Source organism: Heloderma suspectum, chromosome 6, assembly GCF_057233095.1.
Source record: "Heloderma suspectum isolate Gila_16-S chromosome 6, 16-S_ref, whole genome shotgun sequence".
Taxonomy (NCBI): domain Eukaryota; kingdom Metazoa; phylum Chordata; class Lepidosauria; order Squamata; family Helodermatidae; genus Heloderma; species Heloderma suspectum.
The window spans coordinates 97,984,216-98,111,887 of record NC_139463.1 but is presented as its reverse complement, the minus strand read 5'-3'; the positions used below and the strand labels follow the sequence as shown (position 1 = coordinate 98,111,887).

The 127,672-nt window shown below is 47.7% G+C and overlaps 2 protein-coding genes across 14 annotated transcripts; one reads left to right on the top strand and one right to left on the bottom strand.

Moving 5' to 3' along the window:
• Positions 1-20,059: 20,059 nt before the first annotated feature.
• On the bottom strand, positions 20,060-36,677 carry PIH1D1 (PIH1 domain containing 1). 13 transcript variants are annotated; one of them, XM_084805477.1, is made up of 13 exons: positions 36,162-36,484; positions 35,628-35,688; positions 34,169-34,225; positions 31,859-31,980; positions 30,980-31,046; positions 29,707-29,892; positions 28,638-28,699; positions 26,769-26,853; positions 26,578-26,674; positions 25,685-25,735; positions 23,898-23,988; positions 23,634-23,777; positions 20,060-20,353 (listed from the first exon to the last, which is right to left on the bottom strand). In XM_084805477.1, exons 4-13 carry the CDS (start codon positions 31,949-31,951, stop codon positions 20,306-20,308), a joined length of 924 nt encoding a protein of 307 aa, XP_084661603.1. In that variant the 5' UTR covers positions 31,952-31,980; positions 34,169-34,225; positions 35,628-35,688; positions 36,162-36,484; the 3' UTR covers positions 20,060-20,305. The 13 variants fall into 13 exon arrangements, with proteins under 13 accessions (XP_084661603.1, XP_084661596.1, XP_084661600.1 ...); XM_084805470.1 differs by having other exon boundaries at positions 34,174-34,225; XM_084805474.1 differs by having other exon boundaries at positions 34,174-34,225; positions 35,645-35,688.
• ALDH16A1 (aldehyde dehydrogenase 16 family member A1) lies at positions 36,662-98,783 on the top strand. The gene is made up of 19 exons (XM_084805467.1): positions 36,662-37,587; positions 40,784-41,169; positions 44,954-45,056; positions 47,204-47,330; positions 48,791-48,969; positions 49,951-50,028; positions 51,287-51,471; positions 52,592-52,744; positions 57,007-57,204; positions 60,057-60,155; positions 62,283-62,419; positions 65,283-65,388; positions 65,504-65,673; positions 66,596-66,763; positions 76,505-76,709; positions 77,752-77,937; positions 92,285-92,410; positions 95,613-98,350; positions 98,512-98,783. The coding sequence occupies exons 1-18, from the start codon at positions 36,753-36,755 to the stop codon at positions 95,787-95,789; spliced, it is 3,618 nt and encodes a 1,205-aa protein (XP_084661593.1). The 5' UTR covers positions 36,662-36,752; the 3' UTR covers positions 95,790-98,350; positions 98,512-98,783.
• The last annotated feature ends 28,889 nt before the right edge of the window (positions 98,784-127,672 follow it).

The window sequence follows — 127,672 nt, the reverse complement described above, 5'->3', positions numbered from 1 at the left end:
TCCCTTTTCTCCCCCCTCCTCTCCTCTCCTCTCCTCTCCTCTCCTTCCTCTCTCTCCTTCCTCTTCCTCCTGCTCCTCTCGCTTTCCTCTATTCTCCTCTCGCCGCTCGCTCGCTCGCTCGCTCACGCTTCCCAAAGGCCCCGGGAGCTCTCCTCTGGAGCAAGAGGCGACCCTCGCCACTGGCTCCGCCTGCCTGGCGCCGTGCCCGATCCGCCGCCAACACGGGCTGAAGCGGCATGGATGGGGGCAGCTTCAGGCGCTCCTGCCCGCGCCCCTCGCGGGACGCCGCGGAGGCAGCAGCCGATCTCCTCGGCCCGGCCCGGCCCGGCCCGGCCTCCGCCCGCCCGCCCGCCGCGGGGTTCAGCCCTCGGGCCGGCGGACGAGGGCGAGGAAGGATCCGGCCCGGGTCCGAGGGCCGCGTCAGAGAACTTTGAGCGTCCCGGAGAGCGGGGCGCCGCCCGAGACTGCGATTCAGCACCACGGAGAGTGACCCGGAGCCAGCGCCGCCGCAGCCAGCCCGGCGTGGGATTAAGGGAAGGAGCTGCGGGTGTGCGAGAGGGGGAGAGAGAGAGGGAGGGGGGGAGGGAGATGTGCGTGTGGGGGATAGAAGAGAGATTAGGGAGGTGTGGGGGATGGATGGATGGATGGATGGATGGGAGGAATAAAAGAGTGCGTGGAGAGAGAGGTTTATCGGTAGAAAGCCGGGCGGTTAGAAATGGGCGTGGGGAGAGATTTTGGAAAATGGAGAGAGAGAGAGAGAGAGAGAGAGAGAGAGGGAAGGGCAAGAAAGAAAGGAAAGAAAGAAAGAAAGAAAGAAAATAGAGAGACCAGAGGGGAGAGCAAAAGAAGGAGGGAAGGAAGGAAAGAAAGACCAGAGTGAAGGGTGAGAAAGAAAGAAAGAGCAGACAGAGGGGGAGGGAAGGGGAGATAAAAACAAATAGAAAAAGTGAGATGGAGGGAGGGAGGGAAATATATTGAACAGAAACTGTCAATGTTTATTTAGAACTTGAAAAAGAAAGGAACTGTTTGAGGATGAATGGATAGATATCCGCTGAAAAATAAAATAAAGCTCTGCTTTTCTCTGAAGAAAGAGAAGCGAGAAAGTGTGTGTGTGGAGGGGGGAGGGTGCTAGAGACCGTGAGACTTAAGTCAGTTCTCGACAAGTCCCGGCTGTGTCCCAAGAGGAGGGCAGGCAAACAGCTCCGTCATTAATCTTTCAGAAGTACTTAACTAAGCAGAGACAGGAGGAAGCAGGAAAGGGCTTCGGGAGCGAAGCAGCTGCATACCCAGCAGGTCAGAGACAAACACACGGGGGGAGAGAGAGAGAGATTCTCTGTTGCTGGCCGAGGGAAAAGTTCACCAGTCCTCAGGCTTTCGTGCTGGAAGAGTTCAGTGAGGGGGATCTCTCTCTCTCTCTCTCTCTCCCGCTCCCCGCCGAGATGCTACTCCTATACACCGGCAGCAGCCCTGTCGGAGACCAGGGAATGAGATCCGCTTCCCATGCATCCCCAGGAACGTGATTATTCAGGCAGCCCGGCGTTATTTCCTAACTTGATGGGATGGGAATGCTCACCCACCTGAGTGGGTGGGTTGGTTTTCTTGTACGTACAGTGTGAGTGTTGGGGTGGGTGGGAAGACTTCTTCCAAGTAACATTATAGTTGGTACTCATGGGGCAGGAGCGAATACATAAGACTTTTCCAGAGATGGGATCATGAAAACGGAATCCAGGATCCTGTTCACCCGTCCTTGGGGAGGGGGAAATTGCACAGCTAAGCCATTCCGACATAATTTTCGGGCTTGGTATGAACTCACAGGATCGGTTCTGAGAGAGAGAGAGAGAGAGAGAGAGAGAGAGAATCCACTGCAGAACCTGCCTTGGTTTGGGGGTCCACATTTAGGCATTTTGTGGTCACCCTCTAGAAAGCACAATATGGGGTCCTTGAATTCCACAAGCCTCTCAAGTTTTCCCACCCTGCTCAAGAGAGGGGTGTGTTTCTGGGGGCTCCTTTTATCTTCACTGACCTCAGCAGGAGTTGGGGTGATATTTTTTGTCTGTCAACAACCAGTCAAGACAGGCATATTTTGAAATGAATGAATGAATTGAATTTATTTGTCTGCTGCCCAAAGGCCATTACAAAATACAATACTACACAAAATACAATGCAAAATACAAAACGCCAGTGAAAGCAAACCAAACAGTAACACACATTTACAAAAGGTCTGTAACGGATCTCCTTTACAATCCTCTGCAGACAGCTTTTGAAAAATTGCTACAGATTTTCTGTGTTGCTACTGCAAAGGTAGTGATCTTATTTGTGATGAAATTACTATATGGCATATTGTATTAATTGATTGATCACATGTTTACCAAGCACTTGAACGTGGCATTTGTTGGAATTACCCCTTTAATCTTAACAACAACCCATGAGAGAGAGGTTTGGCTGAGAGAGTGACTGGTCTGGCATGAGGCAAGCTTCTGTGGCTGAGCAAGGATTTGAACTTTGATTTCAATAAATAAATAAATAAAATCACAAGCTATTAAAACAGTAAAAAACCCAGCAACATTAAGTAACATTAAAATAGCAGCAGGTAAAAACAGTTATTAAAACAGTGCAATTAAATCACCTGAAAGCAGAAACGGAGCTGGGGGAGTTCTTAAGGCTCTTCTAAAGGCCAGCAAAAGGGGTGGGTGGGTATCTCCCTAGGGAGGGTGTAGAGGAGGTGGCCACCATAAAGAAGGCACTGTCCCTAGTACTCACCAACACAATAGCTCGTATGGTGAACCACAGCAGATATGTATGGGTGTGGCTAGATTGTGGAGCCACACTGTGGCTAGATGGCATTTTTCCTTGCAATTTCTGGGTCCTTCTTCAGAACATCCACCTCATACTTTAAGAACCACTTTATTGTTGTTGTTGTGGCATCCTTAGGGATGTATGAGAAATTCATTTCAGTCTGTTTTTGATCAGGATTTCCCCAGTTTGCATCTTCCAGATCAATCATGGACTCAGATGCCATCTGCATGAAGTCTGTACATTTCTGAGCTTGCGGTATGATTTACAGACCAAAATAAATTCATTCACCAGCATGCATACATTTGAAAAATGTGGTTGAAGAAATGCTTACTTTTGAAAAATGCACACAAATATGCTTTAATAAATGGGAGAAGAATGCATACATTTCAAAGACATGCACAATGGATGCGCACATTTGCAAATATAGACATGAAAATACACATGGATTTTCATGCAAAAAGAAAAACACAAAGCTCACAATAGACTTGAGTCAGGATAATTTATTTATTTTTATTTATTACATTTATATCCCGCCTTTTTTCCTCCAAGGAACTCAAGGTGGCGTACATAATTCTCCTCCTCCTCCATTTTATCCTCACAACAACAACCCTGTGAGGTAGGTTGGGCTGAGAGTCTGTGACTGGCCCAAAGTCACCCAGTGAGCTTCCAAGGCCAAGTGGGGACTAGAACCCGGATCTCCCGGCTCCCAGTCCAGCACTCTAGCCACTACACCATGCTGGCTCATGCAAGCTTCATGAGGGAATTGCCAGAGTTTTAGCTGATTCACTGATTACTTCAATAAAAGTTCTGCAAGGATCCACACATTTCTACTGCTTCTGTCTAGTGCTGGGGGTGGGGGGAACCTTGTAGCTGTCCAGATGTTGTTGGACTCCAACTCCCATCAGCCCCAGCCAGCATGGACAATGGCCAGGGGTGGTAGGAGCTGTAGTCCAATGACATCAGGTTCCATTCTAGAGCTTCTAAAATGTCTTCCCTTGAACACAACCTCACAGAATGTATGCATGTGTGTATGTGTGTATTTATTTATTTAAAGCATTTTTATCCCATTCCTCAGCTAAAAAGGCTTTCAAAGTGACTTAGATAGATTCATTCAGTCAAACAAGACAGTCACTGCCCTCAGGCGCACAGTCTAAAAAGAGGGACAACACACAATGAACAGGGGATGGGAAGGGAAGAGGGAAAAGCCAGCTCACCCCTGAGTGCCCAGGTTTGCTAGACACAACTGGAAGGGGTGCTGTGAGACTGCCTGCCCTTAGCACCTGTTCTACCCAGCCAGACAACCAGTTGGGAACTAGAGGCTCAGAGCAAAAGGGTCTGAAAGCCAGGAGTCCTTCTGAATTTGTGAGGCAGGGAGGCAGAAGGCTGACGAGGTCTTTTGAGTTCTTCAGGGCCTGGCAGGATTGCGGGGTGGGAGCTGGTCAGCTAGAGTCTACTCATCCCCTGGACCAGAACCTCCTCTCCACACACACCCCTGCCAGACACAGAGCAGCTAAAAAGTGTGTGCTGTCAAGGACTTCGTAATGAGATTTGTCCATGGTGGAGCGTGGGTTTAGTCCACATCCAGGAAGTGGCAGGGGGAGGAAAGGAGCGCTTGAAGCAGTAAAGTATCAGGGAACTGCCATTCCACTCCAGCTCATCCTCCAACCCATTGGCAAGCCTCTCCCAGAAAACACAAGAGGGCCTGGTTTCCAGACGACCTGCTCTTCACCAGGTACACACCTGCAGGAGATGCAACCTGCCAAAGACCATCATCGTTGGGCACCCTCCGAGGCCCATGCCACGCAGGCAGCCCACAGCTGACTTGGACCCCCCACTTGCAGAGCCCTGGCCTCCCCTTTGCTGTTGCTGCCTGTTTACCCGGACTCCAGCGGGGCTGAACTCAGTGGTGACACAGCAAGGGCAATGAGAAGGAGGAGCAGCCACACTGCCTCTGCCTACCTTGCCCTTGCCTTCTGCAGGCTGGGCACAGAGGGAGAGGGCAAAGCGAGGGGTGGTGGCCCCTCACAGAGACTTTGTGGGTGCTCAGTCTCAGCATCAGTGACTTTCAGCTGCTCTGCATAGCATCAGTAGCTCCCACCTTGCCCCAGCCACCAGTAGTTAGGCAGATCTTAGACCAGGGGTGGGGAACTTCTTTCAGCCCGAGGGCCGAATTCCATTTTGGAGAAGCTCTTGGGGGCCACATTCCAGTGGTGGGTGGAGCCAAAGGCAAAAGGTGAGTGGCCAGTAATACCAGCATAGTTTAGCTTAAAAACTCTTATTTCACTTCAGTCTTCTAAAATGGGAAGTAAACCGCACAAAAGCCGGGAAACCACGCAATGAATGGTGGTTAGGGAAAGAGGGGCGGGAAGGGGGCATGGCCTTCTGGGAAACTCTGGAGGGATGGATTGGGACCCCAGGTGGGCCAGATTTGGCCCCTGGGCCTGGTTCCCCACCCTTGCCATAGTGAGTGTGAATAGGATTTCTCACTTACCTGGGAGTAACCCTATTGAATACAATAGGACTTACACACATAGGATGACACTCCTTGACATGGAGCAGGGCTCTGATGTTGGTGGCCCCTGCATAGTGGGGCTCCCTCCTATTCAGAACTTGCTAATAGTTTGCCTTTCACCGTGGCTGTTCTTCTACTAGTTCAGACAGGGATGGGCAACTTGTAGCCCTCCAGATGTTTTCACCTACAACTCCCATCATCCCTGCCATTGGCTACAGCTGATGGGAGCTGTAGGCCAAAACATCTGGAAGGCCACCAGTTGCCCACCCGGAGTTAAGAAATAGTCAGTAGAGGCTGGCGGCTCCGATTTTGGTGGGGCAATGAATCCACTCTGGGTTTCAGTCAAAACCAACCAGGACTCAAAAGGAGCTATCCAAGGTACTGAACCTCATTCTTCCCCAAATAGGTTCAGCATGTTGGATAGCTCCTTTAGAGTTCTGGCTGATTCTGACTGAACCCCAGAGTGGATTCACAGCCCCACCGAAATCAGAGCCACCAGCTTCCACTGGAAATAGTGCTTCATTAAGGTCACTGTTGATTCAGGCTTTTCAAACCAGAACTTCCAGAATAACGATGGGCCTTGAATTGGTGACCTTTACAAAGCCCTTTCAGCTCTGATGGGCTTCTCATAGCAAATGAGATTCCATATTCCCAAACGTGATAAAAAATTAAAGAGATAACCTTCTGTTAACCAGAAGTCGATCCATACATTGGTTTTCTTGCACTGCTGAGGAAATGCTCTCCTGTTGCTTCTTAAAAGCAGGATTCTTTATTGATTCTTTATTGATTATATTTTAACCTAGCCAATAACGACAACTATCTCAGCAGATTCCAACAGCTACACGCTCTGTCTACATGAGCATCGGTGCCATGCCATGCCGCCTCCCTGGTGCGTAATTTCTGTCCACGCGGCAATGCTGAAGAAGGCAATGCAGAACCTGCGATTCTGACCCACGCACAACCCTTCCCCCCCCCCCCAAGGCTGACACATATGTCCCTGCACACCTTCATGGGTTGATTACCCATGCAGCGCCATTCATTATTTCTTAAAAATATAAGTTGCCTTTCAGCCCTTTCATCAGTTGACAATTCTGCGGCTACCAATCTGGCCCCAGCCATGTTCAGGCAAACCAGAAAGGAGGAAATGACACCGTTTCATTTCATTAATTATACTTCTACACGGTCCCATAGCTGAAGCTCTCTGGAGCGGTATATAGCCCCACAGCCGAAGCACCGGTGGCGAGTAATAACAGAAATCTTTGATGCAGCTCTGTATAAAAGGGGCGGGCAACTTGTGACCCTCCAGATGTTGTTGGACTGCAACCCCCATCATCCCTCACCATTGGCTATGCTGGCCAGGGGGGTGATGGTTGTTTCAGTCCAGCAACACTCGGAGGGCCACAACTTGCCCACCTCTGCTCTGTGCGTTTCCGGGTAAAGACTCCTTCTCCAGGAGCTTGCAAAGAAAATGCAGACATTCCCAAAGCAGGACGCTTACTAGCTCTCTCAAAATAGATAAAAACCTTTAAAAACCAAACTCAGAAAGCCAAAGGAGCAACGCTTCCTTTCTCTCTGCACTTGTAAAGACTCGCTGCTCCTTTGGTTTTCTTCAGTTGATTTTTAAAGGATATCTATCTATCTATCTATCTATCTAAAATGTACTTGGAGAGCAAGACAGCTTCCTCCTTTCTGCGTTTTCTTTGCATGCTCCTGAAGAAGGAGACTTGACTGCAAAACCTGTCGGCTAAAGACTGAGCCCGTTAGCGCTCAGCACGGGAGTCCTTTCCTCCTCCCCGGCTGGCCCAGGGGAAGTGCTGCCCCCCCGCCCCCCCCATTCCGCGTGCGCGTTCACACGGGCGCAAGTCCCGCTCCGCGCAGCGGGGCTCCCTCTTGCGCGCGCGCCTGCAGCGCGGCCGCGCCTCTGCCTCGGCCGGCCGGGCTCCGGCGCCGCGAGGGGTCCCGGCTCCGGCTCGGAGGGGGGCGCCAAGGGGCGGGCCGGGAGCGGAGGCCGGAGCAGCGCGCCGGAGCTGGTCCCAGGCTGGCGCAGCGCTCCGCCTCTGCCGGGCTCTGGGGACAGGCCAGCTGGCAGCTGAGTCACAGACGGCCGGGGAGTTGGCTGCGCTGTGCGAGGAGTGCGGCTTCGGAAGGGAAGGGAAGGGAAGGGAAGGGAAGGGAAGGGAAGGGAAGGGAAGGGAAGGGAAGGGAAGCGGGGGACCCAGCGGGACCCAGATGGCGCTGCGCGGGGAGGAGAGCGGGCGAGGGGGGGCGGATGCGAGGGAGGAGGCGAGAGCAGCGCCGAGGGCAAAGCGGGGACGAGCCGAGCAGAGGGGACGGCCCGAGGCCAGGGCCGTGGAGGCTGGTGGCTCCGACTTCGGTGGGGCTGTGATCTCGGTTTCAGTCAGAACCAGCCAGAACTCTAAAGCAGCTTAGAGTCCTGGATGGTTCTGACTGAAGCCGAGAATGGAATCGTGACCCCACCAAAATCAGAGCCACCAGCCCCCACTTGACCAGGTTGGACCGTTTGCCCATTATCGCCTGCTCTGACTGGCAGCGCCCTGTCCGCTGGTTCACATCGTAGAGTGTGTGCCTGTGTGCGTGTGACTGTGTGTGTGTGTCGCTGGGGACAAATAAAGCAATGCCAGGGATCTATCCACATCGACAACCATTTGCAGTCTGGCCAGATTCATTCTTACAGTTCCTGCAGTGGGTGGCGATGATCAGTCCGGGAGGAAAGACGGTAGGAATCCGCTTTATAACAGGTTCGACGGCTTGTCCATCTGCACCAGCACTGTCTGCTCCAACCAGCTCTCAGAAAGGGGCTTTTCCCAGCACCAGATAGAGCTGCAGAGATTCTGCAGGTGTTCAGGGAATGGCGCTGGGATTCCAGCACCGCAGCCACAGCCCACGATGGCACAGCCATGGCCAGCAGCGGGGTTCTGGGGTACCAGCGCATCGCCTTGACCCTCTGAAGTTGTGAACCGCTGTGCCACCTGATCCCTTAAAAAAAGACTGATAGGCTAGAGAGGAGGTAGGCAACGTGCTGCCCTCCAGATGGTTTGGGCTACAACTCCCATGATCCCTGGGCACTGGCCATGTCAGCTGGGGACTGTGGGAGTTGTAGTCCAATACATCCGCACTAGGGTTGAACCCGTTTGGGGGATAGGGTTCAGCACCTGGGATAGCTCCTTCAGAATTCTGGCTGGGTCGGTCTGAAACCCAGAATGGATTCACAGCCCCACCAAAATTGGGGCCACTGGCCTCCGGTGCCAGCCTGCAAAGCGCACGTTCTACCGCTGAGCCATGGTCCCTCCCCTAGAAGGGAACTGGATAGGAGTCTTAGGATGCTGGGATTCTCCGTGAGAATACTGATAGCCTACATGGCTACATTGTGCTCTCTGGCACTGGAAACTGAACACAAGTTACCTCCTTAATCCACTCAATCTCACTCCTCTTGAAAAGCGCTAAAGCATCCAGGATACAAGACATGGCTGGTGCAAGCATCTGGCATGGTTGGGCAGCTTCCCGGGGCCCATGGATGTCTGAAGCCCCATGCACAGCACAATCCTTATTCCACCCTCCCTGTTGCTCTCCTAGTGCTGCAGGAATCAGCAGGAAGGGTAGATTAAGGATCATGGAAGTGGTGTTAGCAGTGTGATCTCCCTGGGAGAGGAAATGCCAGATATCCACCACTGGCTGTATAAAGTACAGACAGTGATGTACTTGAGAAAATTGACAATGCCCTGCTGTCATTTGAGGGAGGGGGGATGCAAGGGTGTCTATGAGTTGAGAATATTTAAGCAGCCTATTTTTGCAGCATTCAAATTCCTCCAATAATAACTCATCTTCTCAGATATGCTTTATCTGTGATGAAGCAACACACTGCACTTGATGTTTAAAATATGTGTGTTTATGTGTGTGTGTGTGTTCTTATATATACAGTCAGGGCCAGAAATATTGGAACAAGGATAACTGTTTTGGAAGTTGGCCTCTGTACACCACCACATTGAAGTTGAAAGGAAACACAACCAGATGGGAGCAAAGTCAGGACTTTCAGCTGTAATTCAAGGGGTTTGACAAAAGTGGGGCACTAACCATTCAGGAAGTACAGCCAGTGGCAAACACACACCCCCATCGTTGGTGGCTCATAAGTAATGGAACAAACCAACATCATTTCAAACTTAAGGATCTCCTTTTAATACCTGGATGAAAATCCTTTGCAGTCAATGACTGCCTGAAGTCTGGAACCCATGGACATGACCAGATGCTGAGTTTCCTCCCTTGAGATGCTTTGCCAGGCCTTTACTGCAGCTGCCTTCAGCTGCTGCTTGTTTGTGGGTCTTTCTGCCTTCAGTCTTGTCTTCAGTAAGTGAAAAGCATGCTCTGTTGGGTGGAGATCAGGTGACTGACTTGGCCATTGAAGAACATCCCACTTCTTTGCCTTGAAAAACTCTTGGGCAGCTTTTGCTGTACGTTTTGGGTCATTATCCATCTGCAATATGAAGCACTGTCCTATCAGTTTGGCAGCATTTGGCTGAATCTGAGCAGAAAGTATAGCCCTATATGCTTCAGAATTCATCCTGCTGCTTTTATCAGCAGTCAGGTCATCAATAAACACCAGCGACCCAGTTCCATTGGCAGCCATACATGCCCATGCCATAACACTGCCTCCACCATGTTTGACAGATGATGTGGTATGCTATGGATCGTGAGCTGTTCCTTTCCTTCTCCATAGTTTTCTCTTCCCATCATTCTGGTACAAGTTAATCTTGGTTTCATCAGTCCAAAGAATCTTATTCCAGAACTGGGCAGGCTTTTTTAGGTGTTTGCTGGCAAAGGCTAATCTGGCCTTTCAGTTCTTGAGCATTACCAGTGGTTTGCACCTTGTTGTGAAGCCTCGGTATTTACATTCATAAAGCCATCTCTTGACTGTAGATGCTGACAATGACATGCCTACCTCCACAAGAGCGTTCTTGGCCTGGCTAGATGTTGTGAAAGGGTTCTTCTTCACCATGAGCAGAATTCTGCGGTCATCCACTTTAGTTGTCTTCCGTGGTCTTCCAGGCCTTTTGCTGTTGCTGAGCTTGCCAGTTAATACCTTATTTTTCAGGACGTTCCAAACTGTTGTGTTGGCCACTCCCAATGTTTTTGCTATCTCTCTGATGGGTTTATTTTGTTTCCTCGGCCTAATTATGGCCTCCTTCACTCGCATGGACACCTCTTTGGACCTCATGTTGGGAGTTCCAGGGAACAGCTACCAAATGCATATGTAACACTCAGAACCACCTCCAGGCCTGTTATCTGCTTGATTGGTCATGGGGCACCCAGGAAACAGGCCACACCTGGCCATGCAGCTGCTTGTCAGCCATTTGTTCCATTACTTATGAGCCACCAACGATGGGGGGGGGGGTATGCCACTGGCTGTCCTTCTTGAATGGTTAGTGCCCCACTTTTGTCAAGCCCCTTGAATTACAGCTGAAAGTCCTGACTTCGCTCCCATCTGGGTGTGTTTCCTTTCAACTTCAATGTCGTGGTGTACAAAGGCCAACTGCCAAAACAGTTATCCTTGTTCCAAATTCTGGCCCTGACTGTATTTCAGCTTACCCCTGAAATATATCTCACAGGGTTATTTTGCAAACATTTGCAGCATTACTACTTTTTTATGCCTCAGCTTTGGGGAAATTTTTCAGCACTCATCATGAAAGTGCACAATTGTTTAAGCAAACCGCCCTTACTTGCACTCACTCTCAGCTGACCTCATTTGCCCACGGGGACATCATCACATAGCCAAGTCTGGTTGGTTGCATTGATCGATATTGTATTTATGGCAACCTGTCCCACATACTGTTGCTACATTACATCTGATTGGGTGGGACCACTCATGTGACTTATTCAAGAAGGAGGCAGCCATCAAGTCGAACAATGGTGCCAAATAGTATTTTAAAAAGTGAACATTTGGCATAATTGAAGTGTGTTTTGTGCTCCTCCTCTCCCCCAATTTCGCATATAACTGGGAAGCAATATGCTTGCAACTGACAAGCAACACAAGGGATGAAGCCAGGCCGAATGCTTAGGGGTCCAGGCCCACGCACTTAATTGCCAGGTGAGGGAGGATTTGGGGGGCCATAATATGCAGGGAGGGGAGGGTTAACCCTTCCTCCCCCCAACTGTGACCTGCCCCAATTATGCATAGAAAAAACCTTGTATTTGCATCAATGGAAGTACTTCTAGCCTAATTGCCCTGCATGGGGGTGGGGTGAGGTTTCAGTAAGTGGGGATGGGAGAGTTCACCTTTCCCAGCTGCAATTCCCCTTGAAGAACACCTCCTACATGGCAATTACGCGGGGGGGGGGGTTCCAATGGCACAAATGGACACTCAGGGCTCTGGGGAATAGATCAGGGCCTTGGAAAATAGATTTGGGTCTTGGGCCCCATGAGCCCAGGCCTAGGAACACCCCTGCATACAGCCTCCAATATAGAATGGAACTGACTGGAAGTGGGCAGAGAGCTATGGCTGGCACTTGGCCTCCTCTCACACACTGGTGAGGATGGGGGCTGGGGGGATCTTGCACCCCCTCCTTTTTCCACCTTATACTTAAGAGAACCAACACACCAGATGCTCTTTCTCTCCCCCACTAAATCCCTTTACAGAGAGAGAGAAAAGCGGCATCAACGGACCAATCCAGTTTCCTGAATTAGAGAACATCGCATTCCAGGCCAGGTTGCTCTTTCCAAAGATCTCAGGAATTCAAGCGGCAATTAACAGATACCTCAGCAGGGTAAAGAAAATCCCCCACAGTGTGAGATGTTGTGCATGTGTGCGTGCGTGTTAATAAGATGCAAATATATTCACAGTGGAAGCAGTGTCAGCAGAGGACAGCATGGAGTGGGGTGGGGCAAGTTTTCTGATACTTTTCCAATGCTAAATCATCACACACACACAGCGTTTGCTGTTTTGCAAGGATCACTGTGTCAGGGGTGGGGGAAATAATATTGCAATGCCACCAATCCATCCACGTCAACTATTTGTGGTTTGGCCTGGCTCTTCTTGCAGTCCCTTGCAGCCCTTCAGAAGCTCCCTTAGACTAGGTCAAATTATTTCTCCATCCAGCCCACAATTGTCTATTCTAGGTCACACTTGTCCATGTAGTGCCATATTGTCTCCTCCAGCCTTCCCCAGTCCTGCAGATGTGTCAGACTACGAATCCCATAAGCCCCAGCCAGCTGGGCTATTGGTCACATGGTTTTAAATTTTGTATATTTAAATTTTGTTGCAAGTCACCTTGAGTCTTCCCCCCCCCTTTTTTTCTTTTTTTGAGAAAGGCATCTAAGGGCACAATCCTATGCATATTTAGACAGAAAAATGTCCTACAACTCCCAGCATTCCCCAGCCAGCATGGCTGTAGTTGTAGGACTTTTTCTGTCTTAAATATGCTGGCTGAGGAATGCTAGGAGATGTAGGACTTCTTTCTGTTTACACATGCCCTAAATGGCTTTGGGCAGCCTTCCCCAGTATGCCTTCTAGATATTTTGGACATCAACTCCCATCAGCCTCTTTGGCTTGGGCAAGCAGATGGGGGCTCTGGCGTCAAGGTCCTGCAGGGGGTGAGTTGCTTGGGGGTGGGTGGCTGAGCAACAGGTGAGCAAGGGGTTGGGTGGGTGAGGGGCTCTGCTTCAGCAGCGGGGGCAGGCACGCCTTGGAGGCAGGTGAGTGGCTGGGAGGAGGGCAATCTTGGCAGCAGGAGGCTAGGGGTCCCATTGGCAACACTATGCCAACAGCCCATGGGCGTCTGCTGCTGGCCCTGTACGCTACCTTGGTGGCTTTTATTTTTTAATAATAAATGAATGAAGGGAGCAATCGTATGGTCTCTGGGAGAGCATCCCAGGGAACAGCGATATTTCGGTATTTCCCCACCATGGCCATAGACACTGCTATAACCTCGGGAGGGAAATCCCAATGGGGATTGTTTCCCCGCACCTTGCAGCCTCAGGTCAGGATGCAAATGAGGGGACAGGGAGGGGAGGGGAGGATCCGCAGCTTCCTGAAGCCTCCCAGCTCTGGTCCCCGCAACTCCACTCTGCTCAAGCATGTCTGGTTTAAAACAAAGAAACAGAGAGGATGGAGAGGCCAAGATCACCTCTGTCATTCCTTCTGCTCAGCTGGGTATCTGCCAGCATTCAATTTTCAACCGATATTTGCTGGCTGGGATTGAGTTGGTATTCACTGGGGTTGAGTTGATATTTGCTGGCTGACTGTTGCAGTCTGACACATCTGGAAGGTACCAGGTTGGGAAAGGCAGGTATGAGATAGAAAAGGGAGCAGGTGATGGAAAGGGCCCTGCCTGCTGAGACCGGGGAAAGCCGCTGCCAGTCAGAGCAGGGGATTGTAGGCTAGATGGGCAAGTCATGTGACCTGGCGTAAGGGCAGCTTCTCGTGTGCAATGCCATGTCTAACGGGGTGGGCATCATGATCAGTAAGTAAAAATGGTGGGTTCATGCAACTAACCCAACATGGCTGCATGATGTCATCACTGGGGGGAGGTGGAATGAGGGCAATTGAGAGTGGGGGCACTTTAAATGCATGGCAAAGCCATAACAATAACAAAACAATAACAATAACTTCAATAATATTGTTTTTAGGTATATGTTGTCCATGTGTGAGCTGTCTGTTTATATGTTTTAATGTAAATGGTTTTACACTTTGTTTAATGTATTTTTAATGGTTTTTCATCTTTGTTAACCACCCAGACAGCTTCAGCTATGAGGCAGTATAGAAATGTAATCAATCAATCAATCAATCAGCATTTACAGTCAGTGACCCTCAAGGTATTTTACAGTCTACAAAATGCACAAATAAGATGCTCCCAAAAATTGCGCCCCAACATCAAACATACATCTCTGCTATGCAATTCATCTAAGAAGAGCCCTGCTAGATCAGATGGAAGGTCCATTTGGGCAAGCCTCCTGTTTCCCACTGTGGCCCAACCAGGAGCCTCTGGGGAGACCACAAGTTGAGCATGAAGTTAATAACCCGGAGTTTGCAGCATGATGCGGAGCCTTTGATCTTATCGATGTGGATTAGGTTGGCCTTTGTATTCCTGCTCTCCCCTCCTGCTCTCAGCACAGCCCTTTTCTCTACCCCTGTCTGACTGGAACAAAGTCTTCTGCACAGTGCTGCCATTCCGCACTGCCCTGGGTACTCTGATGCATCGGCCAACACCACCGCCCTAAATACACCCGCTGCTCTGTGGTGGAATCAGCATGGAAGGCTCCCGTCGTGCACTCTGGTCCACCAGAGTGTGAGGGCCGTTTCTCCTGGCGATGTGTGGATTCCCTACAATCCCTTCTGTCTGCGTTTCATGGATTGTCAGGTCCCTATTGTTCTGTCGTCTGCTCATTGGCGGAATCAGATTTTTTTCCCAATTCCCCAAATTTGCACAAATTTGCATTTGTGAAAATGCACAAATACACCCCAAATGCTCACCCCCCCCACATACACACACAATGTGCAAATCCAGCCCAAAATGCACATTTTCATGCTTTAGCCTATGGGGGCAATGCACTTTAAAAAAATGGACTTACTTTTCTACAACTAAATTTGTGTAAAATTCCGATAAACAAAAAAAACAATAGTCCACAAGTCTGCAGGATCCAGGAGACTCGGGTAAAGCCAGACCACTGCAGAAACCGCAGATCGGATTCACAGAAGTCCAAACTCATTTGCGGATTTCTCCGATATCCCCAATTCCCCCTAACCCCAGAGCAGCCTTCCCCAACCTGGAGACCTCCGGATGTTTTGGACTATAACTCCCAGCATTCCTGACCCTTGGCCATGCTGGCTGGGGATTATGGGACCTGAAGTCCCAAAATACCTGGAGAGGGTTGGGTTGGGGAAGGCTGCTCTAGAGACGAGCTCTGCCGCATGCTGTGTCCCACTCTGACCTGCAGCCAGAGTCCTTGAGGGTCCTGCAGTAAAACAGGCATACGCTCCAGGGCCCTTTCATTCTCCCTCTCCTCCAGCAAGAGGGGGTGCAAGAGGCAGAGAACAGGCTGGATGAAGAGGAACGGGAGAAACAGAAGGAGCGAGGGGGGAGCTGGCGGGGGTGGCGGTGATGGACATGTGCTTGTGGAACAGGCTGTACGGAGAGAGGGGAGTGTGCGGGTAAAGACGGGAACAGAGGAGGGAGAGTTGGCATGTCTATACGTGTGTGTGCGCGCGTGCGCGCATGTGTGAAAGTGAGAAAGAAGCAGAAGCCTGCTGACTTAAAAGGAATGAAGGGATGGCTGGCCTGGCGTCCCATAGCTCAGTGGTAGAGCACCTTCTTTACATGCAGAAGGTCACCTCAGTTCCCCATATGTCCAGTTAAAATGAACTTATGCAGCAGGTCTGGGAAAGATCAAGACTAAGAAAGCCACCACCAACCAGAGGAACTCTGGAAGCTGCCTGATATGGAGTCAGGCAGTCGCTTCGGCTAACCCGGCATGGTCTGCACCAACGATCTCCAACCTGGTGGCCTCCAGCTGTGTGGGACTGCAACTCCCATCATTCTCAGCTTGACTGAGAATAATGGGAGTTGCAGTCCAACACAGGTGGAGAGCTCCAAAAGTATCCCTCCAAACTGGGAGAATGGGCATCCAAATGGCAAATGTGGTTCAATGTAAGCAAGTGTAAAATGATGCCCACTGGGGCAAAAAAATCTCAACTTCAGGTACAACCTAATGGGATCTGAGCTAGCGGTGACCGACCAGGAAAGAGATCTCAGGGTTGTGGTGAACAGCTCAATGAAAATGTCAGCCCAGTGTGTAGCCACTGTAAAGAAGGCAAACTCCATGTTAGGCATAATTAGAAAAGGAATTGAGAATAAAACTGCCAATATCATACTGCCCCTATACAAATCTATGGTACAGCCACACTTGGAATATTGTGTACCGGTCTGGTCACGACACCTAAAAGGGGACATTGTAGAGCTGGAAAAAGTGCTGAAGAAGGCAAGTAAAATTATCAGCAGGCTGGAGCATCTCCCCTATGAGAGAAGGCTGCAACAGCTGGGATAGTTTAGCTTGGGAAAAAAGAGGGTAAGGGGAGACACGATAGAGGTCTACAGAATTAAGCATGGTGTGGAGAATGTGGATAGGGAGACATTTTTCTCCCTCTCTCAAAATACTAGAACCCAGGGTCATCCCATGAAGCTGGTTGTTGGGAGATTCAGGGCAGATAAAAGCAAGTACTTCTTCACACAGCACATAGCCAAACTATGGAATTCGCTACCACAAGATGTAGTGATGGCCACCAATTTGGATAGTTTTAAAAGGCGGTTAGACAAATTCCTGGAGGCAAAAGCTATCAGTGGCTACTAGTCCTAATGGTTATATGCTACCTCCAGTATCAGAGGCAGTATGCCTATGTACATCAGTTGCTGGGGAACATAGGTGGGAGGGCGCTGTTGCACTTGTCTCCTGCTTGTGGGTTTCCCAGTGACAGCTGGTTGGCCACTGTGTGAACAGAATGCTGGCTAGATTGACCCTTGGTCTGATCCAGCAAGGATCTTATGTTAAAATGGAGGCCCCGGGCTGACTGAAACCTCCTGAGGCCCTGCTCAACTTGCAGCAGAATGAAATGGAGAAGGTGGTTGGATCCTGAGGCAATAGAGTGGGGCTGTACCACTTCAGGCTGCAGGTGGGGGACAACACCCTTTAAATGTTTCCCCACTTAAAGAGCTTCCTGCAGGTAGAAAACTAGCACAGGAGAAAGTGGCATTCAAAAGTGTGATCCCTGCTTGTGTCTAATGTGGTACAGTCCTAATCTACCATCTCAGGCAGGTCTCTGTCACCTCATTCTGAATCTGAAGGTCTCTCTGGTTTGACGGTACTTTCAGAGTCAGTTATATTTTTCTCATGATTCATGATGCAGCTGTTGCTGTTTTTTAGTATATTTTTATTTATTTTAACATAAGAAACAATAAAAATAACATTTAAAAATAATGAGCTAGGTTATAAGTACAGATGGGCGAACGTTCAATATTCAAGTTTGTTGAGGTTCTTTGAATTCTTCCTTGAAGCTCATTTTCCCTCAATCACATTCCCAAAAACATGCATCTTCTCCCCCGCCCCCCGCCAGATCTGGGAAATATGTGCATTTTTGGTTAGGGCACATTGGCATTTCCCCCATTGCCTATGCCTGACAATGAGGATTTGGCGGGGGGAGATGCTCACTTGCAAGTGTGCAAATGCAGAAGTGGGCATTTTCGGAAGTGGGCATTTTCGAACATCAATGCAAGTTTGGGAAGTTTGTGAAAATTTCCCAAGAATTATGTTCCTGCTCATATTTGGGGTTACAATTAGGATATCGTCACATGATTTGCAAACAGGAACAAAATTCTCATTCACCCCTTGGATGTAATGTTAAAACTATTTATAACAACTGGGAACATTGGTTCTTCCTCCTTTTATCCTGAGCTGTGGGGACTTTATAAAGGAAACCATTACAGAGGAGTAAGATAGGCCTTCTTCACATAGAGGCACACTCAGTTACGCTTAATTTGCGGCTTAGTCTAATCAAGGCACTACTCTATAACGTCCTTAGCCACCCAGGTAATCCAGCCCCAACACTGCACTCACAGTTCTGTGCATTCCCTCCCTTGGCTCCTGTGGTCTTGCCACTGCCACCTTCCTTCTCCCACAACCCTTTCGTACTCTGCTGCTGATGGATGGGCCCCTGCAGGTACCATGCTCAGGAAAAATGTCCTACCTCTCCTACGGAATGAGTTGTTCACATATTTAGTATTTTTCAGAGTAGTTTTGGTATGTTGTGTCCAAACCTCTTTGTAACGCCTCTTCTATCTTCTCAGTAATTTCCAAGGGAGTCATGAAAACCTCATTATTAGAGGTCTCCTGTTCAAGCCTGTTCAGTCTTGTTCTGGAAAACTTTTAAGATGCTAGTCCTCATCATTCTAACAAGAAGTCTGAAATACCTACATGGCTCCAGTGTGCCAGCATGGGCTTCTAATGTAAAAGGAGCCGTGGGAAAGAGCTTCACTTCAGTAAGGAGATGATGGGGCATTTATGTTGTTTTTTATATATCTGTCCATCCCTTTTTAAATCATAAATGTGTCATAACCTGCCATGATCAACTGATATAAAATGTACTTTCACCTGCCCACACTTCCCCATACTCTTCGTATGCACACCCAGGTTTTGAGGCGAGTCTTAGCCAGTGTACACAGATTTCTTTCACCATCCTGCTGACTGTCGCTCTCGTCTTTTGAGGGGGGAGGAGGAGGAAGAGATGAGGCTGTGTTCCAATCTTGCTGGGAACTGGGGAGGATGGTGTTTCTCCTTCGTTATTTGTCTTCTCCTCTCAGGGGGTGGAAGGGCGGTGGGAGCAGGGCTCAGCTGATTGCACACCAAGTCACTTTTTTAAAAAATGCTTCTAGTAGAAAGAAATCAGAAACACCCTGATGACTGCAGGGTACCAGGGTAGGTTTCTAAACCAAAGGGAACTTTGGGACAGAACTTGTCAAACGGCCCTGGGATGTTTGGATTCCATTTCTGACAATGGAAGAACCCACCCAGTTCTTTCATTGTTCCGACGTTCAAACTGAGCTGAGCTGCGAGTCTGAGCCTTGGTGCATCTCCACTGATGACCACTGAATTACCTCCAACTCTTCTATCAAATCTCTTTCTTTGGTTCTGAATCTGGCCTTACTTGAGTCCTCCCAGCTGTCCTGATAGACGGCCACCCGCTTCTAGGTTTACTCTTATAAGCCTAGAAAGCTGCCTTAGACCAAATCTGAACATTGGTCCATCTCAACAAGAACTGCCCTCATAGATTAGGAAGGGCCATGGCCAGTGGAGGCTGGTGGCTCTGATGGCAGTGAATCCACTCTGGGTTCCAGTCAGAACTCTAAAGGAGCTATCCAGGGTGCACCTTGGATAGTTCCTTTAGAGTTTTGACAGGTTCCGAATGAAACTGGGAGAGGATGCCCCACTGACATCAGAGCCACCAGTCTCCATTGGCTGCAGCTCAGGGGTGGAGCGCCTGCATGGCATGCAGAAGGCCCCAGGGTCAATTGCCAGCATCTCCAGGTAGGGCTGAGAAAAACCCTGCTTGAAGCCCTGGAGAGCTGTTACCAGTTGGGGTTGACCAACCTGATGCAACCTGATGCCCTCCACAAGAATTTTAGAAGAGCCCTGCTGGATCAGTTCGCCTTTTTTACAGCGGCCGCATACTGGGTTGACATCTTCACTGAGCTGTCCACCACAACCCTGAGATCCCTTTCCCGTTCAGTCACTGCTAGCTCAGATCCCATCAGGCCATACTTGGAAGTTGGGATTTTTTGCCCCAACGTGCATCACTTTACACTTGCTTACACTGAACTGCATTTGCCATTTGGATGCCCATTCTCCCAGTTTGGAGAGATCCTTTTGGAGCTCTTCAAAATCCCTTTTTGTTTTAACCACCCTAAATATTTTGGTGGCAAACTTGGCCACTTCGCTGCTCCTGCCTAATTCCAGATCACTTATTTCCATGGATGAGATGGTGAAGTGGGAGCCCAGATCCCCATGAAAGGGGAGGGAAGGCCCCACCCCAGAGGAACAGGGGTTAAACTGATCACTGGAGCGGATGGAGAGGAACAGATCATATATATGGATGGAGAATTAGAAAGAGAGAGGCAAAGAATAACAGCTGCCGTGGGTGGACGGGAAATTGAAAATACAAATCGTGGGAGGAGACATAGAAGCAAGCTCTGGATCTCGTCCAACATGCGCTTTATTGTGTGTGTTTGGGTACAGAGCCTGTGTGCTAGAGAGGCTGCCATCCTCAACTGAGTCCCCAAAAGTCCAGCACTCTTCCGTTGACAGGACATCCAGCCCCCTCCCTTCCCCCAATCTCCATTCCCCATCCTGATGTCTGCTGCATTGGGCTGCTCTCTGGCTGCACGCTCGCAACAGGGGCCCGGCCCGTTGGACAACGGTTCTTCCGGATTTTCTCCTTGTAGCTCAGGGCAACAGCAGCGGGCGCTGGATGGGCATCAGTATGGTGAGGATCTGGACAGGGGAAGAAGAAGGGGGAAAAGTGGGGGAGGTTTGAGGCTGGCCTCCTCTGCTGCTGCGATCCATGGGGCAGGGCCTTTATTGTTAATATTGCAGAAGCCAACCAGCTATGCAACAATGAGCAGGGAAAAAAACTGACTCACTCTGTTTGCACACACTGTAATACATAATCATGTAATTATGGCCAGATTGCCAAATTTGGAATGCACAAATGCAGAATTTAAAAAAAAAAAATTTTAAGGTTCACAGCAGAATGCATCCTTTCCTGATGACAACCAGGGAAATCTGGGAGAAACACAGCGGTGTGGTTGTTAGCGCAGCCTCCCCTAATCTAGTGCCATCCAGATATGATGGACTACCATTCTCATCATCCCCAGTCAGCATGGCCAATGGCACCAGGGCATACAATACTGGGCAAGATGGACAAATAAGGTGATGTGGCATAAAACAGCTTCTTGTGTTCCCAACAATGTGACAAGTAATGGGATGGGCATCACTAACTCCCAGTAAATAAAGATTGAGAGTTGGCCATGCTGGTTGGGGATGATGGGAGTTGTAGCCTAACGTACCTGGAGAGCACCAGGGGGTTGGGGAAGGTGGGTTAGAGTGCTCAGACTAGGACCGGGGAGACCCAGGTTCAAATTCACATTCAGGCATGAAGCTCATGAGTGGCCCAGCTGCCACCTCTCACCTAACCTACCATGTCAAACTCCTCGGAGAAAGTGATAACAACCTGGAAAATCCCCAAAGAGCAATAAGAGAACGAAAGTGCAGAAAATGTGATGGAAATTTTCACATTTGTTTCAAATCACCCAATTGATTTCAGAATTTCAAAGATAATAACTGCAGAATTTGGAGACATTTTGTGGCTTTTAGGCTTTTGTACGAAGGTTGGCATTTTCAAGAATCTGAGCCGTGTCACTCAGACCACCACAACCCCTTGGCACATTCTGCAGTCCACCCCTCTAGCTGTACTGGCTGCAACTATACAGAACCCCAAAGTATCATCAGGATGAGCCACAAGCATTATGACAAGAGCACTGGGCAGGGGGTGGGTTGCAGAAATGCAGCATCGGAAGGTTTCAGAATCAAAGCTGGCTCCAAGCTAGGAACTCCAGGCAGCACGCCCGCTCCTGCCTGCCCAGACTATAGCAAGGCAGAAAGAGCGAGCTCACAAGGTGCATAATTTTTAGATCCAACTCTATGACCTGCTGAACTTTGCAGCTAAACATCTAGCGCCTGAATTTTCTTTTTTCCTCCTCCCTCCCAATCTCTTTTCCTTTTGCGTCATGTCTTGAGATTGTAAGCATCCGGGAAGGGTCTGTCTTATGTCTTATTTTGGTAGCCCACTCTGGCAGCCATTTTGGCTGAAGGGTGGGATAAAAATGCAACAAATGCTGAAGGGCCTGTAGAGATTATGGTGCCAGAGGACTCAAGAAAGGGAGTTAGATCACATGTAAAGAGGAAGGATTAAAAAAAAAGTCATGAGATTGTCTCTTCTTTCCCTCAAGGCAGACTCACAATCTTGCTCCCAAAAATATCATCACCAGTTAGAAAAGCTTCCCCAACCTTGTGCCCACCAGATGTTTTAGACTATGACTCCCATCATCACTGGCCATTCTGGCTGGGGCTGATGGGAGTTATAGTCCAAAATATCTGGAGGGCTCCAGTTTGGGGGAAGGCTAAGTCAGACCCATCAGTATGGGAAAAATCTTTAAAAGGTTCACTTTTTTTTTTTTTAAGGACATTTTATGGGTGTGCAAGTTCATCCACCTTGATCTTCTCCCAGGCCCGTAACCCCTAGGGACTCCAGTCCCCATTGCGCACACAGAAGCACTTCTCTGTTAGGAAGCCCCGGAAAAAGAAGAGCCAAGAGTGGTTGTGCCTTTATGTCGAAACAGTTCCCACAGCAGAGAGAAAGGAATAGCTCCACCATTGGATGTTTTAGCCAATGCTGCAATGTGCCATTCCACTGATGCTGATGCCCTGGAGGCTGCTGGGCAACGTGTTAGGGAGATGGCATCAGTGCTCGAGGAGGTACCCAAACCAAGGCCCCCTTCAACTAGTGCAACCACTTCGCTACATTCACACTTGCTCCACTTCAGAGGCGAGAGGATGGTGCCTGCCCTCAAAGGGGTATAAATGGAAGCTGTGTAAAGTCAGTGAGAAGGGCACAGAACTGAGAGAAGGGAAGTGTGAAACAATGGTTGTTGCTGGGGTCAAGGGCGGCAGAGAGAGGGGAGAAATGGTGCGAGAAGAAGAAGAGGAGGAGGCAGCAAGAGAGGGGAGGAGCACAGCGGGAGAAGTACGTTCAGGAGAGGCGGCAGCATAAACCGCTTAGGGTGAAATCCAACCCCATGCTGGCTGGGGAATGCTGGGAGTTGTAGGACCTTTCTCTGTCTAAACATGCATAGGACTGTGCCCTTAGGGATGTTATTATATTAATGGCGCAATCCTATCTAGATTGGTGGCCGCCTCCAAACTTGGAGGTGACTGCCTATCCAAATCAGGGCAGGAGAAGCACAGAGGGGATCGTTCCCTCTACACTTCTCCTGCCCGGCTTTTTTGGCTAGACAGCCGATTGAGGCTGTCTAGCCACGGAAACACGGAGCAGGGGGCGCTCTCCCTGCCCTGGAACACCCCCCAGCCACGCCCCTTTCCGGCCGCTCCATGCTCCTCTTGCAAGCGCGGAGGATGGGGTTGTTCCACGCTGCCTCGGAGGCAGCACGGAAGTGGGGGGAGGTCAGTTCTCCGGGAACCAGCCTCAGAGCGCAGGCTCTGAGGTCCGTTCCCAGAAAACAACATATCCTACGGCCATCTGGCCACTGCCTAGCGGCCATAGGATTGCCCCCTAAGTGGTATATAAATATTACAAATAAATAAGCAGCAAGAGAAGAGGCAGATGGACTGAAGGAACTGGGAAAGCAACTATTGCCGGTTTAACAACACTAAAACTGAGTTTTGTAGTGAACTGTGGTCCGAAGTTAAGAGCTGTGGACATTTGGTTTATATTATTCTATTAAGTTCTATTTGTCATTTCATTCATATTGTTATTTAATTACAATACTAAAGTTAAGTAAATACTGTTACATATTTAGTGATTTGTCTGGAATGGTTGCCCCTCCTTGACCTTTTTGAAGAAGAAACCCGAGACGTTACATTAACGGTAATCTTACACTCCCATCATCTTCAGCCAACATGGGGATGATAGGAGTTGGACTTGGACACACCCAGGGGGGGGACCAGGTTGAGGAAAACTGTCTCAATCACTCACTTTAGTTGCTCGGTGGAACTGGGCCCTACTTTCCTCAGGGACGATGTTGAAGGGGATGAAGATGTCCAGATGGTAGAGGCTGGGGTGTCCCCGTAACACAATTCGATCCTCTCCCAGGTCCAGCTCAAGGGATCTCACTGAGACCTAAGAGGAGAGGGGGGGGAACCTACTGAGAACTTGTTACAACTTGCTACAGCCCCTCGCTCCTGGGGCTGGAGTTTTACCCAGGACATCTTCCCGGAAACTGCACACTTGCCACGTTACCATTTTAGGGAGGCAAATTTTCGCTACTAGGTGGTCAGGGTGACCGACAGACGGCTCAGCAACTATGGTGAATTCAGGAATGACGGTTGAGCTGTGGAATAAGCAAGCGAGACTTAGGTAAGAGCAGAAGAAGAGCCCTGCTGGATCAGACCAAAGGCCTATCTAGGCCGGCATCCTGCGCCCACAGCAGCCAGTCAGAAGCCTCTGGGAAGCGCACAAGCAGGACATGAGCAGAAGAGCACCCTGCCATGCTCATGTCCCCCAGCAATTGGTATACAGAGGTATACTGCCCCTGATACTGGAGGGAGCATACAAGCCTCATGATTAATAACCCTTGACAGCCTCATCCTCCATGAATTTGTCTAATCCCTTTTTAAAGAAGTCTAAGTCAGTGTCCATCTCCAGATCTATAAGCAGGGGAGGAGGGATCCCCCATGCTACCTGAAGGATCGTCTCCTCCCATATGTCCCTGCCCAGACTCAAAGATCAGCTTCAGCAGTCCTTTTCCAGGAGTCCCTGCCAAAGGAAGAGGGCCTTTTCTGCTGCGGCATCTTAGTATTTCAGTTTGTTTTTATCTGGTATTGTATTTTAAATTTTTGCACTGCTGCTAGCTTCTGTTTGGTTATTTTTATATTGTAGATTTAAATTTTTAGACTTTCATATTGTATTTTATCATCTGTATTCTATTGTCCAATATTTTATGGTGTCAATTGTTGTGAACCGCCCGGAGAGCTTTGGCTCTCGGGAAGTATAAAAATGTGATAAGTAAACAAACAATAGTAGCTGGGGAAACCAGGGTTTGAAGCCAGGGTTCCTCAACTGGAATCTGCTTAGCCAACTCATAAAAACAGGAATGGACACCTTGTTGCAGATGAAGGGTCAGAACAGAATACAGGGGTGGGCTTCTGAGTCAAGACAGCCTGCCTATTCTAGCTGAAGTTTATTTATTTACACTGCTATCCTATGCACATTTAGACAGGAAAAAAGTCCTACAACTCCCAGCATTCCCCAGCCAGCATGGCTAGCTGGGAGTTGTAGGACCTTTTTCCTCCACTTGCTTCACCTTGGGATGGTGGGGACACCCAGCAAAGGATCTCCAAGGATTATCTTACGCAGAGGCAAGTGAATAGAGAAACTAATGTTCAGGAACCCAGGTCTCAAGCCAAACAGGACTTTAAAAGGTAAGCACCAGCACTTTGAATTCAGCATGGAAATGGACTGATAGCCAGCAGAGTTCTTTAAGCACAAGTAAAGTACGTACTTAGTAATCTAGCGGCTGTAGCATTCCCTCTATTTCCAATGTTCAGGCTACAAGTGCTGTTTATTTAATTCAAAGATTTATACCCTGTGGCTTATGAAGCCAAAACAGCACCATCGCACACAATGGGGAGGTATCAGCAGGCTTGGGGGAATTTCAAGGTTAGTAGAAGTTCAAAACATCTTTAGGAAAAAAACAAAGTGGGGAGAGTAACCTAAAAAGCAGTCCAATGAGGACTGAATGTTAATGGTGGCTAGGGACAACAATGAAAACAGGGGGAGGTGGAATGCAATGGAGTAGCTAGAATCCTGAACAGAAGCATCCATGCTGCAACATTTTGTTGCAGGTCCCACTGGCTTTAACTACAGTTTTTCTAGGCAGTCTTCGAATCTAGCCACACCGCACCAGTCCAACCTATTTTAGACCACATACCCATCTTCCTGGTCCATAAACAACCTAGCCCTCTTTCCCCCTGCCCTGACCCCAATCCAAAACTTAAATGCTTCTCCCATCCCAGCCCTCATCATACCTCTGAGACACAGATGGCTGCAGAAGATTCCCAGTTTTCGCCTTCATTTGGCTACCGAAAAAAAAGACACACAGTTTCTTGTTAAACTGACTTGGTTCAACAACAACAAAAGGATCGATCCATCAAGCAACTATCCATTACAGCTATACAAAGTCCACATTGAATTTGAACCCATCGCTCTCTGCTATTTCATCTGGGGGCCCAGCCAACACCCCCTCTGACAGAGGTCAAGAATGACCACTAAGTCTGAATTGGTTTTATGTGTTTTTATTGTTGTAAAGTGTCTTGGGAAGGCTTCTGCCCTGAAAGGCAGCCAAGAAATATTTTAAATAAATACATGGGAAGCTTTTCTATGCCGCAAAAGGCTAACTATTGAAATGACAGAAACCTTCAACCATATGTTATAGTATTTATTATTACTCTTGCAAGGAACCCAAGGCACCTCACATAGTTCTCTCCATTTTATCACAACAACCCTGTGAGGTAGGTTAGGCTGAGAATCAGTAACTGGCCTAAAGTCACCCAGTGAGCTTCATAGCAAAGTGGGGACTAGAACCTGGATCTCCTGAGTCCCAGTCCAACACTCTAACCTCTACCCCATACTGGCTCTCCATCACTTTGTTCTCCCTTCCTGCCACCCTTCTTCTCTTTGAAAGGTGTCCCAAACCACTCTGATGCCAGAATTTCCATTTAGCAGCCAGTGAACCCCCGTTCCTTCAAAAGAAGAAGAAGTCTTATCGCTGGACCTGTTTCAGACCCCTTGATACACGGGATACACGGAACAGAGGCACAACTCTCAAACAAGGGTTTAATCATTCAGGCACTGACTAATCTAACAACACAAGAAGGGAATTCGGATTCAAGGAGATGCCCCCGCCCGCCCAAAAGCACACCTGCTCTCCATCTCCTGGATGATGGGTTTGGATTTGGTGCGGATGGTCTGCTCTGCTATGGAGCCCATAAACTTCCTGTTCTTCAGAATTCGCCATTCTGGAAGGGGACATGAGCAGCGGCATTAGTTTGGCTGCAGAAACCCAAAGCAGCAACCAGGCCCAATGGGTTGGAAACACTAGATTTCCCCTACCTTGGTTGCTGATATCCATCTTGTATTTTTCTGACAATCCTTCCAAGGCGATTGTGATGAAGAACTCTTTGAGGAATTGGTTAGTCTGGACAGCGGGGGGGAAATTGAGAGAGGTCAAGTCCCCTTCTCTCATACATGCACACAGACACAAGCCTGGGAGGTGCTTCCCTGTGGTGCAATCCCATGTGCCTGGGGAGTGCGCACTCATGCGCAGGTGGTGTCTATAACAGAGGAGGGGGAGAGAGTGTGTGCGTGCACGTGTGAGAGAGAGAGACAGACAGACAGACAGAGAATGTGTGTGGGGAGGGATGGATGTATAAAGCAACCCACATGGTGGAGTAGTGGTGGGAAAACTCAGGCCCAGGGGCTAAATCCTGCCCTCCTGAGATCTCCCAGACAAGCCCCTTCCTGTGACCCCACCCCCCTTTCTCCCCAGACAACCAATCGTTTGACAGCCTCCCGGCTTTCGTGCATTTTTTCTCACCTTCTAAAAGACAGAAATGCCTCTCCTAAAGCTTATTTACTGGCAGGAATTGCTTTAAGCTAAAATATGCTGGGAATTATGGGAGTTGTTGCAGTCTCAAGACATCTGGAGAGTGCCAGGTTGCGTGATGCTGCTCTGCGGTGAAGTGGCCCCCATGCGTTCACCTGTGCATGCATAGGAAGTCTTAGGCTCCTCTTGATTTGGAGAGATGGGGCTGGGGGCGGAGGAGCAGGAGGAAGAGAATAATCCAGTGTGAAGTAAGCAGTGGAGGGCATACTATGGGGCTCTCTTCCTGACCTGTGTGACTTGCACTGTTGTTGGAAGGAACCCCTCTGTTTCCAGTACCCTCACCCCGCTCCTAAGCAGCAAAGTGCATCCAGCTGGTCCTGGGAAGCACAGGTCCCTCCTACGGATGTCAGAGAATTCCGCCACAGATCTTGGTGAGACCGAATGCCAGTGCATTCGGCCCCCCAAAATCTGTGGCGGAATGGCCTGCCACCCCCCTCAGATCCCGCCCGGGACAAGACTTACCTGGGGTGGATGTTTCGGGCGGCGGCAGCTCCAGCAGCAGCTTCAGCAGCGGCTGGTCTTCCGACCAGCTGCCGCCGCCGCCACTTGCAGTCTTGTTGGTTTTGTTTTTTCCCCATAGACGTGATAGGCTACGCAAGTCTTTATGTAGCCTATCACAGCTGGGTTAAAAAAAAAACGCGTATGCAAATGGCAGCGGCTATGGCCGCCGCCATTTGCATTCCTTATCTTAGTCTACGTAAATATTTACGTAGACTATTAGGGCAAAAATAAAGGGGAACACAAATAGCGTAGTGGGCGCTATTTGCGTCCCTTTTTGATTCGCCGTTTTAGCCTACGTAAATATTTACGTAGGCTAAAACGGCGAATCAAAAAGGGACGCAAATAGCACCCACTACACTATTTGCATTCCTTTATTTTCGCCATAATGGTCTACGTAAATATTTACGTAGACTAAGACGGCCAAAAAGAAGGAACACAAATGGCGGCGGCTGTAGCCGCCGCCATTTTCATACGCAGTTGTTGTTGTTATTGTTGTTTACCCAGAGCTCTCCACGGCCGGAAATCCGGCTGCAGACGGCTCTGGCCTGGGCCTGGCCGGCTGCTCCATGGAGCCGCCGCGGAGCACAGCCGGCCGTCGAGGATTCTGGGGGGGAGGAACGGATCGCCTTCCCCCATGTCAAGGATTCCGGGGGGAGGGATGGAACGCCCCCCCCCCCCATGAACAGAATCCACGAAAAGGTAAGTGACTTTGGTACATCCCTAGTCCCTCCCTGCAGTACCACGGTAGAAATGCTGCCCCCTAGTGGTGCAGCCAGCTCTAAGAATCAAGGGCTGCCATTCAAGAAGGCACTCACCTCCATCTTGCTGAAAAAGCTGGTGCTGATGGTGACATCGTAGGCTGTGCAACCATTTCCACCTGGGAGGGATAAGGAGGGGCTTTAGCCTGATCGTGAGCAAGAGAGGGCTGTTCCTAAAGCCTACAAGGCATATGAATTGGCCTTGATATTACAGTGGTTCTTGAACCAGCACGCTCCCTTGGTTCCTGCACCCCAGGGAGGCACTCGTACGAAGACAACCCCGTGTGAAAAATGCTACGTGGCATTATACCACTTATCTATGCAACCCCAGGGTAACTCTATCAAACACTTACTGCTCATGATGCCTATATTGATTTAGGGCGCAATCCTATCCGGATGCCTGTCAGCCTCCAAACTGATGGAGTGGGAGGAACACGAAGGCGATCCTTGCCTCCGCACTCCTGCTCTGCATTTCAGCTAGCTGGGTGTTTTCATCCATCTTGCTGAGGCATCAGCAAGGGGGAGGGATGGAGGATGGAGGATTCCCCATAGGCCATCCCCTGCCCTCTCCGCCCACTGAAGCTCCCCCTTTGTGACCTCAGACAGGAAGACAGCACAGTTCTCCTGACTGCAAGGGGGAGGGGGCAGGGAGCTCAAACTCCTGGGATTCAGGAATCTGAACTATCCTATGGCCCCCCAGATGCTGTCTAGGAGTCATAGGATTGCTCTCCCTGGGATATATCTATTTACAGCAGAGATGTTGAACCTCAAGCCTGCAGCTAAATCTGGCCCCCTAGAACTGCCCAGATAGCCAGACCCCCTTCCCCTGTGCCCACCCCCTTTCTCCCAACCACCAATCGTTTGGTGGTTTCCCAGCTTCTGTGCAGTCCCCCGCCCTCCCCCCAACAGCTGAAATGCCTCTCCTAAGGCTTAGTTACTGGCAATAACAGCTGTAAGCTAAAATGCTGGGTTTGGGCCCCACCTCCTTTGCCTTTGGCCCTTTGCCCACTACTGGAATACAGCTCACGAGAGCTTCTCTGAAAAGGAGTTCAGCCCTCGGGGTGAAAGAGGTTCTGCACTGCGGGCCTCAGCAACTCATCACCCCACCAGCGAGTTGGATGCTCACCTTTGTCCACTTCTGCATGGGGCTCTCCGAGGCTCATGGGGATCCGGAAGGTGGAGGCGCTCTCCGACTCAATGAGGCAGGCCAGCTCTTCGTTGGTCAGGTCAGGAGGTGGGGGGACGTGGGGGGACCTGCAGACATTGACGAAGACCTTCTCGCCAGAACCCGTGTGGGTTTTAAGGCAGAATCCTGGAAAGGGAAAACAAAAAGTTGAAGATTTCCCATACATAATCTCAGGTGAGGAAATTATATGTTACTTTGCTGTCGCAGCTGGAAGCTGTCCCAGTGAAACTGGCAGGCCAGATTTGCTGGAGTCGGGATTCAAACCTGCAGCGGTAAGCGAGTGGGAGGGCAGTCGGGACAATCAGCTCCGGTCCAAGAAAGGAACTGCAAGGAGACCAAGCAAGGAAGCCTCCTTGCTCCCATAGGCCGGAGCAGCCAGGCCCGGTAATACTTCTTGACCTCTACAAAAGCCTCTGGGTCGGGTTTGCCTAAGCCGGGGTGGGCAACTTGTAGCTTTCCAAATGTTTTGGCCTAGAACTCCCACCAGCCCTAGCCAGCAGAGCCAATGGTGAGGGAAGATGGGCGTTGCGCCCCTCCTGAGGTTTTGGCCGACAAGTTGCCCACCCCTGAACTAAGCAACTACGAATCTGCTCTTGCTGGCCAAGGACCATTTTTATGATGCTCCTCCCTGCTGATGTTGCCTCACCCTAAGCTACACAGGAGCCGGATCTAACATCCGCCCACCCCCCACCCCACCCCCAGCTCCCCTGAAAACCTCTGCTCTTTTGCCACCTTTGCAGCTCTCCTTTTTGTCATGAACTGTTTTTATCAGTTTTTCCTTTTGCACAATGCAGCACATAAACATCGTTGCCTCACCCCACTTTCTTCTGCCCCACCTTCAACTCATAATCTCCTGTTGTATCACACATCACTACTCCTCCAGCCTCAACACACACAAATCAAGGAGGAAGAGAGAGAAAGAAGCACAGGGTGGGCAGGGATGGGCAACCCCAAGTGATGCTGCAAGGTACAGGAAAGGTGAATGGCTGCCCATTCCTAAGGAGTTCTAAGACAGCTTTCCCCAACCTGATGCCCTGTAGAGGTGTTGGACTCCAACTTCCATCATCCCCAGCCACTGCTGGTCTGGTTGAGGGAAGTTGGAGTCCCAACACAGCTGATCTAAGAGGATGTCCCAGATACCTTGAAACTTTCCAGCGTTCCCTTGTGTTATAATTTTGTATCAGTCACCTTTTCCATTTTTGAAGCTCTTTACCTGGGAGCGGGCGGATGGGCTTTGACTGTGCCGGAGGGGGCATTGAGCTCTGGATTTTCTGGGATGCCTGGGGGTGGGGGAGAGATTGGATACAGTTATGACTCCATCTTATCCAAGTCATTGTATGCCAGCCCTATTTCTTTCCATGGGGCTTAATTCCCTGTCTAAGGATTGTGGTGTTATCATAGCCAGAGTAAGACATTCTAGGACCCCTATATAGCCTTTCTCTGCCCTCCACTGCCAGCCACATCTAGGAATTCTCAAACAGGAGAACTTACTGTGAGTTTCCTAGCCCCATTTTGTCACTTGTGAGTGCAAGGGGGGAAAAAATCCCAATGCGACAATGCCATATCAGACACTGGGTAACCCTAGATGTTAGCAGAAAAGAATGAGGCAACTATCTAAAAACAATTTAACAAAATATGTTGAAATGGTAATCACTGATAGCATTAGAAGTTCTGATCCAAATTTTGACAAAGTTTGAACTGCATTTATGAAAACCAAGCCCCTCTCATACCAGATCACCCAAGTTTATAGGATCATTAAGGTTTTCTTTTATTAATGTATTGTTGTTGGGTTTTATATGTGAATTTTGTTTTTAACAAATAGCTGTATCATATTGCAAAGCTGATAATCTGTTTGAAAATAGTCTTTCAACAGCTGATGGTATAGGAACAAGAACAGAATATGCTCATCTTCTGTAAAGACAATGTCCCAGTCCCCTGTTGGCTGGGGAGGGGAGATGCAGCTCAATACCCCTGAACTGCACCAGCTTGGGAAAGGCTGCTTCTAACCTGACCCAACACTCCATGCCAAGGTACGTGCTTCAGCCTCCAACACAAGTCTCCCTTGCCAGAAGACAGTCTGTTCTCAACACACCTGCAGCAGGAGATGGCGGAATTCCTCCTCTTCATCTTCCTCTCCCTCCTGCAGCTCAGTGGATAACAGGGACTTGTCGATTATAGAGGCCATGCTGGTGGTGGTGGTGGACCCTACAGAGGCTACAAGATGAAACTGAGGGTTAAACTAAGCCCTAAAACAAGGGTGCTGAACCTCTTTCAGCCTGAGGGCTGCATTCCATTTTGAAGAAGTTCTCAGGGCCCGCATTCCAGTAGTGGACATGGCCAAAGGCAAAAGGGGTGGGGCCACGATACCAAAAATACCAGCATATTTTAGCGGAAAGCTCTTCCTGCCAGTAAGTGTGCTGAAGGAGGGGCATTCCAACCTTTTAGAATGGGGAAAAAATACCATGCATAAGCCAGGAAACCATCAAATGACTGGAGGTCAGGGGGAAAGCGTTGGGACCAGGCGGAGTCATGACCACCTGGAGACCCCCAGAGGGTCAGATTAGAACCCCAGGTAGGTCGGGGTTGATTCAACATCCCTGCCCTAAAATGTAAAGATGACTGTCAACCCTCATGCTACAGGGCATCAAGGCCAGAAAGAAAATATTTTCCAGAGCAGGGTGGTTACAAAAAAAAAAAAGTGGCTTACAGATTATAATCCCTCAAAGCACAAACCTATGCATGTTTGTTCTTCTTCTTGAGACTTTTTTTAGAATATCCAGAGGGGTAGCTGTGGTAGTCTGCTGTGAAACTCTCTGCCAAGGATGGCCAGTCCAGTCCTGCCTTTATCACCCTTCCACCGGCAGACAAAAACATTTTTATTCAGGTAGGCTTTTGGTTACTGAGCAGTCCCATTTACTGAATGTTTTGAACTGGTGGGTGCTGTTTATTTCTTCTTTCTTTTTCATTGATGTGTTGGAACTAATGTGGCTGTTTTAATTACATAACATTTTATCTGTATTTTATTATTGTTCACTGCCTCCTGCGCTAATTTTAGTAGAAAGGCAGGATCTAATTAAAATAAGGGCACCATCCTATCCATATTTAGACAGAAAAAAAGTTCTACCAATGTTCTACCAATGCTAGGAGTTGTAGGACTTTCTTCTGCCTAAATGTGCACAGGATCACGCCCTTAGTTACTCAGAAGGAAGTCCCAGTGTGTGCATAGGATCTAACTTCTATCAGTCAAGGATCCCAGACAACGACCAGCCCCTTTCTTTCCCTCCAGTCATGTACAGATTTGGCAAAGGCAAACAAAGACCACACAACATTGTACAGTACCTGAAAGACTGACTGATGTATCAAATGTTACAATGAACCTGCCTGTTTTTCTTAGGCCATAAGACTCTTTACTGTTTTGGGTGCTATAAGACTGATCCAGTGGATATTATAACAAAGAAGAACTCCAGTGAAACCCACAAAAGGAAAAACCCACAAAATCTACTCTCATCAGACATATATACGGCTTCATGGGTGACCTCCCCCGCTGCAAATGATTAATATTAGACAGGTCCCACCCACTCATTTCTCACTGCTCATACACCGGCCTCCCTCACCTCTCCTAACGCAGTTATTTATTACATTCCTATCCCCCCGCTCCTCCAAGGAGATCAGGACTATATTTAATTTATTTCGCTATTTGATTTCTTTCCCACCCTTCCTCATAAACAGGCCAAGGTAGCTGCATGGTCTCCCTCCCACACTCCCAACTTTATTCTCACAGCAGCCCTGTGCAGTAGATGAGGCCGAAAGAAAGCAACTAGCTTGAGATCACCCCAGTGAGCTTCACGGGGCGGGGGGGGGGGGGGATTTGAATCCAGGCCCATGATAACCCAGGAGTTTGAACCTAACAGTTGCTGTTTCTTGTAACAGCAGACTTTTAAAGATATCCCTTTTTGTTGCTGCTTCTACTTCCTGTTCCTATTGCTTTGAATCAAGATCCCATACCTCCTTCTTGTGCGTTCACCAGGCACTGCTTCCTTTCTAAGAGGATCAAACATCCGTTGTTGCTATAGCAGCAAACCCCATCAAATAACGGCATTTTTACAGTGCAATCCTATGCATGTCTACTCAGAAACAAATTCAATTAGACTTTTCCCCAGGATTGCGGCCAAAATGTACTACAGAAATTTTATTCAATAAATTAATTTAAATGTTTTGCCCCTGAGAGGTCATGATGCTTTTGAGTTATTTTGTTGTTTTTATTTGATGCCTATACATCGAGTCAGACATATATGAAATAAATAAATCTTGATCCTCGCTGCACTAATTACAGGGATAACAATCGGGGTGGAGAAAATAGATCCTAACGACTACAGCAAAAGAAGAAAAGAAAAACACGTGCCTTACCTCTTCTTCCTTGCCGCTTTAACGCCACACTTCACCAGTGATTGAACGTGATCTACAACGAAGCATCACACTGGTCGGGGTCGTTTTTGTTGCATTTCTACTATTTCCACTATAATGCGTTTACCTCCGTGTTGCACTCGCCATACACCGCCTCCCTAATCCATTCTACGGCGGCACAATTTCCCCCTACCGATTTATAGGGGCATGAGACCGGAAATTGAGGAATCTCGGCCTCTCTATCACGGACTTCCTATCTCTATGCTCTCTATTTAGGATGGGTAGAGATACTCCAGCCCATAGAGTTCGGGACTATAGACACCGACAAAGTGGTTACACACACGCCCGGATTGCTTTGGGCTCTCCATTTGGGAGTTTAAGGCGCGTCTAGCGTTCAGTTGGGCGTAGGTTTTGCGGGGCTTGGAGCAAAGCGACGGAGGTCATTTATTTTTGCTGCTACCCGAAGTGTGAGTGCGTGTGTGTGTGTGTGTCGGCGGCGGCGGATCTCTGCCTGGAAACTCAAAACGGCCTCAACTAAAACCTGATTCAGATATGTGCACGTGCTTGTGCAACTTACAGTGCAGCGTTCTAAAGCCCTATTTACTTAGCAACCCTGATTGTTGTACAAATAGTTGCCTCTGTGGTTGGCATGGGATACCGACTTTGGGGGAAATGACCGAAAACGGAGCTGGAGGATGGGGTTGGAATGGGGTATCCCGGAAACGAGCATGGCTGGCATTCCGCACTACAACATTTTGTTGCAGTTCAGTCACACTTGCTTATGCAGCCAAAACGGTGGGGAAATGGCGTCAAAAATAACCAACTTTTAATGATATGCAAATAAAATAAAGTAACCAGGAGGCCCGTCTACAATCTAGAAGGATTTTTTGAAGCGCACAGTTTTAACGCCTACGGTGACTCTATTTTTCTATCTCTATGGCAAGGATGTGGGCTTTTATCCCCTCCCATCTCTACGACGCCAAATTGTCCCTTCTCCGCAGTTGTCTAGTCTCTAAGGCAGGTGGGAGGCCGGAAGTGCTCCTCTAAAGGGGAAGGTGGTTGAGCAATCCTGAGCGACTTGCTTTCTAACTGGCAAGGAAGGGGAGCAGTCTTATGGCTGGCTCAGCAGCACCAGCAGGCAGTCGTGGGGCCCCTCCAGTGTACGATATCTACAACTCCATGGAGTATGGGCCTGTCCCAGAGGGCACTGGGGTAGCCCAGGTAAGGGAAACTGACTGAAGGGGATGCCCGGACGCCTGGGTCCTCCAGGGCGAGAGCATGGGATCCAGTGGCTTTCAGAATACCGGGAGACCAGGGATCAAAATTGGGGCTGCAAGGAGACGTAGGGAGCAGAAGTGGATTGCAAGCAGGGGATTTGGGGGGCTCCTCTCCCCCGCCGGGCAGAAAATCCCCCCCTCGCCCCGCGTAGTTCTTTTCCCCCTCCCCACTTTGGCTACCTGGCTCAGCCCCTGACCTTCGCTCCTCCGCTGAACCAGCACTCTTGGCTTCACGATCTATCTGTCACGTGTGTGAGAGAGGGGGAGAATCACGGACCGTCCAGGTTCAAAGGTCTCGCCCTCCTGTTCGTGAGCAACGGGCTCCAGTGCTTTAAGCAAACAAGCCAGCCTGTATATTTAGGAACGGGCGGACTGAAGGAGCGCGCGCGAAAACTGAGGCGGGTTCTGCCTTTACTGATCAGTAGCAGTCCGGTTCTCTACACAGCCCAGGAGCCCTACTGGCTCCAACCCGCCCTGGTTGCTTTGATTCCCCTGTGCCCCTTAGCAGAGGAATCTGGAGTCAGGGCTGCCCAGAGGGCTTGCGGGGCCTGGGGCAGACGCGATGCTGGGATGCGGGGCGCTGCTCCCCACAAGGGCGCACGGCCAGGAGTCGCCGCAGAGCGGGCCCTGTGCTGCAGGAGCCCGGGCACATTGCTCCGGCCGGCCTCCCGCGCTCCCCCCCGGCGCCACACCCGCGCTGCAGTCCCGGCTCACTCGTCCGCCGAGCCTCGGCGCCGGCTGCTCGCTGCACCCGAGCTTCCGCGGAGTTGGCGCCTCTGCCCGCCTTCCGAGAGCTCCCGCTGGGGCTTCACCCGAACCGCCCAGCGGCTGCCCGCCCCTCCCTGGCCGAGCGCCTCTTGCCGAGAGGCGCGGCGAGATGCAGGCGCGCGGCGCAGAGCCCCGGCTCCGGCGCCGTGCAGGGCCGGAGCGGGGGGCCGGGGCGCGGGGCCGGGAGGGCCGGGCGCGCCCGGGCTGCCCGGGAGGCGAGGGCTCTGCCTCGGCGGGGGCGCGAAGCCGGGTTTCCGCGCTACCGCGCCGGAGCGGGCGGAGCCGAGCGTCCCGCGCTCCATCGGGGTCATATGCATACCGCGGGCGCGCTGGCCAATGGTTGCGCAGTAAGTCCCACCTCGGGTTACGTGCTACCGCGGAGGTACCCGCCCCTCTTACTCCGCCTCGCTCGGTCTCCTGGGCTCGGGAGGGGGGGCGTCCCGGCGTGCACCGGGGTTAGCTTCCTAATTAAGCCGCGGCGGGGGCCCCGCCCCACCGCTCCCGGCCCTCGCCCGCCCGCCCGCCGCCCGGCCCGGCATGTCCGCGCCTTCCCCTTCCTCCTTCCTGGGCCCGAAGGCGGCGGATCGCCCGAAAGTGCCCCGGACGCGGGCGGCCACTTGGAGCCACCGGGAGACGCTGGACTTCCTCTCCCTGTGGGGCGAGGAAGGCATCCAGGCGCAGCTCAACCGCTGCCACCGGAATGCCGACGTCTACCAGTGGATCTCGGAGCGCATGGCGGAGAAGGGCTACTTCCGCGACGAGGACCAGTGCCGCACCAAGGGCAAGGACCTGAAGAAGAGTTACAAGCAAGCCAAGCTGCAGGACGGCATCGCCCGCCAGCGCTGCCGCTTCTTCCACGAGCTCGACGCCATCCTGGGCGGCGGCGGCGGCGGCGGCGGCGGCGGCGCTCCGTGGTGCCAGGTGGTGATCAAAGAGGAGAGCGACCCGGAGCTCGAGCCGGATCCGGAGCTGCAGGAGGACGACTACGCGTGGACCCAGGTGTCCGTCACCGACGGCAGCGACCTGGATCCGCAAGGCGAGCCGGCCGCCGCCGCCGCCGCCGCCGCCTCGTCCTCGTCGTCCTCGTCGCAAGCGGCCGGCGGCTTGCTTCCCCACGAAGACCCGATCCTGCATCACCACCACCTCCGCGTCGCGGGGGGGGTCGTCAAGGAGGAGGAGAGCCCCGTGCCAGAAGAGGCCAGCCTCCACGGAGGAGGAGGGGGGGGGCCTTACCTCTACGCCCAGGAAGACGCCCACGTGGAGACCCCCCGGCGGGATGTCCTCGGCCCCGGCGGGGTGGACGAGCCGCTCCTTCGGCAAGAGACCCGGGCGCCTTTGGAGGCTCCTTGGAGGCCCGGGCTAAACAGGAGAGGTGAGTGGATGCGGGAGGGGTTTGGTTTGGTTTCTTTGCGGGGCGGGCCAAATGCATAACATTTCAGCAGCAGACCCCCCCCCCCCTTTGTCCCCTTATGGCGTTGGTTTTCAGCCCGTTCTTTCCATCCCAAACACTACAATTCTCTGCGTGTTTATTCGGAAGTAAATCCCATTGAGTTCAGTGGGGCTCACTCCCAGGTAACTGGCGTTAGGATTGGAGCCTCGATCCCTGGCATCCTGGCTGTCAGAACTGACTTCCTGTGCGTGTTCTGTTCTGTCCTACTCCTGCAGAACCCAGGAGTCCTGGCTGTGTCCCAAACCCGACCTGAGTTCCCTCTCCAAGGGAAAATCCCTTTTCTTGACAATCACCACATACCCAACATGGCATCAGGACTCCTGGCTTTCAAATGCTTCCCTGTCCTCCAGGTATCTTGGCAGCTTTGCTACGAACCCAGGAATCCTGGTTGCCATGCACACACTCTCTTCTTGAAGTTGCTTGACTTGGCTGTGGCTCCTCCTCCCCATTCAGGGCCCCCTTGGAATAGGACCCAGGAGTCCTGTTCCACAGCTGTCTCTCCCTTTTGCTGGGGTGGAGGGTGAAGACCCAACTAAACGTCCATTCTCAGGAGAACGCAGGAAAACCTGGCAGCTTGGCACTTTCCTTCCTAATCCTCTAGCTACCCTGAGGAGCAGAGAGAGTGCCAAAATCACCCAGTGAAACCACTAGGCACTGCTACCTTCCTAGAGAGCCTTGGGAATTCTGGCTGGCTTATTTCTTTCCATAGGTGCTAAATTCCTTTCCTAACTCTCCTAACCTTTTCCTTCATTATCTTCCTGCTGGAAATCACTAGGCATTGCTGCCTTCCAGAATGCCCAGGGTTCCTATCTGGCTTTTAAGCATTCTTCTGCCTAGTTCCCATCCTAGGAATCTTGACTTAAACCCCTTTTCTCCAGCTTCGCCACTAAGTCGTTTTTCTCACAGAGGTTCAGCATAAGATACGTGTGGGAGTGACCAAAGGGATGGATGGTGAAATTCCAAATAGGGAATGTTTTCGTGTTCCTACAGCTTCTAGTGTGTGTGGTTGTGTGTGTGAGAGAGAGAGAGAGCTAAAAACCAGGGAATAAATAAGTAAAAATAACATCAATATCTTAAGGATATTGCACCCAAATTGATGCCTACATTAAAAAAAAAAAAACTCTTTTAACCCCACAATAGTGCATCGTGTCCCTGGAATGAGTTTATTCCCTCAAAGTTATTCTGCTGTCTATACACAGAGGAGCATTGGAAATGGGTATTGTTGAAATGCAAATCAGGTACCAGAAACATGAATTCTCTGGTCAAATTAAAAGGTGAAGTCCACTTGCTAGGTAGATGCAGTAATGTCTATTTCCAAAAATGCACTGTGGCCATGGATGGGGTCTGTAATAAGATGAGGTTCTGGAGGTTTTCGTTGTTAAATATCGGTGCACCTTTAGGGTTGCATGTAGCTTGTAAGGAACCTGGTGAACGGAGACTGGGCATGGGCTTTTTCGCGAGGGATTATTTGAGGTTGTAGTGCCGGACTCCTGGGTTTTTTGGAAACAAAAGGGAGCTTAGTAGGTAAGAAGGTCTTTGCAGCCAGAGTCAGTAACTGCCTTGGAGGCATGTGGCACAGAGACCTCTTGAGTTAAAGGAGATGTTGTGAGCCAGCTCCCATCATCCTTGGCCAGCATGGGCAATGGTCAGGAATGATAGAAGTTGTAATCCAACCACATCAGGAAGGCCACATTTAATCCAATTCTGTAACTTGGGATGTCTTTAGAAGATACTCCAGTTCTAAAATATTTTCTGGGAGAATGTAAAGAATCTGGTTGTTTCTGATGCTTTGCTACTCTGTGTGAAAGCAGCCTTTGCCAATTAGGACACAAAAGTGACTTGTCTATACATTACTTAGGTAAATGTAAGGCAGGTTGTTTCTAGTACACCATTGGCCTAAAAGGAGGGTGGGCGTGATTTAGAACTCACTCTCTTCCACTTTGCAGAAACTTCCTTGTCTAGTTTGTCAAGGGGGAGAAAAAAAACAGCTTGCCAGAGGTAAGGGGGGGGGGGTGCCTTTTGCAAGCCTGGTTTGAAATAGCTATCAGTTGCTTCTGCCACACTGAGATTGTAAAGATGGTTGAATCTCACACTGGTTCTGTGTGCGTAGTTTGTGGGCTGCCCTGATGGTGGCGCTATTTTATATAGAACCTATGGTGCTTTATTTCCCCCCACCCCTGCTCCTCCTCCCAGCCCTGGCATTGTGCTAGGTACAATAGGTGATGCTTTGCATCCTTAAGCCAGTGGTCCAGTGAAGCCACTTTTAAGAATGCAAGGGGGACCAGGCAAGAAACGTGGCAGTGTGGAGCACTCCTGTTCAGGGTGCCAGCTAGCCAGCCATGCCTTCTTCCGGGATACTCTATTCAAGCCTCCCCCAAAGTGGCGCCCTACAGATGTGTTGGACTACAACTCCCATCAGTCCCAGCCAGCTGGTGCTTATGGGAGTTGTAGTCCAACACACCTGCAGGGTGCCACATTGGGGGAGGCTGCTCTTTTCCATCCCCATTTCCTCTCTGGTTTTCTATTCCCCACCCGTAAACAGGGATTTGGTGTTCTTTGGCCGCTGAGCCTGCTCAGCACTCAGTTGAGCTGTTAGGGGATTTTTTTGCCCCCTTAGGTTATTTTTTCCCTGATGACTTTTCTGTCTTGGGGTTCCCCGTTTTGGCTACATAGCCACCATAATGCACCATTTGGGGGGGGGGAGTGAGTGTGTATTTCCAGGGATGCAGAATCTCTTTCAGCCCAAGACCCGAATTCCATTCTGGTGGTTGGTGGGGCCAAAAATACCAGCATATTTTAGCTGAAAGCTCTTAACTCCCAGTAAGTAAACCTAAGGAAAAGCATAATCTGTTTAGAAGGGGGGGAAGGAATCTCACAAAAAGCAGGAAATCCCCAAACGGTCTGTGGTTGGGAGAAAGGGGGTGTGGCCATATGGGGAACCTGGGCGTGCTGGATTTGGCCCCCAGGTGGGCTGGATTTGGCCTGAGGTTCTGCACCCCTGATATATTCCATTGGTTTGAGTTGAACATGTGCTGGCAGCCTTTGGGAGTCGGAAGGCATGGCTTTGGTCGCTGTGTCTGTGATTCTGAATAACCCTTTTCCCCATCTCTCCCACCAGCTTTTTCCAGGCCCCGGAGCCTGCTGAGCACGCGGGAGAAGTTGGCCCAGCTCCGGAACAGGAGGAAGAGACCCCGGGATGACAAATTCGACGAGCTGGTGCGGGACATCCGGACGCATTTCCGGGAGCGGGAGAAGCTCTTCCAGGGCTTGTGGGAGGAGGAGAAAGCCCAGCGGGAGAAGGACAGGCAGCTCTGGACAGCCGAGATGGACTGGATCCGGCAGATGTGGGCCAGGAGCCAGAAGGAGAAGGAGGCGGTAGGAGAAGAGAAGGAGGCGAACGGCCCACGGCCTGTGAAGGAGGAGAACTGGAACAAAGACCTCTGCAAAGACGCCAAAGGGGAACCTCCTGAAGAAACCAGTGTTCCAGAGCCCCTTCCCTTAAAGGTTGCCTGTGCTAAGAGCAACCCATTGGGTCCCACCAATCTTCCCCAGCCTGGGTCCCTCAGAATGGCTTTGGCCTACAACTCCCATCAGCCCCAGCCAATATGGCCAATGGTCAACGATGATCAAGGCTCCCTAAATCCAGAGGGAACCAGGCCATCCGGCTCCCTCGTCAGAGAGACCCCCAAGTCTGGGTTTATTGTTTGTTTGTTTACTATCCTGCTTGTCTGCCAAAAAATGGCACTCAAAGCGACCAACAATAAGATCCAGATTAAAAAACAAAATCTTAATTAAAACATAAAATGAAAACAAATCAATTAAAAACACAACCATAAAATAAATTTATTTTTATTTATTTATTTGAAGTATTTTTTATGCCACTCCTCAGCCAAAAAGGCTTCCAGATTAGCTTACGTATAATCAATGGACCACAGTTCCTGCCCGTAGGTTTACAATCTAAAAATACACGACACACAAGGAAAGAGGGGGGGGGGGGGAGTACCAAACCAATTAAAAACCCCTTTAGCAACTGGCCAGCTTATATGCTGACCCTAGCCCCAGGGTTGGGGAACCTGTGGCCCTCCAGTTGTTGTTGGCTCCCAATTCCCATGTGCCCGAGCCAGCATGGTGAATATTTGGCTGATGGGAGTTGGAGTCCAAGGTCACGTGGGAGGTCATGGGCTCTCCAGCCTTGCTCAGCCCCTTTCCACTCTTCTTTTGGAGGACGTGGGTCCCTTTTCTTGGGGCCCCTGGAACCGGTCTCTTAAGATAGGCTGCTCCTTAAAGTGCTGTAGCCTTAAAACCCTTTATTGTTAACCATATCTAACCTTTAAAGGAGAGGAGGTGGAGATCCATTGATTATTGATGGTGGATTCTGGCCTTCCTTCTATATGTTATTTTGAAGCGACCATGTAAATCATAGCATAGTTGGTCTGTGTCTCCGGTACACAGAGGTGGGTAGGGCTGAAAGGTCCCGGCAAGCACACAATGACCAGGGAATGACTCGAGATAGGATGTTTGTGTGTTGTTCCCCACCCCACCTCACCCCACACGCAGACACAGACACACATGGCTGGAACATCCCAGGACTCCTTGGCTGGGTAAACAAAAGTTGTTGATTCAGACTAACACCCCCTGAATTTATGACCTCTGTGGCCTCCCTAAACCAGCTTCCCCATTAGCTGGCCCCCTCCAGATGCATTGGACTGCCAGCCCCCAGGCAGCATGCTGGCTGGGGATGATGGGACTTGCAGTCCAACACATCTGGAGGGGGCCAGCTAATGGGGAGGCTGCTCTAAGCAAATCTTAGCACACCTTTCCCCAGCCTGGTGTCCTCCAGACTATAACTTGTAGCATTCCTGACCATTGGCCATGCAGGCTGATGGGAATTCAAGTCCAACAGATCCAGAGGGCATCCTTTAATCAATTTAGGGCACGAGCCTGTGCATGTTTAGACAGAAAAAAGCCCTACAGCTCCCAGCATGCCCTAGCCAGCATGGCTGGCAGGGGTGTGCTGGGAATTTAGGACTTTTTCTGTCTAAACATGCATAGGATTGCACCCTAAATGGTGTTTTTTTTTACCTGATCAATCTGATTGACAAACCTGCATGTAACCTGCCCGTGGGCCACATTCGGCCATCAGCAGCCTGCACAGGTGCCCAAGCTGCCACTGCCAAGGCCCCCTGCAACTCCCCTTCACGTGTGCCATTCTCCTCGTGACAAATACACTCCCCACAGTCCAGCGAACAGTGGAGCAGCGGACTGGGGAGGAGTGTGATTGTGATGGGGTGCTGGAGTGAGGGGACCGTCCTCCCAGCATACCGTCCTCCCCCTGTAAATCACACTCCCCACAGGGTGCCAAACACTTTTTTGGCACCCTGTGTTCCGCAGGTCCAGGGGTGTGTGGTTGTGATGGGGAGGATGTTATACGGGAGGGGGGTTGGTAGCTCGCCCTTCCCTATACACACGTCTTCCCCGTGAATCTGAAGGAGAGAGAGAGAATGGGAGACAGGCTGTGGGGGTGGGGAGAGTAAGGGGGACGCTGGCTCTATCCTCCACCGTATGCTCCTTAGGATAAGAAGGTTGCCCACCCCTGGGTGAAGCACTGCGGCTTTAATAACAAAGCTAACTCTTTTTCATGTATGCTGCAAAGCCCTTGGCCTGTGGTTGAAGCCATGTTCTGCCAAGGCCTACCCTAGCTGCATTTAATAACTTCCCGAAAGAGGTTGTGTCGACCTAAACAGGTGACAAAACTCTATGTCGAGTGGCCCACTTGCAGCCCTCTCGATGTTTTGGCCTACAACTCCCATGATCCCTCACCATTCACTCTTTTGTCTAGACCTGATGGAAGCTGTAGGCCGAAACATCTCGAGGGCCGCAAGTGATCTTGTGGCCACCCCTCAGGACTGTGCTGCTTGATGGTTCAGTGTACCGCATTCTACACAGGGAGTTGTGAGTTTTGATCCTGCCCTTCAAGGCAGTGTCTGTGGTTTAATATTTGAGGCATGTGCTTTGTACAAGTAAGGTGCTAGATTCAGACCCTGGCGTTTCCAGTTAGAAGATTTCCAACTGTACCCGAGAGTCCTGCTGTTTCCCCTTTGTGTCTTGTGTAGAGCGCTTACTGATCCAGACCAGTGGATAATGCATGACGTGTGCAGCTGCCGTACTGCAAGTCAGTCCATTGGTCTACCTAGAACAGGTGGGCCTCATGCGGCCCTTGGCTGGAGTTCACAGGCCCTTCCTCCGCGTGCAGTCAGTTCAGACCTCTGATGAAGGCAATCTGTCCTTTTCCAGGCAGGCCGCTGGCTGGGAAGGAAGGTAGAGAGAGGGGAAAAGGGAGAGGCAGAAAGAGAAAAGGGGTGACCCACTTTTGGCTCTTTCTCAGCTCACTGCTGGCTTCAGCCCCACTCACCGCTGGCATGCAGCCCCCGACAGATTACCCACAAGGGAATGTGGCCCTTGGCAGAGAAAAGGCTGCCCTCCCCTGAGCTAGAATAATAGAGTGGGAAAGGACCTCAAGAATCATGCAATTGAACCTGTGCCATTGCAGGAAATGTTTGCTACCATTCTGTCTGCTCTGATTGGCAGCTGCTTTCCAAGGACTCACTTGGGATCTTTCCAGTGGGAGGCTCCAGGAACTGGCCTTGGCTCTTGTCTGTTCAGAAGGGGGAATCCAGCCAGAGTACCCGGAGAAGCACATTGCACCTTTTTGTTGTTGTTTTTGGAGATGAGGAAGCCGCCACAAGCTGGTTCTTGATCTTGGCCTCTTTTTTTCTTGGAAGGATTTGGCATGGCTCAACTAGTGTGATCGATGCCAAGAGGCAAGTGGTCATCGGGATTTGCCACTTCCCGCCTTTCCAGGCTATGGCAAGTTAGGTGCTCGTTGTGTGTGGGAGCATTCGCAAGACCAGTTCACCAATGCCCAAAGCTAAATTTGGGTGGCTGGCTGGCTGGCTTAAAGTATGAATTGTGCCTAATTTTATTTTAGAGGTGAAAATATGTCATCTAGATCAGGGGTGGGGAAGTTCGGACCCTCTAAGATGTTGGATTCCAAGCCCCATCAGCCCCAGCCAGCATGGCTAATGGTCAGGAATGATGGGAGTTGCAGTCCAACAACTTTCACCCCTAAAATAATTAGACACTATTCATACTTCAAAAAACGAAAACAAATTTAGATCTAGATTCTAGATTCTCCCTCTGTCTCCCAGAGAATGAAGAGGATTTTGGATGATGTCCAGTTGTACCTTCATTGCTCTCTTCTCTCACCCATTTCCCTCTTTCTTTTCAGTCTTGGCTGGAATCTCATGGCCGTAGCTTTGGGCATTTCGTAGATGGGAAGTGGCTGAAACCAGATGGCAGAGAGACCTGGGCCACCAAGAATCCCACTACAGGTAGAGAAAGACAAGAAGAGAAAGATTGCATATATTCTACAGTTCTGTGATATCTCTACGTATGCTCAGAGTTTGACACAGGGCACAAAAGTGAGCGTTCTTCAGAGCCTTGGATTTAATTTTTTTTTTAACCAAGTTTGTAGTCCTTATGATTGTGAAACTAGCTTGAAAACTCAGGAGCAATGCATCTAGGTAAACAAAAGGAGGACTACTTAGGACATCGAATTATCAGGAGTAGAAATGTGAAGACCTGGGGAAAAAACGGGAGGTCAGCACATTTTTTTTTAAAGAAAATCTACCCCCCCCCCCAAATGAAGCTAGTGCCCCACTATTGGGACTAAAGAAAGCCTTGCAGATCTACTGCAAATCGCCCAGAGTTCTACTGGTAGATCTGGATCTACCTTCTGTCCGCTCCTGGAACAGATGATGTCAAATAGCAGAACTGTTCCATATTTGATTGATTCTATGTAATTTATTTTGATTGCAAAATTTGGCTATTCCTCGCATAGAGTTTGGGTTATTTGGGGCAGAAAACATAGGGATGTCCAGGTGGTCTGTCTGGAATTCTGTGAGTGTATGGTTGTTGTTTTTTAAAAGATTCATAGAATAGTAGGGTTGGAAGTGGCCTACAAGGCCATCGAGTCCAACCCCCTGCTCAATGCAGGAATCCAAGTCAGAGCATCCCTGACAGATAGCTGTCCAGCCTCGTCTTGAACACCTCCAGTGTGGGAGAGCCCACCACCTCCCTAGGTAATTGGTTCCATTGTCGTATTGCTCTAACAGGAAGTTTTTCCTGATGTTCAGCCAGAATCTGGCTTCCTGTCACTTGAGCCCATTATTCCATGTCCTGCGCTCTGGGATGATCGAGAAGAGATCCTGGCCTCCCTCTCTGTGACAACCTTTCAAGGACTTGAAGAGCACTATCGTATCTCCCCTCAGTCTTCTCTTCTCAAGGCTCAACATGCCCAGTTCTTTCAGTCTCTCTTCATAGGGCTTTGTTTCCAGTCCCCTGATCATCTTTATTGCCCTCCTCTGAACCCTCTCCAGTTTGTCTGCATCCTTCTTAAAATGTGGTGCCCAGAACTGGACACAGTACTCCAGATGAGGCCTAAGCAGTGCTGAGTAGAGGGGAACTAGTACTTCCCGGGATTTGGAAGCGATGCTTCTATGAATGCAGCCCAAAATAGCATTTGCCTTTTTTGCAGCCACATCACACGGTTGGCTCATATTCCGCTTGTGATCTACAACAGTTCCAAGATCCTTCTCGCTTGTCGTGTTGTTGAGCCACGTATCCCCCATCTTGTAACTGTGCATTTGGTTTCTTTTTCCTAGGTGAGAACTTGGCATTTATCCCTATTAAATGTCATTCTATTGTTTTCTGCCCAGCGCTCCAGTCTATCAAGATCACTTTGAATTTTGTTTCTGTCTTCCAACGTATTAGCTATCCCGCCCAGTTTTGTGTCATCTGCAAATGTGATCAGCATTCCCTGCACCTCCTCCTCCAAGTCATTAATAAAAATGTTGAAGAGCACTGGACCCAGAACTGAGCCCTGCGGTGCCCCACTCGTTACCTCTCCCCAGTTTGAGAAGTTCCCATTGATAAGCATTCTTTGAGTCCGACTGTGTAGCCAAGTGTGGATCCACCGGATCATTGTTTCATCTAGCCTACTTTGAGCTAGTTTGATTAAGCTATTTGTACACACTTTGTCTAAGTACATTTGCACATTTTGGTTTGGAATGGTTTGTTCCAGTTGCTTTGTCATGGGCTGGGCAGGAAAGGTTGGGACATGCATGATATTATGGGGCTACTCTTGGAAGTAAGCTGAAGTGGAATGGGCTGCTTTGTGTGACTATTGATATTCCTGAGATGCAGTTCTGCTCAGAGGTCTTTTGGTTTCCAAGCCCTTAACAGGAAATTGAGGTTACTGTTTCTGCTTTCTCCAAAATCATGAGGACTAGATTCCTTTAAAAAAAAAAAAACAGACACGTTTTTCAGAATACCGTTGCAGTGAGCAGATCCTTAATTTAGAAGGATCTGCATCCTTCATTTCATCTTGTGCTGGTTTCACAGATTTTACAGATTTGCTGTAAAACAAACCCTGAAACAAAAAAAGCCTCAACCTCTTCCTTTCTCCCCCACTCCTCAGGGGAGCTGCTGGCCACCACCCTCCAGGGCAGCGGAGAAGATGTGAACGCAGCTGTTGAGGCTGCCACGAAAGCCTTTGGAATGTGGAGCCAACTCCCTGGCCACGTTCGAGCCCGACACTTGTACAAGTATGTGGCAGCCACAACAAGCCAATCTTGCGAACGCATGAGAGTTTCTCCCAGAGCTCTGGTGGCTCTGGAACTGTTGTCACGTCTACCTCGGGGCTAAACAACACAATACGTTACGTACTTAGTGCAGGCCTACGGGCCTCATCGAGCATACAGATGTTCTACAAATGGCTATAGCGCCTCCTTGGGTTCCTCCAGCGAGACATCTCCACTGTTACCTCAGAGCGGAAATAACAGTCTGGATTTCCCTGCATGCTACTCTCCTCCCAATTGGGGCATGGAGGAGTCCCCCATGGGACCACTGCACGTAGGTTGGCGGGGGGATTAAACCTTCCCTTCCCAGCTATTTGTTTTCCTAAATTTAGCTCCCTCCCCCATGCATGGGGGTTAAAGAAAGTGCGGGGGACCTCCATTGGTGCCGATGGAGTTTTTTCTTTCTATTTTTAACCCCCATGTGGGGTAGGGGGTGAATTTACAAAAATAAGCAGCTGGGAGGGAAGGTTTAAACCTCCCCTACGCACATGCGGTGGTGCCAGTCTGGATTGGGGCCCCGTGTAGTTGTAACTGAAAAAGAAAGGGAGGCAAAGCCGCACAGGGTGTGTTTAACGTATCGTGTAGTTTAGTCTGTGATGGGCTTATTATTTTACTTACAAAGAGCCTGATGATTCATCTTGACATTGTGGATTTGGCTTAAGGATAACTCTTTCTCCTCAAGGGATCTCTGGGAACTCGAGTTTGGGGCAGGGCGGAAGACTTAGGGATCCCCAACAGAATTCTCATTGAAGGGCCTTTCCCAGGAATCTTTGAGGGGAGCTGTAGCAATCAAACTGGTGTAAAACAGCTGGGGTGGGCAACTGTGGGGAGCCTGGGGGCCATTTCCATCCCCTCCCCAGCCCACATTCCCGCTGCCCCGCAAAATTCCACAGGGTGATGGTGGTGTCCGCAAAAAAATCGCCCCTTCTGCACAGTGGTAAATAGGTTGAATTTAGCTTGTTCTCAAGCTAAACGTAACTACTTACCACTCAGGAGTGGTAAATGGATGATTTAGGGCCCAGTCCTATGCACTTTTAGACAGAAAAAAGCCCTACACCTCCCATGTTTTTCTGTCTAAACGTGCATAGGACTGGCCTCCATTTTATTTTTTGCCACTGCTTCTGTGAATTCTGGTGGTGTGTTGGGGGCTACCTGCAGCCTACAGCTCATGTGTTGCCCACCCCGTGATATAGTTTAGATGAGCCCAGCTGGGAGTTGTAGTCCCAACACATCTGGAGGGCGCCAGTTTCGGAGAGCTGGTCTAGCTGTACCCGGAAGTGACCGTTTGCTCTCTAAGGCACCGCTTCTTCTAAATCGGGAGAACGGATGGGGAAACACGCAGCCATTTTCAGGGCATTTGGCTCCTTGCTTGGCCTGACGATGACTGACTCAAGGCTGTCTCCCCCTCTTCTCCCCCCCCCCCCCAGTGTGGCCAGGACCCTTCAGAAACACCAGCGGCTTCTTGGCCTTCTGGAGAGCCTCGACAGCGGGAAGCTCATCCGGGAAGCCCGAGATACAGACCTGCCTCTTGTCGTCCGGCATTTCTACCATCACGCCGGCTGGGCCCAGCTGATGGAGGTGGAGATGAAGGGCTGGAAGCCCCTCGGTGAGTTGCTGGGGCAGCAGTCATAGCACAAGAACTGGAGCCCTGCAGCCTTTCCGCATAAGGTTGTGCTGCCGTCTGCCCCTGCGTGTTGGGGAGAATGCTATCACAGCACCAGAGGAAAGGGGCATCTTGCCCTAGTAAGAGCCGAACGTCTCCAAACTTAAGGACTCGTGACTTGCATGGTGCATCTTACGTGTGCACTGGGAGATGTTGTATCTTCCTCTGTCAAAGTCTCATCCTTTTGGGGAGCGGGGAAGCACCAGTGACTCTGGCCAGTGGCTGCTTTGGGGCACGGGCGGGGGTGGAGTCCAGTCTTTGCTCCCACTGCTGCACTCTCCCACCGCATGTTCTGGGAGCTGGAGCTGGGAGCTGGAACCTTGCTTCCCCATGGGATATAAACCTTCTAGAAATTATGGTGGCTTTGCTTTGGGGTGGGTTTTTTTTGCCCTTTATGTGGAATAGCACACCATGGAGTTGACGTCTTGGACCCTAGATTCACTTCGCTCACAGCGGGCCCCCAAAGAGAGGCCCCCTTCAGGGCTTGATCCTTTTGGAATGGAGGAAACCCCGGCCTCGTCTCCTGCACACTCCCTGCCCTAACTCATGAGCCCTCGCTTGCTTCTTCGTAAACCCAGGCATCCTGGCTTCCTGCCCCTTTCTGTTAAATGCTCAAGAGCAGCCTTTCCCACCGTAGCACCCTCCAGATGTGTTGGCTCACAACTCCCAGCATCTAGTCCAGCACATCTGGAGGGCACCAGGTAGGGGAACACTGTTGTAGAGCAGGGATCAGAAACCTGATGCCCTCCAGATGTATTGGACTATAGCTCCCATAAGGCCCAGCCATCATGGCCTGTGGTCAGGGATTGTGGGCATTGTAGTCCAACACATCTGGAGGGTGCCAGGTTGAGGAAGGCTGGCCTAGTCCTGATACTTCTAGAATCTGGAGAATTTCTGGTCAAACCTGAGCCTCTCCCCCATTAGGTGTGGTTGCTGCTCTCCTCCCTCGGAGGTTCCCTTTGCTGACTCTGACCTGGAAGGTGTGCCCAGCGCTGGCCATGGGTATGTACAGTTGGGGAGCTGTCTCCACTCATCCAGCAAGTGCCATGAGAGTCAGGGTGGTGTAGTGGTTAGGGTGCCGGACTCAGACCTGGGAGGCCCAGGTTCAAATCCCCACTCAGCCAATGGGGTGGTGAGGGCCAGGGAGGCAAAAGATCTTGGGTACCACCTTGAGCTACTTGAAAGACAGGTGGGAGATGAATGTAGTAAATAACAAAGACATACTTTAAAGCAGCGATGGGGAACCTCAGGCCCCTGAGCAGGGTACAGCCCGCAAAAGGTTCCCATCTGGCCCTTGCCCTTATCACTGATCAGAGATCATTTCAGCATGGTAGAGCAGGGGGTAGTATTTTCTGGAAGTCACTGCTGGGGAGGGAAGGGTTAACCTTCCCCTCCCAACCCTGTGATCCACACACACACCCAAATCATCCCTTCCCTCCTGCACCCAGGCTTTTAAAAAGCCTGCACTGCCCCCAATGGAAGCTTTTGAAAAAGCCTGCATTGCAGTATGGGAGAGGTGATGTGAGAGTGAGCGTGGTCATGAATGCGCGCGCGCGCGTGTGTGTAGACGGACATGAGAGTGAATGGGGTCTGGGCAATCACACTGGGGCGTCAGGCCAGCAGTGGGGGCCCCCCGCATACTTTGGGGGAATGGCCCCCAATGTGCTAGCCCAGAACCAGTTCAGTCCTCAGACTGAAAAGGTTTCCCCACCCATTTTAAAGGAACTAGCCCGGGAGGTAATTGCAGGGCCAGTGTATGCTATATATATTTTTAAAAGCCTCACAAAATTCTGCTATTTAGTGGGAATTAAGAATCTAAGAATTACCCTGCCAGGTCAGACCTAAGGTATAATTCATCACATATTAATTGGAAGCATCTCTACCCTCCTCTTCAGCCAGAAAAGGCTCCCAGGGTGGTGCGCTAAGGTCAGTCGCGAGGCCTTGAGCCGGAGGGGCAGCGCCAATCTCAAAGGCACAGGACAAAAGGGATTGGGAGGGAGGAGGTACATCCAGTACAGCAACCTCGCCCTGCCTAGCGCCTGCCAGATGCATTGGATGACAGTTCCCATCATCCCCAGCCAGCAGAGCAGGGAATGATGGGTTGTAGTCCAAATCCTGAGGGCGCCAGGTTGTGGAAGGCTGCTATATAGCCACATGATGTGGCAGAGAAGAGTATCGGAATGGAGGTTTCCACTGATTTCTGCCCAACTCTCTTCTCTTCCCTCACCCCTGCCCTGCCCCCATTTGCCTTGCCAAATAGGAAACACGGTGGTCTTAAAACCAGCCAGCTCTACCCGGCTTGCAGCTCTCCTCCTGGCCGAGGCCTGTGCCCAGGCAGGGCTACCTCCTGGGGTCCTCAACGTCGTCACAGGCGATCAGGGGCTGGGCGAGGCCTTGGCTGCCCATCCAGACGTCGACAGAGTGGCTTTTGCTGGCTCGACTGAGGTAAATGCCTTTCTCCCTTCAAGCGGGGTGGGAAGACAGACCCAACTTTTGTCCGCCCTGATATCTGAGAGAGTGCCTTCTCCCTTACCAGCCTGCTCAGTCACTGAGGTCATCCGACGAGGCACTCCTGTTTGTTCTGCCTGGACCTGTGGTCCGTTTGGAGTCCACTCAGAGGTGTACTGGCTCCCTCTCTGTGGAACTCCCAGCCTCTTGATGTCAAGCAGGCACCGACGCTGTTTCATTTTCAGCTATTTTTGTTTAAACAAGCCTTCCCTGACAACCATCCCTGATTTTATTAGCATAATCTGATTCTACGTATTTTAGTTCTGTATTTTGATTCTTTTTCTCTCTGTATTGCTCACCACTCAGGAATCTCATCAGAAATAAAGCAGTCTATAATTCCTGTAAACAAATAATAATGCTGGGACATGCTGATGGGCCTTAAGGCCAGCATGTGCTTTGTATAGCACCAAGCGAGTGTCCAAAGGGCTCTGTCTTCCCTTCTTATATGCGGGGGGGGGGGGGGTGCGCCCCACGGTGTCAGTGCTGGGCATGGATCTTCACCACCTCTGTCTGTGCATAGAAACACTAGCACAGCCTTCTCCAACCTGGTGTCCTCCAGGTGTTTCAACTCCCATCAGCCCCAGCCAGTGGTCAAGAATCCTGGGAGTTGTAGTCTCAAACATCTGGAGGACACAAGTTCGGGGAAGGCTGCAGTAGGAGAAAGTTCACTTTGTTTGGGTTCCTCTTCCTGTGGGTGGAGCTAATTGGGTGTTTCAGCCTTCTGGCTGGAGCTTCAGATACTATCACTGTTTCTTCCCTTGGTAGTGGGCGGAGTTTTTGCAGGCGAACCTCAAATTCCCCCAGCCCCAAGCTCTCATAGTTTCCCCCCTTTGTCTTCATAGTGCCCCACTTTCTGGGAACACTGTGTGTGTGGGGGGGTCTTTGGAGGGTTTTCAACCTTCTTTACTTAATCCAGGCTTGAGTGTCATGTTCAGCTCCCCAGTTCCATCCATAACCAGCGGTTTTGGCTTAGAGATTTTTTACACAGCTTGTATGTTTGGGGAGCTGTGTGCTTCTGCCTAAGTCTGCCCCATCCTGAACAATGTCGTTGCCACAGGCGGGCCGCAGCCTGCGCCGTGCCACAGCCGGGACCGGCAAGAAGCTTTCTCTCCAGCTCGGAGGCAAGTCTCCCTTCGTCGTCTTTGACTCGGCTGACCTGGATAGTGCCGTCGATGGGCTTGTCGATGCCATCTGGCTGAATCGGGGGCAGGTATGTTTGACCAGGAATGCATAGGATGGGAGTGGATAGGGTGAGGATGTATTGGCCAGAGAAGGAATGGCATCTTTCCCATCCACCCCGCTCCTCCAAATCTTCAATAGGGTTAGCAACTGGCAGCCTGTGGGCCAGGTGCAGCCCCAAAATTTTATCTGGTCTCTGGGCAGTCCTTCCAAATCTTAACTCATGGTGCAGTGCAGCGGTGCACAGCCAGCAGGCCAAGTGCGGCCCTTGGCTGCTCCCACTGTGACCCACGGAGCCGTGGCCAGAGATCAGAGATACAGGCAGGGTTTCTCTTGCTAGCACTAACATACCTCTGATCAGAGACTGGAGTTAAGGGGAGGTTTCCTCTAGCAAGGGAAACTTTTCCCTTATCTTTGATCAGAGATAAGGGGATTTCCTTTGCTCGCACTAGCACTGGCAAAGGGAAACCCCGGCTGGCAAGGGTGGTCTGTGTGTGTGTAGGGAGGGAGTAGCATGTATGTAGGGAGAAGGGGGGGGTGCGTGTGCATGTAAGAGTGTGCACTGTGTATGCACACAGTGTGAAGCCCCCCAACCTCCCCTCCGGAGGTTGCACCGGAGACAGCCCTTGGGGCCAAAAAGGTTGTGCACCCCTGATGTAGTTGAAAGCTTGTTCAGTTTTATTTTTCACTCATGTGGAAGAGGGGAATAGTTCTCAAAAGTTGTAAGGTGGAGAGAGATTCCATGCTAGGCATGCGAGACATAAAAAGGGATGTTACATGGATGCCTCAGGGAAGCCTGAGTCCATGTGTGCTCCGTAACTGTCAAGCCCTTTAACGGCAGAGAGTGCCAACTTTATTAGAGATTCTAACTGCTTGTAAGGGCGTCGTTTTGCACGTGGGGCAAAAATGTACTTCTGATTAGGGCTGCAATGCAACCTTTAAAAATTCTCAAGTAGCTTTCCTTCTAGTTGATTTCCGTGTATTAATCTATTGATTTTACATTTGCAAGTAATACATTCCCATATAATACATTGTTCTGTTGTTTATACTCCAAGCAACCTTCTAAAATATCTTGGTGCTATTTTGGTCCTCCTACAGTTGCAACTCGTTTCCATAAAGTTATCTCCTGCTTATGTGACCCTTCGGGTTTCGTTATCACCTTGGCAGCCTCAGGAGTCCAAGCAAAAACTGTTTTAGGGCCAGCAGTTAACTGCCGTAATGAGACTTTCAGTCTGACAAATTCATTGATATATCTGGTAATGGTGCTGCTCATGGTTTCATAAACTTTAATTTCTAGGCGTCTATTTTCTAATCTGTATTTCTAAAGCTTGTATTTCTAAAATAGTCTTTTATTTCTTGGAAAGTTGCAATAACCTTTGGCTGAAAGCAGTTAAAGCTTCCTTGGACTGGAATTTGATTTTTAAACCCTTCCCCAACTTAGCATCCTCCAGATGTGTTGGATGGCAACTGCAGTTGGACTGCATAGCCAATTGATTTGATTTGATATATTAGATTTATTAGCCGCCCATCTGGCTGGCTACCTGGACACTCTAGGCAGCTTACAATACGAATAACACAAAATACAATATAATCAACTGAACAAAACAACATTGCTGTAAAAAAAAAACCCAACCCACCCCAAATACCCAACTGAACACCCAGGTTTACAAAGCCCTTTGGAAGCTCATCAAAGAAGGGGCATGGCGGAGGTCACTAGGGAGGGAATTCCACGGAGTGGGGGCCACCACAGAAAAGGCCCTCTCCCTAATCCTCAGCAGCCTAGCTGTCCTGGCTGATGGGACAGACAGAAGGCCTTCCGAGGCCGATCTCGTTAAGCAGCGCCCCTGGCATCGCTGGAGGCACTCCTTGAGATAGACTGGGCTGGACCCATATAGGGTTTTAAGGGTCAATATCAACACCTTGAATTGGGCCCAGAAAACAACTGGTAACCAGTGCAACTCCTTCAGCGCTGGAGTGATGTGATCTCACTGATGGCTGCCTTTAATCAGGTGGGCCACCGCGTTCTGCACCAGCTGCAACTTCTGCACCGTCTTCAAGGGAAACCCCACATAGAGCGCATTACAGTAGTCTAAGCGAGAGGAGACCAGGGCATGAACTATTGATGGGAGAAGGTGGTTAGGGAGGTAGGGGCGCAGATGGAGTTGGTACACCGCCACCCAGCTCACGGCTGACACCTGAACCTCCATGGACAGCTGGGAGTCTAAAATGACCCCCAGGCTGCGGACCTGGCCCCTCAGGGGCAGCCGCACCCCATTCAACACCAGGTCAACCTCCCCCAACCTCCCCCTGTCTCCCAAATGCAATTGGTCATGCCGGCTGGGAATTCTGGGAGTTGCAGTCCAACACTTCCGGAGGGCGCTAGGTTGGAGAAGGATGATGTACACATTTGCATTGCGTTGTTAGGCCAGACAAGGCAAGCATTGTCTTAGAAGAGAGAGAGATTGCGTGGCCTCTCTTAAGATGGTGCTTGCTATCTGCATTTTTATCAATATTTGTAGTACATATAACCTTGTGCACATGTGTGCACACAACTGCTGCCTGATTAACTTTTTAGTAAATCAAGGGCACAGTCCTATTGATTGTGCCCTTGATAACTGGAAGCCCCCAGACTTGGCAGCTCCAATCATCCAGTGCAGGGCGAGAGGAGCAGTGGGGGCGATCTTCACCTCCCTGTCCTCTCACCCTGCGTTTTTTGCTAGGTGGGCTTTTTAGCCCTTCTATCAATGGTGCTTCAGAGAGGGAGGGAAGGAGTCAGAAAGAGGCCTCAGGATAGCTCATATCCTCATAGAATAGTAGAGTTGGAAGGGGCCTACAAGGCCATCGAGGCCAACCCCCTGCTCAATGCAGGAATCCAAGTCAGAGCATCCCTGACAGATGGCTGTCCAGCCTCGTCTTGAACGCCTCCAGTGTGGGAGAGCCCACCACCTCCCTAGGGAATCGGTTCCATTGTCGTATTGCTCTAACAGTCAGGAAGGTTCTCCTGATGTTCAGCCGGAATCTGGCTTCCTGTCACTTGAGCCCATTATTACGTGTTCTGCACTCTGGGATGATAGAGAAGAGATCCTGGCCTGCCTCTCTGTGACAACCTTTCAAGGACTTGAAGAGCGCTGTCATATCTCCCCTCAGTCTTCTCTTCTCAAGGCTAAACATGCCCAGTTCTTTCAGTCTCTCCTCATAGGGCTTTGTTTCCAGTCCCCTGATCATCCTTGTTGCCCTCCCCTGAACCCTCTCCAGTTTGTCTGCACCCTTCTTAAAGTGTGGTGCCCAGAACTGGACACAGTACTCCAGATGAGGCCTAAGCAGTGCTGAGTAGAGGGGAACTAGTACTTCCCGGGATTTGGAAGCGATGCTTCTATGAATGCAGCCCAAAATAGCATTTGCCTTTTTTGCAGCCACATCACACGGTTGGCTCTTATTCTGCTTGTGATTGACAACAATTCCAAGATCTTTCTCGCTTGTAGTGTTGTTGAGCCACATATCCCCCGTCTTGTAACTGTCTTGTAAGACCCCCATCTTGTCCTGGCCTCTCTAGTCTCCTCCCCTCCCTGCCCATGGGAACGCCCCCTTTCCTCCTCCTCCAAGGTCCATTTTCTGACCTTGGAGGACAGCCAGCGCAGTTCTTTCTGCGCTAGCTGTGGGGGGGCAGGGGAGGGGGGCAGATCTCCGACTCCCCCCTTCAGAGTACTCTCACCAGCCTCAGCGGGGGGAATCCCCAGTATCCTGTGGCCCCTCAGACAACATCTAGGGGCCATAGGGGTGCTCCCTAAAAGATTTCTAATCGCTGAATCAAATGGATGAATAGATTTAAACACTGCGCCCTGATTTTACATTACATTTGTTTATTCATTTGAAGCATTTTTACCCAGCTGTTTAGCCAGAAAGACTTCCAGGACAGCTTACAACTTAAATGAGTTGATACACAAGGAAAAACCAGGATGGGGAGGGAGGAGGAAGAAAAACACAAGCGCGTGCACCAGTTCTTGACGTTGCAGTTCTTGTGACTTGTACCAGCTGGGATGGAAACGGTTCGGGCAGCCGGTGGATTGGCTGCTGCTAAGTGACAGTGGAGAGAGGGCCAAAGGCAGCAGGTTTCCGAGCAGGGGTGAGGGAATCACCCCACTTCCCTTCTCTCCCTCTGCTCCGCGGCCATGGATCCTGTTCTGCAGGCAGCAACCTGGGCGTCAGATCGCCCCCTGAGAGCCTGGACGAGGGCTGCTGCAGTTCAACAGGGCAATGAGTTAACACGCTCGTGTTTCTCCCTACTGCGCTCAGGTCCACAGCGCTGGCTCTCAGCTGCTCCTGCAGGAATCCATTGCCAAAGACTTCATTCAGCGCCTGAAGCGGCGGATGGGCCAGCTGCGCCTGGGAGACTGTCTGGACAAGGCCATGGACGTAGGCGCCTTGGCCGACGAGAAGCAGCGAGAGGTCATCGAGGGCCTGGTGGAAGATGCCCGGGGCGAAGGAGCAGAGGTCAGGAGGGGCGGGGCTGCAGAACCTCAGGCTGGGGACAGATGGACATGATGGCCCCACCCTCATTCCCCCGGCCATTGATTATCAGGTGGTTTCCTGGCTCTTGTACCTTCTCCAGTGGATGCCAGCGGGGCGGTGCATCCACTCCAGGTTTCAGCCAGGACTCCAGAGGAGCTATTCAAGGTGCGAAGCTGACCTCGGAGCTGCCAGCCTCCACCGGCATTTTCCCCCCATTCTAAAAGGCTGAAATGCCTCTCCGTAAGGCTTGCTTCCTGGCAGGAAGAGCTTCCAGCTCCAATATGTTGGTAGTTTTGGCCCCACCCCTTTTGCCTTTGGCCCTGCCCACCATTGGAATGCCAGAGGCCCCAGAGCTTCCCCGAAGTGGAATTCAGCCCTCAGGCAGAGAGGAGGTTCAACACCCCTGCTCTAGGGCTTTCTAGAAGGATCGAGATGGTCAGTAAAGAAGTAATCCCTCTGAGAACATAAACCTGCACCACTACATTTGCCCTGGAATTCGATGTTCCTTTGCCTGCATGGTCCCAGCAAAGAATCTTATTTCATATTAAAATGGACAGGCTGCTTTTTCCTCCCGAAAAGCCCCCTCAGAGCAGTGAACAAGAACTAGTAAAGAGACAGAGAGAGTGTCAAACAGGTAGCTAAGTTGAAAGCCAAATAGAATAATAATGCAAATGACAATTAAACAATACAAATGGAGCAGCATAAAAACAAAATCAGCAGTTTAAGGAAACACTCTCTCATTAGACAGAGTGAGGCAGCTTCCTCAGGCAACAGATTTTGGGTGTCATTGAAAGGGCAGCAACTTTTTAGGCGTTAAATTTATTATGATTGGGTTTTTTTATTGCCAGGAAAGGGGAGAGCCACTTGTGAGATCTGTCTGCCTCAGGCAGCAAAATAATATGACTGGCCTAGGGTACGATGCACTCTGAGCAACGGGGGGTTGGGGCTGGTATTTGCCATTCCCTCACAGGCGGCAGAATGTCTTGAGCCGGTTCTGCAAACATGTGTCATCAGAGGAGCATACATATAAGGGAAGGAATGGGGAGACAGCTAACCAGCCCCCCAAGTACAACAAAACCAAGCATTTTTCACTAGATGTCAAAGTGCTAATAAGAGGATTCCAAATAAAGCTCCCCATGCTAGCAAGTTCCTTAATCTATGTGCCACAACCAAGAAGGCCCTGTCCTTCCTGTGCATCAGCTGCAACTTTGACATAGTGGTGCACAGAGCAGGGCCTCAGTGGGCAGGCAGGATTGTGTGAAGTAGTGACCCTTTAAATGGTGGGTCCTAAATGGTTTAGGGTTCTTAAAGGTGACAACCAGCACTTTGAATTGGGCTCAGAAACAAACTGGGAGAAGCTGTGGGTTAAACCATTGACACTGGAATGCCACACTCCAGAAAAAGGACATCTGCCCCTCAGCACTTTGGTGGCAGCATTCCACACCCACTGTGGTTTCCAAAGATTTTTCAACAGCTGCACATGTCAGGGCCATGGCCATTGTCTAACCTGGATGTGGCCACAGGGTTGACAGGGGCTAGAGCTGCCTTCTCCAGGAACGGGTGCAACTGGTGCACCAGCCAAAGCTGCCACATGCCCATCCAGAAGCAAAGTCCAGGAGCGCTTCCAAGCTGCAGATCTGGTTCTTCAGCAGGAACGCATTCCCGTCCCAAATTGGCTGTACATCTATTCCTGGATCAGCTTTCCTGCTGACCCAAAGCACCTCTGTCTTGCCTGGAGGAGGGCTTGGTTTGTGAGTGCATATCCAGTCCATCCTGGGGATTCCAGGTCTGGTGCAGTGCTGAGGTTTGTCATATTAGAAAGCCTTCCCCCAACCTGGTGCCTTTCAGATGTGTTGGACTGCCAATCCCATTATTCCCAGCCAGCATGGCCAGTGGTGAGGAATTCTGGGAGATGTAGTCCAAAACCTCTGGAAGGTACCAGATTGGGGAAAGCTGCTGTCAGAGATCCTCATTCCATCCCATCTCCCCTCTTTGCAGAATTACAATCCCAAAGGTTCCCTAGGAAGACAGAAGTACTGTCAGACCAGTTTAAGTCCATAGACTAGGTGCTGGTCTGCATGATCAGGGAAGAAAAATAAGCCACCGTAGTGTATTTTCCTATCCATCACATGCTGGTCGCACACCACAGAATTACCATAATTACTCTCACCAAGAGCAGTTTGTCATGTCATCCAAACCTGACAAGGGTGGGGGGCAGGGTGGTTTACAAACCACCCTGCAAGCCTATGACAAGCCATGGGTTCTGGGGTGGTTTGTAAACCCCCCGCCCCAGATTCAGATGACACAACAAACCGCGCCCAGCAAGGGCAATTATGGCAATTCCGCAGTGTGTGACTGGCTATAGTGGCTTATTTTTCTTCCCTGATCATGCGAACCCAGTCTAGATGCGGCTTTAGAACGGAGGCGGGCACCCTGTGGCCCTCCAGATGTTTTGGCCTCCAACTCCCATGATCCCTCACTATTGGCTATGCTGGCTAAGGCTGATGGGAGTTGTAGGCCCAAACATGGGCCACATGTTGCCTTCCTCTGCTTTAGAAAATATGGTTTGGAAACCAGGACTTTGGGGGTTCCCTGGAAAGAAGTGGAATCTAGGAGGGCTGTAGAAGAGGATGCTGGGAATCCTGCCTTCATTGGTTGGGAAGGGCGGCCTTTGGCCTGGCCTGTTCGTGAGGTTTTATTTTTTATTTTATTTTTTAAACACCTTGGCTTTGAAAATAGCTGCTTGTTTTTTTTAATTGTGTCATTATCATTAGCTACCTTGGTATGGATGGAAAGGTGGAATATAAATATTTTTCTTCTTTTTTCCCTTTTAGATTTTCCAGGCCTGGGCATCCCTCCCATCAAGCAGGCTCTTCTACCCTCCAACCTTAATCACCGGCGTGTACACTACCTCCCGTTGTGTCAGGGAAGAGGTAGGGAGGATGCAGGGGCCAATCCTGACACCGGATTTAAGTACTCTGGCTTAGTGCTGGCAAAGGGCGTATGTGGGGAGGTAATGAAGTACCTCTGAGCATATGCAGACGGCTTCTTCCCCTGCCACAGCCTGCCTGCACACGGGCTGCCAAGACAGATGGAATGACTTTCAGACTGGTGTGAGTCCCATCGTCTTTCTTTTAGAGGTTCAACAATAATAGTTTATCCATATTAGTCCACCTGTGGAGCCTGTCTAGGAAATAAATTATGCCTGGACAGAGGGGAAGGAAGCCCTCTTGTGGCAGAAATAAGAATTGCCACATGAATACTACTTTGTAAAAGCAAAGGAAACTGTGTTCATCCATTACGGGGTGGGGGGTGGGGGGGGTGTCCAAAATCTATTGTCAGGATTTGACTGGGACCAACCAAATTATTATTCTTGTTCTTATTATTTATTTCACTTCTATACTGCCCAATAGCCAAAGCTCTCTGGGCGGCTCACAACAATTTTCAAGATAAAATACCGCATAAAAATGTAAATACACACAATTTAAAAACAATTTAAACAGCTAAAAACAATTTCAATAAAATACTAGACCTGTTCAGGCAGCTGGCATTAATGCCCCATCATATGCCATTAAATGCCTGGAAGTAGAAGGCAGTCTTAACCTGGCACCAAAAAGAACGGTGTTGGTGCAAGGCAGACCTCAATGGGGAGATCATTCCATAATCGGGGGGGCCACCACTGAAAAGGCCCTAATTGTCATGGAGTAGTGAGAAGGTTTCGATTCTCCAGAACTTTTCATTGGATTGGATGTTAAGTGAGGGTGTGGGAGAGAAAGAGAAATCCAGCTGATGCTTAAAACTACAACTTTGCATTTTTGGTTGCAGTTGCAAGGTGGAATGTAAGAGGAGGGAGCAGATTTAGGCTATCCTATAGCCTTCCCTGGCTGGGGCATACGGGGGCAGGGGTATAGTCCAACACATCTGGTTTCAAGTGACACCTGGTTTGCAAGTTAAGCCACAGAGAAATGAGTAAACGTTTGGGTTCGTCCGAGTGTTTCATCATGCTGGACGTTCAGCAAAAAACAAGAACACTGTGTCTGGACAGCGGGAGAAAAATATGTCACTGGGTATGATAGAGGGGAAAAGACTCTGGGAAGTGTGGCAGGATCTCTGGCTGCCCCAAAGGCTACTGCAGCCTCCCCCAGCCTGGTGCCCTCCAGATGTTTTGGACTACAACTCCCATCTTCTTCCAGCTGACACATCTAGAGGGCACCATGGCGGGGAAGGCTGGGCTATTGGGGCAGAGAAGCAAGTGAGCTAAAAGCCAGCAGTTATTTGGTTCTGTTTCTATCACTAATCAGACCACAAGCGATCCTTGGAAGGCAGAGAGAAGAAGTAGTGGGAAGATGTGGCAGCGAGTGGAAGACTGAATTGTAGGTGGTGTGTTAGGGGTGGAGTCAATAGAAACCAAATTGAGGAGTGTTGCCTAGTGGTTACATGGTTTCTTCCTGGCCCCATACGCTAGCCACAAGTCCCCCTTAGAATGTTCCAAAGCCAGAGACCCTCCTGTCCTTATTGTTCCATCTGTCCATCCCACCAGTTCTGTGCCAAACCAAATTCTGGGGCCGGAAGCAAATTTTTCTTTATATAACTTGAGAAATTTGCCGGAATGGGGTTGGCTGAAACCTAGGCAGAAAATCCGACTCTTCCCATCCCCCCAGCTCCTGCAAGTAAAAATATAGCAGTGCAGTAAATTATGACCAATGTCTTGCCCACCTCACTCTCACTAGCCCTTCTAGTTAACAACAGAACCCACATAGAACCATGGGGCAGATAGTCCCACCTTGTGGCCACTGAAGAACCTGACCCTTTTTCTTTTGAGCCTTCAGAATACACTGCCCTCATGCTTCCAAGGTTTTTTTCCCTTCAAAATCTGGAGGACCAGAAGCTTGCTTGGATCTTTTTATTTTAAATTAAAATTACTCTTCTCAGGATACCATTTTTTGTTGCTGGAATCCAGGTTTGGAACATGCTTCTTGGAGGAGAACCAGAGGTGGGTCTAGAAATCCTTCCCCAGTCTGCCTCATTATTCAGAATGTGTTTAATGTATTCTGTTCCAGATCTTTGGACCTGTTCTGGTATCACTGACTTTCCGGACAGCTAAGGAGGCAGTGGCTTTGGGGAACAGCACCCCCTATGGTTCAGTTGCCAGCGTGTGGACAGAGACCCTTCCCCTGGCTTTGGAAGTTGCCCGCAGGTAGTTCTTTCATCCCATTATGCCTCTTTCGTGGCCAGCTGCATGTGAATAGAAGCTTGCAAGCCACCCCAGAGACACAGTCAGATCTGGTGTACACATGCAACAGAATGAGGGGGTACAAGCCTGTGGTGGTGAAGTGAACTGTGTGAGACCTTGACCCCATTTGGGGGGAGCTATAGCTTCTGACATCGACACTGTAGAGCAGGGGTCCCCAGTGCAGCACCTGTCCATGGGCACCTCCAATGGTGCCCACAAATGTGACACCTGTGGGCACCCCGATTTTTAAAAAAATATATTTTTTCATTTTTTAAAATATACGTACATGGATTTGTATGGAATGCATACAGCTTTCTAGCAATTATATTTAGGCTTCAACAAAAGTGGACCAAATACCCAAATAAGTATCCATTTGAAGGTGGCATCTACATGCCACCTATACGAATACTAAAAGCGTTGTAAGGTCCTCAGTCCATTCAATGCATTATAGGAGGTGAGTGTTTATCCTTCCAATGTTGTAATATCATTCTTGTAGCTGTTAAAAGGATGCAGAGAATCCATTTATGATGACCATGTGTTAATTTCCATGACGCAGGGAAACAATTTAAAAGAACGTGTACATCAGTAAATATTAAAGACTGTTCCAGTACAAACTTTATCTGTGTAATAATCTCCTCTCAAGAAGAAGCAACTACTGGAGACTGCCAAAACATATGTTTAATTAGCTGTATTGTACTGCCAGCAATTAGCAGAATTAGACAATCTCTTATTAAGGAGACAGTATGGGGTCCAAGAGGCACGAAACAAAGGGTTTTGCTGAATAAGACAGAGCCTAAGATCCATAGATGCGACAAGTAGACACCAAAACGGCAATCCACTGATTAAAATGATTAGGCATTTTCTGGTGGTGCCCACAGCAGTATCTCAAATTCCCAGATGTTCCCACAGGTCCAGAAAGGTTGGTAGAATCAGGTTGAGCCGTGGGAAGCCAGGCGCCTGAGAACTCTGTTCTACCAGGCCTCCCACTGGCTTATGAGCCAGGAGGGAGTGAGACGCGGGACTCTGATATACCCACAGCTGGGAGACATGACCTTAATGGAGGCCCCTGCTTCTCAGCCAGAGACATCTTTCATGGGAACAGAGCAGAAGGAGGAGGTCTCTGCAGGAGAAGGAGTTTAGGGGGCGTCTCCCTTAGTCCGGCATCAACTAAAGAGGGCAGAGCAGAGGTGCTCCATGAGGCAGAGCAACCATCTGAGAACCAGGTTTCCTTGCCAGGATCGGATATCCAAGACAGATCTTTAGTGGCCGTTCCCCTGTAGCTAAACCAGAGCAACCAGAAGTAGACTCGTTGGAAGCAACACTTGGATCAACTGAAAAGCTTCCACTTTCACTGGAACTCTGGGTCTGTGTGGTTTCATTTTGTGAGCTGTATTCAGGGCTGTTTGCTTGTGATGTTCAAGGAGTGCTTCTGCTCAAGGACTGACGTGAACTGTGAACTGTGGATCTCTATTGGGACTGTAGAAGCTGATAGCTAAGTACTGGAATTGCTGCAGTAAAAGGGTTTACTGTGACTTCTGCTTCATCTCTGGGAAGTCAGAATCTGACAGACTGTACCCCTTCAGATTTTGGATGCAGGGGGATGCCATTTTGGAATGCTGTCTCCTGTTTTGTTTTTAAAAGAACAACCTTCCTGTAAGTAAAGAACAAACAAACTAGCACACCAGGGAGAAAGTTTCTAGTCCATCCTATTCCCTTCTGCACTAGCTTTTTCCTTCTTACTTGTGGGACATGTCTTATATAGGGAAGTCTTCCTAAATTGTATGGTATTGTTTTTTTATATTATGTTTTTATGGTGTGTGTTTGTAATAATGTGCTGATTATGGTTTATACTAATTTTGAAGTTTTCTCTTTTTATTTTAATTATGGATTTCTGTATTGCTGTGTGTAAGGGAGCTATCCTATACATGTTTAGACAGGCAAAAGTCCTACAATTCCCACCATGCACCAACCAGTATGGTTGGCTGGAGGAATGCTGGGAGTTGTAGGACTTTATTCTGTCTAAACATGCATAGGATTATGCCCTAAGTTGCTTTGAAACTGCTTTTTGCAGTGGGAATCAACAGATAAACTTTATTATGAATAATACATATTTTCACACACACATACCCTGTAGTCTGAAGTGATACAATCCAGTCTACCAGGTCAGGACTTTTGTCATTTCTATCTCATTCCACTGCATACCTAAGGCCAGGCCTCACATAGCCCATATGGAACATATGGGTCACTTTTCCAAAATGGCCCCAGAACACGAGTGTCAGGGTTGTCCAACAGCCTACAGAGCATGCTGGGAGTTGTAGTGCAACACATCTGGAAGGCACCAGGACAGGGCCAGCCAAGATATTTTGCTGCCCAAGGTGAAGAACAAGAGGGCGCCCCCTTCCATTCCATGTACAAAAGCCTTTCTTCAGTACTGATGTTGGGACACCACACCTGAAGGCAGCAGGCTAGTGTAGGGGGCGTAGTGAAGGCCACATAGCACACACTTCTCTCCTCCACCACCTTGCTGCTGCCTCTCAGCATTTGCTGCCTGAGGCAACTGCCTCACTTTGACTTATGGTAGAGCCGGCCCTGCACCAGGTTGAGGAAGGCTGCTGTAGAGCCCGCACGCTGTTGTGCAGGACAGAATGTCTCTCCTAACATCCTTCCCAGTGTGGTCCTCAAAAGTTCCATATCAGGGGTTGCTCAGATTCAGCTTGCCGCATATGATTCTTGAAGCCATAAAGAACATAACCGTCTAGCCAGTTAAACAATGGCGCTGCTGATACTTCCTGTCTGACCTCCCCATGCCCCCATTCTGTCTGCTCAGTTTGCAGGTTGGAACTGTCTGGATCAATGGCCACAACATGTTAGACGCTGCCTCTGCCTTTGGGGGATACAAGGAAAGCGGCTACAGTCGGGATGGGGGCAAAGAGGTTAGTGGAGAGTAGGGAGAGGGGCCTCTGGTCTGATCCTGTCTGGCCAGGAGGAAGGGAGGGACGCCAAGTTAAACAGCTGTCGGTTTGATTTTTGAGCTCTTTTTTCCCCCAGGGCCTTTATGAGTGCGTGAGACCAAACTGGGAGATCCGCCCACACCCCAGTATCATTGACCTGAACTACAAAACCTTTGCTACCTCACAGGGAACTGAGCTCCCACCAGTTATTGTGGAAAATAGGGTTCCACACTCCATAGTGTCTGACCCAGAAGGAAGCATCGCAAGGTAAGGGCATGTTTGAATGTACCTGATCTCACCCCCCACCCCCAAAACCAGTATTATGCTTTATTGGGAGGTTTTTTTAAAAAGAGAATTGGCTTTGGTGAAGCTGTGCAACACTACCTCAGAGTTCTTTCCCATAATTCCTTGCAAAGCCCTCTCCATCTTCTGTTCTGTGCTTACCATTAGCACAATTACCAGAACAGGCTGCTTCCTAGAAATTCATGGAGATAGGATTTCGTAGCAAAATGTGCCTTTTCGAGAAATGTGAAGTTTTAGAGAAGGGGTGAGGGGAGAAACATATGGCTAAGAAACAAAGAGGCTTGCCCAGTAAGCTTCACGGCTGAGTCGGGATTTGAACTCGAGCCTCCCCAATCTAAGCCAGACACGCTGACCTCTGGAGTGCTCTGGCCCTCATATGCAAAGTAGTGACAGAATGCCATTCAGCGCTGCCAGAAAGTGTTTCCTTCCTCACTGAGTAACTGCAATGGATGTGCCATCCTCCTGGATTCAGGAGGAGGAAGAGCCTCCTGGTTAGACCTTTGGGCTTCCGGGCAGAAGGAAACAATAGCTTTGGTACTTTTTTTTTTTAATGTAAGTGCCAAGTAGAAGAACTGTGGGTCATGTCCACACTTCTCACATGACAACCCAGTTTCAAGCCTTCTGTAGTCTTATGATGGGGCTAGAAGTCTCGGCACCCTTGCCAAACTACAATTCCCGGAGTTCATTTTAGGAAGCCCGTTTGAATCCAGCTTAAAATCTGCAGTGTGATAAACTAGCTCAGCGTTCCCCAATTTGGTGCCCTCCAGATGTCTTGGACAACAACTCCCAACACATCTGGATGGCACCATATTAGGGGAGGTTGAGCTAGAGGCAGAGAATAGACATGTTTATACTTCCCCCCCCCACCCACCCATGTGGCCGGCAGCGTGGACCGAACCTACAAGCTCTACTACGGTGGTGCCCAGAAGAGGCCAGATTCCATGAGTTCCCAAGCTGTCCTTGACCATGCCGGCAAAATTGTGGCACATGTGGCAGATGGGAGCATCAAAGACATCCGGAATGCTGTGGAAGCCGCTCACAAGGCAGCTCCAGGGTAAGTCTGGGCAGGGCAAGGGAGGAGGTAGGCAGGGGAGATCCAATACTTCAGCGGGAGGGGAGGACCAGCGTCAGGTATGGTTGTCTGGCTGTTTTGCCACAGAAATAAAGCAGTTAAGGTAAAGTTAGAAGAGCCTTGCTGACAACTCTTAACCATGGCGGGTTAAGAATTCCTCCTGTGGCCGTAGATAAAATCACAGAGCTGGATCAGACCATCTAGTCCAAGGATCTTGAATCTCTTTCACCCCGAGGGTCAAAATCCATTTCTGAGTAGCTCTCCGGGGCCATGTTTGTGCTGGACCAAAGGCAAAGGGGGTGGGTACCTAAGCCTTAGGAGCTTTAGTGTCAGTACCTAAGCCTTAGGAGAGGCATTTCAAGCTTTTAGAACAGAGGAAAAAACTGTGTAAATGACGGGAAGCCGCCAAATGATTGGTGGTTGGGGGAAGGGGTGGGGCCAGAGGAAGAGGGTGTGGCCATCTGGAGAGCCCTAGAGGGCAGATTGGAACCCTAGGATGGACGGAGGTTCTACAGTCCTAATCCACCCCTCTTCTTGATGCAGGAAATCCAGAGTTATATACCTCCAGAAGGTTTTGAGGTGACAGGGGGAAAATGGAATCCAGAATTCCCAACCACCCTCCAATGTGCAATCCTGAATACACACAGCGGCCTCTTACTGAAGCCTGTCATTGGTTCATCTAACACCGGGGTGGGCAATGTTTGGCCCGCCACATGTTTGGCTACAATAGGAAAGAAACATCTCAGGATGCAAAGATTTTATTTGTGGAAAACCATTTCAGCCTCTTTTTTACTTTTAAGGCCTTCTTCAAGGGGCTGTAATAATAATAACATAGGACAACACACTATTATGTTTTTTAAAATTTAAAAACATATCAAGGCACATTGCAATGAGGCCTGCACATACAGTTTAGCATTAAAATATATAAACCACCATACACTGCAAAGATTCTTATAACGAAACATCTCCTGCTGTAATTCACTGGAAGCTGGGAAAGAGTGAATAGAAGGCTGTAATTTATATTCTTACTATTAGAGACATTTCTTAGAATTTTTTTCTAAGAAGTTCTTGCAGATGTTTCCGATGTGAACAAAACTGGCTCAAGGTCTCCCATATCTGGACAAGACTGTGCTACAAAATCAAGGGAATGTCTAAAAACTGCATGGAGGGTCTACTTTGCATGCTTACCAGCCTTTGCACCTCCAGATGGTTCAGCCTACAACTCCCATCTGTCCTAAGCAGCATAGCCAATGGTGAGGGATCGTGGGAGTTATAGGTCAAAACATCAGGAGGGCCAAACATTGCCCCCCCCCCCCGCCCGATCTAGCACCTCAAACAAAGGTCTTTTCCAGCTCTTGATACCAGAAATTGTTGTGCTTTTGTGTGTGTGGGGGGGGGCGGGGGGGTTGTACAGGGAGATGCTGAGGTAGAACCTGGGACTAGGGCTACATCCTTTACAGTGCAACCCTATATATATCTATTCAGATGTAGGGGTGCTCGAGGATTTCTTTCAGTCCACATTTTTATATGAACTGATTTGATTTGTGAATTTGGAATTTTTTTTGGCTGGTATAAACGAATCAACGACAGAGCTAGTGGCTAAGTTCCTCTTTTCTGTCCAAAGGCCTCGTAAGATTTCTTTATCTTAATTGTAGCTCCCATTTTATACATGTTTTAACTTTTGAATCACATTTTCTTTTTAAATATGTTTATGTATTTTAATACATGTATGTTTTAAGGACTATGCTTTTATTCTTTCTCTTGTGTAACGATTCAGTGTTTATATTTCTAGGTTTTCATGATTGTGATCTATTTTTGTGGTTCTAATGGGTCTGTGACTGTACATAAATGATGATGATTTGATTTGTGCTTCCCAGATTAATATGCCAACAGGGATGTGCTAGGTTTGGGAAAGACTCCTGTCCGACACCCTGGAGAGCCATTGACGGCCCAGTGTAGACAGGCTGAACTAGTTGTCTGACTCTGCATAAATCCACTTCTCTTGTTCCTCACACGTGAGCTAAAGGAAATACCGAACTGAGCCTTTATTAATTGGTTTTCAGTAGGGGAGATAAAGATATAGGGATAGGGGAGGTTTCAAAAGGTAAAAAGAAAAACAGCTTAAAGTCCAGCAGTGGTCAAAATGGCAATGGGCCCAGCCAGTGGTTGAGGTGTGCCTAGCTTCCTCGCCTTTGGACAGAATGACAGAGACCTAGATTCAATGACTTTGCTTTAATCCAAGGCGAATCAGTGACACCAGATCACACTTCAGCAGCCATGGCACTTAATCTTAGAAGTTACAAATCCATTAACTCAAGAGCTAACAGACCATGGCTTAAATTAAGGAGCAGTCCAGAAACAAGTACATAGTCATAGTCAGAAGCTTCACTCTCAGAACAACGTTAGAGGCTGAAAGCACTTAGAGATCCACGTTCACAGTGCAAGATTCAGTAACAGGCTGTGGTTCACAGTTCAAGAGGAGTCACAGCTGGAGCCCCAAGCAGAAATGGAGACATTCTTAAACATAGGATCTCCAAGCTTAGGAGCCCTGAACTGTCTCAGGTTCAGGGTCAAGAATAGCTGCAGCCAGGCAGAGTCCCTGCTCTTGGGATAGATCCTTTGACAGGACTGCTACAATGCAGGGGTTCAAGCTAAAATAAGTACAGGGGTTCAACAACAGATTATGTCAAAGAACCCTAGGTGATGGAAAGTCCTAAATGCAGGATTTCCGTGCACAGTAGCCCCATGACGCAGGTTCAAGGATACAAGAATAAGTTACGATAAGGCAGAGGCCCAGCTTATTGGGAGACATTTCATATTTCAGAATCATGCACTGCTGGCGTCCAAGTCAAACTGGGTCCAGGAATTCAGAAATAAACTAGACAAGAAGAAGTCCTGAGCAGAAGCAGCAGATTCACAGTTTGGGGGTGTTCCTTATTTGATTAATTCTGTCCAGTTATGTAGCGGCAAATTGATTGATCTGGGTCCCCAAGTATTAAACCAGGGATGGGCAACCGAGGGCCAAATCTGGGCCTCCTGGGGTCCCAATATGGTCCTTTGGGGTTTCCCAGATGGCAACACCCCACCCTCTTTCCCTCGACTGCCAATAGTTTGGCCATTTCCCAGCTTTTGTGTGGTCCCCCCCTCTCCTGTTCTGAAAGGTTGGAATGCCTCTCCTAAGGCTTAGTTAGTGGCCGTAAGAGCTTTAAGCCCAAATATGCTGGTAGTTCTTGGTATTTTTGGCCACTCCCATGTTTTACTTTCAGTTCTGCCCACCACTGGAACTGAAACCCTGAGGGCTTCTCTGAAATGGAATTTGGCCCTCAGGCTGAAACAGGTTCCCCACCCCTGGGTTAAACCTCCTGGATTCTGGGACTGGAAGATCATCTGAGAGAATCGATTACCCTTTGACCGGGTAACTGATTCTGTCAGATGATCTTCCAGTTCCAGAAGGTTTAACCCTTCCAAGTTTGGAGAGCCAGATCAATCGGTTTGCTGATACATATTGCACAGAGTTCATCAAATACAGAAGAGGGGTAGTGTTGGATCCAACTTTACTACAGAATGAACAGGTGGCTGTTTCTCAGGGGTGCTTTCCTCACCCACACCCCACCACGCTTAGTGTTGTTACCCCAAATGCTGTGGGCATTCAGTCTCTTTTCTTATTCTTATCTGAGATACCAAGGTGACATACAGTACACGTTTCACATACAGTGAAGGCTTATTGATTTATTCTGGCTCTGTTAAAAAGAAAACAAAAGTATCTCAGGATATTTTATCAGTCCTTGGGGTGGCCTTAGGTCAGAAGCTCCATTTAGAATGGCCAGTCCTTTATCCAGACATTCCGGAGAAGAAAATCCATGCAGGTCTTGGGAATGCAGAACATCTCAAAGTCCTCCTTATTCTAAATGTAGACTTTTTGCTCCTTTGCTACATGGAGCGAACATCTACTTCATACATGCCCGCACGCACACATAACAATGTGCTTGCTGCTGCGCATGCCTTGCAGTGTGTCTTTAACCCAGGGTGCACAACATTTTGGCCTCAAGGGCTGTGTGTGATGCTGGCTTGGGGAGCCACACACACAGAGAAATCAGTCTTTCTCCACTATCTGTATGAGGACAAGGAGCCTTCTCTCCACCCCCTTCCCCAGCAACCCCAATCCAGATCGTACTTTCCTTGCTGGTAGCAGTGGAATGGAGCAATCTGCAGCAGGATTGCTTGGGGGTGTGGGGGTGGAAAGAAGGTTAGCCCCATGGGAAACTGCAGTTACGTTGGGGGTGCATGTGGCCCCTGAGACACAGGTTGAGCCCTTCAGCTTTAGCCTTTGAGTATTGTTGCAAGGATGTCAATATCCTTGTTCTTTAATGGCTGCTAATTTTTCATATATTCAGCCACCTGATCAGCAATATGTGGGCTTACTAACTTTGTTTCTTCAGGAAGACATGAGCCAGGATCCAAAGAACTACTCCACTATTTTCTAATACAGGGTTTGCTGTTCCAAGGAAAAACGGTCAAGCACCCGACCAGACGCACTAGAAAATAGGTCTTTGGATCCTGGCCCTTAATCTACATGTCATCTGTTTGATTTCCCAAAAACGGTTGGCCAGTTCTCCCTGTTGAGGCTTGAAAGGAAACCTAATCCCTGATGGAAAGTGGTTGTGCTTGAACTTCTAGAACAGCTTTCCTGAAGCTGGCGTTGTAGTCCAACACATCTGGGGGGGTGCCACATTTGGAAAGGCTGTTCTAGATGGTGTTCAAACTGGGAAGCCGTGCAGTCATCACATTCCTTTTCCCAGTTTTATTCATTATCTGTTAGGTTTTCGCTGTCATTAGTTGGATCCCTCTCCTATACGCTTGTTTGATGTCCGTTGTTTACAGCTCTCACTTCCACACCTCCAGTTGCTAATCTTTCTGCCTGCATTGTTTGCCATTTCTCTTGGCTGGCGTTTCATCTTTTCAAACCTTTTTTTTCTTTCCTTTTTCCTCCTTTTTGTTTCTTTAACTCTTGACAGTGCTGCTGTTTCTACTGTGGGAATCTGGGTATGGCCGTTTGACACTTCTATGTCTTGGTTTTTGGTAGTTGTTGCAGACTCAGGGCATTTCAAAATTGTGTCATTATCAGTATATTAATATTTCTAAAAAGCATTCTTTTCTCTCTGAAGATGCTGCTAAAGGTCAAGTTAGGTCTCTTATTTTAATCCAGGCTTGCTTACTGTGATGCTTATTCCTTACTCTGCAGTTCCTCTTGTTTTTCTTGCCTGTAACTATTTCCATGCTTCTCTGTCTCTTTTCACTTTGTACTGGCTTCCCTTACTACATTGTGTTGCTTTTAGATGTTCCTCCTGATTATCTTCCCTCTCTTTTTCTTCATGCTCCTTCTACGGCTCTGTGGTATTCTGGTAGCAACTTTTCTTTTTAGTTAGACCCACAATTACATCTATTGTCTTGCACCTCTTTCCATTTTCACAGGGTTAGATCCGGAATAAGTTAGTAGCTATGAGTTACATAGAAAGCTGCCTGTGTATACTGAGTCAGGGCATTGATCCATTTAGCTCAGTATTGTTGACCCTGACTGGTTGTCACCCTCCAGGGTTTCATATAGGGGTCTTTTCCAGCCCTACCTGGAGGTTTTATTTATTTTTATTTATTTACTGTTACATTTATATCCTGCCTTTTTTCCACCTTAAGGAACCCAAGCAGTGTTCCTAATCCTCCTCCTCTCATTGTATCCTCACAACAACAACCCTGTGAGGTAGGCTGGGCTGAGAGTCTGTGACTGGCTGGAAGTCACCCAGTGAGCTTCTATGGCCGAGTGGGGACTAGAACTCAGAACTCCTGGCTCCCAGTGCAACACTCTAGCCACAGCACCACACTGGCTCTCCCTAGATGCTGGGGACTGAACCTGGGGCTTTTCCACACCTTATAGCTCCTTTAGAGTTCTGGCTGAAACCCGGAGCGGAGGCACCGCCCCACTGACATCGGAGCCACCAGCCTCCACTGGGATTAAGCCTTATTGAACACAGCAGGTGTTGTCTCTGAGTAAACATGCCAAACAAAATGGGCAGTTAGAGAGAACTAACTTTTCACATTGATTTCAATGGGACCTAATATCTTTCACATGCCTATTCCAGTTAACTGAGGTATTTTTAATTCGGCCTCTCTCTTCCCCCATTCTCTTCACTGAAGCCCTTACCTTCCCCTTTTCCTCATGTGTTGGTTTAGTTAGATTATAAGCTGGAGAGCAAGGTTCAGTTATTTTTTATTCCTTGTTCTTATGTGCTGATAGTAAACTCAATTATCCAGGTGTCGGTCTTTGTGTAGCACCACCCCCAAAACAATCCAGTGTGGACTCAGCCTGCTCAGTAGCCACAGAATACTAAGTATATGTTGGGCATAGGGGAATGGAATAAATATCCTGGCTGGCTGAAATCCTGTACAGGAACACTCCGCATGGCAACATGTTGCAGGTCCGACTTGTATTCCATTATTATTGTTGTTGTTGTTGTTGTTGTTGTTATTTAGTGTCTTGGGTTTTTAGGCGGTTTAGAATTCTAATTTCTTCTCAGCTGTCAAAAGACTGACCCATTGTGAAATCAGAGTGCTACACTGCAACCAGGTTCAGAGGCCTAGCTCCCACTAATGCTCCATAAAACCATTACTCTACCCTGGTTTGGGCCTACTTACCTGACAATCATGCATTCCCTAGCTATCAGATATCTTGGAGGCCTTTGACTTTGTGGGAAGCTAAGGGCCACGTTAGAGGCGATAGCGGCGGACCCAAGTGACAGAATCCATAAGTTGTCACCATTCCCCGTAGGGATGTGGCAGCCATTTGTTCAGTTCACATTTGAATGAGAATTTATGTTGTTTCACACTTTCAAACCGCTCTGTGAATTGAAATGCAGGTATCCTTCAAAAGTCACACTTCTCTGAATTTTGCAATGGAGTTATCCAATTAAAAAATGCATACAAAAATGTGTATATTAAGAAAAATACAATTCCAAAATGCATTATATTAGGAAAAATTGTTTGCAAAAATGTATATATTCAGCAAAATGCATACAAAAATGCATGTGTTAGGAGACACATGCACAAAAATGCTTCTGAATTTTCATGTGAACTTTAAAATGAAATAAAATGAAATACAAAATGCAGGGTTGGCTGCTAGCTCAAGATAGCTTTACCTTTAAAAAAAAGTTAAAACAGCTTTTTCCAGCCTTAGGGGCCCCCTGCCATTGTTGGTGTACAACTCCCAGCATCCCCAACCCAGCATGGCCTGTGGTTGGGGATAATGAAGTTTGTAGTCCAACAGCATCTGGGGATCCTCAAGTTTGGCAAAGGTTGTATTGCACGCTCTTTTGGAGAACAGGTATCTGCACATGGCTATTATTACACATGACATTTTCAAAGCCAGTGTACCTTGCAGGATCACATCCTGGGGACAAACCAGCAGGGGCGAACAGAACATTGGACTAGATCAGCCATCCCCAGCCTGAGGGCCCTCCAGATGTTTTAGATTACAACTCCCAGCATTACTGCCCATTGACCATGCTGGCTGGGGCTGGTGGGAGCTGTAGTGCAAAACAGCTGGAGGGCATCAGATTGGGGAAGGCTGGGCTAGCTCAACCTCAGTTGGGGTAAACAAGGTCATTTGGCAGGAGATTAACCATTTAAAAACAAACCAAAGAAAAGAAACGCATGATTGAAAGCACATTGGTGCTAAGAACTGCAGTATTATCACTTATACTTAAAACCATTATTGCAGCCATAAACTAAATTCATGTTTTAGCCCCTAAAATGTGTGTGTGTGTGGGGAAGAATTGCACTGAAGAGGAATTGGACTTTTATCTGTCTCCTATGGTAGCTCATTCTCTGGTGGGATAGTTGTCATGGCCCCACTGGCTCGGGTTGATGAGTGTTGTAGTGGAAGGCACCTGGAGGGTGCCAAGTTGGAGAGCCCTGCCATAGCCGAAACACCTGCATGTCCTAGCCGTGCTCACCCCTCTACCGAGCAAGACCTCCCTGCCAAAACATGCAGCGTTCGTCCAGAAGACATTAAGTCTTCTAAACTGTTATCAAATCTCTGTGCCAGGAAAGATTTGTGAAATCCTCCAGGACACAACTGTGTAAACAGAGAGAAAAATGTTTTATTTGATTTCCAAACATATCCTTCGTACGTAAGGCATGCCTTTTTAATCTCATCTGGGACTCCCTGAATGCTTGCAGAGCAGACAATTGGAGATGCCCATTTCAGTAGTGACCACATTGGCAAAATCATTGGTTGTGTGTCTCTGGTGACGATGGAGAGTCAACAGCTGGATTGCATGCGAGAAGAGGTTATTAATAACAGAGATGCCATTGTTGATACATTTGATGCTAAATGTTGGTTGCAAGGGCAGGAACTCAGTTTTATTGGTCTAATAAAAGGTCATTTGGCTTGGAACTTGCTTTGATTAAATAAACAGCTTTGTTCTCGCCCACTTTGTGGTCTCTCTAGCTTCATTCCTGTTAATCCACCACCCGACATTTTCCCTCACTTTGAACTCTGCACTGCTTCCCGCAAGTTCACTCTTAATGGACCTGTCATCTTCCCAAACATATTACGATGAGGGATTTATAAGAGGCTTACAGACAAGATGGGGATTGCCAAGACGGAGAAGGCAGGATACCTTTTTGGGGTCTTCCTTGGTCCTTGATGGTTCCATTCATGGATCTGTGAGGAGCTGTGCAACCTAGTGAGACTGGAAGCAGAGAAAGGGAGGGTCAGGCATTCCTGTCCTGTGCTCTTTAGAGAGCGGTGGCTTTTAGGGTGCTAGATCAGTCCGGCAGGAAAACAGCAAGCTCAGGCACCAGTTCTTAAAGGTGTAGGCCTTCTAACGACCAGCTGGGATGGAAAGAGGTCAGGCAGCCTGTTGGAATGGCTACTGCTGGAGGACAGATAAGAGAGAAGAGGGGCCAGATGCAGCTCTTGCAGAGCCCGTGGAATAGCCCTGTTTCCCTTCTTTGCTACTGCTGCAGCCCAGTAGAATGGCAGCGTGCATCACTTTGCATTAAGAAAACACTGGACCTCATCTGCAATTTGTTCCCTGTCCAACTCAGTTTGGAAAGTCCCTTAGGGCTGTCAGATGAGGTAGTAGAATAACCCAGAAAACTGAGACAAAAAGCAAAGGTAGCCCTGTTGGCCATAAGAAAAAATCCCCCCAAAATATGTAGTAGGGCAATAACTTTATCAGGCCCACCAAAATGTCACAAAAAAATGTGCAAGCTTTTGAGTTCTGCAGAACTCTTCAGCGGACTAAATTATAAACAAAGCTGGGGCAGGGAAGGAAAACAAGCTGACTAATGTTGGTTGAAGCCATGGAGTCTGTCTTTAGTGACGGTCTAAACAGAAGTTTTGTATCCCCAAGGATGGTTTCCACCAAAACAGGCTGGGCAATTGCCTATTGTATTAAAAACACAATGTTGTTATTATTAAAGTTTATTTGATTAAAGTTTGTCAGTTTCCCAGTACCAGCTTGAGGCTTCCCTCTTTCTTGGCTCTCTTGGGCATCTCGTTGCCACCATGGGAGATGGGGTGCTAGGTCCCAGTCTGATCAGCAGGGCTCTTCTTATCTTCTCAAGAAGGTCTGGGTTCTCAGAAAAAGCATGTTGCCAGTGGAGTTGTTGGGACCAGAATTCTGGCTTCCTTTTTCTGATCCAACACTGGGTTGTTCTCATCAGGTGGGCAAAACAGACAGCTCATGCCCGGGCACAGATCTTATACTACCTGGCTGAGAACTTGGAACTCCGTCGAGCTGAAGTTGCATCACAGCTGGAGGCGTTGACTGGTGCAGAGAAAGAGGCGGCTCTGCGGGAGGTGGACCTCAGCGTGCAACGACTCTTCTACTGGGCAGCGTACTCTGATAAATATGGTGGGACTGTGCAGGTGAGAACCAGCAGGGGCATGTATTGGGGTGTAGATAGTAGGACTCTCTCCCCTCTGTGAATTTTGTTGAGGGGGGCGGGGTGCAAGCCTAGAAGGCTTTGGGGAAGGATCTGTAGCTCAGTGTCAGAGCATGTGCTTTGCATGCAGAAGGTTCCTGACATAAAACAGGCAGAGAACCTTTAGTCCAAAGGCTGAGTTCCAGTCTGGGAAAGGTCTCGGATGGGCTGCAGTCCATCTGAGCATGGCCAGAGGCAGAGTGGGTGGGGCCAAAATGTGATGCTTACTGCTTTTAAGCCGACTCAGAAGTAAGCGGGACTGAATCACTCAGCAGTACTTTTCAAAATAGCATTCCAAATACCAAGCCTCTGCATGTCTATTCAAGTAACCAGGAGCAGCATGCCTACTCACAAGTAAGCAGGGCAAGCCTCTCCTGGAAAAACCTCAGTTGTGAACAGGATTGAATCACTAAGCAGCTTCCTGCCCAGGCTTTGGCTTCTCCCCGGTAGGGCAGAGCTCTTATCTCTGATGAGGTGCTAAGAGCTTTCTCTGCCAGGAGAGCAGGTGGGGCCTGGGGAGCAAGCTAGAGGGCCAGCTTCTGCCTTAGACCCTGAAGAGCGGATGACCGTCCAAGAAGACAGTACAGGACCAGGTGGACAAACAGCCTGATCTATATTCTTATGGGTGATGCAGGCCAGACTATGGCTTAGCCATAATGCTTCCCCTTCCAGATACGACTTTAGAAAACCTAACTAAATTGAAGAGAGGTTCTGCCACACTTCCCTTGGACCCTGCATTTGAGTCTGTAGATTTTAATTAGCACCAATGGAATGTCAGCACCCAAGCGGGCTGGCGGGGGCTGCTTCGGGACGGGAGGAAGGCATTGTTCAGGGAGCAGGTGGAGCTTTGGCGGTTTTGAGTGGAACCTGAAGCTTTTTTTCCTTTGTGGGGCAGGGGGGTTATCCTCTCTTACAAACGGTCTGTACAAACCCAGATGTCGCTCACTCCTGCCTCCCACTTGAGTGCGTGTGTCTCTGTGCTCCAGGAAACATCTTTGTATGGCGCCTCCCTCCTCTTTCGAGAACCTCTCGGGATCGTCGGGATGGCCTGTCCCGATGAGCCACCCCTCCTTGGCTTTGTCAGCTTGATGGCTCCTGCTGTCATCCGTGGCAACTGTGTGGTGATGGTCCCCAGCGAGCGGTACCCGTTGCTTGCCCTGAATTTCTATCAGGTACCGTCCTTTCCTCCTTTCTGGCCTACCTTCTGCGGCAAGGAAAATGTGTGTGTGCGTGTCTGTCTGTTCAAGGACCGTACTGTCCAGTTTCCTTCTACACAAGTAGCTCTTCATGCTCAGTGGATTTGTTGGCATATGAATCTTTGAAGATGCATCTGCCTAAATAAACCCAAGGCCCGCAGGGATCGTTTTGAGTTAAAATTGGCAAGTGTTTGGTGTCAGCATAAGTATAGCATCTGTGCTCCTTGTGTTTTCTTCCCCAGCTAGTGCCGGTGTGCTCCCAAATCCCCACCGGAGATGGGCAGGGTTTAGATGAGAGATGTCTCTGAGTTTTGTACTCCTTGACTTAGCAACTCACAACGCCTCTGAAGTACAACACCCAAGTTCTTTTCTGACATGGATTTTAATCTGAGCCAGAGAAGAACTCAACTGTTAACTCTCCCCACCCACTTGCTTGACTCGAGCTTCCCCATTAGCTAGCCTCCGTCCTCCTCCCTCCTCCCTTAGTATGCTGCCCCAGAAGGCATCAGGAGCACTGGGAAACCTACATTTCCCAGAACTCCCTGTTGCGCGGCTTGCTGTAGTAGCAGTGCCAGGTGCCAGACAGAGAGGGAGAAAGAGAAGAGATGGATTTCCCTTTCTCTCCAGCCAGTGGCAGCGGTGTAGCAGTGAAGTAAAAGAACGAGGGTGACCGCATACTTCCAGTGATGTCATTTGAGATGCCACCATGGCGGTTTTATTTAGCTGAAAACTGGGCTTGAGATAAACCAAGCTGTTTGCTGACTTTTCAAGAAAATTGCACAATTTTACTGAGCTCAGTTACAAATCAAATAAGGAAGGTGGCGTGTCACCCATCATTCATCTGGAATGATCATATAAAAGTCAGAGCACAAGATCTGCTAGTTACTTCAGCACTATTTTTGCTTCCCCTTTGCTTCTTCCCCTGTTTCAAGAAACCAGTGGAGAACACACACACACAGAGGTATCTTTGATGACCCAGCAGAATTGGGGTTTCTCCTTCCCATTTTTAAATTTAAAAAAAAAAACTGATTTTTAGGCTACCTTTAAGGGTAGAACCATCTCAAGGTAGCATACAGGACTTGCGAGAGGGAGGGAGATGAATTCTGAATCTTTTGGAGCCTCAACAGAAAGCGGCTTTTCCGTCTTCCCATTCTTCTTTTCTCCCAGCTGAGGGTGACAGCTAGATTGGAGCATTTTCTATTTCCATTTGCCCTAGGAATTTCTACATGATTTAAAAAAACCTTTGGCACACACTAAGGCAGTGTGGCCTCTGTGGTGCCTGTGAAAAATGCACATTCCCTCACTTGGAGAAACCCAAAGCCTGCGTTGAATAAGTTGTGTAACTGAAGATGGTTGCATGCCTTTATTCTGTCATGGGGTTAATGCGGGTTTTCCAGTCATGCAGAACTATTGTTATGTTTTTCCAACAAAATGAGTCAAAGATCAGAAATAGAAGGTTTTCAGGATGTCAGAGTGCATTGCCTCTCAGGCCACCTATGACTTGCTAAAAGGAAGATGAGGGCTTTAGATATCCTCCAGCTAAGCTCATGAACTTTTGCTGGTGCTTTGAGGAAAAGGAACTGAGATGGAGGAAGTTGGTAAAAGAAACTCCCTCCTTTCCTCCCTTTGTTTTCTCCTTAAAGATCGGAAATAAAAACTTCCTACTTTCTTCTGTTCCATTTCTTATTAAATTGTTTGTGTGTTCTTGATTCTTTTCTATTCAGTATACCATCGATGTAAGGGTGTCTGTGTTTTAATTTGGGGCAGGGTTTTTTGTATATTACACTTAGTTTGTACAGTGCTGCATAATATGTTTAGGTGGGTAATAAGCAAAGTGATCACTTGATTAAAGGCATTTCAGTCCACTAATCACAGGGGGGTTTCGCTGGGAGATCATGGCAGAGGTTTATAAAATTATGCATCGTGTTGAGAAGGTGGGTAGAAAGAATTGTCCTCCCTCTCTCGTAATAGTAGAACTAGGAGTGGGGTGGGGATATTCTCCAGTGCAATTGATGTGCAGGAGATTCAGGACAGCAAAAGAAAGCTCCTCTTTACATAATGTATATTGGTTAGACTGGGACTCCCTGGGTGACTTTGTGCCAGTACTGACTCTTTCTATTATGGGCAAGTGGACTCTCCAGAGTGAACTGTTTACACATTGCTGTCCAATGACATCCTCAGCCTCACATTCAATGCTGGAGTTAAACTGGTGTATGATATAGTGATGTCAGGCACAAGAATAGATGGCGGGTCATGTCAAAACTTGGTGGGATCAAATGGCAAGATAGAACAGGCAAAAGACGAGAAACAAGTTTACACTTGTAAACAAGTGTAAAGTGATGTACACTGGGGCAATCCCAACTTCAGGTATAACCTAATGGGATCTGAGCTAGCAGTGACCACCCAAGAAAGAGATCTTGGGGTTGTGGTGGACAACTTAATGAAAATGACAACCCAGTGTGCGGCTGCTGTAAAAAAGGCAAACTCCGTGTTAGGCATAATTAGAAAAGAAGTTGAGAATAAAACTGCCAATATTATACTGCCTTTATACAAATCAATGGTGTGACCACACTAAGAATACTGTGTACAGTTCTGGTCACCACACCTAAAAAAAGATATTGTAGAGCTGGAAAAAGTGCAGAAAAGGGCAAGTAAAATGATCAAGGGGTGGAACGTCTCCCCTAGGAGGGAAGGTTACAACAGCTGGGATTGTTTAGCCTGGAAAAAAGGAGGGTAAGGGGAGACATGATAGAGGTGTACAAAATTATGCATCGTGTGGAGAATGAGGATACGGAGACCTTTTTCTCCCTGTCCCAAAATACTAGAACCTGGGGTCATCCCATGAAGCTGATTGGTGGGAGATTCAGGACCGATAAAAGGAAGGACTTCACACAGCGCAGAGTTAAACTATGGAATTTGCTACCACATGTAGTGATGGCCACCAATGTGGATGGGTTTAAAAGGGGGTTAGATAAATCCCTGGAGGAGGAGGTTATCAATGGCTGTTAGTCCTGATGGCTATGTGCTACCTCTAGGATCAGAGGCAGCATGCCTATGTACACCAGTTGCTGGGGAACATGGGCGGGAAGGCGCTATTGCACTAGCATCCTGCTTGTGGGTTTCCCAGGGACAGCTGGTTGGCCACTGTGTGTACAGAATGCTGGACTAGATGGACCCTTGGTCTGACCCAGCAGGGCTCTTCTTAGGTTCTTCTTATGTGTTGTGTATCATAATCATTTATGGTCAGGTTGAGAGACCTGATTCTTATCACTGAACTGGCACAGATGAGGAGCATCAAGTCAAGAGAAGGTCGGGAATGGCAGAATAAAGCAGCTGGTCAGAGTTCAGTCGGCCGTACCATGGGCATAGAAGTGAGCAGAGCCATGCAAGTGTTTACTTGTGTCACATATCATGCAACTGAGCAACACAGAGAAGCTTCAAATGGAAGGCAAATGTGGGGCTCCCTTGATCCCTTGAAGAAAATACTGAGATCCCCAACTGATACAAATGCCTTTGATAGTAATAAGTCATTACTTGATATCTCATCAGGAGTGATAGCTCTTGAAACAGTCAGTGTGGACTGTGCTGAAGAACTTGGTGTTCAGATGCTTCAGTCCAGATCAGGGGGAGCGGGGAAAGGAAGCACGCGAGAGTATTCATTTAGAAGTGGGATCCCAAAAAACACGATATTTCAGTGTGTCCACGCTTCCCAGCAGGAGCACTTCAGGATTCCAGCTAGCTATGTCATTATCAGGGATACTATAAGCTATAAGGAGTTCAAGCTAGGCCTTCTACCACCATCCTCACTTCCCGGCTTTCAGTTTTTTCTTTTCCAACGAACACTTAATTTTCTGTGGGTACAGAGCATGCTCAGTTCTCCTTGGACCATAGAAATAAAGATATTTTGTACTCAGTGGAGGTTGGTGGCTCTGATGTCAGTGAGGCAGTGAATATACTCTTGTGTTTCAGTCAGAACCAGTCAGAACTCTTAATGGAGCTATCCAAAGTGTGGAAGCACCTTGCATAGCTCCTTTAGATTTCTGACTGAAACCAGGAGCAGATTCACTGCCCTACTAAAATCGGAGCCATCAGCCCCCACTGTGTGTACTTCTGCAAACCTCAGAGTTCCCCACACGCCCTCAGCATGCTGATGCCTGTCTTGTTTCTCAGAGTCCCCATTTTGCCTCCATATCTGTCCCCACTCATCACCAGCATTCGCTCTTAGAGGGAGTGGTAAGTGGGGAGTACTGTTACCATGGAAATTTAAGGAAAACGTAACAATGCACCAGGAAACTGCTCTTTCAGTGGCTGACATTCATTATGACAGCGAAGGGCATAATAACAAGCTTATTATGGGCTGTACAACTATCCGCCGCTTCATTTGACGTAAACCTCATTCCAAGACAAACAGACAAGGCAATCCTGGCCAATGCTCGGATGTTCTGCAGAAGTACAGGATACCTATAATTATATTTTTTGGGTAGTTGGAAGGTCCCTCAATTAAAGGATGCAAGTCTTATGAGATGTACAGAGCCAAGCACACAAGTCATTAACTGCCACCCAAATGTGATGCTGACAAAGTGGCAGGATGAATGTTTAGCAAATGGGGTTAATGAGCACAATGTTTCCTGCACCAGCTCCTACGTTGACCAAGCCGTAGAGCCAGGATGGGGAACATGTGGCCCACCAGATGTTGTTGGACTGCAGCTGTCATCAACCCTCACTCTTGACTGTGCTGGCTGGGGCTGATGGGAGTTGCGGTCCAACAACAACTGGAGGGCTACATGTCCCGCACCCTAGCTGTAGAGGATGATGCCATTGAAGAACAGTGTACATACAGATGAAGCACCAGAGGTGGTTCCACTGCATCAAGTGTTACGTGCACCTTTTGAGTAAAAACGCGTTGTTTCAAGTTTTCTCAGAGTTCCCTTCTACTGTAGCTCTAGTTCTATGAGACCGGTTCACATGAACTGTATGTAGAAGCTGTAATGATTTGTCATGCCAGAACAGGGGAAGCTCTCGGGCTGCATTTCTGTGGGGGTGGGGCCAAAGGCAGAAGGGGTGGGGCCAAAAATACCAGCATTTCTTCTCTTAAAGCTTTTCCTGCCAGTAGCAAAACCTTTGGAAAGGCTTTCAACCTTTTGGAATGGGGGGAAAAAACTGTGCAAAAGCTGGAAAACCACCAAATGATAGATGGTTGGGGAAAGGGGGATGGGGCCAGAGGAAGGGGCATGGCCATCCGGGGAGCCCAGGAGGGCCAGATTTGGCCCCGGGCCTGAGGTTCCCCACCCCTGCTTTAAAGGGTAGCTCCATGTCACAGAAGTGAACATAGTGAAAAAGAGCTCGATTTATGTTCATGCATCTTTCTGCCATTTGTAGCAGAGTTAACGCTATAATGAAAAAAACCAATCGGAGACTATTACATGACTGCCCCATAGAAAGTTTTCATACTTCTAGAGTAAAGCATTTGAGACAGCATCTTAGATACAGTTGTTCAGTCTGTTTGCCTTTAATTTGACATAAGCGTTGTGAACTGAACTAATAAGAGTTCCAGTTATGTATATTTCTCTAAGTTCATGCTGAAATCAGCAATGGCGCCCCACAAGGGCAGTTTTCCTCTGCTTCCATCTTTCCTCGACTTTGGATTTGCTGTTCAAAATAACCTGTCAAAACCTGGAGGAACCCCCACCCCCCTCCAGGGGGTGCAATTCGAGGTTTTAAAGAAAATTCTTCATGGTCTCTTTTAGGATTCCAGAATATTTATTATCTTGTCTTTTTTGTTGTTTATAAAAGCAGGAACCAAATTGTGCTTGGCAGACTTTGCATATGTATTTCCAGAATATGTTGTGTCTAGAATTGCAAAATATGGTTAAGGAACCAGGGAGTTTTAAACTTTTGTCCCAGTTAAGTTGGGAACCCTTCTGTGGGTTTCCAAATATGTGACTAGACAAAGAAGAGAGAGAGAGAAAGAGAGAATGATGGTTTAGTAGTCTTCATCTTCCACCATCTCTGACCATTGGCCATTCTGGCTGGGGCTGATGGGAGTTTTAGTCCAAAATATCTGGAGGTCATGACATTGGGAAATTCTGGCCTAATGGGCACAAACAGCCATTTGCTAAGTGGTAATTTAACCACACTATGCATGTAACTGCAGAGGCTGCATCTACACATTCAGCAGAATGAGGTGATAGAGGGTGGATTGTACCACTTAAGACTAGAGGTGGAAGATCACATTTTGGAAAATTCTCCAATGCAAAAACAAAACCCACCTCCCTGCGAATAAGGGGAATGATCATAGCTCAGTGGCAGAGTACATCCTTTGCATGTTGAAGGCTCCATGTTTAAGTTCTGGCATCCCCACAATTGCGAGTCTCCTCTCTAAAGAACCGCTTGCGGGGTCTTTGTTTTTTACTAGAACTGTAAGACAAACCGAAAGACACATAGAATTAAACAATTCTATGCCCAGGAACTTGTTTCAAGTGCCAGAATTGAGCACAGCTTATCGCCCTTCCACCGAAAAGTCCATTCCCGGTTACCCCACGTTTTTCTTCTTTTCAGCAGTATAATTTAGAGTGGGGAGGAGGGAGTCATATTGTTGCTGCTATTGTTAAACAATGGGGAGTCAGAGAAATCCTTGCTGATCTACCTGCAGATCTAGATCTACCTTCTGCCTGCCCCTAGCTTGGCAAAACCAGCTCAAACCAATAACTGACAAGTGAATAAAAAGGACTTGGGGGCTGTCTGGCGTTTCTCTTTCCCCTTTTGTTTCAGACAGGTGATAAGACCTGGTCATATTGATCTAGGAGGTCACTACACTAAAGGCCTTGACACTGTTAGCTCCCACCTCCTGGCACCTGAATAGGTCCACCAGTGACTGGGAATCAGTGGGACTAAAGAGAGGCAAGAGGAATCGAACCCAAAAGCGAGGCCCCAGACTGGGTCTCTCTGAGAACGTCCAGACAGAGGGGTCCTAGTGCCAACACTCAGAAGGCCTTGTTGAGTTATTCCACCTTTTCTTATCTAACAGATTTTTTGCAGTAAGAAAAAAGAAGCAGTGAGGAAACACGGGAGGGCTACAAGTGGAAGATGTCGACGTCGGATCCCCCCGTAAAATTCCAGGGCAATGGTGCCATAAAAGCCTCATCTGGAAACACTCTGTGCCATAAAAGAAAACACATGAGTTGCTTCTAGAAATGCTTTTTACCTTGGCCACCTGTGATGCATCTCTCATTCTCTACATAGTTTAGAGAGATTGTCCGAATCTTGGAATTGGCATTTTTGCTACTTTTGAGTCCAATCATTGTTTGTTTTGTGAGGTCCAAACTGAAACCTTTTCTTGTGGAGAAATACATGGACATTTCAATTTCGTAATAAGAAGCTGGATTTGACATTGTGTTCCTGATTACTTGCCCTGCCCCATCTTTAGATGTCTATATGCAATTTTGTGGGACATGGCACATTGTGCTAGTCCAGGACAGGTGTTATATTCTGATCCTCTGGTGTTTGGGAGCACTTCTGAAGCTTCATGACTGTAAAATCAGGAAAGATGTGAAGCAAAGGGTGGGGAACATCTCTAAATGTTGCCAGACTACTGCTCCCATTGACCCTACTGTCTGGGGCTGACGGAAGTTGGAATCCAACATCTGGAGAGCTACAGGTTCCCTGACACCTGCTGTAAAGGGGTGCCAGACACCAGATAGTCACATGATAAATTCCTAGGAACAACAGCACGTGCCTTGTTTCCCAGTATCACATGGTGGACATCCACAAATTACTGTTTCATATTGCAAGCCCTTATTGCCAAGTTGAAGATAGAGGAGTAATGAAGTTCCATTTCTTATTATTTATGTAATAACATTTCTATACAGCCCAATAGCTGAAGCTCTGTGGGTGGTTCACAACAATTAAAACTGTAAAATACAACACAATAAAATACAATATAAAAGTTTAAATGTACAGTATAAAATAAAGATTAAAAACAAAAATACAACCTAGCCACAGTGTAAAGATTTAAAATACAGTAAGGGCGCAATCCTATGGCTGCTAGTCGGTGGCTAGATGGCCATAGGATAGGTCAGTTCCCGAGAACCGACCTCAGAACCTGCGCTCCAAGATCAATTCCCTGAGAACCAACCTCCACCCCCTCCCACGCTGCCTCGTAGAAGAGGGGTGTGGAGCGGCAAAAACGGGACGTTCCTGGGGGCATGTCGGGGCAGGGAAGTCAGAAAAGCTGGTATGACCTACATGTCATCTGGCCGCCGCTTCCTGTGCTCTGAGGTCCCACAGCTAGACAGCCAAAATTGGCTGTCTAGCCATAAATGCAGGGCGGCTGAAGCACAGCGAGGACGATCCCTTCCGCAGTTCTCTTGCCCTGCATTGGATATGCGGTCGCCTCTGAGTTCGGAGGTGGCCATCTACCCCGACAGGATTGCGCCCTAACAGACTTAAAGAAACTGAAAGACTAAAATGCCTGGGAAAATAAGAAGGTCTTCACTTGGCACCAAAAAGAGCACAAGTGCCAGGCAAGCCTCTCTGGGAAGCTCATTTCACAAACGGCCCTTTTCTTAGTAGCCACCCACCTCATTTCCTTTGGTGGGGGCTTGCGGAGAAGGGCCACTGAAGACTATCTGAGGGTCCTGGCAGGTATATATGGGAGGAGACAATCCTTCAGGTAACCTGGCCCCAAGCCATTTAGGGCTTTGAATATTAATACCAGCACTTTGAATTGGGCTCAGAGATGGACTGGCAGCCAGTGCAGATGGAAAAGTACTAGCACACCCCGTTAACAATCTCACTGCCCTATTTTGGACCAGCTGAAGTTTCCAGACTGATTTCAAAGGTACCCCCGCATATAAAACATTGCAGTAATCCAGATGAGAGGTTGCCAGAGTATGGATAACTGGAGCTAGGCCATCTCAGCCTAGAGAAGGATGTAGTTGGTATATCAGCCTAAGCTGATAAAAGGTCCCCCATGCCACTAAGGCCTCCTGTGCCTCTAGTGATAATGCTGGATGGAAGAGCACTCCCAGACTACAAACCAGATCCTTTAGGGAGAGTGCAACCCCCTCCAAACAGATCGAGCATCACTAAGCTGGGCAGATGAACCACCCACTAAGAGTACCTCCATCTTGTCTGGATCGATTCTCTGTCTATTGGCTCTCATCCAAGGAGAGGCAATAAGGAAGGAGCCGACACACTTTAAGAACTGATGACAACATTTGGCTTGAGCAATGTGAGGAAGGATAGCATCTCAGAGAGAGATTTTTTCCTACTATTCATTAGGGTGGCCACTTGTAAAGCGCCAAGAAAGAGAACAGACACCACCGAATAAACAAAAGGTGACACCTATTTGCATAAAATTTACATATGCTAACTTACATATATTGGTGCAAGTTTAGAAATAACTATTATAATTAAATAGAGACACAGTACACCTCACTCGAGTGGGGAAGACCAGACTACCTTGCTCAGGCTGCTGTCCGGGTGCTGTTGATGGGCGACTTTAAGGCCCAGCTCTTCCTGCTGACGGTTCTTTGCCTTTATACTGGACTTTGCCTGGTCGGCTCTTGAAATGGAGGATGCCTGTGAAACAGAGGACGGTCCTCTCATAGCCCATCAAATAGAGCGCTGTCCTCTGTAAAAGAGGACACACAGCCACTCTATGATTCCTCTGTAAAAGAGGACACACGGCCACTCTATGATTCCTCTGTAAAAGAGGACACACGGCCACTCTATGATTCCGCTGTAAAAGAGGACACACGGCCACTCTATGATTCCTCTGTAAAAGAGGACACACAGCCACTCTATGATTCCTCTGTAAAAGAGGACACACGGCCACTCTATGATTCCTCTGTAAAAGAGGACACACGGCCACTCTATGATTCCTCTGTAAAAGAGGACACACGGCCACTCTGTGGTTCATCTCCATGTGATTCTTACACACAAATCTGTGAGTAGCGTCTCCCTCCATCGCTGAACAGCTGATAGAATCCTCGGTTAGCCCTCCAGTTTGGCTCACCATGCCCAGCTTGCAGATGTTCCTGAGCAAACTTGTGCAGGATCTCGCCGTGCTTGTTTTTCCAGTCAAGCCATCCTTCCTCTGGGAAATCTGCAAAGCTGTTGTTAAAGAGTCTTGCGTAAGTTGTTCTTCTCATTAAAATAAATTAATAATAATAATGGCACAATATGTGAGCTCTTAATTCTGGTCAAGATTTTAGAGCAAAAGCACAAGCAGGAAAAGGAAGCGAATAGACCAGGCTTACACGCGATCAGACCACTGGCCCATCCAGCCCCAGTTTATCTACTCTTGACTGACAATGGCTTTCCAGGGTCTCAGGATGAGAAAGGCCTTTTCCATCCCTTGCTACCAGATCTTTTCACTGGAGGTGCTGTAGACTGGTGCCTTTATACTGTCCTGTTCAGAAATAATTTTTAACAGTAATAATGTCAATCACCGCTAAAACCTTTTGGTATTTATTTTAAGGATGTTTTTAAAATCTGCCAAGACTTAACGTGCCCAAACAGGATTACACACCATTGACGGAATCTGTGCAGGGGACTAGAGAAACTCTCACAGTCTCTCTGTTTGGATAAGGAGATAGAGAAAGTTGTTGACTGTACCAGACCTGTAAATTAGAAATGTTAAAACAGAGGTGCACAAGCTATGGGGGCACAGGCAGCCCTCCTTTTTCGGTGACTCCCTAAGACCTCCAGCTACCTCCATGAAAACCGCCACCTCCAAAAAAAATAACAAGTGTGTTGCAAACTGCAGCACTAAGGTGGTTATCAGGTCAGGGGTACTGAGGACTGCTTCTTCTGCACTGAGAGAAGGTGGTGGTGATTTTATTTGAAATATTTCTTGGCCGCCTTTCAGGGTAGAAGCCCTCCCAAGGTGGGGTACAACCGTAGAACACATAAAATCAATACAGTATTAAAACTGATAAAAATACAGTACAACTGTGAGAACACAATAAAACAGCAATAAAAACCAACAACAGAACCAGCAATAAAAACAGCACTGTCAGCAACTGATGCCCACATGGGGTCACTAGGAGGAAGAGGCTAAGCTCTTCCCCCCAGTGACTCAAAGTATTCCCCCCAGTCCTGTGTGTGTGCGTGCATACACATGCGCACACCTCCACAACACCTACCAGAGTGTGTGTGCATGTATGCGTGCAATTAAAATTAGAAATAGCAGCCAAGGCCAATACATTTAAACATATGACTAAGCCATGGGAAACATTTCCAACATCATACTTTGGAACCCCTGTGCATTGCAAAAGATTCTAGAGTATGAACTAGGATGCCTGTTCAGTTCACACAGGGAATGGTTGATGGGGACTCAAAAAAGGTCCTTCTTGGTGGTGGCTCCCAGCCTTGGGAATTCCTTGCCGAGTGTGGCTCATCTAGTTCCATCTCTGGCAATCTGTCTGCAGGTGAAACTGAAAAACAGCCATTTGTAATCAAAAAGGGCCTTTTGACTCATGAGCTGACCATTATGGCCACTGCGAACGACAGGCTGTTGTTGTTTATCAGTTGTATTGATTTTTACCTACCATTTTTAATGTTTTGGTTGTTATTTTGTATTTTACTGTTGTTGTCTGCCTCATTGTTGGCCGCCTTTTACTGCTGTTGGCTGCCTTGAGGTGGATTAGCAGCCTTAGTCATTCACGATACAAAGATGCAGCAGAATTCTCTACCTAAGGAGGTAATCCCCAGTGCAGTGCATAGAGGTGCACATGATGTTGATGATAAACTCAGTAGATCTTGCACTCACTGCAAGCATGCTAAGCCTAAGGATGTGGCAGATGACATAAGAGCATTTTAATCACCTTTTTAGCCCCAGTCTCTGTTTCCTCTTAAATTTTTTGTTAAATTTTAGATTGCAAGCTAGACGTCAGCTAGAGTGCAAATGGCGTAAGACTCGAAGCAAAGATGACCGAGCACGCTCTAGAGCACATAACTTTGCCTATTGTGTGGTGGTGCAGGCAGCAAAAAAGGTTTATTTTGCTGCCTCCATTGCATTCTCGAATAGCCATCCAGCGGAACGCTTCCAGGTGGTCTGGGGGCTGTAAACACCCTCCCCAGCAAATGGGGCCCTGACCCATTGAGGACCTGCTGTGACCGTTTTGCATCATACTTTGAGTACAAAATCACTTGTCTCTGCAGTGAACTTGACGCTGTTGTTAGTGCAATTCCAGTCGAGGTGTCTGATACCACCATCTGCCCAATTTAGGGTGATCAGTTTCAGTTTCCACGGCCCAATGATGTGGACAAGGTGCTTGCAGCAGTGCGACCGACCACCTGCCCTCTCGATCCCTGCCCCTTCTGGCTAATAAAAGCTAGCCGAGGGGGTAGGACTGGGTGGGTTCAGGGAGTGATAAATGCTTCCCTATAGGAAGGGGTGGTTCCTGCTGCCCTAAGGGGGCTGTAGTGCGACCACGCCTGAAGAAGCCCACCCTGGACCCAACGGTATTAGGCACCTACCGCCCAGTCGCGAATACCCCTTTCCTAGGGAAGGTACTTGAGAGGGTTGTGGCGGAGCAACTGCAGGCACTCTTGGAGGATACTGATTATCTAGACCCATTCCAGTCTGGGTTTCGATCCGGTTACAGGACTGAATCAGCCTTGGTCACCCTGATGGATGACCTTTATTGAGAGAGGGACAGGGGGAGTGCAACCCTATTAATTCTGCTCAGTCTCTCATCAGTTTTTCATGGCATCGGCCACGGTATCCTCCTTGATCGACTTCATGGGATGGGTATCGGAGGCCCTGTGTTGCAATGGTTCCGGTCCTACCTACGGGGCCGATTTCAGAGGGTAACATTGGGTGACTATTCCTCGGCCCCTTGGCAATTGAGTTATGCGGTACCATTTGGTCCCCAATTTTAACATCTCTATGAAGCCATAGTATTAGGGAACTTGGAGCTAAATGCCATCAGTATGCTGATGACACGCAGCTCTATCTTTCTGTGACATCTGAATCTGGAGAGGCTGTGCAAGTCCTAGACCAGGGCCTAGATTTAGTAATGGGCTGGATCAGGGCCAATAAACTGAATCCTGGCAAGATGGAAGCCCTGTGGGTGAGTGGTTCCTGGGTCTGGGAGATAGGCTCATTGCCTGTTCTGGACGAGGTTGCACTCCCTCTGAAAGATCAGGTACATAGTCTGGGGGTACTCCTAGATCCATTGTCATTGGAGGCCCAAGTGGCCATGGTGACTCGGAATGCCTTTTAACAGCTTCGGCTGGTTCGCCAGTTACGGCCTCTCCTGGACAGGGACAGCTTGGCCACGGTGGTACAGGCATTAGTAACCTCAAGACTGGATTACCGCAATGCACTCTATGCGGGGCTACCCTTAAGGCTGGTCTGGAAGCTGGAGCTAGTACAAAATGCAGCAGCTCAGCTGTTTTCAGGAACTGCCGTGTTTCAGCATTCAGTTCCTTTGCTGATGGAACTGCGCTGAATACTATTCGCTACCGGGCCAGGTTTAAGGTATTAGTACTAATGAGCAAAGCCCTAAACAACTTGGGACCAGGATACCTGAGAGAGCACCTTCTTCTTTACCAACCTGCCCAGTTACTGTGGCCATCAGAGGCCATGTCCCTGGTGGTTCCACATGGACCCATGGCCCAGCTGGAGTCCTCCAGGAAAAGAGCCTTCAGTGTGGTGGCCCCCTTCCTGTGGAATGCCATGCCTTTGGAGGTCAGGCATGCGCCTATGTTGTGTTGCCTTTGGTGCCTCCTGAAGAAATTGTTATTTCAAGAGTCCTTCCTTGAGTGGCCAACTGCAATTTATTACATTCAAAATTTCTTTCTTTTGAAATGTTTTAATTGTTTAAGATGGTGTTTTATTCTTTTATCTTTGTTGTTCACCACTCCAAAATCTTTTGATGTGGAGCGGTTTATAAATATTGTAAATAAATAAGTTCCTCAGGGGCAGGGGCCCTTCCCTCTTGTACTTTGTGAAGCAGCTTTCCCGTAACCTGGCACCCTCCAGCTGTGTTGGACTACCACCCCTATTATCCATGGTGGCCAGGGCTGATGAGAGCTGTAAGCGCCAGCTTTTGAAAGGCAGCTGTGACACTTCTTGTACACTGATGGTTCTATGTCAACAAATGAATTAAAATATTAACTCCTTCAGGTACAGGATTGGCTGACTTTCCAAGTAATAACCCAAAATATTGGGAAAGAATTGTCCTGATTTAAATATCCTATTCATTATCCTGTGTGCATGTGTTCATTTGCTATTCTCCCCACTCTGGATGTGGCTGTATTTTGGTTTAGGCTGGTAATGGCATCCATGTCCTCATATCTCCTGTATCAGGTCCTGGACACCTCAGATGTTCCTGGTGGAGTGGTGAACATCATCTCTGGCAACCGGGATCATTTGAGCCAGGGCTTAGCCGAGCACCAAGATGTGCAAGCTGTGTGGTACTTTGGCTCTAAAGAGGTGAGCATCCCGTGTAGGCGTAGCAGTGGCACGGGGGTGTGGGGGAATGCAGAATATGGTAGAATACAGACCTGTGCAGAATATAGACCTGTGCTTCCTAAGAATCTCTGTTTTCATTCTTCCAAAAAAAAAGAAGCAAATTCCTAGTCCTTACATCTACAGAGATAACCATCTTCCTATCAGGGGAGTAAATTCATCATCAGGGCTGTATGTGCTCCACACTTTAAAAAACAACGCATTAAAATTCAATACTAAGCTGACTTCTGCAACATGAAGAGGTGCATGTCTTCGGTTTTACTAGTCTGCCAACCTAAACCCCAGCATCTTGGTTTCAATCCATGCTTCCAGTGGTCCAAATGATGGGGCATGCCCCCCCCCATGACTTTTTTCACAAAATTCAAGGATGAGCACAAACCACCAAGCTGGAAATTTTGATATTCTCCCTTTTGCCCACATCAATTCCATGAGTTTACAGAACAATGTCAGTAACCTTTACTTGGTGCTGACCAAGTATTCTCACTACATGTTGACATCTCTGGACCACTGACCTCGATATTTGAGGGAGCACCTCTCCCAATATATGGCTGCCTGAGGATTGAGATCTGTTGGAAGGGCCCTCCTCTGCATCCCACCAGTGTGAGACATACACTATGGTGGGACATGGGAGAGGGCCTTCTCTGCTGTGGCACCCCAGTTGTGGAATGCCCTCCCCTTGGAGGCCAATTGGCACAGACATTGGTTTCATTTTGGTGCCAAGTTAAAAAATGGCTTTTCACGAAAGCCTTTGGCAGCTAATTGAATTCCCTGAAGTTGCACACTGTTTTAGCTGTTTTGTTATTTTAGTTTTTTAATTGGTATTAGCTTGTTTAATGGTTTAATATGCTTTTAGCTGTTTAAATTATGTATTGTTTTATACTGTTTAAATTAATTTTATCTGTACACAGCCCTGAAATCTTAATGATATAGGGCAGGATACAAATGTTTTAAATAAATAAATAAATAAATTTAGCATGTCAAACCCATGATTTGGTGCTTGGACAATGGACTTATTTTCTTGGGTTTTTTTTTAAAGCAAAGTGTTATATAGATACAGCTGGAAAACTCCAAAGACACAACCCCACCCCACCCATCCTTGGGTGAGAACTATTTGACTACCTTTACTCAAAAAATACCTGAGCGCATTCTGACGATATTAAAAGTCTATTAAATAGCCTCAACCTTATTACACACCCAGCATTCTCTGCCATGGCTGGCCTTGTGCTAAACACTTCTCTCTCATTTATCAGTGTTGCTTATCTTTAAACATTATGAGTATTAATTGTCTGCTTCCTCCACATACTCCCCTCTATAGAAAAGCATGAGAGAGAGAGTATTTGGCAAGGCTATGAGGCAGCCCAAAGTGGAGGTTACCAGACTGGAGCTGGAGGCCAAAACATCAAAGTTTAACATTATTTTAAAAAACCAATGATATTTCCCCAGGTTCACATGGAAGGGGAATGATTTTCAAAATGTGTGAGGAAGACAGATAATGCTACAGCTGTTAATGTTATATTATTCTTTCCATTTTGTTATGGAACACCCAGATCATGCCCAAGCATGCTTGATAACTGTGAGGCCCGAATTGGGAGTTGACACCAATTTCATTGCTAAAGCTTGGTCAAGTGTGAAGTGACATCATAAAAAGCACTTTCAGCCTCCAAATTGTTTGCCCGTAGAATAGGGACTGGAGAAGGAAATGGCAACCCACTCCAGTATTCTTGCCAAGAAAACCCCATGGAACGTATCACAAGGCTAAAAGATATGACGCCGGAAGATGAGCCCCTCAGGTCGGAAGGTGTCCAATATGCTACTGGGGAAGAGCAGAGGGTATTTCCAAGTAGCGCCAGAAAGAGTGAAGCGGCTGGGCCAAAGCCAAAAGGACACTCAGCTGTGGATGTGTCTGGTGGTGAAAAGAAAATCCGATGCTGTAAAGAACAATATTGTTCACGCTCCGGGAGAGAGCACAGGACAGGAAGGCCTGGCGTGCTATGGTCCATGGGGTCACGAAGAGTCGGACACGACTGAACAACAACAACAACAGAATAGGGACAGTTCTTGAGAATACAGAAGTGGGCCATTCCTGTGCCTGAAGATATAAAGTTGCAGCAGCTCATTTGCCAACGCTTCCTAGAGCAGTCTTCCCCAACTTGGCACCTTCCAAATGTGTTGGACTACAATTCCCATCATCCCCCAGCCAGCTGTGTGAAAAAATCCATCACAACAGAGACAAACATCCCCGAAAGACACCTTGCCTTCCACCACTGACAGGCCTGGGGTCAGCACATAGCATTCTTGTGCACCTCCTAGGACCTCAGCGTACTGGCAGGGTCCAGTACTGATTACCGCTGTGCCCCCCCTTTTTTAATTGGCTGAGTCTGGGAGCTGCCATTTTGTAGCATCACTTTGCTGTAGTGTGGGAAATTAAAATGGTGGTCAGCAGCAATGTATCAAAAGCATTGTGGGAAAATTAAATGGCAGCTCCTGGAGCCAGTTTGTTTGCCACTGGCACCACTACCGGGTAAGCCAGAGGGGGCCTGCTACAAGAGGACACTTCGCCACGAGTCCCCTCAGAACAGGAGCTGACCCTGGCTACTGATCTCTGTATGCATTGTACAACCACAAGGGGAGTGTTAGGACTGGTCTAGAGCAAGGGTCTTCAGCTTTTCAGAGTAATCCCTAACCTTTAAAATTGGATCCGGTCTTTTCCTCCCTCTTCACACAGCCAACTTAGGATATTCTGCACCTACCTGGCAGTAGCCATTTTGTACAATCCCTCCTATGACAAGCAGCAAAATAAAACAAACTAACAGAAATAGTGTGGCTAACCACAGGTGACCTTTAGATTGTGACCCACCTACGGCTCATGATCCACACCAGTTGAAGGCTAGTGTTCAAGGGCGTATTCTGAGCTCACATGCTGTGACTTCGTGACCTGTCAGGATGATTTAACTGAGCATGGCCATAAGAATATTTCCCAGAATCCTCTGCAACGGGCAAGAAGTTCCATGGCAGAAGTTCTGCAGCAGATAAATCTATGGTTTGTGGGGCGGCGGGAGCACTCCCTGAAGGTAGAAAGCTTTTAAACACCTCTGCCTTAGGATTAATGAAGGTGCTCCATAAATCTAAAAAGTTTCCATTTCTGTGTTTATATTCTTACGTGCAGGGTTCCGCACTTGTGGAATGGGCCTCTGCTGGGAATCTGAAGAGGACCTGGGTGAACTACGGAGCAGAACAGAGATGCTGGACTGACCCAGAGGAGGGAGCCGGGGAAGAGTTTCTCTATCAGGCCACGCAATGCAAAAGTGTCTGGATGCCTATGGGTGATATATTTGCCAACTGAGCCCCTGGATCGGTGGGGTGAACTGCAAGGCAATCGGCACTGGAGAGGGCAGGATGGGGAAACACTGGGCTTGAGAATAAAGGCCATTTGGCACACACACACAAAATTAAAAACCCTGCAGTGGCAATCTTCTCAATTATACCTGAAGTTGGAGGGGGGAGAGATTCCTTCTCCCCACCATGGGGGATCATCAACTGGTCTTCTCTGATCTAATTCACAGAGCTCCGCTCCTTTCCAGAGAACACATCGCACTGCTTTCATCTGTCTCCATTCGCAGGGGAGAAAGCAGCTGATGTACTCCATCAAAAAGAGGCCAGGTTTACAACCACCAGATGAGATGCCCCCAGGGACTGGGTTTGGTTGCCACTTGCCTATCTCTTACCCAAGAATCCTGTGCACCCCTGTGTGCCTTTTAGCTGAGGTAGCCACTTCCCAATCAACCACATGCTGCTATATCTTTAAGCAGCTTCCCAACACAGGGAAGAGGGAGGGACCATAGCTCAGTACTAGAGCACACACACCAGGTCAGGGACTCTCAGGTTCCACCTGGCATTACAAGTAAATGGGGAAGACCTCTGCCTGAGGCTCTGGAAAGCCGCTCCCAGTCAGAGTAGTACACCTTTGCCCAACCTGGTGCCCTCTTTATATTTTGGACTATAGGTCCCATCAGCCCCAGCGAGCATGGCCACTGATCAGGGATGGGGGGGGGGTTGTAGTTCAAAACATCTGAAGGGAACCAGATTGGGGAAGAAGAATGGAGTAGGCAATACTGGACTAGACAGACAAATGGCATAAGGCAGTTCCCTATGTTCCTAAATCCCAGGGAAGGGCTGTAGCGCAGTGGCAGGGCACCTGCTTGGCATGCAGAAGGTCTCAGGTGCAATCCCTCCTCTCTCCAGGAAGGGCTGGGAAAGACTCCTGCCTGAAACCCTGCAAAGCTGCTACCGGTCAGTGTAAATGCTCCTGAGCAAGGAGGGCCAATGGTCCAACTCCCTATAAGGCAGCTTCCTCTGTGGCGAAGTCGCACTCGTTTCTCTGCTAAGGAATCCTCATGTACTGGAGGGCCTTGGCTGTGAACACTATAACAGTGTGCCCCAAGCACACAGAAAGTGTCCTGCTGGATCGCCCCAAACTTTCCCCTCAGGTCCCACTTTTATGGCTGCAACACTGGAAAGCCAGAGGCTTCTAGGAGCCCACCAGCAGCTTAGGTGCAGCAGGCAGGCCTCACTCCTTCGTTTGTTTCCAGCATCTGGTAACTGGAGGACTGCTACTGCCCCTGCACATGTCGCTGCCATCTTGCAGCGGTAGGTTAAGGGTGTCAAGTGAAGAACTACTGCCTCTTGTTAGTCCTGAAGCTACTGCCAGTATTGGTGGGTAACCTTGGGGGAGGGGGTTGTGTAATACTTAATTGAGTTTTAAATTACACATTTACAATATTATCATTGGGTATATAGACAATATCACGACTTCCTCAACTAGCAAAACACAGACATTACACAAGGAGTTCTAATGTGGGGGAGGATCCTCTCTGCCAATGGTGGGGAATGTAATTTTCCAGATGTTGCTGGACTGCATCTCTCGTCATTCCTCACCATTGGCTATGCTGTCTAGGGCTGGTGGGAGTTGCAGCCCGACAACATCTGCAGGGCTACACATCCCCAACCGCTGGTCTTTCATTGTTTTATAAACTTGTCTTATACACACACTCGGAGCTGGCCCCAAATATTTTGCTGCCTGAGGCGAAGAACAGGATGGCTCCCCGTTTCTGTGTACAAAAGCCACCTGGACTGGCAGCTGAATCTTACTTTGATACTGGATTTCTGGGACAACTTTCTCCACTGCACCTGACAGTAGCAGGCTAACTTAGAGGACGCAGGGCAGGCTGCATGTCGCATACAGCTCTCCTCCAACACCTTGCGGCTGCCTCCCAGCATCTGCTGCCTGAGGCGACTGCTTCATTTTGCCTAATGGTAGGACCGGCTCTGCACACACCAACCACATAGGCTGTAATCCTATACACACACCTACCCTGGAGGAAGTCCCATTGAACTCAATGGCACATCTGAGTAGACATGTCTTAGACTGCAGTGAGTTGTCTTTTTAACTGTTTCTTTGTAGAATGTGGTCACTGTTTCCTTTCTGGCTTTGCATCTTCCATGTTCATGGCCACATTCTACTGTCTTTGCATTGCAGAGCCCCTGATAAATTTTGGAGCAACTGCTGGAAAGCCCCAGCTTTTAAATGTTTTCTCCGTCTTTCCCCTCTTCCCACACATTGCCACTGCAGGGTTGACGTGACAGAGGCATTGAAAGGTTGTGGTATTTGAAAACTTCTGATAAAGATACAAAGGTGAGAATGTAGGTGGGTTAGAGTGGTGTAGGAAAAACAATTCTGAGATGAGCTCTGGAGTTCTTTGTGACTCAGAAGTGGAAAGTCACCCACCCTTTGCAGCAACGGCCCCACGATGGACCTCAGAAACTGCTTGCAAAAGAGCCTGTGTTGAGTCTGGCATGGTGCGGTGGTTAGATCAGTCTTCCCCAACCTGGTGCCCTCCAGATGTCATCATCCCCAAGCCAGTATGGAGACCTGGGTTTAGACCAGGGATGGGGAACATGTGGCCCTCCAGATATTGGTGGACTGCAATGCCCATTAGCCTTAGCTGGCAGAGCCAATGACGAAGGGTGATGGGAGTTGCAGTCCAGCAACATCAGGAGGGTCACACATTCCCCATCCCTGGTTTAGAGCAAGGGTGCAGAACCGCTTTCAGCCCAAGGGCTGAATTTCATTTTGGAGAGAGTCTTGGGGACTGCATTCCAGTGGTGGGCAAGCCGAAAATATGAAAAATGTGAGCACTTCAGCCTAAAGCTCTTTTAACTGCCAGTAACTATTTACATTTCAATACCGCCCAATAGCTGAAGCTCTCTGGGTAGTTCACAACAATTAAAACTATAAAATACAACATATGGCACAGTTATAAGTTTAAAACTAGAGCATAAAATAAAAGTAAAAAGGGAATTATAATCTAACAGCAATGCAATTGTTTAAAATATAGTAATGGGCTTAAAACAACCGAAACTGAAAAACTAACATGCTTGGAAAAATAAAAAGGTCTTCACCTGGCACTAGGAAAAACACAACATAGGCGCCAGTTGAGCCTCTCTGAGAAGCTCATTTCACAACCGGGGTGCCACAAAAGAACAGCCCTCTTCTTGGTAGCCACCCACCTCACTTCCTTTGGCAGGGGCTTGTGGAGAAGGACTGCTGAGGATGATCTGAAGGTCCGAGCAGGTATATATAGGAGAAGACAATCCTTTACGTAACCTGGCCCCAAACCACTTAGGGCTTTGAATGTTAATACCCCCACTTTGAATCAGGCCCAGACATGTACTGGCAGCCAGCACAGATGGAAAAGTAGTGGCGTAATATGATCACGTTGGCCAGTCCCTGTTAACAATCTCGCTGCCCCATTTTGGACCAGCTGAAGTTTCTGGACCATTTTCAAAGGCAGCCCCACATATAACACTTTGCAATAATCCAGAGGAGAGGTTACCAGAGCATCAATAACTGTAGCTAGGCTATCTCTGTCTAGATAAAGACAAAGTTGGGATTTCATCCTAAATTGATAAAAGGTGCCCTGTGCCACCGAGTCTGCCTGTGCCTCTAGTGACAATGCTGGATCCAAGAGCACCCACCAACTACGAACCTGATCCTTTACTGGGAGTGCAACCCCCTCCAGAACAAGTTGAACATCACTTATTCGGGCAGACGAACCACCCACTAACAGTGCCTCTGTCTTGTCTGAACTGAGTCTCAATTTATCAGCCCTCATCCAGTCCATTATTATGCCTAGGCACTGATTCAGAACAGCCACTGCCTCAGCTGTATTTGATGAAAAGGAGAGGTAGAGCTGGATGTCATCCGCATATTGATGACTCCCTCAGTCCACGCCTCCAGATAACCTCCCCCAGCAGTTTCATGTAGATGTTGAACAGCATGGGGGTATAAGAGAGCCCAGTGGAACCCCATAGCATAGTTGCCAAGGCACAGAGCAATAATCTCCCAGCACCACCTTCTGGAATTGGCCATCCAAGTAGGATTGGAACCACTGAAGCACAGTGCGTCCGACTCCCAACCCAGACAACCTATCCAGAAAGATACCATGGTGGGTGGTATCGAAAGCCACTAGTGGTCCAACAGAAACAACAGGGTCACACTCCCCCTATCCCTCTCTCAGCAAAGGTAATCTCACAGGGCAACCAAGATAGTTTCTGTTCCAAAGCCAAGCCTGAAGCCCAACTGAAATGGATCTAGGTAATCAGTTTCATTCAAGAGTGCCTAGAGTTGTCCTGTAACCACCCACTCAAGCACTTTGCCCAGGAAGGGGATGTTGGCTACTGGCCTATAGTTGTTAGCGTCATCCAGGTCTAGGTTCAGCTTTTACAGGAGGGGCATAATTACCGCCTCCTTTAAAGAGGCAGTGGCACCACTCCTCTCTCAAGGAGGCATTTACAACCTCCTGGACCCAGCTGGATATCCCCTCCTTAATTGATGTAATTAGCTATGAAGGGCAAGGGTCAAGCACCCGGTTGGTTGCCTGGACTTGGCCAAGCACCTTGTCTGCATCTTCAGGCTGCAACAATTGAAACTCATCCAATAAAGCTGTACTAGACAGTGCTCTGGGCACCTTTACTAATGGAACTGCATTAATTGTGGTGTCCACTTTGCGACAAATTTGAGCGAATTATCTTCAAAGAGTGCCATACAAACTTATAGCATGCTACTGAGGGTTCCATCTTTTTTCTCCCTGGCCCAGATTGTAGCAGGCCGTGAACCACTGAGAAAAGCTCTGCTAGATGACCCTGAGAAGGTACAGTGGTAGTGGAAAAGAACTCCCTTTGCGCCACCTTCACTTCCACAGAGTAGGCTCAATAATGATCAGCTGTGTTCGATCAGACTCGGCACAAGTTTTCCTCCACCTGTATTCTAGCTGTCTCCCCTCTTGCCTCATTGCCCTCAGCTCAGGTGTATACCAAGGAGCTGGCCAAGCTCTGCTCAGAGGGAGAGGGTCCTAAGCCTTAGGTGAGGCACTTCAACCTTTTAGAATGGGAAAGAAACTGCACAAAAGCCAGGAAACCACCAAATAATCAGTGGGGGGAAATGGGAATGGGGCATGGCCACCTGGGATATCTGGAGGACTGGATTTGGCCCCCAAGTAGGCCAGATTTGGCCTCTGGGCCTGAGGTACAGCACCCCTAGGTTAGAGCTAGGAGATCTGGGTTTAAATCTCCACGCAGCTGTGATCCTCACTGGAAAATCTTGGGCCAGGTGCTCTCTCTCTCAGTCTAACCCACCTCACAGGGTTGTTGTGAGAATAAAATACTGGGGTGGGGGCGGCAGATAGATGGACAGGCACACTGCATATCCTGCCTTGACCTCCTTGGGGGAAGGGTGGGATAAAAATGTCAAGACAACACACCACTGCATCTGCCACAGCTGTCAAAAGAAATGAGAATTCTTGGATGCTCGAAGTTGAACAAGCGCCCAGTCCGGAAGACAGAGCAAATCGCACACAGCCCTGTTGCCAGGAACCTAGCCCTGTTCTAAATCACAGCTCGGAGGCTGAGCTCAGAGGCATGCAAACCAACCCTGCTGCTTCCCAAAGTGCCTGCTCTCGCACGGGGGCTGGCTCCAAGCTCTTCGGCTGGCTCCAGCATCTTGAATGCAGCGTGGAAGGAAACTGTTTCTTCCTTCGGTGATTTCTGGGTTTTGGACTCCCCCACCCAACCACCACCAGGTTGTTTTCCCCACCCTGAGAACCCAGTGCTTGTAATAGGGCTGTTGAGGCTAGCTTGTTCTCAGGGTGGTTTGTTGTGACGTCCAAACCTGGCAGCGTGACTTGTCCCAAGCGGCTACAGAGCCACTTGGCAAGAGTGGCAAAAAAGCCTGTGCCAGTTTTCGCGATCTCGCCAGTGCTGCCTCCAGCCTTCCTCACCAGTGACTGCCCCTCCACTGATGCAAAACAGCACTTTGGAAGGACCGTCACTCATTCACCACCTTTAAAAAAATTCAGGGGTACACAAATCCATTCATTTATTATTATTTTTTCCTTGTCTTTTGTCTGAAAAGGAGCACCAAGGTGGAGGGAGGAGAGCAATAACTCCCATTTGGCAATGTCATCCTCTCACTATTATGCCTTGAACTGACACTTGTCTGTCTCATCCCCCCTTCTCCAAATCCCTACGAAGTCCAGAAGTGGGAGTTATTGGGTCCCCCTCCCCTTTTCGTGGCTTCTTTTTGGACCAATTACTGCTGGGGTGACTGAGCTTTAGCACATTTGACAAGGCAAGACTACACATAGCAGACAGGTGGTTCTGCACTCTTGTGCACTTGCGAAAGACCAGGGAAAAAATAATTTAAAACAAACAAACTCATTTGCATAGTCCTGAAGCACTGGCGGGGAAAGCTGGCAAATGAAGTAAATGTTTCCTGAAGGAATTGGAATGGGGAGGGGGGCTGTGTCGTAGGGATGAGGATACAAGTGGGATTGCCACACAAAGAACACTGGGATATGTACAGGAAGTGGGCAGGAGGACTGAGGGGGAAAGAACCATAATGGCTTCTCAGGGTGGCTTAAACTGGGTTCACACAACACGATAGCCTACACTCAAGGTTGTGTCTGGGTTGAGTGTGGGTTGTTGTTGAAACATGGGTTGTTGTGCTCTCTAAACCCAGCAGGATAACAACCCATAGTTTGTTAACCACAAACAGCCCACAGTTTACAACCCAACAACAAACCATGGGTTCTCTTCATGGTTTGTTTTTGGTTAACAAACCATGGTTTGTTAGCACGGCTGGGTTCAAACAACACAGCAACTTACATTTCAACAATAACCCACACTAAACCCATTCTCAACCTTGAGTGTGAGTTATCGTACTGTGTGAACCCAGACCCCACCCAGCGAGAGAGAGATTCTGCTCACCACCCCAGAGATGTTTCTGATCAACCTGGAGGTCCCGGAATTCTGCCACCCCCAAGCAAGTTGCCTGCACTGCCTATCTATTGCATGGGACTGGCTCAGCAGCTATGGTGTCAGTGAACCTAGAATTTGAATTAAGGAGTCTCAACTCCAAGCTCTAAATTGGCTTCAGCAACTGATCCATGGAGGCCTTAATTCCCCCTTTAGCACACAGATACACCCCGCTTCACCCCCTATTGCTTCTATAAGCAGACAAGCAAGATAACATCCTTGTATTCAGGGTCGGCATCATTGGGCCCTAGCCAAGGCCCACTCCTCACTAGAGGGGCCACTTCCTCCTGGCTCTGCTGCTTCTCATTTTCCTCATGTTGCTGCCTGTTTGCCTGCCTTCTCTGAGCAGTGACAGCAGGACCAACCTCAAGGATAGGTTGAGCACCCCAGCTGAGCCCACTGACAAAAGCCCTCTGGAGTTTCTCCTCCTCTTCAGCATTGCAACCTGCTTCTTCACCTGCCTCTCGCTCCGGCCCAGACAATGGTGGCGGTGAGAAGGAGGAGCAGCAGATGCCACGGCCAGATTGCTCACTGGTTCTCTGCCGGCTAAGCAAGCAGTAGCAATGATGAGAAGGAAGAGGAGCTGGTGACAGCTGGTGACAGTGGTGGTGAAAAGGTCAGCTTACTGAGGGAGGGGGCCCTGTGAGGCTATCTTGCCCAAGCCTCCCGAAACCTGAAGCTGGCATGGCTTGTATTCCATATTAATGATCACACTGTTGTTAGCCATCTCCTGGTTCCATAGGCACAACTATTATGCATATTGGACAGCCATTTATACCACTGCCTTTCCTCCTGGGTTAATAGCAAAAACAATTAAAATCATCCTTCTAGTTTAAAAAAAAACACCACAAAACTTTAAAACACAAAAACAAGAAATTCTTCACTGTATCCCATAGGCATGTGTCCAAAAGGGGTGGAGGAGGGAAATGGTTTTATCGCTCTAGTGCCAAGCCAACACGCACTCCGACAACGAGGTACAGATCTACACAACCCAGTTCGTGGAGCAGCTCAGAATCTGAGCCGAGAGCAAGTGTAGGGTTGCCAAATGGGTTGCAAAAAACATACAGCTCTGCCTGGCTGGTTCCTGTCCCTTTAACAGATTCATGACATGCAGAAATCTGCAAGTGAAGATTTTTGTGGCATGGAGATCAAACTGTTGTAAAAACAGCAGCTACAGCGGCTAGTTCAAATGTCAGCAACCCAAGAATCCCACATTCAAACCTGCTCATTGCTATGACTTTACTAGGTAGCCTGAGGCAAGCCACTTTCAATCACCCTCTCCACCCGGGAGCCCAATTGGCGATATGGGGATAAAAAGACTGATCTTTTACTATAGTAGACTTCTATACTGCTTAGTGTAATGAAATCTCTAAGGGATTCACACAAAAATGCATAAATAATACAATGCAGAAATAATAAATACATCAATGCATAAATAATATAATATAAAAACAATATATTATTGTTTTTATATTATATTATTTATGAGAGCCAGTGTGGTGCAGTGGCTAGAGTGCTGGACTGGGAGTCGGGAGATCTGGGTTCTAGTCCCCACTCGGCCATGGAAGCTCACTGGGTGACTTTGGGCCAGTCACAGACTCTCAGCCCAACCTACCTCACAGGGTTGTTGTTGTGAGGATAAAATGGAGGAAGGAGGAGGATCATGTACACTGCCTTGAGTTCCTTGGAGGAAAAAAGGCGGGATATAAATGCAATAAATAAATAAGTAAATAAATAAATAAAATATAAAATTAAAAATAGTGTAAAACCTTACAGCAAAGACAACAATAAAATGGGGCAGTGTTATAATTCTTTACAAGTCAGGGAAGCCTGTGTTCACAAATATGTTTTCAGGTGTTTGAAGCTTGCCACAGTTTCTGCTTCTGCTACCACACACAGGAGAATGTTCCAGAGGGTGGGTGCCACTACTGAAAAGGCCCACAAGTGCTATTACCTGGCGACAGTCTATTGGTCACGGAATGACCAGTAAGGCCTCCTCTTCTCAGGGGTAGACTGGGTGTATAACGGGGAGGGCAGTCAGCTAGATATCCTGATCCCAACTTATTTAGGGCTTTGTATGTCAACAATGGAATCTTGAACATGGCTTGGTAGCTAATAGGCAGCCAGTGCAGTTCTTTTAACACAGGTGTAAAATGTGTACACCTAGAAGCTACAGTAAGCATCCTGGCTGCTGCTTTCTGCACTACCTGCAGCTTCTGAACCAGGCATAAGAGCAGCCCCACATGGAGTACATTGCAGTAGTCTAATCGTGAGGCTACCACTGCATGGATCACTCTAGCTAGGCAATCTCTATCCAAGAACAGACGTCCTTGGAGCATGAATCAAAGTTGGTAATGGGTGCTCTCTGCTTATTTAACTTATATGCAGAGTACATCATGAGAAACGCCGGGTTGGATGAATCACAGCTCGGAATTAAGATTGCTGGGAGAATTATCAACAACCTCAGATACACAGACGATACCACCCTAATGGCAGAAAGCAAAGAGGATCTAAAGAGCCTCTTGTTGAGGGTGAAAGAGGAGAGTGCAAAAGCTGGTTTGAAACTCAACATTAAAAAAACTAAGATCATGGCATCTGGCCCCATCACTTCCTGGCATATAGAAGGGGAAGAAATGGAAGCAGTGATAGATTTTATTTTCTTGGGCTCCAAGATCACCGCAGACGGTGACTGTAGCCATGAAATTAAAAGACGCTTGCTCCTTGGGAGGAAAGCTATGGCAAACCTAGACAGCATAGTAAGAAGCAGAGACATCACCTTGCCAACAAAGGTCCATCTAATCAAAGCTATGGTTTTCCCAGGAGTAATGTATGGCTGTGAGAGCTGGACTATAAGGAAGGCTGAGCGCCGAAGAATTGATGCTTTCAAACTGGGGTGCTGGAGAAGACTCTTACGAGTCCCCTGGACTGCAAGGAGGTCAAATCAGTCCATCCTAAAGGAAATCAACCCTGAGTGCTCATTGGAAGGACAGATATTGAAGCTGAAGCTCAAATATTTTGGCCACCTAATGCGAAGAGAAAACTCTCTGGAAAAGACCCTGATGCTGGGAAAGACTGAAGGCAAAAGGAGAAGGGGACGACAGAGGATGAGATGGCTAGGTGACTTTGGGCCAGTCACATACTCTCAGCCCAACCTACCTCACAGGGTTGTTGTTGTGAGGATAAAATGGAGGAGGAGGAGGATTATGTACGCCACCTTGAGTTCCTTGGAGGAAAAAAGGCGGGATATAAATGTAATAAAATAAATAAATAAATAAATAAATAAATAAATAGATAGCATCACCGATGCAATGAATATGAACTTGAGCACACTCCGGGAGAGAGCAGAGGACAGGAGGGCCTGGTGTGCTGTGGTCCATGGGGTCACGAAGAGTCGGACACGACTGAACAACAACAACAACAACAACAACGGGTGCTCTAGGCCACTAAGGTCACCTGGGCCTCCAGTAACACGGATGGATCGAGGCGCACCACCAACGACATACTTGCTCCTTCAGAGGGAATGCAACCCCATTCAGAGCAGGTAAAACACACATTTCCCAGACCTGGGAGCTGCCCACCCACAGGGTCTCTGTCTTATCAGGATTCAGCCTGTTTATTAGCACCTCATCTAGCCCGTAACTGCATCCAGGCCCCAGAACGTGCATAGCCATTCCTGATTCAGATGTCACAGAGAAACAGAGCTGGGTGTCATGAGCATACTGATGACACCTTGCTTCAAATTTCCTCAAGACAGCTCCCAATGGCTTTAACTTACTGAGACATCTTAAACAATATTATGATTAAAAGATGGCCAGAGTCATCTCAACTATATTAGGGCTCCAGTCTACACTGTACTTACCAGGAAGCATGTCCGATTGAGTAACAGAACCTTACTTCTGAGTAACTGTGAACAGAATTGCACTGTAAGTATGCTTGAATATGTGCCCCTAGAAAATTCAATGTGCCTAAATCTGGATCCATCCCAGTAAAATGAGATTATAATAGGTGGGGTTTCACCCACCCACCTCACACACACACATTGACAGAAGATGGGAAGGGACCGCGGGCTCGTGCTGCATTACCCTACTGCCCCCCAAGGCACATGCACTGGCCACATCTTTTGGAACACATAAGGATGCTCCATAAAATTCAACAGGACTGGTTACCAACACCTCCTACGTACTAAAGCAGTCACCTGATTAAAGAAATCATAGTTGATTAATTGTACGACTTTTAGTTGATTAATGCTTTCTCTGCCATCAGTTTCTCTACAGTTGGATTTTGCACATACATAGGACAGCTCAAGCACATGAAACCATGATTCTGTCTGTGCATTTTATTTTTATCTAACATATGGTTAGTCTAGAACAGCCTTCCGTCACCTGGCGCTTTTCAACTACAACACCCATCACATGTGGCCATTTGTCCATGCTGGCTGGTGCTGATGGGAGTTGTAGTCCAAAACATCTGGAGGGGGCCTGGTTGGGGAAGGCTGCTCTAAAAATTGAAACAAAACAGAGCACAAGTATTCTAATAAAAAATTCTACTCATTATAACATTTGAATCACATTAAGTGTGCTTTAATTTTCAAATCAAATTTCAAATCAAATACTTGTGGTGTGTTGGGGGGGAAAATAACATGGGGTACTTTTTTCTTTTTAGCCTTGTTATTTACTAAATGCAAGTAAGATAAACATGCTAAATTAGATTACACTAGGCCATGAGAAAAAGTAGATTACGCTAGGCCATGAGAAAAAGTAGATTACACTAGGCCATGAGAAAAAAAATTATGGGGTAATTTGATAGCTCACTGTCTGCAATCTATTTAAAAATGGAACAAAGGTTATTATCATTATTATGAGATTGGTTAGTAAGATTTTTGGCTGGTTAAATTGTTAAGCTTTACTATTATATGTTAGCTGAAGGGCAATATATGGTTACTGGAAATGAACTGTAGGCTTGCTCCCTTGCTACAAGACTGATATGATATTGAAATGTAAGGTTGATTATTTATGCTATATTGAGTTGTGATATTGCCAATGTTATAGGTATAATTTTTAAGTGGAATGGGATTTGAAGTTTTTGTGTAATGGAGTTTAAATTTAATCCTTTTAAATAACTTTTTTTTTCATGCTTTCTTCTTCCTTCTAAGCCTCCTGTTTTCTTTTTTTCCCTTTTTTTCTTTTGTTATTGCTGTGTCCTCCTAAGAATACTGTATTGTTGGGAAACTGTAGTTACTGATTTGGTTGTTTGTACTGTTTATTTAATTTATAAAGATAAAAAATAGAGTAAAAAGTATTTTGTTAAAAATGGAACACAGGTCAGTTAGTGCAGGAAATGCCCTGGAGGGCACTGCCATGTAAAGAGCCTGCAAACCTCCCTGAAGGAGCAATCTCAATCGCAGGATGAAAGCTCCGTGTGAAGACAGCCAATCAGCTATCAAATTACCACTCTTCTGTTCCGCTTGAGTTCCCCTGTGAAAAAAGGAAAAGCCACAAGAAGAGGAGCTAGTTCAATGAAACATATGGAAGACTCGGATAATGGGGAGGAGGGGGAAGGGGAGGGGGGAGGGGGAAAAGGAAGCACATGTAATGGGAATCTGTTGTGATCCCGCATTTAAAATGGAAGCAGAAAGACCCATTTTAAATACGGGATTGTAGGCTGGTGTGGAGATGCTCTGTATCTTCATCCCAGATTCAGCTTTATAAACAACAGTTCCACTATATATTGTATATGTTTAGTCTGGGCAGTAGTGTTTGGCTACAATATGTGTTATTTTCTTATGTATTTCTCATGTATCATTGTTATATTATATTGCATTGTCATTTGCTATTAGTAATATCTAATAGCAAATGACTATAGTTATGGGGCAGGGATGGGGGTGATATGGGGGTGATATGGAGGAGAGGGAATGGTAAACTGGCAGAGGCGGGTTGTTGCTTTGTGTGGGTGGGGTAGCGCCAATCTGGATTGGGCCCCATGTGCTTAAAGTAAGAAAGGGAGACTAGGAGAAAAAGTAAAAGACAGTGAAGAATTCTGGGCGTGTGTGTATAAAGAGAGATCACACACACACACACACACACACACACCACTTTGCACTAATGGTCTTGAAGTTACTTACCTTCGTTTCTCTTCTCTGTGCAACAGGGATTGTTATTGGAACAGAAAAATGGGATCTAAAGGAGTATTTCTGTGTAACTGTGTGGATCTCTCCCCACCCAATCCTTGGCTTTGCAGGCATAATCTCAAAATTAATTTTACTCAGTTTCCCTCTTCGGTACAATGGGTTGCTGCTGTGGATCACTGTGCTCCTTGGCTCTGCCTACTGCCACCCCTTGACTCCACCTACTATTTATTGCCCTGTCCTCTGCCCCACCAGTCCCAATGGGCACCACTTGCCACTGTAAACTGAGTAGCTTTAAACACTCCTGTCTCCTAATTTAAAATCTCCCTGCCTGGCTTTGGCATCTCACACACATGCACACAGAATCACCCAACCAGAGTCTGGGGGCTGGGTTGCCTTCTCCTTCTCTCATTGACCACTCTCCCCACAAGCTATTCAAGAGGGTCTGGCTGTATACTCCACATCTTGCATCCCCCCTCCTTTGTTGCTGACACCAACCATCATCTGTTAATCTGGAGCATTACAGTTGTGTGGGGGGGGGGGCGGGGAGGTTGCAGGGCCCCAGACTTTTGTCCCAAATTCCATCCTTAATGGTGCCACTGCTGAAGCTGCAATATTTGTTCCTGAAGGTCCCTTCAGGTGGTGATTTTCAGCAGGAGAGTGGTGTAGAAGGGAAGAGGTAACGCTCCCTTCCTCCACCGTGGTCCCAGTCCAGACACCACCACCACCACCACCACCACCACCGATGGCTGTTATTTAACGTGTGTTTTGGGGAGGGGAACAAGAGAGATTATAATGTGTTTATCCTCACATCTAGTGTTACCCTGACAGAGGGAAAGGAGAAGCCCTAACAATAAAAAAATAAAAGCTGGAGGAGGCATAGAAGAATAGATGGTCACCTTTCTATTGTGGCAGGTTAAGGGTCCCTGTGCAGTTCTATGACAGGCAGACATTCAGCTTGTTTCATTGCTGCATCACATTGCTGGGAAAAACACTTTTCAGTATTACCCTGGCCTTGCTCACAGTCTTCTAAGCAGATCTTTGCTTCCGTAACTTGCTTTCTTTAAAGAAAAAAGAAAAAGAAAAACCAATAAAAGCTAAAATATTCAGGACTCTTAATGCCAAATATAATTATATACACTGTACTTTCTAGCCATATTGTATGTAGTTATGACAGCCAAATCAAGTGTCAGTAAACTTAGTTTTAATTAGACCAATACCTAGAGATGAAAGAGGATGTAAACTTTTTACAAAAAAATGTCTTCTGGCAAAATTGGAAAATGAATTTATAATTATAATATTAAACAAGCAGGGACAATAAGTAAACCTTCCTATTTCCCAGAAACTTGTTTCTTTCTTTTCTTGTTTCTTTTCTTGCTTTTAAAAATAAAACCAACCTAACCCATAACTTTCCCAGGAGTTAACCAGAAGCATACAAGAAGAAAGAAAGAAAGAAAGAAAGAAAGAAAGAAAGAAAGAAAGAAAAGTGAGAGGTTGGCCAAAGTCTCAGATTAGGACCAGAGAGATGCATGTTCAAATCCCCAGGCATCCACAAAGCTCATTGGATGACCCTAGGCCAGTCACTCACTCATTCACACTCTCTCTCAGCCTAACCTACCTCACAGGGTTATTGTGAGGATAAAAGGGAGAGAAGAACCATGCATGCCACCCTGAGCACAATGGAGGAAGTGAGGAATAAAGATGAAATAAATAATTCATATGCTTCATGTATTTTCTGGATGTGCATATCATGGATATCCCAGTCCCCTTCCTGAATTCCCATTTCGGAAGAAATGACACCACCAGGCACAGTTGTGAATGTACCACATCTAAAAGAAATTGTAGACTGCTGGTAAAGTTAGCAAAATGTTAGCAGGAGACAAAGAGAAAGCAGAACTGCTCAACTCCTATTTTGCCACCGTCTTCTCCCAAAAGGGGAACTGTGTGCAGCCTCACTTAAGTAGCATAACTGGCGAGGCATCAGGATTGCAGTTCAAGATTCATAAGGAGTTAGTTGGGGAATATTTAGTTACTTTAAAAGAGTTCAGGTGTTGAGGACAGATGAATGGCATCTGGGGGTACAAAAGGAACTTGCTACTGTACTTTCAGAACCTCTGTCCATCATCTTTGAGAAAGCATGGAGAATGGGTGAGGTGGAATTACTGCAAGAGACAGGCAAATGTTGCCCCAATCTTCAAAAAGGCCAGTAAAGGAAAGGAAGATCCAGGAAACTACACAGTGGTCAGTCTGACTTCAGTACCAGAAAAGATACTAGAAGATATCTGCAAGCATCTTGATAACAATGCAGTGAATAGTAGACGCCAGCATGGATTTGTAAAGAATAAATCCTTCCAGACTAATCTTACCTCTTTTTTTGATTGGATTACTAACTTAGTGGAATGTGGGAGTCATGGGCGCTGTTATGAAAGGCATACTAGGGCACGTATCCTGAATCTTCCAAGTTGTGCTCTGAATCTTTTGAGCTGCTCCAGTGACATAATCAGCCTTAACACAAGTCTGCCTCTTTCTTCTGAGCTCAGCAGCCTTGCGTTGACTAGAAGATCTTAGGATTCACTCCCTTAGCAGGCTAGTCAGGAATGTAGGAAGAAGGCATCAGCCTTTTAAACTGTAGGAGAAACTGCCACCTTCCCTTCCACAAACCTCTCATTGTTTTTATTCATCTCTCTCCCTAGCTTTCTACTCTTACATGCCTATTGTTGGGAGCTCGCTTGCAACTAAAGTTTGAAGAGCGGGGGAAGAGTCAGGAAGAGCTCCCCATGAAATACTGGTATTCCACACACCATCTGTTTTTACTGCCACAAACTGGATCTTTTGGCTTATATTGGCTTCAGCATAGCAAAGGATTTAATAAGCCTTCACAAATTTCTCCCCACCACCACCTTTAACTTCTCTAATATAGCTGCAGGAAGTGTTGGTAAGACTGCGTGCAGATTGCTCCATGGGTCTGCCAGTAAGTGAGGAGCTTTTAAATAAATGTTACAGTTTTACAAAAGCAAGAAAAAGCCCTCAGCCGCCTCACTTCATAAAGTTAATGAAGGTATGTACAACCCTACCACACCCTCCACACTCTCCCTAAATTTCTAAGAATTTCTCCCTCTCTGGAAAAAACATTTGGCTTGAGAAATTTTCTCTCCCCCTCCATCTCCATGTTTAATCAACCTTCTTTTCCTCTTCTTTCCTTCCCTATCCTGGTCTTCCTTTATCTTCTTTATTCCATCCAGAGCAAGTCTTGGGGAATTCTCAAAAAAGGATGGTGGTGGGAAAAAGACACTCTGAACTTCATTTGATTTTATACAGCCAACAGAATTTGCTTTTCTCCTTCTCTTCCTCACCCAGCTCTTTAAGGAAAGTGGGTTCACATGGCTGCAGAGGAAGGAATCTGGGGAGATTTTGTTTGTCAGCTGCCATTATCCAGCAATGGAATGGCAAACTTCAATAAAAACAGGATTTTTATTTGGAGCGGGGGGGGGGGATAAATACTGTTTACTTATACAGTCCTATGTATATTCTACTCAGAAGTAAGTCTCACTATGTTCAAAGGGGCTTACTCCCAGGCAAGTGTACGTAGAATTGCAGCCCATGTTACTTTCGCGGGGAAGTTTGCAGTCTGATCCTCTGCATGTTTAATCAGAAATACCAAAGTCCTGAGTAGGGATGTATGACAATTTTATTCCTGTTCACAAATCACACAATCCTGAATAGCAACCCTGAATATGAATATGAGCAGGAGCACAATTGATGGGGAATCTTCCCACTTTCCTGAATTTGCATTCATGGTCAAAAGTGCGCACTTGCACAAATGGTCATTTACCTACCCTCCTACCCCAATTTTCATGGTTTAGCTTATGGGGGGAAAGTGCATACTTTTTAAAACATGCATTTTTCCTTATTGAATAAGTGCGTTTTTCCTGACTGAGAAAAAAACCCGCTCATGTCCAAGAACACAAACCAGGCCAAACAAGCTTCAACAAGGAATTCAGAGATCTTTAACGAGCTCGAACATCATATGTTCACCCATCCCGAGTTCTGAGTTGTGAGCATGGTACTACAGGTTTAATAAACTGCCCATCGCTTTCCACTCCACTGACATGGCTACACTTTCAGCCCAATCCTATGAATGTTTTGTCAATTGTGTTTTTCCTTTTTGCGTAGAATCAAACTTCATTGATGAGGGAAACAGATACTCAGAGATACTTTTTCCATAACTTAGTCCTTTTTCCATAACTTGTTTAGCTTGGAAAAAAGGAGGGTAAGGGGAGACATGACAGAGGTCTACAAAACTATGCATGGTGTGTTCCCTCTCTCAAAATACTAGAACCTGGGGTCATCTAGATACTAGAACTAATCATCAAGCTGATTAGTGGGAGATTCAGGAGAAATAAAAGGAAGTACTTCTTCACACAGCACATCATTAAACTATGGAATTTGCTACCACAGGAAGTAGTGATGGCCACCAGTTTGGATGGCTTTAAAAGCGGGTTAGACAAATTCCTGGAGGAGAAGGCTAACAATGGCTACTAGTCTTGATGGCTATGTACTACCTCCAGTACCAGATGCAGTGAGTCTATGTTGCTGGGGAACATGGGTGCTGTTACGCTCATACCCTGCTTGTGGGTTCCTGGTCAAGAGCTGGTCGGCCACTGTGGGAACAGAATGCTGGACTAGATGGACCCTTGGTCTGATCTAGCATGGCTCTTCTTATGTTCTTATGTCCAATTATTGAAAACAGACACCTTGGCTGAATCCTAGTGGTGCCTTGGTACAATTAAGTTATGGGGAGGAGGAGGCAAGCCCAGCTTGGCCATCACAAGGAGGAGGTAGGGGAGAGCTGCAAAAAAAACCAAAACAGGATTGCTGGAAAAAGGAAAAAATTAGGAGGGGTTATTGTTTGGAGGGGAACAGAGTGTTGGGTGATTTCATTGTGGTTTTCTTGCAGCACGTATGTTGAATGCCTGATCACCATTGTCAGCTACCTCTGGTGATTTTAAGGAGATTTTATTGCTGTTATCATTGTTTTGTTTTAATTTTTGTGTGTGTGTATTTTGCCATGACTTCATCTTGTACACCACTTGGGGATTATTAATTTTTAAAGTGAAGTAAGATATAGAAATTATCTGAAATAAATGAATAAAATATAAAAGGGAATGCTGAGGCTTCAATCTGTGGGTATATTGCATCACTATTAAGTTTGTGGGGAGGCTGTAATTGGTCAAAGTTGACAGAAAAGTATTCTGCATGTGCTCAAAGGTACTCCTGATTTCACTGTTATTTTTGCTAACATTGGTGAAATACAAATCCTACATATATAATTCAAATTCAGGAGTTAGTTATTCATCCCTTTTTGACTGCGTTCCTGTAGACCAATTCTCATAAAACACATTTCATCAGAAAGCTCTGGACATGCAGATTCCAGAAATAACAATGTTTTTCAATATAATTCAAAGTCAGGAGTTTATTTATATCTATAAAGCTTTTTTTTTTTAAGAATTAGGCTATCTATAACAATGTATTATAAAGTTTTATTTTTAACATCAAAAAAGTCAAGTATAATTAAACAAACATAATTAATTGCAAATTGGAGCAAAATTAAATACGAACACAAAAAAGTATCTGTATTTATAAACACAGGTGCAGGCCAAAGTACAAGGATATGCCAGTAATATACGGCCTGTACACAAATCATGAAGGAATTAAGAGATACCTACACTTAAAAGTAACCTAGTCAAAGTTTAGTTATTGCTTAGAAAGGAAGTCTTTAGCTGTTAAATTTAACAAAATGCATTTATATATTCCACACATTACTAACATGCCTAGATGTCAAACACTTACTGGTAACAGTAACCAGCAGGCGAACCAAAATTCTAAGTGTGCCTCACGCCGCTGCACTAATTCTACCCCTCCAGCCTCTAGATATGAAGTTTTGCACCCCTGCCTGGATTCTGCCACATCCACCTCGGCAAGCTTGTATATGCAGGTGACCTCTCGGCCTTTTGACAGTAGCGAAGCTCTGGCCAGCCTTGCATCGGTCAGTATCTCAAACCAGCTCAGGCACAGGAGGCAGACTGTGCCTGTCAGCATGCCTCCTGCAACCAATATTGACAGGTTTGATATCAACAACCAAGTCAAGGTTTGCAAACAATGGAATGCCTTGCTTTTCAAGCCAGTTCACCATTCATCTGGCCTTTACCATTAGCATCAACAAGAACCAGGGACAGACTGTGGATCAAGTTGACATCTGTCTGCCTACACCTGTCTTCTGCCATGGACAACTTTACCTTGCCGTGAGTCGTGTGCACTCATTGGCAAACCTTAAGATTCAAGTCGCCAATGGACCAGAACAAGGACAGTACAGTGGCCACCCTGGAGTTGACACCAAGAACACTGTATTTCAAGACGTTTTGTAAAGATAAAAGATGTGACACTTTGAATGTTTCAATAAATGCAATTAGCTGAATTAAAACTTTTGTTAGATTTGATTTTTCTCCGTGAACTATGTTCACGGGTAACCAACTGGTTCTAATTATTCTAAATTTACACACACACACACACACACACACACATATATAAGTTACACATACATACATGCACATATACTAGCACATGCAAATGTGTGTCATGGGTCTGTGCCTCAGAACTTTTATGCACCTAATAATGTCCCTGGTGGGAATGCTGTAGACGTAATTTGTCTCGATTTCAGAAAAGCATTTAACAATGTCAAATTCAGAGGAGGGCAACAAAGATGGTCAGTGGTGTGGAGAACAAGTCCAGTGAGGAAAGGTTGAAGGAACTGAATATGTTTAGCTTGGTGGAGAGAAGACTGAGGTGTGTATAGGGGGAGGATACATGACAGCACTCTACAAACACCTGAAGCGTGGTCACATAGAAGAGGGCAAAGATGTTATCAGCTGCCCCAGGATTAGATTTAGGGTGGCCACTTACGCATCACCAAAAATAAGGAAACAAATCACTAAAAAAGTGGACAAAAAAGGACACACATTTTCATGGAATTTGCATATGGTAATTTAGACATAATTTAATTTAATTTATACATGCACATTTAGCAAGAATTACTATAATTCACATAGAAATAGAATACATTTCACCCTAGTGGAGAAGACTGTTACCACATGACCTGGGTGCTTGTTCAGTCTGCTGTCCAGATGCTAACTGTGGATGTACAATGTCAAGGTGCTCCCTTCTTTATCTTTAAATCAGAGGTGGACAAAACAGTCGTTCAGATATAGGACATCTTCAAACAGAGGACTGTCCTCTGACAGCTCTTCAAATAGAGGACTGTCCTCTGTAAAGTAGGACACATGGCCACCCTTGATCTAATGGGTTTAAATTGGAGGACTGTAGATTTCAGTTGAACTTTAAGAGAAACTTCTTGACTGTAAGAGAAGTTCAACAATGGAACCAATTAGCAAAACGAGTGGTGGGCTCTCCCTTATTTGTGGTCTTCAAGCCAGCTGTTGGAGGTGTTCTAGCTCTGGATTTCCTGCATCAAGCAAGGTGCCCCCTCCAGCTCTATGCTTCTATGGGTTGGTTCTAGTCCAGGAGCCGGAAACATGTGGCCCTCCAGATATTGTTAGCTGCAACTCCCATCATCCCTCACCATTGGCTGATGGGAGCTGCCCACCCCTGATCAAGTCATATATGTAGAGTAGTGCACTGGACCAAATAGAACTGAAGTCCCATTAATTTCAATGGGCCTACTCTAAGAATGACTAAGTCTGATTTAACTATTTTTCTATAAGTTGGAGACAAAGCAAACGGTCTCTCCTGTCAGAATGGCTAAACATATACTGGGACATTTAATCAATTAGTCAGTCAGATTAATTGATTTCAAAAATCTTTGTAAAATAAAATGGTGTCCCAATTAATCAGGCAGCAGATATATAAATGCTTATCAAAACTGCAGATGGCAAGAACTATCTCAAAAGAAACATTCTCCTTTCTCTCACCCACAGGATGGAATGCCTCTTCTAAGGTGATACCAACTACAACACATTAGGGTTAACTAAAAAACAATGGAAGAGTGTGCTTCTTGTTTCTGAAGTAATGGTTTTACCCATATTCAAATTATGCAATTTTAATCAGATTAATCAACAAAAGCTCTTGGCTAAGTTACTTGTCTCAGAGCCATATCAGTTTGCTTTCTATTGCTTTGTGAATGGCCATGCCCGCCATGGAAGCCATTTTGTGAGAGTGCCCAAAACTCACTCAAAATTCCAGATGTGCCCACTGACCCAAAAGGGTTGGGGAACCCTGGACTATGCAATGCTACCTTGCAACCCCCTCATATTCTTTCAATGTGTAAGGGAGCTTGAGTGAATCCCCTAATATTACATTAATAGAAGCATAGCTTTCAAATCCCGGGATGTACTAGTTCCCCTCTACTCAGCACTGGTTAGGCCTCATCTGGAGTACTGTGTCCAGTTCTCAGCACCACACTTTAAGAAGGATGCAGACAAACTGGAGGGCAACAAAGATGATCAGGGGACTGGAAACAAAGCCCTATGAGGAGAGACTGAAAGAACTGGACATGTTTAGCCTTGAGAAGAGAAGACTGAGGGGAGATAGGATAGCGCTCTTCAAGTCCTTGAAAGGTTGTCACAGAGAGGAAGGCCAGGATCTCTTCTCGATCATGCCAGAGTGCAGGACACGGAATAATGGGGTCAAGTGACAGGAAGCCAGATTCCGGCTGAACATCAGGAAAAACTTCCTGACTGTTAGAGCAATACGACAATGGAACCAATTCCCTAGGGAGGTGGTGGGCTCTCCCACACTGGAGGCATTCAAGACGAGGCTGGACAGCCATCTGTCAGGGATGCTCTGACTTGGATTCCTGCATTGAGCAGCGGGTTGGACTCGATGGCCTTGTAGGCCCCTTCCAACCCTACTATTCTATGATTCTACATAGACTAACAATATAAAAAAGAGAGGAGTGACCATTGTCCAGTAGTAGAGCACTTGCTTTGCGTGTTGAAGGGCACAGGTTCAAACCCCAACATCTCCAGCTATAAAGGACCATCTAACAGGTGATGAGAGAGACACCTGCCTCAAGGTCTGGAGAGCTGCTGCCAATTAAAGTAGGCAATACTAGGCGAGATGGACAAATAGTATGTCCTGGAAGAAGACAGAATTCTGTGAAGCCCATGGACAACAAGAGGCTGTGGATAGAAGAAGAAGAAGGAGAAGGAGGAGGAGGAGGAGGGATGACCCTAATGGGAGCTTTCCTCCCCCTAAAAATAACAGCTGCAGGAGGCAATTTTCAACTGGATCGCAGCTGAGGCAAGGGTTAAATTTCTCCTCCCTGAACGCTGCAGTCCAATGAAAACTGGGGCCTCTCAGGTCTCTGGTGTATCTCTTCCAAAAGTCTTATTATCTGATCTAAGTCATCCAGAATGTCTTAACTGGAAGCACTTCAACAGAAGTGAGAGAGATTCTGACCATTAATAAACCCCTTCTGGGGGAGTTCTTCCAGTTAAGACATTCTGGATTACTTACTTCAGAGAATAAATGTTTTGGAAGAGATATATGAGAAGGCAGAGGGTCATTTTGAGCTGACATCCATGAGAATTTTTTCAGTTCAAAGTTGGTTTTGATGAAGTAATGAAATGAGATATAATCCAGAGATCTTGTCATCAACAACAACAGTTCCATCATATCTTCTTCCCAGATCCAGGGCATCAAGATTGGTTACTCATGGAAGTTTGCGGGTCCTTTACACGATGTCGTCCACCTCCGGGGCCCCACCCATGGTTTATTACCTTTATCTCACCTTTGTAAAGCATGGGGAAAGTCCAATTTTTCTCCAGGAAGCGCTATGAAGTGCTTTACTTGCTGGGTGTACTTCTGTGATGGCGCTATAACAGCAGCACCATCTAGTGGCTGTAAAATGAAACCTATAGAAGTTGCCAAGAAATAAAAACAGCATGTGTCAGCCTGTATAAAGGAGCAAATCTTAATCCCGCAAAAAATCTGGAAGCAGAAGCCCTGGTAAGGATGCAGGATTTTAGCCTCATGTGGTAAAGCCCTCAGCTTTATAAACAACAATTCCATGCTTTATTATATACGTATGTTTAGCCTACACTGTAGCATTTGGCTACAATATATGCTATTTTCATATGTGTTTCTCATGTATCATTGTTGTATTGTATTGCATTGTCATTTACTATTAGTAATATCATCTGCTTTATACCTTTTGACTTTGCTTATGTTTTTTTTTGCATCCTGGGTACCATCTCCTTTGTGCATGTGAGTTTTGTTTCAGTCACGACCCCACTAGGTGGCTTTACACAAGCCATGTTTGCTCACCCTCAGCCCCCACCCACTCTGCAACACAGTAGTGACCTATCCCACAGGGGTGTTACAGTTATTATGACAAGTCAATGCAGGTGAAGTACTTTAAACACTTGAAGGCACTATCTAAAAGCTAGGTATGAGAATAATAATGATAATTCCCTCTAATGCCAAACTCAGGTGGTAAGTGCCACTGGGATTGGAGCTAAAAGGAGACTACTGAGAAACAACAGGGAGTTTGCCTTTTTTTACGGCGGCGGAACACTGGGTTGTCATTTTCATTGAGCTGTCCACCATGTCCCCAAGATCTCTTTCTTGGTTGGTAACTGCTAGCTCAGATCCCATCAACTTATACTTGAAGTTGGGATGTTTTGCCCCAGTGTGCAAAAAATTTGCTTGTACACTTGCAAATTTAATAGCATTTGCCATTTGGATGCCCATTCTCCCAGTTTGGAGAGATCCTTTTGGAGCACCTCACAATCCCTTCTTGTTTTAACTACACTAAATATTTTGGTGTCACTGGCAAACTCAGCCACTTCACTGCTCACTCCTTTGGTGAGGGACTTTGTCATACGCCTTTTGGAAGTCCAGGTAGACAATGTATGCCGTATTACCCCTGTCTACATGTCTATTGACACTCTCAAAGAACTCTAAAAGGTTAGTGAGACAGGACTTTGTGGAAGCCGTGCTGATTCTTTTTCAGCAGAGCTTGTCATTCTATTTCAGTCAGTGTGGGGGTAACTGAAGTCACCCATTATTACAACTATTCTTCATTTGGAGGCCTCCCTGATTTCATTTTCCATCTCAAGGTCACCCTGAGCATTCTGGTCTGAGGGACAATAGCACATTCCTAGCACTAAATTAGTTTTGAAGCCCGGTATTGCCACCCACAGCGCTTCTGTGGAAGAGTCTTTTAGGTGTTCTAGTCTGCTCAACACTATGCCCTCTTTGATGTTCAGAGCAACACCTCCCCCAGTATGCCCTTCCCTGTCCTTCCTGTACAATTTATATCCAGAGATGACCATATCCTACTGGTCATCTCTGTTCCACCAGGTTTCAGTAATGCCCACTATATCCACGTTCTCCTTTAAAACCAGGCACTCCAACTCTCCCATTTTGGCTCGGAGGCTTCTAGCATTAGCATAGAAACACCTATACATGGTGTCCCTCCCCAGATGTCTCTGGCATGTGCATTTTTTGCTATGGCACTTTGGCTTCTTTGACTGGCTATCATGTTCTACCACATATTCATGGCCTATTTCCTCCCCCTCTACATTTGTGCAATTGAAAACATTTTCATCTTCATCTCCTTGGGATGATTTAACAAAAACTGGATGCTTCCCAGCTCCTGTTGGCTTTCCCCCAGGGTTTAGTTTAAAAGCTGCTCTGTCACCTTTTTTACATTTAGCGCCACCGGTCTGGTTCCATTTTGGTTGAAATGAAGCCCATCCCTCTTGAATAGGCCCAGCTTGTCCCAAAATATTCCCCAGTGCCTAACAAATCTGAACCCCTCCCTCAACACCATCTCATCCACACATTCAGACTGCTCAGCTTTGCCTGTCTAGCTGGCCCTGAGCGTGGAACAGGTAGCATTTCAGAGAAAGCTACCTTGGAGGTCCTGGATTTCAACCTCCTACCTAAACCTGGCTTCTAGGACCTCACAACTACATTTCCCCACACTGTTGGTACCAACATGGACCACAACTACTGACTCCACCCTGGCACTACCTCCCAGGCTATCTAGACAGAAAGGGATATCCACAGCCTTCGCACCAGGCAGGCAATTCACCATGCAGTCCATACACCCATTACAAACCAAGCAGTCTATGTGTTAAATGATCTAATCTCCCACTACCACAAGCCCCCCAGCCCCCAAGGCATATCCTCAGTGGGAGAAGATATTTGCTCATCTTCCAAAGAATGGTCCCTTCTAAGGGATCATTTCCCTCTTCCTCAGATGACAGCCTCCTTCCCCAAGACTCACATTCTCCATGACAGCACTGTCACCCTGTGAGTGAGACACTGCTAATAGGTTCCTGAAGGTCTCATCCACCAACCTCTCTGCCTCTCTCAGCTTCTCCAGGTCAGCAACCTTGGCCTCAAGGGAACAAACTTGTTCCCTGAGAGTCAGGAGCTCATTACACCGAGCACACACCCTTGACTTCTGTCCAGCAGGCAGATGTTTGTACATGTGGCACTCGGTGGAATACACTGGATAGCCCCCACAACCCTGCTGGCTTTCTGCCTTCATAAATGATGATGATGATGATTGATGATTGAGTTTGTTTACCTGGAAAACTAAGTTGTTACTAGGAGAAGTACAAAATCCTCTATTCAATGGGTCACTGGAGGAGACAGCAGACAAAGGATAGGTGATATGGGAAGGATGTGGCTTGCAGGGACTGAGTCTTGTTTCTGTGTGTGTGTTTTTAAAAACTAAATGATAACGGGAACTCTTAAACTTGCTTTATGTAATGAACTGCTCTTTAAGGCCTAAAACCTGAGCCCATACTGAAGCTAGCCTGCACTTTTTTCTGTTTATAAACAAACTCTTCCACTAGTTAGTCCTGTACAGTGGCTCTTGTCAATATAGAGCTATTAATTCCTTTTATTCCCCCTTTCTAAGCTTGGGATTAGTTAAGTATATAGCTGAGGTTCTTTTCAACCACTCAGGAATCTTTGTTAGTGCAAAGCTGCAAAACCTGTAAGTTCTTGCTGGATTCCCCCCTGACATTTAGCTTTATTTTGCTTTTATTCTCCCTTTCTAAGCTTGAGATTAGTTAAAATATGTGGCTGAGGTTCTTTTCAACCATTCAAGAATCTTTGTTAGTGCAAAGCTGCAAGACCTGTAGGTTCTTGCTGGATTCCCCCTGATATTTAACTCTCTACTGTAAATTTGTAAGGGGTTACCCCTCTAGCAGTTAGTTTCCTTCGCTGTGCCCTTGTTTTGGTTTCAGCTGCTCTTTATGAATTATAAATGATTAACTGAGGTAATTCAATAGATAATTAAGTAATTTCACTTACCTTCCCCTCACACAGGTGCTTAACTCGCTTGTTTGCTGACACTTTGTCACTGGGCCTGAAATGTTTCTTGACCGGTACTCGTTCTGCTTGGAGCGCTTAAAAAAAAAATCTATTAAGGAGAAAAAGACAGAACAGGTGCAGAATGCCTTTTGATTGGTCTGGAAGCACCTCTTGAGTCATGCAACACTCTTAGCTACTTAGTGGGGCTGTGGCTCAATGGTAGAGCACCTGCTTGGTGTATGCAGAAGGTCCTAGGTTCAATTCTCAGCATTTCCAGGTAGGGCTGAAAACACTCCTGCCTGAAACTCTGGAGAACTGCTGCCAATCAGTGTTGAAAATACTGAGCTAGAAGAACCAAGGACTGACTCAGTATAAGGCAGCTTGCTATGTTCCTAGCTACCTCTCTGCCTTGATGCCTGCCCTGTACTCTGAGTGGTTGGTCCTCTTTTAAGGAGACAAGGAGTTGAGAAAGCTGACCTGTTCCTTCCGTTGGTGTGTCTGTGTTTGTTTGTGTCTTCCACCTCTTTCAAGAATGCATGCTTCTGGGCAGGGCAGAAACTCCATCAATAGGCAATTATGGAATCATACCATAATAGCTATTCCCAGTTAAGTAATCCAGAAAAAGTTAGTGTTTTCCTTTGTACCATTAAGAAATCTGCTTTCTAGTTTTTCCCCTACTACATGGCCTACCCAGAGAAAGCAGGAAGTACCCTCCTGTTTCAAACATTTGGGCCAGGATTGTGGAAATCTCAGCACTAAGGGATGGGCTGGGGAAGCTCAACGGGAGACCACGTACCTAGGATCAACTGACACATTGTGTTTATCGCGCTACGTGTAGCTGAGGCTTTTCTTACTTTTTACTCTTGTATAAAGACAAATGGCCCTGATTCAGATTGGGACCACAGAGGTCTGGTGGTCCCACCACCCATTTTCCCCCCAAATCCCCCCCCCCACATGGGGAGGTTAAAAAATAAGGGGGAAAGATTTTATTAAATTCTACATAGACTTCAATGTAGATTTCTTTCCATTTTTTAACACACACCCCACCCCAGGGAGGGAATTTGGAGGTGGGGAGAACTGGTCAAGAGGAAAGGTTTACCCCTCCTGGAGCACTGTGGTCGCAATCTGAATCAGGGCTGCGCACACTCACACAACAAAAAGCAAGACAAGCCTCACCTACACACTTTGTGATTAGCATAACGTATAGTTTGACTCTGGCCCTGTTCACACATAATGTGAAGCCATGATAGTCAGGCGATTTCTGCTAACCACAGTGGCTTAGCCTGTCGTGCGGGGGAGAAAACCATGTTCCTTGTGGTTAGTAAGCCACCCTGGCTAACCATCCCATTGCAACTGGGTTAGGGCCCCCCGGAGTGGCTTATTGTGTCGTCCGGCGGGCTTCCCGGTGGTTAAAATGGGCTCTGGAGGACTTCTAGCCTGTGACCACAGAGTTTCTCAACTAGATTGTCCACCACTGCTGGTGACACTCTAGCCACCACAGGCTTTCTCCATGGTCACATGGCCATTGCAGCCACTGGGAGCCCATTCGCTCCGCAGAGGACAACAGGATGCATGCTAACCGTGCCCGGATGATCGCCAGGTACCTGCGGAGGGGGGTGGTTAGCAGAACCACGCGGTGCCGAGTGGTTCCATGATCATGTGGCGGGGCTGCACATCGTGGTTTCGCTACCCCGCCCCCATAGTTACCATAACCACCCTCCCCCTGTGCACATCTGAACAGGCCCTTTCAGTTTTGCAGAAGATGGCCGATTCCATCCCTAAAAAGGGCAGAGAAAGGTCTCTGCCTGAAATCTTGAAAGAACTACAGCCAATTATAATAGAGAACTTTACTGAATTTATATTCGCCATCATTTCCATGTCACCGATGATCTGACTCCATGGCCCAATCCACATGGCTGATTTACTGTGGTGTGAGAGTACATCAGTGTCATTTGTGACAGACGACGATATCACCAATCTGCAGCAACCCTACAGCTTCCCTCTGGAAAAGGTGCATTTTTGGAGAGTCTAGAACATCCTTTTCCCTTAGACATGGCTCTCATGTGGTACTGCTGCAGGGCACCCCATCCCCCCACATTAAATCTTGGGCGTGCCTATTTCTGTGACCTGGCACTGACCTGGTCAAGGGGTGGAGCCACCTGCTTTTTCCCACATTCCCTCATTTTCACCATTCGCATTAGGGCTGCTTTCCCATTCACAATATCTAGCCCCTTTTTCCCATTCACAGTATCGCAGTAGCACTGTTTCAATAATTCACAATACCGCAGTAGCTGCTTTCCCCATTCACAGTATGCAGCCTGTTTTTCCCATTCAGAATAGTGCAGTAGCACTGTTTCACAATAGCACAGTAGCTGCTCTCCCCATTCACAGTATGCAGCCTGTTTTTCCCATTCAGAATAACGTGGTATCTTTTTATCTTTCACAATATCCCAATGGTGAATGAGAGGGGAGAGGTGTGGGGTAAACAACAGGGGTTTAATTCAGTGCTTCCAGTAAACTTCCCTGAGCACGGGAGCATGGACAGGGCACGGAACAAGCCTTCTTCATTCGCTGAGTAGCACCTACGGGATTGATGATGTTCAGTTCTACTCCGCCCACCCAGCGCTGAAGTATGGGGGTTTCAAGTGCTGTGTGACCCATGAAAGTCATTTTTTAGGTAGTGTATACTCTGCTTTTCTTGCTTCATGTGCCCGTGACAGACCAAAGCAATTTCATGAATATCCAGATATAACCAGAAAGCAATTTCTCATTCCGTTTCCATGTAGATGGAGTCCATATAAGGCAGATTCATATACTCAGTAACAGGGAATTTCCACCCATTCTCCTGCTGCAGGGACTTTTCCACTAATGGTCAACACAATGCAAGGGGTTTTCCCTCTCCGTGAACATATCCCAATTCACATTTTACCAGACCCACACTTTCAGGTCCTATCTCCTATCATAAGAATAACTAAATGTTGCAAAACCCTAGAGTTCCCAGCTGCAAAAGAAGACAGACCACCTGCACCAGCTTTAATACCTGTGTAGAAGAGGGACATTTCAGCAGGTGTTGCTCTCATGACAAAGTACACCTGCTGAAATTCCTCTTCAGCTGTTAAACGTGCAAGAACCCTGTCCTCTTTTGCAGCTGGTCACCTAAGGTGATTAGCCCTTTCCTTTCCGTGCACCATTTTCCTGTTAAAAATCAACCCCCTTCAAGCAGCTATTTGCCCCCAAAGCTGCCTTTATGAGGCAATTTTCCGATAATGGTGCAGAGGGGAAGAGTTAAAACCCACTGCTCTCACCGTGGTACCAATCTGGATCCCTCTCCGCTGCAGCTGCTATTTAAAATTGGGAAAACATGAGAGAGATGGTGATGTGTTTCAGATCACAACTAATTTAGCTCTGAGATTTAATTTAGCAAAGAGATCCTGAATACCAAACCCAATTACACATACCACGCTTTGCTTCCCCACCCACACCCAAAGTTTATACAATTCTGATCAAATTATGTAGCAATAATTTTTTTTTTATTAGACCAATCCATATTAGATGAAAGAGAACACCAAGCCTTTTATCAAAAGCATATCTTCAGGCAAAATTAGAAAATGAATATATAATTATGAGATTAAACAAGCAGAGGCCATCTATTTCTCATGGCTTTCTTTTTTTCCCTTTTTGGGAGTTTTTTTAATTGTGTGTTTTTTTTTTAAACCAACCTAACCCCACAACTTTCCCCAAGAACTAGAAAAAAAATCCCAGAAAGGAAAGGTTAAGAGGTAGACTAAAGTTTCAAACTAAGACCAAGAACACCCACATTCAAATCCCCAGTCATCATCCAAGAAGTTCACTGGCTGAGTTCAGATGTAACACTAAGCCATGGTGGGTAAGTGGCCTGAGCTGCCCATGATGGGCTCGCATGTCATGTGGGGGGCATCTTTCCTTCCCGTGATGGGTTAATTCCCTTGATTAAGCCTCTCTCAGAACCTGTGCTCTGTAGTAAGGGTGATTTTATCTATGGTGGGTTAGTGTGTCGCGGGTCGCGCCAGCGTGGGTTATGGAGATCACCTACAGAGCTGCTCAGTAAGAGCAGCCAAAAACACCGCCGCCACTCTGCTCCTCTCAAGCAATTTCTATTCCCACTGCAAAAGAAGCTGGGATACCTGCCTGGCTGGGCGGGAGGACTACAGGAGGAGGAGGAAGGGTGATGGGGGGGTGAAATAAACTACTCTGTGTAGTTTGTTTGCCTGATTGTCTGACAGGAGCATGTAGGGATATCGCGAACATTCGTTTCCTGCTTCGTGTTTGCCGATCATCTCTCTGTTCGGCTCCCCGAAGTTCACGAACCCTCCCTCTCCGGAACCTGCTCCGTTCCAGTTGAGAGATTTCCTCGAAGTCTCGGGCGCTATGGCGATCCTGTTCACCAGTTTCCCCCAGCTCTCGCTGATCCGTCTGCTCTGTGAACGGCTTCAGCAGCTATCCCTTTTTTGCACATTTGCCCTTCATTTTTTCGCATCCCCCCCATGTGCACATCTGCATATATGCACACTTTGGGGGAGGGGAAAATAGTGCAGCTGCCAGGGCCCTTTTGATTTTGCGCATGCAATGGATTGAGAAATGACACAGCCACAGAGAGATCCAGGTGTTGTGGCGGGGGGGGGGGGACGACCTGGAGGAGGGGAATAGAAAAAGATGAGAGCAAGCTAGACCCTTGCTACCTGAATGATGGTCATTTCATTCAGACTGAAATGGGCCATTGCCCTCAATTTCTGCATAACAATTAGAAAGTACTATTCCTTCACAGTGGCAAGTTGAGATAGCCACCAAGCAAGAACATGTGCTATTATGTTGCAAATCTCTCCTAAAACTTAGAATTTAACTCCTACATTTGAGAGAGTATCTTCACAAGCAGAAAAAAAGGAAAGAAAAAGATCCTTCCTTCATTCATAAATCAATGTATGTGCACATATGTTTGGGCAGTGCTTTTCAATAGGGAAATAAATGTTTCACTGTGTGCTTTTTGGTTGTAATTTCTGTGAACGGCAGCCCAGAGAGCTTTGGCTATTGGGTGAAATAGAAAAGAAATACCTAAAAAAAGAAATAATAAACAGGGCAGTGTGGTCTTGGTCTCTTTTGTGGTGGCATTTTGTGTGTTTTTGTTTTGGCTTGGCCGAGGTGACCACCGGGCTGTGAGAGAACCAAAAGGACAGCCCAAGAAATATGCCCATGATGGTGATACCACTATCGCACTAGGGGGAATTATATACTATATATATTTGGAGAAATTAGAAGTTCCTTTTCTAGCTGCAGCAGTCATGGTGCTAGGCTGTGCAGCAGGAGCAGACCCATATACCTACGTAATTATTTCCTCCAGACAGTGC

Coding starts and splice junctions, on each gene's coding strand:
- PIH1D1 (XM_084805472.1), bottom strand. CDS start 31,951: ATGGCCTCTATAATCGACAAGTCCCTGTTATCCACTGAGCTGCAGGAG. Junction 31,047..31,858: donor TCCGCCATCTCCTGCTGCAG/GTGTGTTGAGAA, acceptor CCCCACCCCCAG/GCATCCCAGAAAATCCAGAG. Junction 23,989..25,684: donor CAGCCATCTGTGTCTCAGAG/GTATGATGAGGG, acceptor CTTATTCCACAG/CTCAACCGTCATTCCTGAAT.
- ALDH16A1 (XM_084805467.1), top strand. CDS start 36,753: ATGTCCGCGCCTTCCCCTTCCTCCTTCCTGGGCCCGAAGGCGGCGGAT. Junction 57,205..60,056: donor CCCGGGGCGAAGGAGCAGAG/GTCAGGAGGGGC, acceptor TTTCCCTTTTAG/ATTTTCCAGGCCTGGGCATC. Junction 60,156..62,282: donor CCCGTTGTGTCAGGGAAGAG/GTAGGGAGGATG, acceptor ATTCTGTTCCAG/ATCTTTGGACCTGTTCTGGT.